The 121,822-nt window shown below is 34.9% G+C and overlaps 5 protein-coding genes and 3 pseudogenes across 7 annotated transcripts; 5 read left to right on the top strand and 3 right to left on the bottom strand.

Annotated features, from left to right (window-relative positions):
• The first annotated feature begins 11,423 nt into the window (after positions 1-11,423).
• On the top strand, positions 11,424-14,420 carry LOC120180778 (annotated as a pseudogene).
• Positions 14,421-16,035: 1,615 nt separating this feature from the next.
• LOC120180817 lies at positions 16,036-20,685 on the top strand (annotated as a pseudogene).
• Positions 20,686-32,455: 11,770 nt separating this feature from the next.
• LOC120180737 lies at positions 32,456-42,188 on the bottom strand (annotated as a pseudogene).
• An 8,393-nt stretch (positions 42,189-50,581) lies between these two features.
• On the bottom strand, positions 50,582-64,495 carry LOC120180760 (protein BTR1-like). Of its 2 annotated transcripts, none has more exons than XM_039186046.1 (9): positions 64,408-64,495; positions 64,127-64,226; positions 54,247-54,485; positions 54,052-54,164; positions 52,625-52,818; positions 51,775-51,836; positions 51,151-51,246; positions 51,004-51,065; positions 50,582-50,918 (listed from the first exon to the last, which is right to left on the bottom strand). In XM_039186046.1, exons 2-9 carry the CDS (start codon positions 64,209-64,211, stop codon positions 50,822-50,824), a joined length of 948 nt encoding a protein of 315 aa, XP_039041977.1. In that variant the 5' UTR covers positions 64,212-64,226; positions 64,408-64,495; the 3' UTR covers positions 50,582-50,821. The 2 variants fall into 2 exon arrangements, with proteins under 2 accessions (XP_039041977.1, XP_039041976.1); XM_039186045.1 differs by having other exon boundaries at positions 50,586-50,918; positions 51,775-51,845; positions 64,405-64,460.
• Positions 64,496-85,626: 21,131 nt separating this feature from the next.
• LOC120180752 (myosin-11-like) lies at positions 85,627-89,441 on the top strand. Its single transcript, XM_039186038.1, has 6 exons — positions 85,627-85,959; positions 86,930-88,264; positions 88,436-88,507; positions 88,684-88,717; positions 89,042-89,132; positions 89,258-89,441. Exons 1-6 carry the CDS (start codon positions 85,807-85,809, stop codon positions 89,439-89,441), a joined length of 1,869 nt encoding a protein of 622 aa, XP_039041969.1. The 5' UTR covers positions 85,627-85,806.
• Positions 89,442-106,039: 16,598 nt separating this feature from the next.
• On the top strand, positions 106,040-108,147 carry LOC120180751 (probable leucine-rich repeat receptor-like protein kinase At1g35710). Its single transcript, XM_039186037.1, has 2 exons — positions 106,040-106,880; positions 107,966-108,147. Exons 1-2 carry the CDS (start codon positions 106,040-106,042, stop codon positions 108,145-108,147), a joined length of 1,023 nt encoding a protein of 340 aa, XP_039041968.1.
• Positions 108,148-108,264: 117 nt separating this feature from the next.
• On the top strand, positions 108,265-110,621 carry LOC120180780 (receptor kinase-like protein Xa21). Of its 2 annotated transcripts, none has more exons than XM_039186076.1 (2): positions 108,265-110,113; positions 110,324-110,621. In XM_039186076.1, exons 1-2 carry the CDS (start codon positions 108,274-108,276, stop codon positions 110,596-110,598), a joined length of 2,115 nt encoding a protein of 704 aa, XP_039042007.1. In that variant the 5' UTR covers positions 108,265-108,273; the 3' UTR covers positions 110,599-110,621. The 2 variants fall into 2 exon arrangements, with proteins under 2 accessions (XP_039042007.1, XP_039042006.1); XM_039186075.1 differs by having other exon boundaries at positions 110,246-110,621.
• Positions 110,622-111,539: 918 nt separating this feature from the next.
• LOC120180798 lies at positions 111,540-120,188 on the bottom strand. The gene is made up of 14 exons (XM_039186093.1): positions 119,560-120,188; positions 118,462-118,548; positions 118,136-118,239; positions 117,920-117,970; positions 117,632-117,803; positions 117,211-117,531; positions 116,462-116,665; positions 115,853-116,329; positions 115,511-115,720; positions 114,802-114,990; positions 114,051-114,220; positions 112,718-112,870; positions 112,556-112,637; positions 111,540-112,298 (listed from the first exon to the last, which is right to left on the bottom strand). Exons 1-14 carry the CDS (start codon positions 120,082-120,084, stop codon positions 111,909-111,911), a joined length of 3,135 nt encoding a protein of 1,044 aa, XP_039042024.1. The 5' UTR covers positions 120,085-120,188; the 3' UTR covers positions 111,540-111,908.
• Between the last annotated feature and the right edge of the window lie 1,634 nt (positions 120,189-121,822).

The raw sequence follows: 121,822 nt of genomic DNA, 5'->3' as shown, positions 1-121,822 counted from the left end.
TCACCCCCAAAAAAAAATAAAGTTCGATATTACAAATCCAACCATTAATTGCCATAAGAAGCTGGAAATCGCAGAGGTTGGTCATTCCTTTGAACTTGCAGAGGAAGTGTACTAGAATTACAGAGAAGAAGAAGAGAGTTGCTTAATACCAGAAACTTCTTGCTTAGATGTTAAAGAAAAGAATGGGATTAGGGGAGATTTTTTTTTATATAAAAATATATATTTTTAAATATAATAATTTTATTTTAAAGTATTTTTTAAATAAAATCTTCAAAAATAATCATAATACAAAATTTTACTTAACTATATTTTTTAACGGTTGTTACGGTCAAACACTTAAAATGATAATATTTGTAACATTAGACACTTCTATTGAACAAAAAAATAATTTAAGCACCTAAATAGAAAAACAATATAATTTGAACACTTATTTTTATATTATGGTAAGTTATATCATTGACTACTTAATTATTTACCCATTTTATTTTTACCATCGATCTTTTAATTTTGTCAATCATACCACCTAACTATTTAATTATTGTCAATTATGTCAGTAGCCGTTAACATTTAACAGAAGTGTTGACATGGTAGTTAATAAAATTAGTATAATTATATATTTGGTCCCTAATACTTATATATTCTATCAATTTAATCCTAATTCTAATTTAATTCAATAAATTAATCACTCAATCAAGATGTGACATGTGTCAATAAATTATTGAAATGTTTTATTTATTTATTTTAATTTATTTAATTAAATAAATTTTCTATTCAATCAGGTGTTGTCACATGTCACCACCTGTTTGGTGTGAAAGTAAACAACTTGATTTGATAAAAAAAATATTTAATTAAATAAATTAAAACTAATTAATAAATAAAACTTTCTAATCATGTATTGTCACATGTCACCTCTCGATTGAATGATTAATTTATTGAATTATATAAAAATTGATTAAATATATATGTAACCCCCTAGACCCGGCCATGCGTTTCAACTAAGTCTAGTGGATCACATTCATGATTCTTAAAGATATTTTTCCGAAACCATTATTCAATCAAGGTAAAATCACATTATAAATGACGTTTATGAAATTATAATAATTTATACTATAAAAACTCAACTCATAAATATAATGAAAAAAAAACAAATTAATTTAAACATGTCTTAAAAATCCAAATTTACGATAAACTAAATATAAAAAGCAAATGAGTAATCATTATAAAATCCAATACTTTAAAATAAAGCCCATGTTACGAAAATAGAGTCAATTTAAAAGATAAAACAGTACAATACGATATACTTCAAGAGATATGTTGATCCTCCAAGTGCTCGATCAGGTGTATCTAACCAACATTATCTGAAAGGGGAAAACATTTTTGAAAAGTGAGTTAGGCTCAGTGTGTCCCAACATTACTATAAAATCATGATAGGTACACTAAACAAATCATAATCCAATAAATCTCATAAAATTATACTACAGTAAATCTCATAAAAGAGTTACCCTAAGGGAACATCTTAAGGCCTGAGAGCCTACCCAAAATAGATTTTGGGGTCGTGGGGCCTACCTAAGAACACATCTTAGGGCTGCAGGGCCTACCCGAAAATGATCTCAGAGTCGCAGAGCCTACCTAAGAGTCACATTAGCTCTGTAAAAATTTTCAGCTTGATCAGAGATGTACTTTATAAATTCATATTCCAAAAATTCAATTGCACCGTGATGTAAATTCCATAAATCCATAAACATGGTAATCATATACCATTTCAAAACAAAAATCAGATAGCAGTCATAATCCATAAACCATCACATTAAATTGGTGCATCAATAAAACAGTAACCATAGAATTCAGTGTACCACATATTAAAACAAATAAAACAGTTCAGTAATAAATAGAGATCACACCTCGATAATAGGTTCAAATAGTAGATCTATTGATTGATGGTCTCACCACGATCTGCTACAGTTTTCGAACCTAATTCATAATAACACTGTATTACTAATGGGTAACATAATTACTCTCAAAAATAATAAAATTTACGGGTCTTACGGGTGAATACTGGCACACGTGGTTTAAGTGATCTAGAGGAGCTGGGTCAAGCTGTCGAACGGTCAGGAGAGTCTCTTGTACCTTCAAACATTAGTAATTTATCAGTCTCAAGTCTTACTCAATCATTCAAAGCTGAAACTCTTAAGCACATAAGCATTTTTCGGGTTTGACTATCAATTTGGAGGCTTTTGAGTCTGAATTTGACCAAACGAATTACGGAATCGGAATCAGGACGTCGGAAAACATAAAGTATGACTTTTCGAAAATTCAAATTCTTGGTCAAAATCAAAGTCAACGGGTTTGACTGATGATTTGGAGACCTTTATGTTCAAATTTAGAAAAAACGGACCTAGGAAACGGATTCAGCACGTCGAAAAATGTCAGAATAGGTATACTCGAACAAAATCAAAGGTCGTTTAATGGCTAGTTAAAACCGGTCAAAGTTTTGGTCAAAGGTGCTAAATAGTCCACAACAATTATTACGAAAATAGCACTATTTTTAAAAATATTTACAAAAATATCACTTTTAAAAAAAATTACAAAAATATCATGTTTAAAAATAATTACCAAACTATCACTTTTTCAAAATAATTACCAAAATATCACCAAGACGGGTCAAGTCAACGTGTCGGGTCGGGTCGGGTCGGGTCAAACCAGTCAATATATAACACCCCAGTTCGAATCTTCCCCACGCGCAGGAGCTAAGCGTGGGGGCACGTGAGGCCTCCTCCGGTCTCCAAAAATTCTTTTAAGCGATTTTGAGTCACTTACCAAGATCGGTTCAAATTTTTGAATGGTGGAGAGCTCGATTTCAACTCTGTCGAATCTTTGACCACTTCACCTCCCACACGCGTCGCCGCCTACGGAGACAAGGAGGACACTGTCGGACTCGGAACAACACAAGGAACACGATGGTGTGGGAGGTATCGAAAACCGATCAACGATCGGAGATGAATTTAAGATTTTCTTTGCGGTGGTGCTAAAAAAACGTCGAGACTTTAACTCAAAATTCACGTCGTTTGGCAGTATTTCGCTATAATTGGTTTACTGGGTTTTTTTCATAGGTCGAAGATGAACAAGACGATGGTTTCAATTTTACGATTGGAGCTCGGACGGCGTCGGAATCGAGCTTGAAAGTAGAGGTATGAGAGGAAGAAAGTTTAAGCAAATTAAGCACGTGTTTTCTGATTTCAATAAGAAAACACGCTTATAATACAAGCCTGTCGATACTCCTTCGAGGAATTCAGGGCTTGGTCCCTGAATTTCCTTTAACTTCTAAAATGTCCTATAAGTTTTGAAAACTTTTAATTTAGTCACCAATTTTCACCAATATAAATATTTTTTCTCGTTTTTCCCGGTTGTTACAATTCTCCCCCTCTACAAGAAATTTCGTCTTCGAAATTTACCTTATAAGAATAATTGAGGAAACTGAGCCTCCATAGACTCCAATGTCTCCTAAGTAGCTTCAGAGGGGCCTCGGTTATTCCATTGAACTTTTAACATTGGAATACGCATATTCCAAAGAACTCTCTCATCTCTTTCTAAGATTTGAACGGGCTCCTCCTCATATGACAAATCAAGTCTCAGCTCTACATCTTCAACCTGAATGATGTGACCGGGATCTGGACAGTATCGCCTCAACATTGATACATGAAAGACATCATGAATACGATTGAGCTCAGGAGGTAACTCGAGCTGATATGCAACAGGTCATACCCTCTTCAAAATACGAAATGGTCCAATAAATCTTGGACTCAATTTACCCTTACGCCCGAATCTCAATACTTTCTTCCAGGGTGATCATTTTAAAAAGACCTGATCTCCAACTTCAAACTGAATATCTTTTCTCCTTTGATCTGCATAAGACTTCTGTCTATCAAATGCCTCTTTCAGACAGTCACGAATCAATCTGACTGTGTCTTCCGTCTCGCGTATTAACTCAGGTCCTAAAGTCTTCCGGTCACGCAACTCAGTCCAACATATCGGAGTGCGACATTTACGCCCACAGAGTGCTTCTTAGGGTGCCATACGAATACTGGTCTGATAACTGTTATTGTAAGCAAATACAGCCAACGGCAAAAAGTTTTCCCAGCTACCACGGAAATCAATTACGTAGCCCCGCAACATATCCGCAAAACAATCTTCAAATGCTCGTCATACTCTATTGCCGTCCGAGAATAAACCAGAATATCATCAATAAAGACAACCATAAATTGATCCAAATATGGTCGAAACACACAATTCATCAAATCCATGAAAGTCGCGGGAGTGTTCGTCAATCCAAAAGGTATTACTAAGAATTCATAATGACCATATCTAGTGCGAATGACCTTTTTGCAACATATGACCCCTTAACTTTCACTTGATAATACCCCGAACGAAGATCAATCTTAGAAAATACAGTAGCTCCTCGTAACTGATCAAATAAGTCATCAATCCTCGGTAATGGGTACTTATTCTTGACCGTCATCTTGTTCAACTTCCGATAGTCAATACATAACCTTAGCGACCCATCCTTCTTTTTCACAAACAAAACTAGAGCTCCCCAAGGTGAGGTACTATGCCGAATAAATCCTCGATCAAATAATTCTTGCAATTGGACCTTCAACTCCTTAAGTTCCTTTGGAGCCATGCGATAAGGTGCCATAGAAATAGGTGAAGATCTCGGATAAGTCTCAATCTCGAACTCTACCTCTCAATCAGGAGGTAACCTAGGCAACTCCTCCGGAAAAACATCAGGAAACTCGCTAATTGTACGAATCTCCTCGATCGTGGACAAGGAATCTTTAGTGTTCAAAATACAGGAAATAAAAGTCTCATATCCCTTCCTGATCATACGATCAATTTCCATAGCTGAAACAATATTGGAGAGATAGCCACGCCGTTCACCAATTAACACAACAATCAGATCATCTGAAGTCTTCAGAGTAGCTTGCTTGTATTCGCAATTCAGATTTACCTTGTGTTTATTCAACCAATCCATCCCAAGAATTAGATCAAACTCCTCTAAAGGAAGCTCCATAAGATCAGCGAGAAAAATTTATCCCTGAACCTTCAGAGGACAACCCCAAAATACCTTATTCACTAATACTGCCTGTCCTATTGGACTCGTAACCGTAACAGTATTATATGTGTTCTCGATCAGAATCTGAAGGTTTCGAGATACCGAGCTCGATACATAAGAGTGGGTGGAGTCATTGTCCAATAATGTAAAGTATGGAATAAAATAAATAGTAAATGTACATGCAATAACCTCATGCTCATCTCTATCATCTCGACGTCTATTGTCATAAACCAAAGCTAGTTGTCTAGCCTCAGAAACTGTTGGCCCTCTATTCTGCTGAGGTCGTGCTCTACTGTCTGTCCTGGACGCTGATCCACGAGTCTTTCCTTGGATACGATCTCTAATTGGAGTATGTACAGTAGTCTGAGAACGCGCAAGAGTTTGAGTAGCAGTCCGCTCAGACGAAGCTAGCTGAGGATAATCCCTTCGAAAATGACCACTAGATCCACAACGAAAACATGCTTCGGTCTTCCTATAACACTATACCGTGTGTCGTTTACCACAAAAGTCACAATGAGGCACTTGAAACAGAACCGAAGAACCACCTCTACTAACAGCTGAAGGTGAAGATACTGCAGGCCTGAAGCGTGTATTGCTTCTCTGAGGGGCTGAAGTACGAGTCCTCTTACCGGACTGTGCGGATGATTCAGTAGGGCCAAAAGATTTCCTAGATCGCTCCTGATCAACAATCTCTCTATCATAAGCTAAAACCTCTATCTCCTCAGCATCCTTGGCTCTGCTCACCAACACATCAAAAATCTCATCTTGAAGGGCAACAACCTGCCTACGTAGCTCGTATCTGAGTCCGAGGGCAAATTTACGGCATCGATCTCTCTCCGTAGGCACCAGACTAATTCCATAATTTTAATAATTTCAAGAACTCTATCTCATACTCTAAAACAATCATGTCACCCTGAACCAAGTCCTGAAATTGTTATCGTCTCTAAACTAAGTAACGCTCACCCAAGAATCGGCTCCTAAAGCACTCCTTAAAGAAATCCCACGTCAAACGATCGTTCGGAACACTGCTAACCACTGACTCCCACCAGGTGTGTGCATTGCCATCTAACATTGCTACTGCTCCCAAATATCTCTTAGTTGGGTCCGAACCCAACTGATCTATACGTCTCTCAGTATCCTGGAGCAAATCTTCTGCTTCAGTAGGAACTCCACCAAACTGTTCTCCAAAAGTTCTGACTCCATTGACGATCAGAGTACGATAAATAGGCACATCGGATTCAACACCAGTAGCTCTGACTGCTCCTTGAATCAACTGTAGAAACTGTCTACCAAAATTCTCATCAAATGTAACTCTGGAAGAATCTGGCTCACTATCGGTGTAGTCATGCCAATACCAGCGGTAGGAGGTGGGGTCGTAGGAGCAGGTTCACCTGTCGGAGGTGGGGGATCTACTCGAATCTCGTCGACCGTGTCTGCAAATCTAGCCACTCGACCTCGTCCACGGCTAGTTCGACGTCCACGTCTAGCACTCATTTTGGTAGATCTCTAGTTTACTATAGAAGATAAAACTTAGGGTTAGATAAGCACTTTGAGTCTCGAACACAATTAAAACTGTAAAAACTTTGTGACATGGCCTTAATAACTTGTTTTGTAAAATATTTTAAAACCATATTTTCAATTTGGACTCATACACAGTCCGAGGTTTAAAAACCAAAAGCTCTGATACCAATTAAATGTAACCCCCTAGACCCGGCCTATGCGTTTCGACTAAGTCTAGTGGATCACATTCATGATTCTTAAAGATATTTTTCCGAATCCATTATTTAATCAAGGTAAAAATCACATTATAAATGACGTTTATGAAATTATAATAATTTATACTATAAAAACCAAACTCATAAATATAATGAAAAAACAAATTAATTTAAACATGACTTAAAAATCCAAATTTACGATAAACCAAAATATAAATAGCAAAGGAGTAATCATTATAAAATCTAATACTTTAAAATAAGGCTCATATTACCAAAATAGAGTCAACTTAAAAGATAAAACATTACAATATGATATACTTCAAGAGATATGTTGATCCTCCAAGTGCTCGATCACGTGTATCTAACCAACAATATTTGAAAGGGGAAAACATTTTCGAAAAGTGAGCTAGGCTCAGTGTGTCCCAACATTACTATAAAATCATGATAGGTAAACTAAACAAATCATAGTCCAGCAAATCTCATAAAATTATACTATAGTAAATCTCATAAAAGAGTTACCATAAGGGAATATCTTAGGGCCTGAGAGCCTACCCAATATAGATTTCGAGGCCATGGGGCCTACCTAAGAACACATCTTAGGGTTGCAGGGCCTACCCGAGAATGATCTCAGGGCCGCAGAGCCTACGTAAGAGTCACATTAGGTCCGTAAAATTTTCCAGCTTGATCAAAGATTCCAAAAATTCAATTGCACCGTGACGTAAATTCTATAAATCTATAAACATGGTAATCATATACCATTTCAAAACAAAAATCAGATAGCAGTCATAATCCATAAACCATCACATTAAATAGATGCATCAATAAAACAATAACCATAAAATTCAGTGTACCACATATTAAAACAAAAAAATATTTCAGTAATAAATAGGGAACACACCTCGATAATAGGTTCAAATAGTAGATCTATTGATTGCTGGTCTCACCACGCTCTGCTACATTTTTCGAACCTAATTCATAATAACACTATATTATTAATGGGTAACATAATTAATCTCTAAAATCATAAAATTTACGGGTCTTACGGGTGAATACTGACACACGTGGTTTAAGTGATCTAGAGGAGCTGGGTCGAGCTGTCGAACGGTCTAAAGAGTCTCTTGTACCTTCAAACATTAATATTTATCAGTCTCAAGTCTCACTCAATCATTCAAAGCTGAAACTCTTAAGCACATAAGCATTTTTTGGGTTTGACTATCAATTTAGAGGCTTTTGAGTCTGAATTTGACCAAACAGATTACGGAATCATAATCAGGACGTCAAAAAACATAAAGTATGACTTTTCAAAAATTCAAATTATTGGTCAAAATCAAAGTCAACGGGTTTGACTGATGATTTGGAGACCTTCGGGTTCGAATTTAGAAAAATGGACCTCGGAAACGGATTCAGCACGTCGACAAATGTCAGAATAAGTATACTCGAACAAAATCAAAGGTCGTTTAATGGCCGGTTAAAGCTGATCAAAGTTTTGGTCAAAGGTGCTCAATAGTCCACAACAATTATAATGAAAATAGCACTATTTTTAAAAAAATTACAAAAATATCATTTTTTAAAATAATTACCAAAATATCACCTTTTTCAAAATAATTACCAAAATATCACTTTTTCAAAATAATTACCAAAATATCACTTTTCAAAATAATTACCAAAATATCATATTTTTCAAAATAATTACCAAATTATCACTTTTTTCAAAATAATTACCAAAAAATCACTGGGTCGGGTCGGGTCAAACCGGTTTGAACCGATTAAGCCGGTCAACATATAACACTCCCAGTTCAAATCTTCCCCACGCGAAGGGCGGAGTGTGAGGCCTCCTCCGGTCTCCAAAAATTCCTGAAAAATATTCCAAAAATTCTTTTAAGCGATTTTGAGTCACTTACCAACCTCGGTTCAAATTTTTGAACGGTGGAGAGCTAGATTTCAACTCGGCCGAATCTTTGACCGCTTCACCTCCCACACGCGCCGCTGCTTACAGAGACAAGGAGGACACCGTCGGACTCGAAACGACACAAGGAACACGATGGTATAGGAGGTGTCGAAAATCGATCAACGATCGGAGATGAATTTAAGATTTTATAGGCGGTGGTGCTAAAAAACGTCGAGACTTTGACTCGAAATTCACGTCGTTTGGAAGCGTTTCACTATAATTGGTTTACTGGGTTTTGTTCATGGGTCGAAGATGAACACAACGGTGGTTTCAATTTTACGATTGGAGCTCAAACGACGTCGGATCGAGCTTGAAAGTAGAGGTACGGGAGGAAGAAAATTTAAGCAAATTAAGCATGTGTTTTCTGATTTCAATCAGAAAACACGCTTATAATACAAGCCTGCCGACACTCTTTGGAGGAATTCAAGGCTTGGTCCCTGAATTTCCTTCAACTTTTAAAATGGCATATAAGTTTTAAAAACTTTTAATTTAGTCACCAAATTTCACCAATATAAATATTTTTTTTCTCGTTTTTCCCGGTTATTACAATATAAGTATTAAGAATCAAATGTGTAATTATACTAATTTTATTAACTGTCACGTCAACACTTCCGTTAAATATTAACGACTAATAACATAATTGATAAGAATTAAATAGTTGGGTGATTTGATTGACAAAATTAAAAGACCAATAATAAAAGTAAAAGGGGTAAATAGTTAAGTGGTCAATGATATAATTTAACTTTTATATTAAGCCTTTCATCTATTTATACAATAATTTATAATTCTTTTATTTAATTAGGCTAAAATACACAATTATTCATTCAACTTTATTATTTCTCCTATTTCATTAAATGTACTTTCAATTTTTTTGATTTTCTCACTGAACTTTCAAATTGCTCATGTTTTGATTACTATAAATTATTTTTTATTGTTTTGATGTGACGTAACATTTTTTATTATTTGATACAAAAATAATTTAAAATATAAAATATAACAGAAGGTAGTCGTCCACTATTCGTTGGCGTTGGACGTCACCGTCGACGACTGTAAAAGGTGACCATTTGATTCTAAATTTCATCGATCACTTCGTCTCAACCTCTTGAGTTTGAATATGACCTCCATTTTATCGAAACTTGCTTTGAATCCAATTAGAACTAAGAAAACCAAAACGTCAACCACCACAGGTGGTGGTCATTCAGTCCAAGATCTTATGGGTAGCTTCGCCTTGAACCCCTAAGTTTGAATCTGACCTTCATTTTATCGGAATATGCTCCAAAGCCCATGAAATGAAGATCGAAAGTGAGGAAACTTAAATGTTTCCTTTGAGATTCACTTATTTTGAGATATTTTTTGTGAGACAACCATCATATTCAGACTCATAATGTTAAAACAAATATCTTTATACAATTTAAGATCAAACAACTGCCGGCTTTGAAAGCCAACAGTGACGAGAAAAGGTGGCAATCATTAGTAGGGGTTGGGATGAAGAAGATAAAGGGGTTTGAGTTAGAAATATTATTTTATTATTTATTTTATATTTATTTTATATTAAATAATAATAAAAATATTATGTCAAAGAATAATAATAGTAAAATAATTTAGAGTGATAAAAAAATAATTTAAAAATTTAGTGAATAAATTAAAAATGTCATAAGCACAATAAATAAATATAAGAGAGTAAAATTCAGTGAAAAATGATGTAATTTACCTATTTGATTAATCCAAACAAATACAAACATTACTATTAAAACAGCATTTTAACCCTAAAATTGTTCAAAGCAGACTGTTGCAAACCACGACGTCGTTTGGTAAAGCGCGCTTGATTATCCTTCCAAGCCATATAAAGTCTCGTTTTTTTCTCTTTTCTCCTAAACGCCGGCCAAGAAAGCACCAAACATTTACCTTGTAAGCATTTTATTTATTTGAATTTTTAACAAAGTTTAAACTGGTTCCTTTGCTTCATTATATTTATGGGTATTTAACAATTTACTTCATCATTCTAAATGTATATTTCCTTTGCTAAGAATGAAGCTTCTTCTTGCTTTTGTTATCTGGGTTTCTATGTTTCAGTAATAAATGTATGGTTTTTAGACTTGATTTTTTTGGGGGGTTTTGCAGATATTTCCCTTAAGATAGTTCTTTTTTGTCTCTAATTGCATTTGATAATTTGATATCCTATTTTTTTTACCATTGTTGCGGGGCTCTTCTCTGGTTTCTATTGACATTTGTTTGTAGTTGAATTTGAGCAGAAATTTAGGAGTTTGATTACTACATATGTCCTTATATTGGCTTTCTAATGTGATTTATGTTGGTTAATCAAGTTATATAAATGCTTGGGAAATGTTCAAATATGATTTGGGATGGACAACTAATAGTACAAGACTAGTTTTCTTTGAGCCTCCCATCTGATTGGTTTTAAAGGTTTTCTTATAGTTCCTTCTTTTGGAACATTTTTTTGGGAAGTTGTTGCTTGAACTATTACATTTACATTGTTGTAGAACTTGACTTTAGGTCTTTTGAATCATTCCTTCTTGGAATATGTTATTATGCACGAGGATAGGGATTGTATCGTTCTTTGTTTGTCTGGTTGATTTTTCTCTTCATAGGTTAAACTCGGTTCCATCTATCTTTTCATTGCAGAGCTTCTTCTCTGTTTTCATCTCCGACCCATTGTTATTGTGTTATAATGGCAACTAGTAAGTTTCATTCATCCTTGAGTATGTATAAATATTTTAATCTTCTGTTGATGCCGCTAAGTTATTCATAACAATGCTATAGCTTAGCTTGTATCCCTTTACATTAGTATCAATTAATCTTTTTAAACTTATATGGTTTTTTGGTTGCCTTCATTATGGATTAAATATATCTAAAATCACAAATCTCATAGTCATACCTATGGTTTGTTTATACAGGGCTTCAATTTGAAAATTCATGTGAAGTTGGAGTGTTTTCCAAGCTGACCAATGCTTATTGCTTGGTTGCAATTGGAGGGTCCGAAAACTTCTACAGGTGAGCTTGTTTTCTACAGCTTCTTTTCCCCTGTTTTAACCAATGTATTAAGGTTATATTGGCACCTTGTAGTGCTTTCGAGTCTGAGTTGGCAGATGTCATTCCTGTCATTAAGACCTCTATTGGCGGCACTAGAATAATAGGAAGGCTCTGTGCTGGTAAGAATCTTGTAAGACTTTCTTGATCTTATTTGAGGTTTGCCGATCCAACCATCGGTTCCCAATTCTATTGTGTGAACCACTTGGCTTTATTTATTTATTTGTTTATTTATTTATGTCTGTAGATACTAATTTAGCATATAATAAATACATTTTGACTTTTAGTTATGATCTTTAATATGAAGTTAAGAGGATAGACTTTTACTTCTCATTAATTAAAAATAAAATTTTGAAATGTATATTTATAAAACCAGTTTTTATTGGTTCAAATTTTTAACGGTTGAGTTGATTTTCTGATTGGGTTGACTATTACCCTATTTTATATAATCACTGAACCAAACATGCCACTGATTCATGGTTCAACCGGCCTGGTTTTTATTCATTATTGTTGGATGCATTTGACTTTGGTTAACGTTAGTTTTGCTTTTTTTGACAGGAAATAATAATGGGCTTCTTGTCCCTCACACCACTACCGATCAAGGTAATTTTTTGAGTTATCTCAAAGCATTAACGATGTTAAAGTTGCTTCTATTGTTAGTAGTACCCAGTGGGATTGGTTTCTTACTCTTTGCTTGTTCTATGATTAGAAATTTTCATCCTTAGCTGTTCTATGATTATTCAAATGACACGGTTTGTCATTTGAGCAGATCTTAACAAGAATATGAACAATTAGTAAACCTTGGTTCAATTTGAATAAAATATCTGATCAGGGTCATTAGATTAAGAGACTATGGTACTGACATGGAAATTGTTTATGATCTTTACGGGACAGAAGGTCCTGACTACTAAATGACAGCCTTCTCTCAGAGGTATTTTTCCTGCTTTATTCTTTGGTTTGTGTTTGTTCCGTCAGCTTGATTCCGCCTTTATAGCCTCGAGCAAGCTTATAGATGTTTCCCTATGAAGTCACTTTTCTACCCTAGAAACCTTTTAGGAAGTAACAGAGATGATTCAGTGTTTGGTTTTACTTCAAGAGTAAAATATTACATGATGTGTAACTCATTTTGTATGCTTTTATCAGAGAACCTGGCAAGCCTGCGAAATGACAATTGTGTCACATAATACAAAACAAGAAAATAATCAAGATAAAATTTAAAGAAACATTGTGATCATGCAAGATTTAGTCAGCAAAATTAGGTTCAGCTTGAGTAATTTACGGGTATCAGAAAATTGTATTTGGCTTATTGTTCATCCTGTGGTTTGCACTAACTAAGAGATATTCCTGCTGAAGTCTGATTGATGTGTGAAGCTTTGAATCTCTAGGTTAATTAAATACGAGAACCTATGTTGCCTTGACTTGAAGCACCATACTGACACCTGTGAACAACACATATTTGGACTTCCTAAAAGACCCTTCAAAACAAGGAAAACTTTAAGAAAATGAACATAACAAATACCCTCATTGAGACACACCCAAGTCCGAGTAACATAGGTTAGAACTTTGCCGCAGTTTGGCATGTCAAGATATAGGGCACTTGGGTGCTTGATGTTTATGATTGTCATTATAGTTGCCTTCTATGATCAACGCAAGTGCAAAACAACTCTACTCTAAATGGCGAAATGTGTTTCAATATTCATGAATCCCTCGCTTGTTTTAGATATATCCAGCCCTTGAATTTGATTTTACGAGTGCAAGTTGGTTTGGTTTTTATTCTTATTCCTTTCTCAGTGGGCTAATATTGTATATTTGTTCTAGTTCACCAGCTTAAAGTTAATACAATTCTTTTTGTTCTTATCGAAGAACTTCAACACTTGCGAAATAGTCTACCAGATCAAGTTGTTCAGCGCATAGAGGAGAAACTATCCGCTCTTGGGAACTGTATAGCTTGCAATGACCATGTTGCTCTGACGCATACCGACCTGGACCGGGTAAATTTCGATATTTCACTGGAATAGTTAATTAAGATATATTCTTAATTCAATCTTCTTTTCCTCGAGATATTACAGTGAGCTTATTATGCTTATTCGTCTGCAACTTTGACCGGGAAACCGAGGAGATAATTGCTGATGTTCTCGGTGTAGAAGTTTTCAGGCAAACAATCGCCGGTAATATTCTTGTTGGGAGCTACTGTGCCTTTTCAAACCGAGGTGGCTTGGTGAGATAGAATGTCTTCATCTTGCACAGATGATTGATTACTTCTTACATTCTCCATTTTTATTTTCCGATTTACCTTTTTGACTGTTGCAGGTTCATCCTCATACATCCATTGAAGACTTGGATGAGCTCTCGACGCTGCTTCAGGTTCCTTTGGTGGCCGGCACCATCAACCGTGGGAGTGAAGTAATAGCTGCTGGAATGACTAAATGATTGGATTGCCTTCTGCGGGTCAGATACCACAGCATCCGAGCATTCTGTCATCGAGAGCGTCTTCAAGCTGCGAGAAGCGCAACCAAGTGCCATTGTTGATGAAATGAGGAAATCGTTGATCGACAGTTACGTTTAATTTGTTGCTGTTTTGTTTGTCTGCTTTTTTTAGCTCGTCGTCGAGACAATGATTCATTTGACACATTCAAAAGGTGCATTAATTTCTTAGTTCTGGTAAAATAAGAAGTAAAATCTATAATTAAACCATAAATCATGCATGTTCTTAAAAGTACAAATCTAGAACCATCTGACGTTGAGCCATTCCACGTGCTTTCATGTTACTCGAGTATCTTTATCATTCGAACGTCTCACAGAAAAAGCAAATAGAGGAATGTCTAGTCAACGTTAAAGATATATTCGGAGAGGATATTATTTATTTTAATGTAAAATTTTAATTTAATTTTATAATATTTAATCATTCATACACTTTAGTAAAAAATAAATATTATATATTTTTAATTTACTTTTTACTCATATTTTATTATTTTAAATTTAAACATATATAAAATTATGATAAATTGTTATAAAAGTTTTTATAATAAATATTTTTTCTCTCAAAATAAAACTAAAGTAATCTAACGTAAAATAAAATAAATATACGGAAGAGGAAAAAAGAAAAAAAAAAGAGCCAAATGTTTTTCATATATTTCTTAACCATCTTTAAAAAAGTTAACGGATGTGATTACGTCAATATCCTTCAATCCAACCATTAAATCATACTTGTTATTCAACAGTCAACACCCAGTTGATACGAAAATTTAAACCGTCGCTTTTTAACATGCACTTCTCTTAAATTGAAACTTGCTAGTACTATATTATTCATGGAGTTAAAAGATTAACATCTAAATATTGATAGTATAGGAAAATAATGACTAACCCATGATTGGCTTCTGTAAGAATTTTTAAATTTATATATTATTTTAGCGGAGATATAAAATTATTATTCAATAATTTATTTGATGTTTTAATAGTAGTTTAAGGGTAACATTAAATATTAACTTTTTTGTTAATATTTTTATATCATCAATTTAATGGGATGACGGTAAAATAATCATTTTGTTATAAATCGATAATGTTAATGATCAATTTGTTACTTTTAAAATTTTAGTGAAAAAATGAAAACTTACGAAAATATTAATCATCATTTAGTGTAGTTTACTCTATATTAAAATATTTATCTCAGTGATCATGTTAATATTCAGTTCAGATAATCATCAAATTTTTAACAAAAAAATAAAGAGTTTAAAAAATATAAATAGTCATATGATAATTTTATAATTTTTAATAGTTAGACGACCATATAAAGTAGTGCCTATAGTCAAAAATACTCAACAAAATAATATCTAATAGTCTGAGGATATTTTCACCTAAAGTTTTATTATTATATTCTTTGACAAATTCTAAATCTAATCCTAATCATATCTAGAGAAGAGTAAAATTAAAAACCCAAAGGAAAAAATATTTCTAACAAATCTAAAACTCATAACATAAAAAATAAAAATGAAGAATTTGATAAACTGAATGAATGCTGTTGTTCTAACTTTTATTGCTACATTAAAATAGTAAAACATTTTTCCTAATATATTTTTGGTACACAGCCACAGAAGCCATGCCGCGGTTGGTAAACTTTATCATATTTCCAAAAAAAATTTCTTTGTTATTAAGCTTCCTTCCGAAACCCTAAAAAATATCACTTCTTTAAAAACCTTGAACTTTCCTTGTATTATAGTCATTCTGTTTAGATGGATCGTGACTCAGCTACCTCGCTAGCACCTGGGTTCCGGTTCCACCCAACAGATGAGGAACTCGTTCGTTACTATCTAAAAAGAAAAATCTTGAATAAGCCTTCTTTTGATTTGATATCTATTATTGATATTTACAGATCCGAGCCTTGGGATCTCCCTGGTAATTTATTTAATTTTCTTCTTTCAGTTCGATTCTCTTTTTGTTTGGCTTGGTCAATTGTTTATCTTGGTCCAAAATTTAAGTTTTGAAACTAGGGTTTCGTTATTGGTTAATTGTATTTTGGGTCGTGGGTTATTGGGGAAATTCAATTTTGTGTTTGAGGTTTGATTGTTGAAAATACTCGGTTAGAGCAATAATCTTCTTTTAGGGGGTTTTGTTTTAGGTTATTTTAATTTGGGATGCTGTTAATTGCTTAATTATACGTTTAACTTCCTAATTTTGGGTTAATTTTCCATTTCTGTTTTAAAGCTTTTGACGATACACACTTTACGTCTTTTTAGGATTCCCCCCCCCCTGTAATTCTTGAAATTGGTTTTTTAAATCCGCCTTTATCTAGTTTAAATTTTAGTTTGTACTTTATATAAAACTAAAATTTTGGGTGAGTTTGTTAAATTGAAAATCAAGATTTTCTTCTTAATAGATAAGTCACAGCTGAAGAGCAGGGACCTGGAGTGGTACTTCTTCAGTGCACTGGACAAGAAATATGGAAATGGATCGAGGACCAATAGAGCAACTGAGAGAGGCTACTGGAAGACAACTGGAAAGGACCGTGCAATTCGCTTTAGGGAAAGAGTGGTTGGTATAAAGAAAACCCTTGTTTACCATAAAGGCCGTGCTCCACGTGGTGAACGGACTAACTGGGTAATGCACGAGTACCGCCTTACTGATGAGCTATTGGATAAAGATATTCAACAGGTAAAGACTAATCTTTGTTGTCGTGTTTTGGTGATTGGATGCTGGTTTGGGAATTAACGTTGGGTTGTTGGGGCTGGAAGGATGCTTTTGTTTTGTGTAGGGTGTTTCAGAAGAGTGGGTCTGGGCCAAAAAATGGGGAGCAGTATGGGGCACCCTTTGTGGAAGAAGAATGGGAAGATGATGAGGCAGTTATTGTGCCTGGTCAACATGATGTAGCAGTTTACGAAGAGGCTGCCAACGATGACGCTTTTGTTGAAGTGAATGATATTGATGAGGTGTGTAGTGTTTTTGGCTTGTTTTGTTCTCAAAAACTTGACTTTTGCTATATTTTATGTTGTTATGTTTGGAAGTTGAATGAACTTTTTTGCATGATGCCTTGCAATTTAATTGAAAATGATAGTAACCAATGAAAGTTTATAGGATACCAAACGATATAAAATAAGCTAATAAATGTCTCTAGGCAAGCTATTTAATTGTCCCTGCTTGTTGTTTTCTGTTGAAAAGAAAAACATGTTGAACCCACTTGTTCTCTTGCCATGACTCAATAATTGCTTTTTTTATATTCCATTTTCCTATAAATCTTTGGTGAACGAGATAAATCTGATTTTCAAGAAAAGTAATATTGCAGGAGTGAGGTGCATGTGTTTGCGAGTTTAGACTTGGATTGAGTGTATTGAAGCTTTTACTTTTTCTAGGTTTTATTTTTGATCAGCTTGGCATTACATGATGTTTTCTATTGAAGTCCTATTACGGCTGTGGGTAAATCCCTCAAACCAGAGTTGCCCTTAAGGCTTGGCATGCTTATGAAATCTTTGAGACACTATAGCTTCAATTAATATATAAATTGTAGTAATCCTTGGTCAGACACTCGTGCTATGAATCAGTGTTTTAAAATGCGCGAGGCGCTCCAAGGCGATCGGTTACCCGAGAGCCTCAATTTTTGAGGCGCTTTGAGGCGAGGGATTCACGTACACAAGGCGCTTAATTTTACAAAACATTTGTAAATATTTTATAACTATACCTCAAACACAAAACAACTTAATAATTAACTTAATAAGCAAAAACACCAAGTAGCATATGTCATATTGTATCTCAAAAAGACAAATAAAAAACATCATCAATAATCAAAATGCCTAAAACTCATCTTCATCATCATCGTCATCAACATCAATCCCAAGCACCTCCCTCTCCCCATCATCTTCGGAAAGTCCAATATCCTGTTCTATCTCATCATCGTCTTCATCAATCAAATTTAGTCCAGTAGAGGGCCTTCTACGAGTGTAGGTTTGGGCAACACCTTTTCCTCTCTCTTGATGAATTTGATGTAGATGTTATTCTAGTGGAATAAGTAGCTTGAGATGCCCCGGAAGTTTTATCAACAGCAGACCATGTTAAATTATCTCCATCAAAGACAAAGTCGTCATCCTCACCATCTTCATCGTCCATATGACCCATCAACCACTCGTTGTTTTCATCTATTTCCTTCAAAAGAATAGGATCTGTGGTGTCCTTTCTTGGATATCTCTGTCGCAAAGCACGATTTGTGCTTTCTTTTGATTTTATATTTACTTTTTATCATTTTATTTTATTTTATTTTCATTAATATTATTATTATTTATCTTTTTTTAATTTTTGTAAACACTTAATTTCGTCTGAAACTTAATTTTTTTTATATTATTATTAGTATTAATATAATCTATTATCACTATTTATTAGTTGTCGGCCCCATTTTTTATTTGGTACAAAGGACAAAACGACTACGTTTTGTTTATCATCTTAGAAATTCAATCTCATGGGTGTCAGTTTGCAGCAACGCTTGAAGTTCATTTGGTGGTTCCTCAAACCAGTGCGTCCCTTCACTTCTCTTGAAAGCTAGGTTAGCCATTCAATCAGCACCTCCTCAAAGCCCAATCTGAAAGGGGTCATTGTATGTGAATCGCTAAAAGCATCGCCTCTTCGCCTCTCGCCGCCTCCGACGACTGAATCGCCGCCTCATGTACTCGCCGTCGCCTTGGTGGTCGGAGGCTTTCTTCTAAATGCGTCGCCTCGCCTAGCGCCTCAGGCGCACTTTTTAAAACACAGCTATGAATGAGTTGGTTTCACTTCTAGACGAGTGATCATAATTATGAATTGTTGCTTCTTGACAGAATCTTGACATTGGTAATCCGTCTGAAAACAACATTATCCTTCCACTGAACGTCCACCATGGGGAATCAAGCAACCATGTGGAACATTCAAGGGAGTTCAGTGAAGACAATCAAAAGCCATCAGACAATATGTCTGAGAAAGCATTCCACACGTCCACATTCTATTACGGGGAATCAAGCAACTGTGCTGAACATTCAATGGAGTTCAATGAAGATTATCAGAAGCCTACCTGCATGCATACCACTGAAGGTGATTCAAAGCCACATCATGAGGTTGTGGTCTCTGATTTACCTGAGCCAAATGCAACAGCTACAAATGTAAAACCAGTTAAGGAAGAATATGTGCTTGAACCGATTGAAAACTTCAGTTCCACAGACTGTGTTTGAAGACCCATACCAGGATGTTACTGATTATCATCCAACCGATGAACTTTTCCTGGAAGCTAGTGATTTTTCAAACCCCATTGAACCAGATTCTGAACTTTTTGACATTCAGGAGTATCTTTCATTCGATGATGCTGATGATCAGTTGTTGGCCTTTGATTATGATCAAATTGTGGGAAGTGATATTCCTGTTTCTGGCCAAGAACCTCTTACCCAAATGGTGAATAGTTATTCTGTCTTTTTTATTTGCCATAGTACATACAGATAATTTGTGCAGTTCCTAATTAAATTACTTCTTGATAACAGCATACAAATGAAGGAACTGAACAAGAGCTTAATGCGAGCGAACATATTGAAGAACATGGCAATAGTGAAGCATCCTCTTCAAAGCAAGAGCCAGAGGCCACAAAAGTTGAATTTGGTAGGATGTTTGGAACTGCCTAAACCTCCTTAGTGCCATTGTTTAAAGTGGCTTTCTAACATTTGTATTCGATTGAGCTCACTTTGGGTGCATTATTTGTGGTACAGGTACCAAGTATCCATTTATTAAACAGGCTAGTCAAATGTTGGGTAGCTTTCCTGCTGCTCCTGCATTTGCCTCTGAACTCCCTTCAAAAGATGCTACGCTCAAGCTAAATTCTGCCTCACATGCTTCGAGTTCTGTTCATGTTATGGCCGGCATGATAAGAATAACAAACATGGCTTCTTCTGGCAACCGATTGGACTGGTCGTATAACAAAAACGGGAGTGTCAACATTGTTCTTTTTTTTAACTTGCCGCAAGGTGATATCAACTCTTCCAGTTTTCTGCCAATGGCTGGCCTACTTTCCAGCAAGACGGGGCCTGTTGTTTCAAGAGGTTGGTTCTTCTTGATGCTATTTTGCTTAATAATTTCTGCGAGTCTAAAGATGGGGAGCTGCATTTGCTCAAGGTATGGGCTATAATTCAGTAAACACGTCAATTGATTACGAATGTCGGGTAATATATTAGTTACCACTGTAAGTTGACTAGGATGGTAGACTGGGTGATGTCTCATCATTTATTTTCTCTTTTTTTGTGTGTGATGATCGTCGAATCCGAAACCATAACTCAATACATTTATTATCTCGTTACAGTCCTTAAAGAATTGATCACCATATAAAGGTTGTAAGGTACATGATATAAGACAATAATACTCTTGGGTTTGTAAGCTATTATGAAACAATGGCTTGGTTGCTTCATTCTCTAAGCACTTTGAAGTTCAGTTTTAACAATCTGCCTGCAACTGCAATTAGTGGATGCCAACAACCAACAATTTAGGAAAAGGGAATAATGATGTTGATCCACCAATATGCTAGTATCTAACCTAAAACATTAAACGACAACTTTCAAATAGAGATGGCAAATGGGTCATTGGGTTTGGGTTTGGTCATTTTCGATTTAGGTTATATTCGGTTTAATTTTGTTTTGGTCCTAATGCTTAAGATTTAATTCGGTATACGGTATTGGGTTGGGTAAATTTTCGGATCGGGTGATTATCGAATCAATTATTTTTTTTGTTCAAATTAATATTGGATCAGTTGATTTTTGGGACAAATTAATAACAAATCGATTAGATTTTGGATCTGGGTTAATATTAGATTATTAGATAAGTTGATTTTCGAATCGAGTTAATATTATATTCATTGTTTTTTTATTTGGGCTAATATTTAAAGAGAAAATAACCTCAGTGACCGAAAATGTCTTATAATATACGATTTTAACCAATTTTTTTTAGATTTGCGAAAATAACCAATAAATTTACAATGCGATCTCAAATTCGCAACACAGAAGTCAAATTCGTAACGCGATTTCCAAATTCACAACACAAAAGTCAAATTCGCAACACATAAGTTAAATTTGCAAAGCACGTTTGCAACGCGAATTTTATTTTCGAATTAGAAACACAATATTAATTTCGCAACACAAATGTAAACAATATTATCGCAAATCATAACTTAAAACCCTAAATCAAACCTCAGTCCCATCTCCATCTCACTCTCTACGGCGACATCCGTTCCCATCTCTGACAAAATCTGTCCCCATCTCCGACGAAATCCGTCTATCTCCATATCTCAAAATAACCCTCACAACCATTCACGGTCAGAAATGGAAAATCAACCACCGAGGGTTAGTTTTTTTAATCTCTTATTTTTATTTTGAAATTTTTGTATTATTATTAGATTTTTCTTATATTGATGATAAATTTACTGGTAATTTCAATATATATAGATTAACTATTTCACTGAGATTGCTTAGTAAATTCATTCGGTTGCTGCCAATACTGCTAAACTGTTTAGTCTTTAACACTGTGAAGTTAGTATTTGTCTTTGTTTTGTTGAAGAAATGCAATTCATTCAAGTTTCAATTTGCAGAAGAATAGTTTTTGAAACTTAAATTCGCAACACGAAAATGAAAATCAAAACGCGAATTTAAGTTTCAGAAACTACTCTTATTCTGCAAATTGAAACTTGAATGAATTGCATTACTTCAACCAAAAAACAAAGACAAATACTAACTTCACAGTGTTGTAAATTTAAGTTTCAAGAATAAACTACTACTCTTTATGTTGTCATTGAACCTGCACTAAACATATATGTTGTCCTTTTAAATGTTTATATAAGTGCTTACTTCTGGAATGTTATCTGATGCATTTTGTGAACTATGGTGGAATAATGACTTGGTTGAATACCGTGCTAGATTGAAACATATTTGACTTTGTTTTCACTGGTTAATATCATGTCTGTTTATCGTGTATAATTTGTAGTTTTTGGTATATCTAACTTGGTATGTTTATTGTTTTTGTAGAATTTTTTTTCGGCTCAATTGACCTTAAAGAATAAATTAAGTCTAGCCACTAAAATTGCGTCGACGCTTACACCTCTACAAAGAAAATTGTTTGAGGATACTTGCTTCGGGCCATGGCTGAAAGTACAACATCCTGGTGGAGATGCTATGTTGATACATTTGTTTCTTCAGACCATGACTAACGATCTACCCGAGAGGATACAACGTGGTGATGAAGAGATATGGTTTCATTTTCCTCCGACGTATACTTGTTTTGGGCGGGATGAGTTTTACTTAATCACTGGTCTACGCTTCGGGCACGATGAAGTAACCCGGTACACTAGTCATACCTCCCGCCCATTATGGTTATCTCGGGTTTTTCCTGAGCTGGAAAAGTCGAAGCCGAGTTTACATGTCGACGACTTGAAGAGATTATTTGTTAAAGATGGTTTTACTCGGATGTATGACCTTGATGTTGTCCGAGTATGCTATTTATTACTTTTGCATGCCGACTTTTTAGGCAAAGAGGGCAGACAACCTATTTCTGAGGACATAATATTATTGGTAGAGAACCTAAATGCATGAAACTTGTTTCCGTGGGGTTCATATCTATAGATAGCTACCTGGAAGAAGTTGTCGTCTGCCTTTGAGGACCGAAAAAGTTTGCGGGGCGATGGTTCTAAATACACTTTGGCAGGCTTTATTTGGGCTTTTAAGGTAAGAATTTCTATATAATGTTTCCAAATTTATAATTAATTATTTAACAATTAATGATATTTCTGTATTATATTGTTTGTAGATTTGGATATTTGAGGCTTATCCCAGCATGCAGACATATGCGATAAAAAATTCAAATGATATTCCTAGGGCTATTACTTGGATGAGGATCCGCCTGTTGGATTGGAAAGAGTTACTACCATATACGATGATGAATGATGTAAGTTAACACACAAATACTACCATATATAAACAAATTATTATTAGTACACGTTTAACTTTGTTTGAGCTTTTATATTGTTAGGAGGCCAACTATCCATTACAGAGGCTGAGTTTGCCACTGATTGGTGGCAAGCTAGTAAGCGGTTTTTTGATGGGACGGATGATGAGCACCCCCACTTCGAGAGCCATCACCTGATCGAGATCACCTGATCGAGCCTCTTCTCAACCTCCACAATCACCTATTCCATCACATCATCGATCCTCTTCTCCACCATCACATCATGATAGGCGACCGACAAAGAGGCCACGACATTTATATCCCTGTTCTCCACCTCCACGGGATGAGTTAAGGGAGTTACGTGACGAGGTCGGTGTTTTGCGTCATGAGGTCGGTAATTTATGTGAAGACAATGGTGCATGGCGTGATGAGGTACGGTCTTTACGTGGTGAGATGGATGTTTTACACGATGACAATGGTGCGCTATGTGGTGAGGTATCTACTTTAAATGATGAGGTAACCGCTCTACGTGAGATTATTTCATCGTTGCAGAATGAGGTTCATACACTACGCAATGAGGTAAATTTGTTTAATACTATACTAAAAATGCAAATAAACTTTTTCGACATTATTTATTTATTTATTTACTGATTTATGTATTAATTTATTTTCAGCGGCCCGATAAGGTAGATGCTTTACGTCGGGTTTTTTTGCACGACGGGGTTCACGCATCAGACGTCGTGCACGTGCCATTACGTCTCCTTTCACCCCACTAGTGCCAAGACTCCGTAAGAAGAAGCCCAATTCACATTTCATCGTTCAAGAGGCGCCTCCTATCGTTCAAGAGGCTCATCTCATTTCATCGTTCAAGAGGCTCATCTCATCTCATCGTTCAAGAGGCTCCTCCTACCGTTCAAGAGGCCCCTGTCATCGTTCAAGAGGTCCCTCCCACCGTTCAAGAGCCCAATTCACATGGCGTCATATGTCGACATATTGATAAACCACCTCCCGTGCCCGATATGATGGATGCGAGTTGGCTTTCGTATGAGTTACCGGGCTGTACCATTCCTCAGCAGAAGAGGGGAACACTACCAGACACAATTACGGATAATACCCTTTGGGCTAAGACCGCAGTTGATTTTTATCTACATGAGCGGAGTCAGAGGTATTATTCTGACATATGCAAACTCAACGATGTTATGCATTTGTTTCTTGATCGGTCTTGGTGGGGTATTTTGTTAGGGGTTGAAGATAATGGCTATTTCGAAGGGGGGTAAGTCTTATATTGTATTTTGATTAATTTTTTTTAAATTTATTAATAAATTCACTAATATATGTATTTTTTTATAAAACAGAATATTGATGCATGGGTGTCACGTCTTCTAATAATAAGGAAATTAAAGAAAATAAAAAATACTCGATGTAATATTATGCCAACGTCTTTTCACGTAGCTCACTTAAAGGATCCGATAGATTCTTCATATATATTGGGTAATGGAAAAGCTAAACTTTATCCTGCGTGGTGGGAGGTCGATAAGGGTAATAATTATTTTTTTGAATATTTTAAAGGTGTTCATAAATTTTTTTTTGATGTGCACAATTATTTATGATTGCAGGTGTTTATCCCTGTTTTGGAACGTCGTCATTGGCTTCTCATCGAGATTCAACTCCCATACCTGAAGACAATAGTATATGATAGCATGTTGAATTACATATCATTGTCTGATTTGAGAGATATTATTTGTAAGGGATGGAGCGCTCATTTGGCGAAATACTTGGACGCGATTGATTATTGGACTAATTCTGGAAACAAAAAGCCAAAAAAGTTCAAAGTTACAATGATCAGAGACGATACCGCTCCACAACAAACGGATGGAGTCAGAGGGGATTGTGGTCCTCTTGTATGCATGTGCTTGGAACGTTTGACGACAGGAAGTAAACAGTTTCAACCTCCCACAGATAGAGATAGAGGTGCAGTAGGGCTGTGGTTTCGATATTTTATGGCTCGAGCAATATATGTGAGGCGTTGCCTACCTGCATCCGCGTGCTGAAAGTATGCATAAACAATTGGTAAGTTTGAGCAAGTGTTGTTAACATATATACTCTTTGTTGGTTTGAAAATGTTTGGTTAAGTACCTAGAATTCAATAATTTACTGTTTGTTGGTTTTAGATGTGTAGAAAGTGTTGTTTGAGCAAATGTTTGGTTTCTGCAGGTTAATCCTGAAGTGATCTGCGTGAAATTGATGTATTTGTGCATAAATAATTGTCTGGGATACACTTTTTTTGCTTGTTTAATTGAATTTTACATTTATTTGTAAATGTTGATTTGTTTAATTGATGATGAAATAAGAATTATTTTTTGCTTGTTTAATTGATTTGTAAAAGTTGATTTGTTGTTAAATTTCAATATGCATTATGTTGAAGGCAAAAAAGACCTGTTGAAGGTACACTTTTGCAACGCGAAAGTCAAATTCGCATTGCGATAATCAAATTCGCAACACAAAACAACGTGAAAGTTAAATTGGCGTTACGATTTTCACGTTGCAATTTCGCGTTTCTTATTTGACTTTTGCAACAATTGCAACGCGAATTTGACTTTCGCAACAATCACAACAAAAAATCTGATAAGTGGTAACAACTGAACATATCATAGCAATGTTCAAACTCAAGTTACTAATGAATGTCTAATGCATTCACATATAAAATACACATAATACAACGTTTGCATTTAAAAATCACCTAAGATAATAAGTCCCAAAAGGTGAAGCCGGTTGTGATTGAGATTTATTGCGATTTTGATTTCCTTTTGCTTGGCACCATATGACATTCTCCCATGACCCTCCAAAACACAAATCTATCCAAACATGATCAACATTAGATGATTTCATTCTATAAATTGTAAATTAATTTACTAAACAAACGAGCTATAAACTATATATCATTACTAACTTAGAGAAGAACATGCCTTTATTAAGTTGATAATTGATAATATGGGAGAGAAATCATTGAAAAATTATATAGAAAAAAAATTATGTAAAAAAATGTCTTCCGAATATTATCCATTTCATCCAGCTCATGAAGATAGGATAACCATTAACCGATACAGTCTGAGAGAAACATAGCTGATGTAGAAGCAGCTGCATATTTAAAATCTCGAAGGCGATCCATTTGGTTCTCAAACATTTAAAGCATCAGAAGCATTTCAGACTTATGATTTGGGTGCTACTCGGAAGCATTTCAGACTTATTATTTTTGTTATTATTACAAGTTGTAGCCCACAATTATCGGGATTTTTAGTTGTTATTTATTGCATTTCCCGTATACCACACAGATCATACCTCCGAAACATTTCTGACGCTTTAACTGTTTGAGAACCAAATGCATCACCATTGAGATTTTAAATCTGTAGCTGCTTATACATCAAGTATGTTTAGCTAAGACAGTTTCGATTTAGGGTTAACCTACCTCAATGAGCTGACTAAAATGGATAATATCCGAAAGGCATTCTTCGGATATTCAATCTTTCTGCTTGTTAACCAAAAATTACGATGGTCGGGATTTCCCTCGCGTTTAAAGTTGAAAAATAAACAATGGAAATTAGGAATAATCAATGATAACATGCATATTGGCTAAGTTATTCCATTGAGTAAGTTGTTGTTTGGATGAAACAAAGGCTTGGGCTAATATTTATAGTGGAGCCGAAATTTACATATATTGAAATTTAAATTCAAACTCCAATTACATATGAAATGAATTTGAAATGCAATGTTAAATTAAACATAGAAAATGCATAATTGATTCATACTGTTCAAGTAACATGCTTTATGAACCATCAAGCTAAAAGACAATATTGATTAAGTTCAAAACTGAGTTGTGAGTTGATGAGGTTGTCACACTTGTCACATGGTGGGAATAAAGTATTCACATGGAAGAGATAGATTGTTTTGTTATGCACAACCCATCCCATCTAAATGAAAATATACATACAATATAATCAAACCAAAACATACATACACAACAAATTTATACATAATAATATTCAAATAATGTACCCACAATAACGAAATTAATCTGATGAAAAAGGGTTATTTCTAACGAAGTCCGGAATATTATTTTCCAAATAATGTACCCACAACAATGTTTAATTGATTTGTTGTTTAATTTTCAATCTGCATTATGTTTAAGGTAAAAGCTACCTGTTGAAGGTACACTTTCGTAACGCGAAAGTCAAATTCGCGTTGCAGTTTTCTCGTTTCGATTGTTGCGATAGTCAAATTCGTAACGCGAAAGTAAAATTTGCATTGCGATTGTTGCGAAAGTTAAATTCACATTGCGATTTTTGCGTTGCAAATTTGATTTTCACGTTGCATATTTGACTACATAAAATACAACTGAAAAAGGTAAAAGACAACAATCTGATAAGTGATAACAACTGAACAGATCATAGCAATGTTCAAACTCAAGTTACTAATGCATGCCTAACTGAAAATGTATGCATTCACACATAAAATATACATAATACAACATTTGCATTTAAAAATCACTTAAGTTAATAAGTCCCAAAAGGTGAAGCCGGTTGTGATTGAGATTTTGATTTTGATTGCGATTTTGATTTCCTTTTGCTTGGCACCATATGAGCTTTGGATTTTGATGAGTATCCATATTTTGGTAGAGGAAAAGATGATTGTGATGGCACTGGTGATCCACAGGTCAACATTGTATGACCACTTTCCTTGCACCGACTACATGTTGATATCATCTTCTCTTCACCCTTACACGATATACGATCGTGATTTTTTGGTCGGCCAGGTAGCCTGCTGTCCATGACTGGTGGCAAAACTGTTTGTAAGTCATCTGAAATGTCTCACTCAGAAGGATGTAGAATAGGGTAGACAATCTCAGCATAAGTCTGTCGATATACTTTTGTAGTGTAGCAATACATAGCGTATGCGCTTGAATCATCTTGGTTTAGATGAAGAGCAACTTTTATAACATGGCCACACGGATAACTAGATGTTTGCCATTTTATACAACTACACGTCTTTGCATTTAGATCGACAAGCCCATTTAAGTTATTATCAAATACTTCAAACAAAGTGTTTGAACATGGTTCAACTCTCCATGACGTTGACTTCACAACACGTTTCGTTAATTTTTTTTTAGTCCATGGTATAACACGACGCTCCAATGTTCTTGTAAATTAAAATAAATAATACTTAGTACAATATATATTAAATATGATAAGTTACGAATTTAAAGAAATAATACATGCATGGCTTCTTTTCTTGTAGTACCACTGTTGAATAGAGGCTCGAAAAAACTCCATTAACATAGTAATGGGTAATTTCCGAGAATGATGACTTAGAGCTTTGATTGATTCTGCACTATTAGACGTCACGAAACCATATCTTGCTCCAAGTTGATGTACTCTTGACCATCTTTCAAACCCGACATCTTCTAGTGTTTGAGCACATTGAGGCAAAACACGTCTTAAACAATTTATATGCTTATTAAAATCCACTTCCCGATAAGCTTTTACAGCCTTCCAGTATGTCACGAAACCATATCTTACTCCAAGTTGATGTAATCTTGACCATCTTTCAAACCCGACATCTTCTAGTGTTTGAGCACATTGAGGCAAAACACGTCTTAAACAATTTATATGCTTATTAAAATCCACTTTCCGATAAGCTTTTACAGCCTTCCAGTATGTCCATTTGTATTTTTTATACCAGCAGACATTGATTTTAGATTTATGTACAAATGAACACCACAAAGTCCATGAAAAGTATATGGGAAACACCTTCTAATAGCGTTGTCAATTGAGTTTGCCCTATCGGATATGATTGTCATATTGCTAATAGGACATATGCAATCCCTAAGATGCCCCATAAATCATTTCCATGAATCAGAGGTTTCAGATTTGCCAACCCCGTAAGCTATTGGCAGTATCCCATTGTTAGCATCCATGTCTACTGCTATTAAGTTTACTCCAAGGTATCGACCTTTCAAATGTGCTCCGTCAACTATAATAACTGGGCGCATGCAAGTAATAAACGAATGAATCTACAAAATAATATACACAATAAATATAATCATTTAAATGTGAAATGCATGTAACTAATAAAAATGAGTCAACAAAATTATATTGATTTACTAACCGCAACACCAATGGCGATAAACAGCAACTCAAAGCGTCCATCTCTATCTGTTTTGATATGAGTTACCGACCCAGGATTTTTCATCTTTAAATTGTGACAATAAGCCGACAGTTGGGCAAACGATGCTTCTGGTGACCCCCTCAACAATTCCAAGGCATAATATTTGGCTCTCCAAGCTTCAGAATATGAGATACTAATCTTGAACCGAGCATTCATGTCAGACATAATTTCATCCCCGATATACCCTGCCATTCAAAAACATTAACTCAGCCAGAAAACCACCCAACACCTTTTTGTTTGCCTGTATATGGTGAGGAAAAACTTGAGTTCTTGAACATGTATGTTTATCAATAAAAGTCCTAACTTGAAACATTTCACAATCTTTTATCCTCTTTACAATCATACGCCACGTACAGTTTTTGTCAATCATACACCTTGTTTCAAAACGATCTTTGCTTGATTTGTTAACTTTTAGTTGATAGCCATTTTCCACATATTTCGTATACAAAGCTATCTTCAAGTCTTCCTTTGTATCAAAACAATCATCTTTCTTGATACGAATAACTTTTGTGTAACAATCAACTGCTATCTTTACCAACTCTTCTTTCGGTATCTGAAGTAATTATGGCATATTCCAATTATACTCCCGTGGCATTTTCTTCTTTTTCTTTTCTTCTTTTTCTTTTTTTCGGGGACTTCTTCTTTTTCTTTTTCTTTTTCTTCTTCAGGGTTATATGAATTATATAATGGATGTTCAACATGTTCATTCAAAGTTGTAACTTCCTCCTCGGCAGCGACTGTTTCATCATCAAAATTCAGGTATTGACCAATATCAAAATCATTACACGCAGGGTCTGTTTCTTCTTCTGAAACATCATCAAAATCCGAGTATTGACCAAGATCAAAGTCTGTGTATTGACCAAGATCAAATTTCGAATACTGACTAGTACTCACAATTTTTTCTGTTGGCTCATCATCGTCTAACTGGTCAATACGAAAACCAGAATTTGGTACTGAAAGTTGATTAGGATTTGGATTAGGGAAAGGTTGTGGGTTTTGATATTGTGTTTGGTATTGGAAATGTGGTGAAACAAAATTTTCTTGGTGATGAAATTATGGTGGAACCATTAAATTTTGAGGTTGATAACAACGTTGTACATTGTGAGCACCATAAACTTAGGTTGAAGAACTTAGTTGATTACTACCCGCTACTGACCCAACTTCACTACTTCTAGGTTCAACAACATACAATGTAACATCATCTTCTTGTGAAACACTAATGTAAGCAATGAATCGTTCAACATCTTCATTGTCGGTTAACAAATAAACTTTACATTTTCTTTGATAAGATAGCCTAAATCCACTTAGAGGCTCTAAATTCAATTTCTTTGCAACACGTAACATTAGAGTTTCATAAGTTAACTTTTTTAATGACAGTTTTAGTTGAAGATTCATGGGTAAAGGAACATATTGTAAAACACCATGAACATTCTCCCATGACCCTCCAAAACATAAATCTATCCAAACATGATCAACATTAGATGATTTCATTCTACAAATTGTAAATTAATTTACTAAACAAACGAGCTATAAACTACATATCATCACTAACTTAGAGAAAAACATATCTTTATTAAGTTGATAGTTGATAATTTGGGAGAGAAATCATTGAAAAATTATATAGAAATAAAATTATGTAAAAAAAATTAGAGATGGGGAAGGATGTCGTTGGATATAGGAACAAATGTCGCCGGAGAGACTGATAGATGGAGATGAAATGAGTTGCAATTTAGGGATTTAGGTTATGAGTTGCTGCTGTTGCGTAGTTATATACCCAAAACATTTGTGTTGGATGATGATATTCGTGTGATTTTAAATTTTGAATTTGATTTTCTATCTGTCTCCATTTTTATAAAATAAATATTATTTGATACCTACTTTTTTTATCCAACTAATTAATTGAATTATACTTTTTAGTTTGAATTTATAATTAAATTAAATTTATTAGTTCGAAATGATTGAAGATTGCAAATAGAAATTCAAAGCAGATAAACTAAATTTAGATACCAGTAGTAATCAAGTCCAGTTCAGATGCCTAAATAAACCTAAAAATGATTTCAAGTATTTAAATGAAAAAAATTAATATCAATAAAATAGAGATATGAGATTCAAATTTTAAAATAGATATTTATCTTTTGAAAAATATTTGTTTTGTCAGCAGACATGACACGAATTATATGGAAAATAATTAAATATTAATTGCTAAAAAATAATTAAAACATGGCATAAAACGAGACAAGACACATATACTAGAGATTTATATATTATATGTCATTACTGTATCAAACTTAATATAAATATAAAATTCATTAATTACGATTATAACAGGACAAAATAAACAAACACGAAAGGGATTAACAAATTGCAGAAAAAAACAGGACGATGCAAATTATCCGGGTTTATAACGGCCCATGACAATACAAGGCAAAATAAGCCAGTTTACGGGCAATCATCAATGTAAGATTTCTCTTGTTTTTATTTTATTTAATGAAATATTATTATTATTTTTTAAAAAAAAGGAGAAAATTCTCAGAAAAATGCATGCAAAGATGCTATTGAAATCAGAAGAACATATACTTCATTTTCTGGAAAAGACGTCGATTTTGTAAATGTATGGTCTCAAGGGGAAAACCAATTTGTAGTATGAAAGAGATTCATTAGATGTGCAGGATACTGTATAATCGGATATGCAAAACAAAAATAGAACTTGACCGGTACACAACAACTAGCATTCAATAAAATGACCTCAAGTCACCACGGAAACTACAATTTAATCAATTACCTCCAAAAAAATTTAATGGTCAAAATCGAAACACGGAAGATTTTAATGGCCAAAATCGAAACTCGGAAGCTCACAAACACTTACTAAGAAAACTACCGTAACACAGGTAAACGGTGTGCATCATCCACTCTGATACCACTTGGGTTGGAACTTACATCGTCATTGCTTCAGAGATACCGGAGCAACTCTAGCACGATCCTTTTGTTTAGATATGCAACTTCTATGTGCCACCGGCTATCCACTGCCAAACACCACCCGAACCTTCCTGCTGGGCAGATGAGAGCTCTGTCTCCTCCATTGCAGACTTTTGTCTCCCAAGTATCTGCACTTCCTTTTCTACGGTCTGTAATGATTCCAGCATATTTTGTAGTTCTGCAATTTGAGCCTGGATATATAACTCCATGTCAGATCTCGAGTCCGAGAAGTTAAAAAAGGAATATTCAACAAGCTAGAATGAAATCAAAAAGACACGGGAACTTGAAAAAGTTGGCAAACCTCAAGTTTAAAGCATCTTGATCTCTCTGATATAAGCTGACCTTGGACAGATTAGAGTTCCTGCTCAACCACCAGATATTAAATACATCAAAAACTTTAAACCGATTGTTAATTGTCTTTGTGTTACTTGGAATTGGGTGTAGTGTCAGTACTTCAAGAAATATGAAGGGTCAGAGCAACATAATTGACGACTTTTTTTAGTCACTTCAAGAGCATACCTTCGATAATTCAGTATGATTGCTTCTTAATTCATCAATCTTCTCCCTCAGCCTAGAGTTTTCGACCCTGACTTCCTCAACCGATGACTCCAATGCCTTCTTCTCTCATTTAATTGCATCAATTTCAATATTGATATCCTTTTCAGGAACACTCTTTTCAACTCCATTAAAGTTCAGATCTATTATTTGTGGGAATTCCAATTTTTCGGACTTCACCAATGCATATGCAGCAGTAACAGAAGCCGCTGCTGCAGCTGCTGCCGGGGACTGTAAAATCTTCGGATGAGATAAGTCTCTTGGTTTAAGTTTCATAACAAAAACCTATCAACAGAAAACCAATAAAATATCAAGGAAAGGTAGTATGATGCATAATAGCATATAGATCAGCATGGGCACTTCAAGAAAGTGATTTTGTATAAACTACTGTTTAACAAATACCTCATTGTTATATTTTCCATTGTACCCGCCAAAGGCAACCAAATACTTCTCCCCATCAATTACAACCGAGCAAATACTTAAGCCCTGCATTTTAAATGACGATTAAATCAGATTACTCGTAGAAAGTCTAAAATGTTCCCTACCAAAATTCAGTCATAAAGTCGGATCATTTATATTCGAAATTGAAGCATAATACATAAAATGTTGGTTGAATTGCAAACATATGCTTCTTTGACAATGATAAATTAATGTTTCCTACGAAAATTCATTCATAAATAAAATCGTCATTTAGATTAGAAATTGAAGCATAAGACAAAATACTGGATAAACTGCAAACATATGCCTCTCTGACAATGTTCATGAAAACAATAATTAGATGATATTTCAGTCTGATAGAACATCAACAAGCCAGTTGAAGGTTATCATGAAGCTCAATTCACATAATTAGTAACACAATGAACTGAGCAATATAAAAACCATAAAATTCACTTTTCAGGAGCATCGAGTGACACTGGTGGAAACACCCCATGTTCGATATGGATTCAGCTTTCAGACAGTTGGTATGGACCATCACCGAAAGTTATTTTGAAAGGGGAAAAAACTAAATCCGCAGCCAAATTCCAAAAAAAATATCCAAGTAGAAGTTTAGAAGTCACATCACATGTATAAAGTTGAATTAAGGCATAGAATAGTAACCTCACTAGCAAGTGGATGCCTCTCCTTCAAAGTTGTCAAAGTGGACCAAACTAACTTGGACATATTTAAGGCAAGAGTCTCTGGGCAACCTGTATAAAAAACACGAATTAGCACATGAAATCCCAGCATAAATAAGATTTTGCATGAAAGATCATACCAACCGTTGTTGTTATCTCCACCACCAACGATATACAACATTTCATCAATGGAAATACCGGCATGACCAGACCTAGGACTCACCAAATCGCCCTGAACTTGTGGTTGGGACCACTCCATCTGCATGGTAATTCAAGTCAAACTCCAACCAATTATACCATTTAGACTACGTAAGCATAAAAGTGCTATCTGCTATGGTATCAGAGTTACTGTATATATCTAGCTTATTATAACTATGAAGTCTGCTTCAAGTTCTGCAGTTAATATTTCTCTATGAAGGAAAGAATGATCAAATTAGAATCGGTAGTAATTGCCAAGAAAGACATTATGCTCTATACAGAATTGATTGATTTGAATGAAATGTAAATTCGGTATAGAATCTCCAGTTATTTTATTTTATGATGACGAAAAGACTTTGTTACTCAGACTTAGTGTATCAGACAAAGGTATGTGTCTAAAACGGTTGTGTTTAATTTTTGCCAAGATTTCCATGTATTTAGAGAGTCCTCAAGAAATCATATACCCATACTGATGTCCAGATATGCATCAAACACAGGTATTGGACACAGATATTTCAAGAAAGATGATGAGTCTGAGCAACATAAGGTTAAGTGATGGGAACAATACTTGTATGAAAAAGTTTCAGCGTGCATTGTGCAATTTACATAGACTGTCTAGCAAGTTTACGCTGGACCCAGCTTTATGGAGAATGTTGGGGAGGTCTTGGAAGAGTTCTTTGTGCCTTACAAAGTACACTTCATCAAGTACAAATGAGAATAAGCATTCATCTATACTATTTTAACTATGCCAAAACAACACTGATAAGCCTTTTGCACACACTATGGATCACGGGAAAATATGAGCACTTACTAAAGAAAGAAAAAATTGACAAATAATGGCATTCTACTCATATAAAAAAGTAATTAGAAAAAATGCAAAGCCACAGAAAGGATTCCTAAACTTACAGTCTGCAAGTCCAATACATGAAGATCATTGAAGAATAATGAATGAGAACAACCACCAAAAATCAGAAGGTAGCGCTCTGAGTGCACTGCAGCTGAGTGATCATATCTTGGAGCTGGGGGTGTCTGCCTATCAAAATACAAGGAAGTGATGCAGGCTACTTCTAAACTTTTGAAGAATAATCAGCATTTAAAATCAGAAAAGATGTTTACGTTGCCTCGACTGCACTCCAAGTCATTGTCTGTAGATCAAGAACGTGTACATCATTAAGCAATTTCCTGCTCCTGTCTTCTCCACCAAAAACTATCAACTTAGAACCCACCAGTGTGACAGAATGACTCCCTCGTGCTACCTGGAACATATAACACAACAAACCAGCAAGTGAAATGAACTCTACACCTTTCAAGGAACATAACTTAAAACCTGTGTTTTAAAAGGCGCAAGGCGCTCCAAGGCGATTAGCTACCCGAAAGCCTCAATTTTTGAGGCGCTTTGAGGCGAGGGATTCACGTACGCGAGGCGTTTAATTTTACAAAATATTTGTAAATATTTTATAACCATACCTCAAACACAAAACAACTTAATAATTAACTTAATAAGCAAAAACACCAAGAAGCATATATCATATTGTATCTCAAAAAGACAAATAAAAAACATCATCAATAATCAAAATGCCTAAAACTCATCTTCATCATCATCGTCATCAACATCAATCCCAAGCACCTCCTCCTCCCCATCATCTTCGAAAAGTCCAATATCTTGTTCTATCTCTTCATCGTCTTCATCAATCAAATTTAGTCCAGTAGGGCCTTCTACGAGTGGAGGTTTGGGCAACACCCTTTCCTCTATCTCTTGATGAACTTGATGTAGATGTTCTTCTAGTGGAATAAGTAGCTTAAGATGCCCCGGAAGCTTTATCAACATCATACCATGTTAAATCATCTCCATCAAAGACAAAGTCGTCCTGCTCACCATCTTCATCGTCCATATGGCCCATCAACCACTCGTTGCTTACATCTATTTCCTTCAAAAGAATAGGATCTATGGTGTCCTTTCTTTGATATCTCCGTTGCAAAGCACAATTAAACTTGGCAAACACCATGTCATTTAAACGACTTTGTGCCAATCTATTTCTCCTTTTTGAATGAAGTTGTTGAAAAACGCTCCAGTTCCTCTCGCAACCCGTAGCACTACAAGTTAGGCTAAGAACTCGGATTGCAAATTTCTGTAACTCCGATGCTGAGGCTCCTTATACAAACCACCAATCCGCTATTAACATATAAAATAAATCAAGATTTAATTTTGTGAGGTATGATATATATATAATATACTGTTGTGTAAAATAAATCAAGATTTAATTTTACACAACATCAATGATTGTTTAATCCGTAATATAAATAAATTAATCTCAATTTCCAAAATAAAAATAAGACTCATGAATATTATTTTAGTGTAAATTATATTATATAGTTTTTATACTATAAGAAATAACCTCGTAAGCCATCATTTAATTTTTTTAACAAGATAAAAACTGTTAATTTATTAAAAATAAAAAAAATTAAATTATAATAAATTTTTTTAATCACAACCGTTTAAAATATAAAAAAATTATAATTACAATCGCAAATTAAAACACATGACAATTAATATTTTTTTATAATTATTAACCTTTAACATCACACAGATTATATAAGAAAAACATTAAAAAATTAATTAAATAGACTCGAATAAAATATACGAACATGTTTGGTGTGAATCACCATCTTTGAAACAGAGTTACCCAGATAAATCATTACCACTTTTTTTTTACTTTTGCTTTTAGTATTCTCGCTGTAACAACCCGATTTTCAAAATAATATTTAATTAAAATTGGAGGGTTTAATTGTGAAAATTTGGCGAAAATTTGGGGACTGAATTGAAAGATTTTAAAACTTGGAGCTTGTTTTAAAGTTAAAGAAAATTCAGGGACCAAGCCCTGAATTTAACCATGGAGTGTCGGCAGACAATTGTTATATGCGTGATTTCTGTTTTGAAAAACAGAAATCAATTTCACAAATCCTTCCTCACGCACACAACTTCCAAACTCGATTCCGACGCCGTCCGAATTCCGATCGTTGTTTTGAAACCACCGTTGTGTTCATCATCGAGCGAGGAGCAAACCCTTCAAATTAATTGAAGCGAAACGCGGCCAAACGTCAGGAATTTCCAGTCAAAGTAGCGACGGTTTTGTTAGCTCTATCGCCGAGAAAATCTTAAATTCACCGCTGATCGTTGCTCTGTTTACGACACCTCCCGCACCATCGTGTTCCTTGTGCCGTTCCGAGTTCACCGGTGTCAACCTTGTCCGCCGTAGACGGCGGCGCGTGAGGAGGTGGTGCAGTCAAAGATTCGGCCGATTTGAAATCGAGCTCTCCGCCGTTCAAAAATTTGAACCGATCGTTGTAAGTATCTCGAAATCGCTCAAAATAATTTTTAGAATTTTTTTCGAGATTTTTAGGGCCCCGGAGGACGCCTCACGCGCCACACGCGCCGCCGCAGGGCGAGTGGCTGCTGGAAACCGGTTTGACCGGTTTCAACCGGTTCGAACCGGTTTGATCGGTCTGAACCGGTTTGACCGGTCTGAGCCAGTTTGACCGGTCTGACCCGACCCGACCGTTGACCCGACCCGACCCGACCGTTGACCCGACCCGACCGTTGACCGTTGACCGTTGATCGTTGACTTTCTTTGACCAAAACTAAAAATGGCTTTGACCGAGCATTAAACGACCGTTAATCTTTTCCGAGTATACCTATCCTGATAGTTTTCGACGTGCCGAATCCGTTTCCGTGGTCCGTTTTGTCAAAATCGAATCCGAAGGTCTCCAAATCTATGGTCAAAGTGGTTGACTTTGACTTTGACCAAGAATCTGAATTTCTGAAAAGTCATACTTTATATTTTTCGACGTCCTGATTCCGTTTCCGCAATCTGTTTGGCCAAATTCAGACTCGAAATACCCCAAATTGATAGTCAAACTCGAAAAATGCTTATATACTTAAGAAGACTAGCTTTGAACAATTAAATAGGATTTGGGACTGATAGATTATTATTGTTTGAAGGTACAAGAGACTCTCCGGATCGTTCGACAGCTAGACCCAGCTCTTCTAGATCAGTTAAACCACGTTTGCCAGTATTCACCCGTTCGAAAATTGTAGCAGAGCGTGGTGAAACCAGCAATCAGTAAATTTGCTATTTGAACTTATTGTCGAGGTGTGTTCCCTACTTATTATTGAACTGTTTTATTGGTTTTAATATGTGGTACACCGAATTCATTGGCTATTGTTTTATGGATGCACCAATTTAATGTGACAATTTATGGAATATGACTGCTATCTAATTTTTGTTTTGAAATGGTATATGATTACCATGTTTTTGGATTTATGGAATTTATGTCACGGTGCAATTGAATTTTGGAATTGAAATACGATGGAATAGCTCTGATCAAGCTAACTGGGCCTAATGTGACTCTTGAGGGCCCCAAGATGTTTCATTAGGTCGGCTTTCCTTTGCTGTGTGCTTAGGGTAAGCTATATGGACTTATTGACTTGGGCTTAAGGATACAAGCTTCATAGCCTATCCTTAAGTCAGCTTACTTTCGGCTTTCTTTTTGCTATGTGCATAAAGTAAGCTATATGGAAAATACTTTTGGGAACTACTGATGGTGTACCAGAAAAGGGTTTAAACTATGATTTTCAAAAAGTTAAACTCTTTTACGAATTTGTGAGATTACTGGAATATGATTTGTACCTATTGTGATTTTATGGAAATGTTGGGACACACTGAGCCTAGCTCACCTTTTGAAAATGTTTTCCCCTTTCAGATATTGTTGGTTAGATACCTTGGTTCGAGCACTTGGAGGATCAACATATCTCTTGAAGTAAATCAAATTGTAATGTTTTTATCTGGCAAGTTGACTTTATTTTGGTGACATGGACCTTATTTTAAAATATCGGATTTTATAATGATAACTCTTTTGCTAATACTGCTCGGTTTATTGTGATATTGAAATTGAAGACAAGTTTTAAATTAAATTATTATTTATTGGTACTATATTTACGAGTTGGATTTTGATAGTATAATTTGTTTATAATTTCATGTTATTTATAATGTGATTTTATATTGATGGAATAACGGTTTCGAAAAATGTCTTTAATAATCATAATGTGATCCACTAGACTTAGTCGAAACGCATAGGCCGGGTCTAGGGGGTTACACTCGCTCTCTCCCATCACAATCCCGGTAGGAGGCACTAGGGGTTCGGTCTCTGGTCTCTAGAAAGTGAAACCAACAGTTCTTTGTGCGTGGGTTCCTCTTCTTTGCTTTTAAAGTATCAACAACACTACGAATCTAAAAAATGGAGTCTCCCCAATCTCAACAACAGCAACAACCAAAGAAGAGAGGTTGAAAACCCAAGCCAAAGGAGAAAGAACAGCAACAGCAAAGCGCTGCTAAAATGAAAGAAGGAAAGAAATGGGTCATTGTACGTGAATCGCCAAAAGCATCGCCTCGTCGCCTCGTCGCCTCTGACAACTAAATCGCCGCCTCATGTACTCGCCGCCGCCTTGGTGGTCGGAGGCTTTCTTCTAAACGCCTCGCCTAGCGCCTCAGGCGCGCTTTTTAAAACACAGCTTAAAACTATAGATAAATAAAGAATAAAATAAACGAGCAAGCATAGAGAAAAGGAAAATTGTAAAAATATATTAATACAAGCTGTAAAAAGTGAGTTACCGGAATTTTTCCAAAGGTCTCCGTGACACCACAGACATGAGTCTCCAGATTGATGAAATGCACTACAAGTGCATCAACTATTTTTATTAAACTCAAAACAATGTAAAAATGTTTGTTTGTCGCAAACCATTAAACAAATTACTGGATTCATAAACTTCTGCTGTAATTGTACCAAATGACCCTCAGAAATACAAACCTATCATTGCATTAGAAGATATCTTAGAATTCCCACCAATAAGAAGTAGTTTATTTTCCCACTTAATCTGAAACAAAATATATAAATAAATAATTGTTTCAAGTGCTTATTCAAAATTGCATTGAACCGCAGCACAAGTACGAGGAGTTTAGTTAGGGAAAAAGGAATCATATCTATTGGGGTGCTGTAACTAAAGTCATACCATACTGTGATCTGAAATGCCTGGAAGAACTTCCTGTAAGCCATTGTCCTCTGATTTATCATCACTCGGCTCAATCTTCAGTTTCAGACTAGACCATGTCAAACTTCTAAGATCAAATACCTGCAAAAGCAGCCAAAGAGCACATTACAGACAATTAAGCCCTTAATATGTAAGAACTGAGGTCCTGTAACAAAACCTGAATATCAGACAGGTATCGACCATTACGACTGCCTCCAGTGATATATAGTTTCTCATCAGCCACTGATGCAGCATGCTACATTGATAAGCCAACAATAACATGATAAGCAATCTAGCCCCATTGTAATAGAAAAATGCATAAATGGATAGCAGCCCTATTAACGATTAACAACATGATCAAACATCCCAAATGAGACAGATACATAAGGTGACACAACCAATATGATGTTGTGCAAGCTTCACAAGAAAAAAGAAAAATACCTTGTATCGAGCTGATGGTTGTGCACCAGAAACCGGGAGTTTAACCCACTGCCCGTGGGCCCAATCTGAAGGCCAACTGCTGTTATCCATGTCTGTTTTAATCTCTTTTGCTCTCATAAGAGTTGTTTGTCTGTCAGTGAAGTTCTTCAATTGCAAAATATAAATAATCAAGAGATGCACAATTTGTAACTCATTCGTTTTCAGAAAAAGCTTGTTGAGTTGAACTTAAGAAGCATGATGGAATTTTATAATCCTCTATGTATAAATTGGTGTGACAGCATAAAAATGCAAACGAAAAAAAATTCTAGAGCAATTTTAAAACCACTTTTTCCCCTTGTTTCAAGATCTAAACAAAACATCAATCTTAGATTCTTAAGACAAGAGAGATACACAGAGTTTTTAAATATTGTACACACTGTTGTTTAGTCCAGAAAAAATTGGATTTGCAGAAATTTATCAATGAAGCTCGCACATTTTCAATTCAAAAGAAATAAAAGAGCATTAAACCAATAAATATGGACTTAAAGGGCATTAAAATAATTCACTACCACAAAGTAACCTCTTTAATATATAGCTTATACATATAGCGAACGATAGCTACTGATTAACTCACAACAAGCATTTTAGTGGGATACTAAATTTGTCAAAATTTACTAAAGTATCTACTAGGAAACACAAATATAGTACTGAAAACATTAACATATGATAATTATGCTTGTCCTTGATTGAAACAATTCTTGAAATTCTTCAACTGAATTCTATTCATTAATTTCTAAGGTAAAAAACAAGCACAAAATTGTTGTACCTGAACTCTATCAAAACGCAAAAACAATGGCCAATGCTAAATTACATACTCGTTTGAAATTCAGCTGTAATTCGATAATTCAGTGTGGTAGCAAAGAAACTGCAGGAAAATCGACAAATAGTAGTAATTCACATCTCTTAGTTCAGATTAATCTGATAAAACTTGTTTCACTAAAACAAGTCAACACTCTCCCATTTCCTTGGAAACAAAAAAAAAATCAAATTCCTTCCATTTTTCTTAGCAACCAAACAGAGTTCACCAAATTCCGCATTCCTACCAGAGATCTAAAGCATTAATATACAAATTCGAATCAAAATCTAAAGCATGAAATGCTTAAAACGAAAGAAACAAACTAAAATTACCTGAATTATGCAAAATTAAAGGGAACTGAGTTTAGAACCGTTGATTTCGGAGAAATGGATCGGAGAAGATATTTAGATATATGAGATCGGTGGACGAAGGGGGAGGGGCAATGTGGGGCGAGATCAGACGATGTTGATTATGCGATAAGACAGAAAAACCGAACTGCAACCCTTGAGTTCAAAATCTCAGAGTCCCGGGTTAAGAGTTACTTTTATTTTCTGCTTTTGGTGCTGACGTGTAATTTTGTGCAGACAAAAAAAACCATAAACCTCAAGGTCATCTCTTTAAAACCGGCTAAATTACATAACTGACACCGTTTGTTTTTAATTTTACTTTTCTAACACCGTTCGACTAATATTTCCAAAACTAGCACCCTTTCTGCTGAGTGGCAAAGGCGCGTCCCCGGGGACGCGCCTTTGCCATATCAGCAGACACGTGTGGAAGGCGCATCCCCGCGGGGACGCGCCTTCCATTAAATGTCATAAATGCCCCCATCCGTTTTTCCTAACTACCCCTCCTCCTCCCCTATATAAACCCCCTCAACCCTCACTCATTCTTCACACCAAAATCATCTTCTCCTCTCTTATATAACTCAAATTCTCCAACTATTTGAGTTTTAAATTTGTTATTAGTGGTAAGAAATTTATTTTTATGTTAGTATTTTTTTAAATAGTTATTATTTTTTATATTAATATATTTATGTAAATATTATTTTTATTAAAATATTTATATAATTATTATTTATTTAGAATTATTAATTTTTTGCTATTTATATTGTTTTGTCTACAGTTATAATGGAAAACGAAATGCTGTTGCGATTGGATATTGATCATATCTCCAGACATTTTAGCGATATGGTAATATTTTTATAATTAATGTTAATATTTAAATTTATTTTTATTTAAAGTTATTATGAATTTATATTAATTTTTACTTTTTATAATATATTATTTAGGATGCTGATCGTATTTTAGAAACTTTTATTAAAAATCCACGTATACCGACACTGGAACGTATTTTGCCATATTTGGCTTCTGCTGGGTTCGGGTATATTGCAACAATTATAGGCGGTTGCAAACTCGAACCTGTCCTAATTTCTGCACTGATTGAGAGGTGGAGGCCCGAGACACACACTTTTCACCTTCCATGTGGAGAGGCAACAATTACATTGGAGGATGTCTCTATGCATCTGGGGCTTCCCGTCGACGGAAATATGATGTGTGGTATGGCGGATGGTGATTGGCAATCAATGTGCATTGATTATCTTGGAGCTGCTCCGCCAGAGTTTAATGGAGGTAGAATAGCTTTATCTTGGTTGAAAGCTAATTTTGAGGTTTTAAATGAAAATGCTTCAGAGGATCAAGCAAAGGCATGTGCTCGGGCATATATTCTACGAATAATTGGAGGAATATTGATGCCCGACAAATCTCGCAACCAGGTGCATTGTATGTGGTTACGGCATTTGATCGATTTTGATGAAGCTGGAAGATATAGTTGGGGTGCTGCAGTTTTGGCATTTCTCTTTAGAGAAATGTGTCGGGCGACGAATTATAAGAAAACTGCTATCGGTGGATGTCTTCTGCTTCTACAATCATGGGCGTGGTTCCGCATGCCTTTCTTATGCCCGATCGTGAATGAACCATACGTATTCCCCTTATTGTTGAGGTAATTTTCGAACTAAATTTTGATTTAAATATTTTCAATTAAATAGGGTGATATTTAGTTTATATTATATTTCATAGGTGGTCGATGAAAAGAAAGGACCATAAAAGTATACCTACTGGGTTAGAGGAAATTCGTTTACTTATTGATACGAAAGCTGGGTCTGAGGTATGTTTTTAAATTTGTTTAATTATTAATATTTTAATTTAAAATATTAGATATAATTAGAATATTTTATTTATTTGAATTGTATATTTATATTTCAGTTTCAGTGGATACCTTATGCGAGCGATGAAGTGAAAGCTTGCATCCCACCCCACCTTAGTGGGTCATTAGAGGTATGGATATCGGTTATACCTCTTATATGTTATGCTATTATTGAGTGGCATCCAGTTGATCGCGTGCTCCGTCAGTATGGTTGTACGCAATATATTCCTGGAGCTCCTAGAAATTTAGACGACGTGCATAACATAGATAGACGGGGAAAGAAAGATGTTAACTGGGTGGTGAGACACAGAGATTGGATTGCGCTTTGGGAGAACCGATATACACTGTTGGCCTCTCGACAATATTACGCTGAAACTGGTCATATGGTTACGGATAACTATATGGACTGGTTTAATGAAAATGGGAAGCCGTTTCTACTTTCGGCGGAAGCACGAGGGGTTAACATTCCTAGGCGCCGAGAAAGACGTCAACCGTCTCAATATCATCATCCCCCGACGCGTGGACGGAGAGAAGGCGCTACCGGTTCTGCATCAGTCCCACCACAACATCCTTATTCGTCGATGCCGCAGGGGTACATGCCCAGCCCTCCACTTCATATGCCAAGCCCACCAGTTTATATGCCATCTCCGCAGGGTTACATTCCGAGCCCGCAGGGTTACATTCCTAGCCCGCCAGGTTACATGCCTAGCCCGCCAGGTTACATGCCTAGCCCGCAGGGTTTTATACCATATGGAGGTGCATATACGACTATGTTTAATGATCCAGCATATGCTTCATATGCATCTTATTTGGCTGGTGGTGCTTCTCTGCAGACACCTCAATCTTCATCTGGATCACATACATCGATGCCAATGTTTCCACAGTTTCCACAGTTCCCGGGGAGCGGTGGGATTGTTACTAGCACTCCTCCAGGGTCGTTATTTTATACAGGCCCTTCAGCCCCTTCAGCGTCATCTACACCAAATGAAGAAAATGTTGCTGATGATGATAGTGAAGATGAGGAGACTGAAGAACAAGTTCCACGAAGAAATCCTCCACGAAATAGGCAACCATCGCCATGTGGAACTCATTCGAGAAGACGACATCGGTGATCCAGTTATATTTAATGTTATTTAAATAATTAAATTTCAGAATTTTATGTAATTTGGTTATGTTATTTAAATGTTTCATGGTTGTTACATACATATTTTTAATGTTATTTTTTATTCACATTTAACATTAAATGTTTGATAAATGTTTTTAAAATACAAATTATATTATTCGAAATTTAAAATAAAAAAAAATAATATTATTCAAATTTAAATTTAAAATATAAATTATAGTATTCGAAATTTAACATTAAATTTCAACTTAATATTCCAATTGTATTCGAAATTAAAAGTTATATTCCAATTATAGTTCACAATACTTAAATTGAAATTAAATTTATCCATACATATGATTTTATCATTAACATATATATTAAAACGTATACATTAAAATCAACTTATGTTGAGTTCATCGATCGACGGAATCAACCAAGAGGGGGTGAATTGGCAATTTATTCAATGTCACATTTCAATGCTCATTCCATACAATTTCAATGTCACAATCAACTTATCACTTCACATTTATTCAATTTATCCATAACATTTTATCTAATTTATTCAAACTTCACATAACGTTTTAATTTAAGTTATTCTTAACTTGTTGAACTTTCAAAAGAAGTTAAATTTAAGTTATTCCCCGAGGGACATGAGTGACATAATAGGGCAATGATAATATTCTCTGACGAAATAATGGAAGGCGCGCCCCCGGGAATGCGCCTTCATGTGAATAGTGAAATAATAGGTACTGATATATCTAGTGTCCCCGAGGGACATGAGTGACATAATAGGGCAATGATAATATTCTCTGACGAAATAATGGAAGGCGCGCCCCCGGGAACGCGCCTTCATGTGAATAGTGAAATAATAGGTACTGATATATCTAGTGTCCCCGAGGGACATGAATGACATAATAGGGCAATGATAATATTCTCTGACGAAATAATGGAAGGCGCGCCCCCGGGAACGCGCCTTCATGTGAATAGTGAAATAATAGGTACTGATATATCTAGTGTCCCCGAGGGACATGAATGACATAATAAGGCACTGATAATATTCTCTGACGAAATAATGGAAGGCGCGCCCCCGGGAACGCGCCTTCATATGAATAGTGAAATAATAGGTACTGATATATCTAGTGTCCCCGAGGGACATGAATGACATAATAGGGCAATGATAATATTCTCTGACGAAATAATGGAAGGCGCGCCCCCGGGAACGCGCCTTCATGTGAATAGTGAACCGATTATAGACACTATTATATGCAACGTATTATAAACTTTCAAAACAAACTTCAGTTCACAATCTTTCAAATTCTCAAATTCCCAAACTCTAAATTCTCAAATTCTCTGAAAATGAGTCGTCTTTCTGCTGTTGTTTTGTATGATGGAGAAATTAAGGAAGCTGAAGAGGGGGTTGTTTTTGAGTCAGATCATTATATCCCCTTAACCTTGAAGAGAAACATCACAATTGAGGAGTTAATCACAAAAATTTCGTTAAAGATTCGTGTAGCATGCCAGAGAAGACTATCTTCACTTCAATACAGATTTCCTACTGAACTTTTTCCGCTCACGTATACATCATTTCAGCTTTCAAACGATGATGATGTTTCTATGATGGTTGATGCTCATATGGGGAGTTCACAATCTCTTATTGAAATGTATGCCACTTTTATTGAGGTTCGTGTAACTCGTGGTCTCTCATATTCCTCTCACTTTGGCATTGCATATCAAACTGATCAAGTTGATAGCCCGACACAACTTATCTGTAATGATTTCACATCATTAATGGCGGATCCAACGCCATATACCATGCCATCAAGTTCAATAGGAAGGCATTCATCTGCAACTGCTTATGATCTCAACCCACGTGGCTTCACCAATAATCCATATGGCAACATCTCTTCTACTTCAAGGGGCAGACATTCATCTGCCAATGTTTTCGACTTACATATGGAAATGCCAACGAGACGACAGTCTATTCACATCCCACATGATACAATGGCCTCAAGTTCAAGGGGAGGACACGCAAGCGGGAACTTATTTGACCTCAACATTGGATTATCGGAGGAACCCTCATCTCCACCAGAAGAACCTCTTCGGGAGCCAGGTGCAGATGGTGCTGAAACGGGATTATTCGTTGAACCTGACTCACCACAGTTTAACGTACATTCTGATGATGACGAGGATGACGTTCCGATAAATACAACACCAGCCGAACTTCCTGCACATATGTATGAGGCTGATTATGATGCAATGTATGAGCCTGAATTTCCAGATCTTCCTGATGTTGGCAACTATGGACTTCAATCATCAGTCAATGACGGTAATTTACATATTGGAATGGAGTTCGCATCGAAGGAGGAAGCAATGATGGAAATAAAGAGTTACAATATTCGTAACTCAGTTCAGTCCCGAGTTGATCGATCTAACACGGAGAAATATGTCTGCTACTGCGTCCAACGTCACAACGGATGTCAATGGATGGTCCGTGTATCAAAGAGGAAGAGGAAGAACAACTTATGGGAACTAACCAGATACAACGGTCCTCATACATGTTGTGCAACAGGTATAAACCAGGATCATCCCAACTTGGACTCCAACATTATTTGTCAAGCAATCATGCCCATTGTGAAGCAAAGCTCTCATATAGCTGTTGCAGTGTTGATTTCTGCTATACAATCACAATATGGGTACACTGTCTCATATAAAAAAGCGTGGTTGGCAAAACAGAATGCCATTTGCAAACTTCATGGCGAATGGGATTCCTCTTACAACGAGCTGCCCAGTTGGTTTCATGTTGTGCAAAGACTTAATCCCGGGACAATTGTTGAGTTCGAAACTCAACATCATTACGTGAATGATCGAATGGTTCGCGATCGCTGCCAATTTTACCGAGTCTTTTGGACTTACCCTCAGTGTATTAATGCAGTCAAGTACTGTAAACCAATTGTCCAAATTGATGGTACTTTCTTGTATGGGAAATACAAGCAAGTTTTATTATTGGCTGTGGTCCAAGATGGAAACCGCAATATTCTTCCTGTTGCGTTTGCCCTCGTTCAAGGAGAAGACACTGAGTCTTGGGCTTTTTTCCTTAAAAATTTACGTTTACATGTTGTCACCAGGGAACGACTATGCATTATTTCAGACCGAGGAGCCGGGATAAAAGCAGCAATGGACTCTTTGGGTACAATGTATAGACCTCCACATGTTCAACATCGTTATTGTGTCTGTCATATTGATGCAAACTATTACGAAAAATACAAGAAGAACGATGAACGTCAGTTAGTCGTGCGGATGGGTATGTTACTTTTTCCCAATTTTTCTATCAATTTCTTATTACTTATTTATACTTCATATTAACTATTACATATTCCTAATGGCTTAGGTTACGAACTCTTACCTCAAAGGTTTGAGTCGATGCTACAAGAGCTGTTTGGCAAAAATAAGAAGGGGTGCGAGTACATTATGGACATCAGCAAAGAAATGTGGACAAATGCATATGACGGGGGGTATCGCTATGGTCATATGACAACAAACTTGGCTGAAGCAATAAATTCAACCTTAAAGGGGGCGCGTCATTTACCAGTCACGGCGTTGGTCAAAACGACTTATTTTCGTTTGGGTCAACTCTTTGCAAAACTCGGTGGACAAGCTCTTACTTGGATGCAAAACGGACATATTTACCACCCAAGACTAGTAGCCGATTTACAGAAAAAAGTGGCTACATCAAATGGGATGTTAGTTACAAATTTTTCTCGCACCCGTGAATTGTTTCGTGTAACCGAAATGCCACGTCCGCTGCAAGGGATTGAAGCTAACTCTTTCAGAGTTAATCTGCAAGAGAGGTGGTGCGATTGTGGTTTCTTTCAAGCACTCAAATATCCATGCTCTCATGTCATTGCTGCTTGCTCACATTCGCATTTGGACTACAAAAATTATGTTGATCCCGTATACCAACTTTCACAAGTTTTCAAGGTATATGAATTTGAGTTTCCGCCCATAGGAAACGAAAGAGACCCAAATGAGATTCAAACTTGGCTTACAATTGTACCAGATCCATTGCTATTGAGGGACTCAGGTCGTCTAAAATCTACTAGAATACATTGTGATATGGATATTCGGGAGAAGTCAACAGAACAAAACGATGTGGGCATTGTAGAAACATCGGGCACAATAGAAAAAAATGTCCAGCTCTGTTATCATCATATAACCGTTAACTCTTATGTAATTAAAGTTTTTAAATGAATGTTTTTATTTCTAATAATTTAATGTTATTGCATTTATATAATTTGTCAATGTATGTACACCTAAATAATTTTTTTTAACTTTTAAATACATAAATATATTTAATATATTTATTTAATATAATATTTAATATTATTAGTTATAATTTTTTTTAAAATATAATAATAATTCCACCTTCTAAGTAGAGAAAAATATTAAATTAAACAAATTAAAAGTTATTAAAAAATTTATGTATACGATGACACATTTCATGTTCTGATTAGAGGATTAAATTTATTAAATTAAATTTTCAATAAGACTAATTTTATAAAATATGTAAGTCTTGAAGATTAAATATGTAATTATACTAATTTATTAACTTATGCATCAATATTTTCGTTAAATATTGATATGAGATGACTAGATTGATTAATAACATTTAAATAATTAACTGATAAAATTAATAGATCGATAATCAAAATCAAAAATACTCGAAACTTGATAATTCTTACATTATAATCGAAACATTTTACATAATATATTATTAATTTATAATAATAATAAAAATAAACTATTTATTATATAATAAAATACGTGTCTGCTGAGTTGGCAAAGGCGCGTCCCCGGGGACGCGCCTTTCACACGTGGCATCCAACTCAGCGAAAAACACGGGTAAAGTGCGCCCCCGGGGACGCGCCTTTGCCAACTCAGCAGAAAGGGTGCTAGTTTTGGAAATATTGGTCAAACGGTGTCAGAAAAGTAAAATTATAATCAAACGGTGTCAGTTATGTAAAAACCCCTTTAAAACCTCTATATGGGGCTTTTATTTTTATCCGAATATCACTTATTTAGAAATTATTTTTCATTCTAACATCTATGTGAAAAACATTTTTAAAAACACGTCCTGTATTTGCACGAGTATGAACACAAGTTGAGCAATGACATGCATATATTAACATTATATTAGATCATTCAATAAATGAATTTTTAAACCTTTAAATACTTTAAAACATATATATCTAAACAATATGAGATTTCAAAATATTTAAACTTCTCAAATCTCATATTATTTAGATACGTGAATATTTAAGTGTTTAAATATAAACTTTCAAACATTCATTCATTGATTGAATATATGACTAAATATGCTCGTTGCTATTGTCACCCAACTCGCACTCAAGTTTTATATATTTTTGTTTGAAAATTTAAAGATTATTTTGGTTATTTTTAAGGAGACCAATTTGCTATTGACATGAACCCAATAATATATTAATCAAATTTGGATGTTCAAAATAATAAAATATCACGTGTAAAGTATCGTTCAAATCAAGCTGCATGGTATCAAATATCCAAAAAGTATCTTCTCAAATTTATAGTTCAGCTATTCAATAGAAGTAAACAACTGCGAGCTGTTACAATTTTTTTCCCAATCAATAAAATTAGTTTGTATGTTTCGAAAAACACGTATAAAGAGCTCTGCTATATAAAATTTTCCCGTTCTTGCTTCCATGCTCGTATAGCTTTGTCAACAACTTGAGCCAAACCATGTGACGAACTCGTGCCCGGTTCCACGAAAAGACTAGCAAGAATGGTTTTGAATCTTTTGATAACCGGAAGACTAATCCATTGCCCTCTCAGCGGCGTTTGCTACCTTCTGCGTTATCATGGACTCAGCTTGACGAATTGCTCTTTGTGATCCCGTGATTGTGACTTTCCTGTCGCACAAGGTAAGAAAGGGGGGGGGGATTAACTAGGAACTTGATGCTTGATGGAAGATTGATAAAATTGGGGTTGTTGTACCTGTCGGTTGTCCCAGATATGAAATCGCCTCTGTCCGATATTTTTATCCCGGCACCACTTGCCTGAAATGAGAAAGTGCCCAGTTTTTTCAGAACATAAGCAAAAATACCATGGAACCAAATGTACATCTATTTCTAATTTATAAACCTGACTAATTTCCATAATACTCCTTCCACCACGACCTAGAACCAATCCAATATGCTCATCAGAAACACCAATCGTAACGGAGTTGCTATTATCCTCCTGGATAGACATGTAAAAGAATTATGTCGTGTAAGGATCAATTTATTGACAATATACACATATAGCATGAGCTGTTGATTTCAGAATATCAGTCACATCACTTGCAACATAAATAATAAGGGTTTAGGGAGGCGTTAAAAATTGAAATGACACTAGAAATACAACTATTATATTGCTCCTATTCTTTATTTAGCTTAAATCACCCATGTCCGATATATTCAGACAAAAGTAAGGCATGGGGATATGACACCAGTACCCATATCCAACACTCGTACCCAGACCCGAGTAACATAGTACTGCAATACAACAATTCTAGAAGAATGGTAAATTTTGGCGGTAATGAGTTAACAAATAACTATTCTATGAGTCTGCAAAAAACAAATGGACAGACCATGTGATCATCCTCTGTGAAAACATTAAAGCAAAAAGGGGAAAAAAACAAATTAAGATAGTTTGTCTGGCCCTGAACAAAGTAAATTAGCATCAGCCATCACGCAGGACAGAAAAAGCATATAGAAAGAGATGAACCTTTTGATTTGGAAACTTCACCCCAGCTCCATTTGGTGCATAGCTCATTGAATTGTAACTCGCTGTAGCAACAGAAGGAAGCACATATGCATATGGTATACCATGAAAACCAGAGAAGAAAATACCTAAAATTTCAAGTTTAAGAAAGAAAAGCTTACCGGGACAAAATTAAAGAAATCTTATTAGCAATATGTAGAAAGAACTCAACAAAGTACAAAATACCATGGTAAATATACACTCCCGCATCATGGACAACTCACATCATAAATTAAACCATAAAATTGATCATTAATAATCAGACTACTTGACAACTGAAATTTGTTAAAACATCCTTAAAAAAACCAAACTTCCAAAGTGAACATATGGAATTTAAACACATAAAGGAACTTCCATGATATCTCAGTCTCATGTACAAAGTTGAAAGAGGCATCATTATTTTGGGACCACATTTTTTGCAGACTATGCTTACTTCCAATAATTTGGCCACCATCAGTGTAAATCTGCAATTACTTTGCAATTAGGAAAAAATACATAGGTGCAACACGTTCCAATTTTATTGTTTGTTATGCGCCTTTGGCTTTAAGGTTTCTGTGATCATACTAAATGGCTCAGGTCCGATGGAAAATAATATAACAGTTCTCTAAGCATTCAGCCTCGTGTTTTATTTTCTATTTTTCAAAAAGAACATCCTTTCCCAGAGAATACATGTGAAGGCTAAAAGAGCATTAAAATATCAAAAACTGAGATGGAAGGCTTGCGTTGGATGTGGTCTTGGTGAAAGATAAAATACTGAAGGCAGTGTGGCTTTGAAAGATAAAACATGGACTCAATAGTCAAAAAGATAACACACCTGCGTATGAAAATGGGGCATGCATAGCTTGTGAATAATGGGGGTCTTCACAAAGCTTTGAAAGAATCAAATCAATTGCTCTCAACTGCTCATCTAGAGTGCCAGTTACTGTTACTAGCCTATCATTCAAGCCATAAAAATTATTATCCTGTGGAGATATCTTAATGCCAGCTTGGGAGTCATCAATAAATGACCTGCAAAAAGTTATAAATAACAGGGTATGTTTAAGGTAGACATACTCAATGAAAAGGGGCAAATAATACTTCAATAGCAAGTTAGAAACTAAAACATACCATGGACCACAGACATATAACAAGAGCCTACTTTAGACAATCATTTTTAGTATATGTTTTGTTTCTCGTTTCATCTAAAGCATGCAGAAAAGATTATGTTCACAACAATAGTTTTCTCTCAAGGGAGCATGTTAAGGATTTATGAACATCCAATTATAACTTCTTGCGAGACTTAATCCACAAATAGCAGCTATAATTCACTTGGGGAGAAGTCATACTTTATGAATCAGAATAACTTGTGAGTCATAGCATGCACACTTGGGTGGAAGTATTGGATAAATGTAGAAAAGCACAGGTTAACATTAATTTTCCTAGCATTTGAGAGTTACATTTAAGATACTGATCCATCTCGAAGAACATGTCCTCAGCCCACATGACACCCAAGCACCAAGGTATAATGACAACAGTAGATTGGTTCTTTTCCATGATTCTCAGTTGACATACAATCGTAAATAAAGCCTAAGGTACTTCAATTGATAAAAGAAAGCAAAATATGATGCAGCTCAGATATTGATGCCAGCTGGACCTTCCTGTAAGAAAGCACTGTTCTCGTAAACCTTAAACTCCACATCTTTAGATGTTATAATGAAACGAAAGCCATCCCCATCTAATTAGAGAATAAGCATGTCATGATTATGCAATTCTAGAAGTAACTTATTAAGCAGCATAAAAATTATCACTATGGTAATCTTTACTAAAGTTATTCCTATAACCAAGATTTCTCCTTTTCAATGCCTGTCTCACCAAGTTAGCTCTCTTTGCATGTGAAGTACTCAAATCATCCCTAACTCAGTTGGTCACGTATAACTTCCATTGTGGACATTCTCACAAATGACTCAATTCCAAAATAAGCAGTTCAAACACCGGTCATGCCTAATTAGCGCACTATAAATCAACCGCAGTTTAACTTTTGCATTTAGTTTATCCCTATGAATAAACAGCATAATGGAAGAATAAGCCCATATGCTTTATAAAACAAGCTTGCTTAGTATACTACAATTCTATGAGCACTATTAAAAACTATTAAAAAATCCATTGATTTCAAGCCTGCAAAACATCCTATCCAGGTTAATTGCCAAAATCAAAGCAACAAAAACATGAACAATAATCGGAGTATCCAAGTAGAATTCTTACTTTATGGTAGCCCCTCCTTTCCCAATTATGATGCCACAAGAGCTTTTGGAAACAATTAGCCTCACTGTTGTTCTAGGTTCAGCATCATCATTATCATTATCATTGATATTAAGCTAACCAGAACAACAAGCTTTGTTATTTATAAAAATGTCGGAGATCTTATAGAGTTCAAAGCCAAAAAGAAAAAAGGATCACCTCATTCAATAATTTCGCAAGGATAAGTTCCATGGCTTTGAGTATATCATCAATTGCTCCAGAAACCATAATGATCCTGTCGGATGTTCCTGGAAAAAACTCATGACTGCGTGACAACTGAATTCGAGCTCCTGATTTTGACTGAAATTTGGTAATCGTTGAACCACCCTTTCCAATTACAGAACCAGCCGCAGCATTGGATACAAGAAACCTGATATAAGTAGGCTTCTCTGTATTCTCTACGATAAGAAATATGCCAACAAAAAAAAAATCATCACCAACGCATTAGTAGTCAATGAAGAGCTTTCAAAGAAAACATGAAATTTTCATCAAATTGAGTGATCTCATCCCTTTCAGCGCAGAAGACAAATAAGAGGATAAAAAAAAATCAATTATGTATGATGCAACACTATATGTAATTTCTAACTAAAAAATATTAAAGTAAATGCCTTAAATACAGAACCCGTGGTAGCCTGAGCGCCACAAGTATTGTTTATTAAAACATACCACCTTGATTTCAGTTAGTAATAAACTAATAATGTAATCTTACATGTGGAAGTAGAAAATCTGATTTTAATGTAATATAAAACTTAAAGCAGAGTATTTCCTAACCACTGAACATAGTACTTCCTAACAAATGCTATTGGAGAGTATAAAAAACATGAGAGAGAGTGGGTGAGAGAGAGAGGGTCATTGCCGGTCAGTCCTCCGGTGAGGACTGGACGGTTTTTGTGGACAATCTGAGTAAAAGGGTAACATGGAGAACAGTAAAGGAAATATTTCAACAGCAGGGAAGTGTTTTTCGTGTCTCTATTCCGAGCAGTTCTAACAAGTCAAATTATAGAAACCATACTTTTGCTTTCGTTCAGTTTGCAAAGGAGGAAGGGTTGAAGAAGGCAATTGCAAATGTCAATGGTATATGGTTAGATGGTAAGAAAATTTCGGTAGGAGTAGCTAAGTATCAGAAGCAGAAACTTGGGCAAGCTGTTAGGAGTAATGTCAGAAGGGATGAAGACAGTTTGATTAAGGGAGGGTATCGGAGTAGAAGAGTTGGACCTGAGTATTTCAGTCGTTTGAGAGACGAGAGATCGTATAAGGATGCGGTAGTATCTTTTGATGGGCAGAATGAAGGTCAGGAGTGTAATGAGATTCGGGAGGGTCCTACAGGCAAGAACGCAGTTTTGAGGAATATGTGGGAGATGCATATTCCAACTGATGAATATGACTGGGTGAAAAGATCATTAACTAGGATTATCAAATCCCATTTAGATTTGGAAATAGTAGTGAAGGGGCTGGCTAGCGATGGGATCAAGGTCAAGGGAGCTAAATGGGGTTATGCATGGAATTCGTGTATATTAACTTTCGGTTCGATGAAAGAGTTCGAGGAGGTGTGGTCGAGCAGACGAGAGGAAGTGGCCTTCTGGTTTGATTGGTTGGATCCACTTATGAGTGGAGAAGGTGTCCCAATGGCATTTTGTTCGGTGGAACTGATTGGAATGCCCTTGCTATGCTGGAACGCTTCTTTTATGGAAAAGATGGTATCAAGATGGGGGAAGCTGGTGTGTATTCACGAGTTGACGGCCAGAAGAGAAGATTTGGCGGTGGCTCGGGTTTTGTTGAGGGTAGCCAGTCCTTTTGACATCCAGGAAACTGTTACATTGGGTTCATATGGGAGATCCTTTAAGGTAAAAATTAATGTGGGTTCGATCTATACAAATCTGGAAAGCTTGTCAGGAGTAAACTTTACGGTGGCCGGAGATGGTGAATTCAGAGATGAAGCTTCATCGGAGGAGAAAGAAGAAAGCTTTTCTGATGGGGTAGGTAGTCAAAAATTGTGTGCTGAGGACTCTAGGGACACAGTAGACAGGTGGTTGGTAGGGGAAAACTGCACAACAATGTCAGGCGGCAGTGGAAGTCAGCATTTAATGTTGTAGGTGGAGAAGGTCAAACTAGGGGTTTAAAGATGTCAGATTTTACAGAAGAAGATTTGAATTTTAAAGGGGATTATCGGGGCCTTGGTTTAAGGAATGCTCCTTTAAAGGATGGTGATAAAGCCCAGTTAGAGGACTTGAGTGAGCCCAACTCAAACAACTTTAGATTTCATCCTTCTGGGCCAGTTATAAATTTAATTAATTTGGGTTATGGTAAACATAAGGAGTCTCGGGTGGAAGGTTTAGGAGAACAACATCAATCTGGTTCGATGGAAAAATTTATGCAGAACGAGGTTTCTGTTACGCCAGAATTAATTTCACTTCCCATTCATGGTGAGGCTAAGGACAGTAGGACTTCAAAAAGCTCAAAAGAGGAAGGGTTAGAGGAAGTAATAGCTCGGGACAAGGAGGTTAGTAGTGCAGAAGGTTCAGAGGTGGCAAAGGACACAAGGACAATTCATATGGGCAGTAATCAGGGGATTGGAATCACCAAAAAGTATTATGCACATGGCTTAAGGAGTTGGGGTCCTCTAGGTCATTTGTCTAATAGTCTGCATAAAAGAAATACATCGATTAGAAGGTGGAATTCTGGCTCGTTTTCTAGAGTGTATCGAAGATCTAGAGAAAGAAAGGTTTGGTTTAATCCGAGTAGAGAAGGAGGAGCAATACAATCATTGAAACCTACTGATCATAACAGGACTATTTCCGATTCTATGAAGTGTAATCATTCCCTTCCTGCGATTTTGGAGGGAAGATCCATGGGGGTCGAGGAGGAAGGAGGCTCTAGTCACATTTCTGCAGGTGATCATTTACAGTCTTCTAGGAGTGCAAAAAGTGCTGCAACTGTTTGTCAATCTGGTTCAGTGGCTAGGAATGAGGATAGAAGAGAGAGAAGGCTTTTGACAAGGGAAGCTCTGGATGTGGTCAGTCGACCTACTGCATTTTCTACAAATTTCTTGGTATTTTTAGAGGAGGCTTTGGTTACATGGGAAGTCAGTAAAATTTTGGGGATTTCTTTCAAAGAGGGTAAGAAGGCATTCCTGGAGAAAATTATAAATTATGAGGAGGGTTTGGATGTTAGTAAGGGAGGGTTGAACCCGGGAGAGTAGATTTTTGGTTGATTTTCTATATTGAGGCATTGGTTTTATATCTATATTTATGATAAAGACTAAGATTATTTCATGGAATGTCAAGGGTATTGGTAAAAAGGAAAAATCGAGAGCTATTGCTAATATGGTTAAGAGACTCAAACCGTGCTTACTTCTTATTCAAGAAACAAAGTTAGAATTTTGTTCTCAGTCTCTAAGGAGAATGATAGGTGGAAATACTCTAAATGGAGGATCTTTCGCCCCAGCAGTGGGATCCGCAGGTGGTCTTATGGTTTTGTGGAATGATAAGGAATTTGAAGTTTCCAATAGCCATTTAAGTGGTAGATTCATTGCAGTTTACGGGAAATTTAAGAATTCTAGAGAAGAGTGTGATTATTAATGTGTATGGTCCTTCCATTGATTCTGAGAAGGCTGAATTCTTCAGGGAGTTGCTGGATTTTGTTGCTGCTCAAACAGTATCAGTCTGTATTGGGGGTGATCTTAATGTGTACCTCGACCCGACAGAGAAATTGGGAAAGTCCCAAAACTGGCTCTCCATTGATATTCTTAGGAATTTCTTGAACCAATCCAACTTAATTGATCTTCCTTTGGCTGGGGGAAGGTTTACACGGTGTAACAATAGAGAAGCTTCTACTTGGGTCAGACTAGATAGGTTCCTAATTTCTGGGAGCTTTCTGGTTTGTTTTCCGAATATCGTCCAAAGTCTATTACCTAGATCGCTTTCTGACCATAATCCTATTTCTTTGGAGAAAAAATCTGTAGATTGGGGTCCTAAACCGTTCAGATTTTTTAATTACCTGTTAGAAGAGGAAGGTTTTGAGGGCTTGGTCAAATCGTCCTTGGACAATTGGAGGGTGAGCAGGAAGAGAAGGGGTATTTTCAACTTTTTACAAGGAGCTAAAAATACAATTAGAATCTGGTCTGGAAGAAAATTCCATAGGATTGTTGGGTCTATTAATGATTTGGAGTTGAAGATAAATGATCTTGAAGTTAAAGCACAAGGTGGTGTTATCTCCCAACAGGAGTGGGATCACTTGATGCAGTCCAGAAAGGTTCTGTGGAGGCTGTATCGGACTGAAGAAAGTATTTGGTTTCAGAAATCAAGGGCAAAATGGATTAAAGATGGGGACAGAAATACAAAATTTTTCCATCTGTCTGCACTCAATAGAAGTAAAAGGAATGAAATCACAAGCTTGAAGATTAATGGCTCAATTGTTTCAGACCCGCAATCGATCAAGTCCCATATTGTGGATTTTTTTAAGAAAGTTTAATAATTCTAAGTTCACTATGGAAGTTGATGATTTATCACTGGATTTTGCAAAGCTGATAGGGGTTCAATCCTCAAAGTTAGAGGAGCAGTTCTTAGAACAAGAAATATGGCAAGCGGTAGCTACCTCGGACAGTTCTAAAGCACCAGGACCGGATGGCTTCACCATGGGATTTTTCAAGAAGTTTTGGCCTAACCTGAAGGAACATGTAGTGAAATTTTTTCTGGATTTTTTCTTAGGCAAGAAATGGGACCATGGGATCAATCATGCGTTTATTACGCTTATTCCGAAGAAGATACAGCCGGATACAGTCGGTTAATGTGGAGGACTTTTTTTTTTGATAGAAGTTGGAGGTCTCATTAAAAACTCCCTTCGTATTCGTTCACATACTAAGAAGTATGTTAGCGAACATTGGAAGGAAGAAAAGAGTACCTCAAAGTTTATTAATAATAATACCCAATACGAAAGGTTACACGTAATATCCTCCTATGGTGATATACACCATTACAACAACCACCTTAACCTCATATAACCTTAACCAAAATCACAGTCGAATCACCTTGTTACTAATTACACCTCCAACAATAGGATTTAAACAACGCAACATAACATAATACAAAAGAAAAGCAACACCTGCAACCATATAAACTAAATCAAACCACAAATAGAAAGACGATATCTAATGAGATTCGTCTTCCTCAGGAGCCCAAGAGTTCGGCTTGAATGAAGGCTCTATCTCATGCACCATGATCTTGAAATAGTTGTCACCAACTTTCAATTCCAAAGTCGCATCAATTCTCGCACCAGCCTTTGCGAGGACTTGAATTTTTGCCCGATCAAAGGATGATGGTGACTGACAGCTTTCATCGATTGCTAGTAATTGACCCCAACTATCAGCAATGTTCTTGAAGGTATCCCAATTCCATGCATGAAACGGAACACCCTCGTATACTAACCATACTCGATGACACTCCAATACCAGACTCTCTGACCAAGCTTCCACTATGGAGAACCACTCTGCGAGAGTCTCTGATTTAACGTTCTTCACACTTCTCAATGAAACAGAGTCTTCGAAAATCAATAATACCGCATTTCCAGCGGCTCTCATTAAGGAGAAGCCAGTGAGGCCCTTCGCATGCATTTGTCTAGCGAGATGACTGATTTTGATGAAGTTTTTATACCACCCCACTAGACAATTACTCAACACCTGAAGTTTTTCTTCATCAATAACACCTTCAACTTTATAATGCTTTTGGAGGACTTTAGACCTATTAGTCTAGTAGGCAGCCTCTATAAGATTCTCTCTAAAGTTCTATCTAAGAGGTTGAGCTGCTGTGTTGGAGATATTATTAGTCAGTCACAGTTTGCTTTTATCCCGGGGAGACAGTTGTTGGACTGCGCCTTCATAGCGAATGAAGGTATTGACTATTGGAGAAAGAAAGGGCTGCAAGGGGTTGTTTTTAAAGTTGATTTTCGTAGAGCATATGACTCTGTGGAATGGCCAATATTATTTAGAGCAATGTCAGAGATGGGTTTTGGAAGTAGATGGTGCTCGTGGATTTCTCAGTGCCTTTCGACAGCCTCGATATCGATTCTTGTTAATGGGTCTCCTTCGGAAGAGTTCCCTATGGACAAGGGGCTAAGACAAGGTTGCAGTCTTTCCCCACTACTGTTTAACATTGTTGGAGAGTTGCTACATTTAATGCTCTCAAAAGCAGTTGATAAGGGTTTATTTCAAGGCTTTGTTATTGGGAAACCTGAAAATTCTACTAGACTGTCTCATCTTCAGTTTGCGGATGATTTAATCACATTTTGCCAATCCTCTCTCACTCAGATTAAGAATGTTAAAAGAGTGTTGAGAATTTTTAGTATGATAGCGGGTCTGCACCTTAATTTGGCGAAGAGCAAGCTACTGGGGATTAATATGGAAGAGGAAGTTTTAACAGACTGGGCATCACAAATTGGTTGTTCAGTAGGTTCTTTTCCAACAGAATATTTGGGACTTCCATTGGGAACCAAGAAAAATTCAGAGACTTTATGGGATCCAGTTTTTCGAAATTTCAGTGCCAAGCTTGCTGGGTGGAAAGCTACATGTCTGTCATTGGCTGGTAGGACAGTCTTATTGAAATCGGTGCCAACTTCTTTACCAATTTTTTTCTTATCATTGTTCAAAATGCCTAACAAAATCGGTAAGAAGTTAAATTCGTTAATGGCCAATTTCTTATGGGGTGATAAAGAGGGAAAGAGGAGAATTCATTGGGTAAATTGGAGCACGGTTTGCAAGCCTCTTAATTGTGGTGGTCTTGGTGTTCTAGATTTGAATCTCACTAATCGGGCACTTCTGGGAAAGTGGGTGTGGAAATTTGCCAATGATAAAAGTTCCCTATGGAAATGTGTGTTGAGCAGCAAACACAAGGTTAGTTGTAAGTCAATGTCTATTAGGGAGGTTTCTCGTCCACAATCTTCTTGGATTTTGCGAGGTATTGCCAACAATTACTTGAAGAATGATTCGGAAGGAATTAGTCTGAGATCAAATTCGAAACTGATAGTGGGAAATGGAGAATCTATCTACTTTTGGAATGATATTTGGGTCGATGAGAGTCCTCTCAAATTTCTTTTTCCTAGAATTTTTGTGCTCTCTCCTAATAAAGAGGGGAAGATTACAGAGTTTGGTAGTTTTGAACCGAGCGGTTGGGTGTGGAATGTTCAAACTAGAAGGAGCTTAAGTGATTGGGAGCTGGCTCAATGGATGGATCTGATGTCTAAACTAAAGGACATTCAACTTTCAGAGTTGGTGGATGATTTTCTGTCGTGGACTGCAAGTGGAGATGGTCTGTTTTCGACAAAATCATGCAGAAGTTCTCTTGGCCCTGTGTTGGGGAGTAATAATTTGTGGTCAAAAGGGGTTTGGCTGGGATTTGCTTCACATAGGGTTGAAACTTTCCTCTGGCAGCTTGCTTATCAGAAAGTAGCAGTCAAAGCTGAGCTGGTTAAGAGAGGTATACCACTCGGAGATGACTTTCTTTGTCCTTTATGTAAGGAGGAGGAGGAATCAGTGCAGCATTTATTTATTTCTTGTGTTGTTGCTTGGGAATTATGGAATAAATTAGCTAGTTTTTGGGATGTATCGCTGGTTTTACCACAAGACCCTCCTTCTATTCTTATTTCCTGGGGTGAGTTGAGGGTGACTATTTGGAAATTTATTCCGGGAGTCATCTTTTGGTCTATTTGGAAAGTCAGGAATGCTGTGGTTTTTAAAGGTTCTCTTGACAGATTGGCTTTGTTTTTCATTGTTAGATTCAGGCTTTCTAAATGGTTCCTAGCCAAATTCCCTAAGATTTACATTCATGAGGATGTGTTGATTGGTAATCCATCTCTGGCAGATGGAGTTACACCTTCTAAAGACAAAGTTTGTGATGTTTTTAGATGGATTCCCCCTCCGGTTGATTTCCTTAAATTGAATGTCGATGGAGCTGTCAGATTAGATAGATCGGGTGGTGGAATTGGAGGTATTTCAAGAGATTGGAATGGGTGTACTCTTTTGACTTTTTCAGAGAATGTTGGCATAGGAACTCTTCCACTTGCTGAATTAAAGGCTATTAAAAGAGGTATTGAAATATTTTTGTCATCTAGATGGGAATCTATTGGTAGGTTGATCGTTGAAAGTGATTGCTCAGCTGCAGTGGAGTGGATTCAGTCCCCGGTTTTGGCCCCTGTCTTCTTCTCTCCTCTAGTTTATAAGATTTCGACTCTTATCACTGGCAGGGTTCATTCGGTGAGGTTGATTCCAAGGTCATGTAATGGGGAGGCGGATAGTCTAGCTAAGAAAGGGATAGGTTGATTGTAAGGTTTATAATGTGGTTTTTATGTTTTCAGTGAGTAGTTTGTTTCTACCAGGAGGAGTGGCTTTGTTTTATGGATAGTTTTGTAGTGTAATTGTTAAATCTTATGTAAATGTTCTCCTTTAATAAAAGTTCTAAGGCACTCTTTTCCTCCTTCCGCTGATTAAGGAGTTTTATTTCAAGCTTCTTTAATCAAGAGGGGGGTTTTTAACGAGGCCTGCCATTCTTATCAAAAAAAAATGTAATATAAAACTTACAGTTTCAATGTTCACACAAGCCTTATCAACATTTTGATATACATTTGAATAGTTAATAGCAAGCAACACAAATCACTAAAAAATCTCCTATTTGCATCACCAAAGTAACTTAAATCCCTTTCACTCGTCACTTTACATTTAAAAAACCAAGGGAGAATCACTGAAGTAGATGTAACGGTAAAAGGGCAAGTCACAAAACTGAAGAATATGAGTCAGAGAAAACTACAGGTATTTGAAAGATGTTATGATAAACAATGAGGAGGTAGCAGCAACCTTGGGCCCGACTGTTGCAGCGAGGGGTGGGACTTTGATCAGGAAATTACCAGCCAAATATGCTGACTATGTGCTCAATCCACGTCATCCCAAGCAGTAACATAATATGCTAAGGAATACTATAAATAACGTGGGTTTAGTTGTGAGGGAGGGGTATTTAAGAAATTGGTTGTTATTTGATTCACTTTTCTAATCTCCTGCTGTATTTCATTGGTTTCTTATTTTAGCAATTACACAAACATCTCTATTTCACTCTTCATATTTGCATTCATAACAAAAGATAAGAATTTGAACTGTAGATAACAGGATATACACTTGGTGTTCTACATTTAATATTTAAATAAATTTGAAGGACTAGTTTGCTAAATATAGCATCTAGGAAGTCAAATCAATTACTTCAATGATATCTTCAAAGATATAAGAAACAACCAAACATTTGATATTTCGGTGTTTCCATCAATAACTTCAATCACGAACTTCTGGTTTTCTTAAAAAAAAATTAAACAATTTTTGACATTTTTATAGTTAAAATGCACTAGAATTTTATTTTGGCCCAAAAATTGAAATGGAGAGAAACTAGAGACCGATATTGTTAATAAAGAAAAACTAGAGGTTCCAAGTTTTCAAGAGTTCCAACTTCTTTCTTTATTGTTTGTTCAGCCTAATTCTATTTATTAATTGATGTTTTCCTCTAAACCTCGTCACAAGCTGACTAGTGTACCCAAACAATTCAAAAGACACATCTTCTTTGGTTTCACATCCAACTTTTAATTTTAATTTAAAAATGAACAACCACCACCATGACTAAAACAACACTTACTTCCAGCTGCTCAGACCTCCTAACACTGTTGAACTCGTAGTCCGTTCAGCTTTCACAGTTACTATACAAATAAAAGCAATGCGAGCAGAACTCCTAGATTTCTCATCCTTCTACTCTCTTACTTCGGGCAGCATTCAACATAAGCTAAAGACTGAGAAGTGAGAACGCATTCTTTCCTCACTATCTAATTCATATTTCTCCCCAGCCCATAATGCTAGGGTTAGAGACTTAGAGTTTCAAAATCTAATAAATACTGATCTTTACATTAGGAAAAGAAAAAAAAACACAACAAAATTTAACACCATTAACTTGAAAAACAGAAAACAAACAAACTGAAAAGCTTAAACGAAGAAAAAAGGAAGATCAGATCAGAAATTTACCAGAAGTCGGCGATTTAGGCGGCGGCGGAGATCTATTCCTCGCCACCTCTGGGGATGACAGGTAAGAAGACTCCGTCGACTCCATTTCTCTCTTCTCTTCTAAACCAGAAATACAAATAAAAATAAAACAATAAAACAAGAACACCGAACTACATTAAGTACAACAAGAAAACACAGCTTAAGCAAATTAGTTAACATATTCCCTACATTAAGGTAATTTTAAACAAAAACAAAAGGAATTATACTTCTTTTCAAAATTTGCTTACTAATTTAGTTTTCTTCTTCTTTGAGTTGGCAGCTTTCTTCTTTTTTTGTCTAAACTCAAGGTTTCTGATATTTTCGTTATCTATACATCTCTGGCTGGCTTAAACTCGTGGTTCATCCGGGAGTTTTATTTAATTTTATTTAAAGAGTGAAAACCACCTATTATATTTAGAAATAAATAATACTAAATATTAGAGTATTTAATTAGAGATCGGCGAATGTGAGGAGAAGGGGCGGCCCACAAGGTCGTGACAACGTTACCCGTTTCGGCTAACCTATCATCAATCATAATCGGGAAGTTATACCATACGATATTTTTAATATATAGTTAAAGAAAGATGTTATTATTTATATTTAAAATATTTATTTTTTTAATATTTTTGATAAAGTATCAAATAATAATAAAATCGGTAGAAAAAATAATAAAATCGATAACACTTTACCGGATATGTTAACAAAATAAAACACCTAATAATAAAAAAATCGGTAAAAATAAAAATGTTTCAAATAATTTTTTATCGGTTTTAATAAAAAAATAATAACAAAACCGATAACACATTTTCTTAACAGTATATTTAGACTGTCACGCGTGAGACTTTCTCATCATAATTATTAGGACATTTCCCTCCCTCCCTTCCTCTCTCCTAGGGGTATGCAAAAAAACCTGATCCGACTGATTCAATCCGTTGATCCAATCCAAAAATTCAAATATCCGATTCATTTTTTAATTTTTGGATAGTTCGGATCAGGTATCCTAAATTTTTTTCAGAATTTTGAATCGAATACAGATCGATAAAAATTCAATTTCGGATTATCCGAAAACCCGAAAAAAATTTGAACTATATTAGTAGATTTCAAGCCCAGAGTTATTTGGGTTATATGGATTCTTTTAAATCCAGAGAAGTACGGGTATTACTTATTACTTTAATGCCAAAGTTAATTTCCTCTAGTGTGAAAGTTAATTTGTGTCAGATAACTGTTAATTTGTGTCAGATAACTATTTGATCGGCAATCACCCAATTTGACTCTTTGTCTGTCCACCTTTTTTTAGGATGTGAAGTGCAAAGTAACCCTCGTTTTATTTCTCTATTTTTCGTCATCCCCTTCCCTGGTTATTTATCTTACATGAATTATTAACCTTTATTTATTGAAATACTAAAGAATTTTAACTAAAACTACAAAAGAAAGGAAACTTTAATCTTTGATCAAAGTAAGTGTGCAATATATTATTAACCTTTACTCAAAAGCAATGAACTTGGGAAGAACAATCTATGCATCTTCTTAATTTCTGTAAACACAAATAGCATAATTACATATATTTTTACAGATTTTTCATCTCAACGTTTGAAGATGACGAGCCAAAACCATATTTTTTTATTTTTAATTCTTAGGTACATGTTAAAATATTCATAATGAAATTCAACCGGATAAAAATCCATTATTTTTTATCTCCCCTACATACAAAACTTATTATGCCCCCTTTATCATTTGTTCTTTTCTTTTTGTTGTTGTTGTTATTGTTCTAACAAAAATCGGATTCGGATATCCGATTTTTTCATATCGGATACGAATCATTATTTTAGGTATTCGAAATTTTCGGATATCCGAAAATTCGGATCAGATAATATCCGATATCCGATAATGCACAACCCTATTCCATCCCTCTCTCTGTTACAAAATAGTAAAAAAAACTTAAATATACAAAAGGTGTCAACCATGTCAACTTTTCTAGTTTAGCGACTAACGTTTATTTCGGCTGTTGATGAAGTTCCACTCGATCTCACTTGCCCTCGACGACCAAAATCCTTATGAAATTGTGACTAATCAACGACCGATTGACCACGAATCGATGTTTTATACCCTGCGAACCTTATGATGAAAATTGCAATCCCAAACAATTTTAACGACCAATCGACGACAACTATGACGACTTATAACTAGAATGATGACAAAGACTACGTTGACGGCAGTGATCATGGTCGGAAAGGGCGGCGGCGGGTTAGTATTAAGATTTTGGGATTTTAGGAATTTTGAGTAACGGAATGAAACGTTATGAATAAAATTGTAACGAAATAAATATTAGACACTAAATTAAAAAGACGGACATAAATTAGACACTTTATGTATATTTAATTAATTAATAATCGACATGTATTATTACCATAATATTTTTTTTATATATATATTTAATTAATGACATGATATAAATTGATAATTTAATATATTATCTAAAACATGATGTGATTGTGTAATGTTATTTGAAGTGATGATGCAATTATATTACATTATTTGAAATGCTGTTGTGGTTGTATTACGTTAACTTAAGTGATGATGTTATATATATATCATATCTCCAATTAAATATATATAAAAAGTAAAATATATAAATAATTCCTAAATTTTTTGGCCATTTGTAATTTGGTCACCTAACTTTTAAAACTTGCAATATAGTCATTGAACTTTTAATTTATTTTCAGTAAGGTCTCTAACGTTACCTCCTATTAGTTTTATCTTTATCTGACGTGACTCGTTAACTCCATTAATTATTCTTCTTCTCCTCCTCCTCTCTAAACTAAAACCCCTTCACCACCCTTTTTTTTTCCTTCTTATTAAATCCCATAATATATTTCCTGCCATTTTTTCGGCTTCACTCTCTCTATTCAATAACCCCTTCACCATTTTTAGCCGTAAAACACACTATAAAACACAACCTTTTCTTTGTTTTTTTGACAGAATCACACATACAAGAAGCCATAGACGCAATTGAATCTAAAAGCAAGACTCGAACAATCATTCGAGTGGCACCTGGTATTTACTGTTGGTAATGCTCAATCCCACATAGTGTTGGAAACACTATTGGGAATGATATTTAAGGCTTGACATTCCACTTCCTTGTTGAGTGATAGAGAACAAGGGGGCTCTCGCGCACCGCCGCCGCCGTCCGTCCGTCTCGTCTCGTCTCGGCTCGGCTCGGCTCGGCACGGCTCGGCTCGGCTCGTGGTCGTGGTCGAGGTCGTGGTCGTGGTCGTGGTCGTGGTAATACGTGTCTTCGACACGTCCACGCGGATACTATCTTTTTAGAGAAAATTCTTGAGGAATTTCTCTTTGAAAGAAACAAATGGAAAATGTGAAAGATATCAACTGATATTTATAGGCTGTTGAGGACTGTTTGAATTTCAAATAATAACAGCTGAATTATTTGTTATCAGAAATTAAACAGTTTATTCCTAAATTAAATCATAAACGTTAAGATGTACCTGGACTGATTTACAGCTTTGTACAGAGGAGACAAGCTGTTAATATCAGGAGTTACAAGAGTTATTTGATTTAATTCCAGGGGTTACTTGATATAATTTCGGGAGTTATAACAGCTGAATAATGATACAATGAACCTGGACTATTTCTGAGTCAGGTTCATCTAGACGTTTCAGCTGTTACAAATAAGAGATTTAATCCTGAAATTTTATAAACGATTTTAACCCTATTTCTAGCCTATAAATAGAGAGCTATATTCAGCTTCTCAACTCATTCAAAAATATTCACAATTCACTTACAAAGTGTTTTCTAAAGTTCTCTCTGTGAGTTCTCTCTGAGTGCTTTCCGATCAGAAGTACAATACCACCAGCAGTCCACTCCGGTTTCGGGTGTACGAAATTCGGAGCGACCGTGTTAACCTCGGGGGACGGTCCACCTACTGCAGCGATTATACACATCGGGGTGAATTCGTTTTTAAGGCAGTGGTTCTTACCACGACACGGTTTACGAATTTGTTCTTCTTAATTACTGTTTATATTTCCAGTCAGTGCTAACGGTGTAGTTTTGCAGTTCATATATCCAATAATTTAGAAACGAATTCCATAAACTGCAATCATGTCGACACCTTTGAGCAAACTCATTCCCGATCTTTCCAAGCTCGATGCACTTGATGGAAAGAACTATAGAAGGTGGTCCCAAAGAATTCTGATATTCTTCGAGCAACTTGATCTTGACTACGTGTTGTTCAAGCCACCACCTACCATGCCGTCAACCCCAGTTGCCAGTAATGATGCGGATGCGGTCCACAATGATGATGCCTTAGCAACTGCCGTCGCCGCTCTCGCTACCTACGAGAAATACGAGAAGGACAACAAGACGGTGCGAGGATATCTGCTCAGCCACATGTCAAATAAACTATTTGATATGTTCCTTAGAGAAAGGAATGCCAAGTCAATATGGGACACTCTCGACAAGAAGTATAGTGCGGATGATGCGGGGATCAAGAAGTACGTTGTCGGCGAATGGCTCAAATTCCAGATGACAGACGACAAGCCAATAATGGATCAAGTCCATGACTATGAGAACTTAGTCGCTGACATCATCGCTGAAGGGATGCAAATGTGTGAGGTGTTGCAAGCCAATGTACTCATTGAGAAGCTGCCCAAGTCCTGGTCCGACTACCGCAACTCTCTTAAGCATAAGAAGAGAGACATTTCGCTTGAAGAACTTGTGGGCCATATGAAGATTGAAGAAGCCAACCGTTTAAAAGATAAGCTTACTAATTCTATGAGTAATTTATCTTTTAGAGCTAACTTGGTTGAGTCTAAATTTAAGAAGATCATGAAACGTGGGAATCAAGACAAGAAGACGAAACCACAGAAGGCTACCAACTTCAAGAAGTCAGGAAAGGCCAAACCGGATGGAAAGACGTTCAAGAGTTATGTCTGCAGTTTACCCGGCCACAAAGCTTACCAATGCCAACACCGCTCAGACCGCCAGAATGACAACAAGCCACAGATGCACGTTGTAGAAGAAGATGATGAGATCATTGATGCGGTGGTCTCAGAAGTTAATCTGGTGGAGAACAGTTCAGAATGGGTAGTTGACACTGGCGCTTCGAAGCATTTCTGCGCAAGGAAGGAGTTTTTCACCGAGTTTGAGGATGGGAACACTGGTGAACGTGTGTACATGGGGAACTCTAGCAGCTCTGAAGTGCTAGACAAAGGCAAGGTTTTACTCAAGCTGACTTCTGGTAAAACTCTGGCTTTAAATAATGTTATGTATGTACCTGCCTTGCGTAGAAATCTGATAAGTGGTGGGCTTCTGAATAAGGCAGGCATTAAGTTAGTTTTTGAGGCAGATAAACTTGTACTTTCCCGAAATGGTGATTATGTGGGGAAAGGGTTTTTAAGCAATGGTTTATTTGTCATAGAAACTCAATTTAATGAAAATAAAGCTACCACTTCTGCTTATATTGTTGAATCCATTGATATGTGGCATGCTAGATTAGGACACGTGAATATTCATGCTTTAAAGAAATTAATGAATATGAATAGTCTGCCTAAACTAGACACAACTAGCTTTAACAAATGTGAGATTTGTGTAGAAGCTAAGCATACTAGACCTCACTTTAAGACTGTTTCTAATAGAAAGACTGAACTGTTAGAACTCATTCATACTGATCTAGCAGATTTTAGAAACACTAAAAGTAAAGGAGGAAAACACTACTACATAACTTTTGTAGATGATTATTCAAGATATACAAAAGTTTATCTCCTAAGAACTAAAGATGAAGCTGAAAACTTCTTTCTTATTTATAAGGCAGAAGTTGAAAATCAGTTAGATAGGAGAATCAAACGGGTTAGATCTGATAGAGGTGGTGAATATGGATCTAATTTCTTAAAAGATATTTGTGAAAAGAATGGCATAATTCATGAAACATCAGCCCCCTATTTTTCTCAACAGAATGGTATAGCCGAAAGGAAAAATAGAACTTTAAAAGAGATGATGAATTCTTTACTAATAAGTTCTGGGTTATCTGATAACATGTGGGGGGAGGCCATTCTATCGGCAACTCATATCTTGAACCGAGTTCCTCATAAGAAATTAGATTCTACTCCATATGAATTGTGGAAAGGATACGCTCCTAATTTACAATACCTGAAAGTGTGGGGGTGTCTGGCTAAAGTGGGCTTGCCAGACTTTAAGAAGTCCACCATCGGACCTAAAACCGTTGATGCAGTGTTTATAGGGTATGCTACGAATAGTGCTGCATACTGATTCATGCTTTTACAAGATTATTCTATTTGTGAGTCAAGAGATGTTGTTTTTTTTTTAAAATACTTTTCCTTTAAAGGAACCAAGAATAAATATTGAAACACAAATAGAATATATTCCATCAACTTCTTCTAGTAATCCTGCTAGGTCTTCTGAACAAATTGATTTTGAGCCTAGAAGAAGTAAAAGGCAAAGAGTTGAAACCTCTTTTGGACCAGACTTTATTACTTCCTTTATTTCTGAGATAAATGATTTAGACTTCATTTCAGATCCTATAGCTCAAATTTTTCTATTAGATGAGGATCCTAAAACTTTTGAAGAATCTATAAGATCTATCTATGCTAGTTTTTGGAAAAGCGCTGTTAATGATGAACTAGAATCGATAATGTCTAATCATACTTGGGAATTAGTTGACTTGCCTAAGGGATTCAAACCAATCTCCAACAAATGGGTCTTCCGGAAGAAACTAAGGCCAGATGGTTCGATTCAGCGGTACAAGGCAAGGTTAGTCGCAAAGGGTTCACTCAAAGGTTTGGTTTAGACTACTTTGATACATACTCTCCCGTTACAAAAATATCAACGATTCGTGCATTATTTGCACTAGCCTCTATTCATAAGTTGCAGGTACATCAAATGGATGTTAAGACTGCTTTCTTGAATGGGGATCTAGATGAGGAGATTTACATGGAGCAGCCACTAGGTTTTGAGGCACCTGGTATGGAAGGCAAATTCTGTAGACTCAAAAAGTCACTCTATGGACTTAAGCAGGCTCCTAAACAGTGGTATGAGAAATTTCATAAAACTATTCTTAGTTTTGGTTTTGTTGTGAATGGTTCGGATGCTTGTGTGTATTCGAAGATGTTTGAAACTGAATGTGTTATCATAAGCCTTTATGTTGATGACATGTTGATTTTCAGTTCTAACATTGAGTTCATTAACAAAGTTAAAAATTTCTTGTCTACTAAGTTTGAGATGACAAATTTGGGAGAAGTAGATGTAATATTAGGAGTCAAAGTTACCAAAACTGAGAAGGGATTTTCTTTATTTCAAGCACATTATATAGAGAAAGTGCTAAAGAAATTTGACAGTTTTGATGTCATCCCTGTTCGAACTCCTTATGACCCTAGCATACATCTAATTAAGAATAAAGGAAGTAGTGTTTCCCAAACTGAATATGCTAAATTAATCGGAAGCTTAATATTCTTAATGAACTATACTCGGCCTGATATTGCTTATGTTGTGAGTAAACTAAGTAGATATACTCATAATCCGAGTGGTGAGCACTGGATTGCACTTAAACGCTTACTGAAGTATCTTAAGGGTACTGTGGATTGGAAACTTGAGTTTGTTAGCTTTCCTGCGGTACTGGAAGGATATTGTGATGCCAACTGGGTTTCTGATAATGATGAGGTAAGCTCTACAAGCGAGTATGTTTTTACTTTGGGTGGAGCAGCAATCTCGTGGAAATCATCAAAGCAGACTTGTATTGCTCGTTCTACCATGGAGTCAGAGTTTATAGCTCTTGACCTAGCTGGGCAAGAAGCTGAGTGGCTCAGAAACTTGTTAGCAGATATTCCGTTGTGGGGAAGACCGACTCCTCCAGTTTCATTGTTGTGTGATTCACAAGCTGCGATATGTGTGGCTAAGAACCAAGCTTACAATGGTAAGAAAAGACATAGTCGCATAAGACATGAATCAGTTAGACACTTGATAAAGAATGGAGTGCTCTCTTTAGAGTATGTGAAGTCGGAAAGGAACCTAGCAGATCCACTTACCAAAGGGTTAAGTCGGAAGCTGGTCCTAGATTCGTCGAGAGGGATGGGTCTAAAGCCTATTGGTTGAGGAATTCATGGTGGATACCCAACTTAGTTATCTAAGTTCCATGTGGTCAAACGAAACCATGGAAAGACTCATAGTGCACATTCCTACTGCCTATCCCTATGATGAATAATGTGCATACCCAGGATGAGCTTAATTGCTCTTAATAAATTCATAGCCCAGGCTTTGGGTGGTCTTAGTGAGAAAGACTTGATGAATTTACCGATTTTGGCTGAATATCTTTTCTTAATAAGTTCATAACCCAGAGTGAGTGGGTAGGAAATGATGAACTTACCGACAGAAAGGTTGAGTTTGTTAAACTCTTAATAAATTCAAATCCAAGTATTTGGATGGTTCTAGTGAGAAAGACTTATTGAATTTACCGATAAATGAGGTTGAATATTTATTCTTAATGACTTCTTAGCCCAGAGTTTGGGTGGTTCATTTATAATGAACTTGAAAAAAGTCACCATACCCTTTATGAGGTTGAGCTATTATAAAAGCTCTTAATTATTTCATATCCCTTTTTAAAGGGTGGTTTATGTGGAGATAAACTTGATGAAATAACCTATGTAAGTGAGAAGGGTTAGCCGCCTTCTATGAAAAATGTTGGGCCATTTTTCTAGCACACTTACTAGAATCCTGAGGTAAGATGGCCAAATATATACTTTTGTATATATATATCTTACACATCGAGGACTCAGGTGGATGAAGGGGTTAGTTGTGTGTTATGAGTTTACCCTGATCTTAGAAAGTTCCAGACTAGTTTCACTTATCTAAGAGAAGGATTGCTCATCATCACTATGTACTAGTTCCAGATATGTTCACTAGTGCTTAAGCAACTAATCTCGCTATTGCTCTTCTGGAAAGCTTGTTTTTGAGTTTCAGAAGACTTCTTTCGCATTAGTGGGGGAATGTTGGTAATGCTCAATCCTACATAGTGTTGGAAACACTATTGGGAATGGTATTTAAGGCTTGACATTCCACTTCCTTGTTGAGTGATAGAGAACAAGGGGGGCTCTCGCGCACCGTCGCCGCCGTCCGTCCGTCTCGTCTCGGCTCGGCTCGGCACGGCTCGGCTCGGCTCGGCTCGTGGTCGTGGTCGAGGTCGAGGTCGAGGTCGTGGTCGTGGTAATACGTGTCTTCGACACGTCCGCGCGGATACTATCTTTTTAGAGAAAATTCTTGAGGAATTTCTCTTTGAAAGAAACAAATGGAAAATGTGAAAGATATCAACTGATATTTATAGGCTGTTGAGGACTGTTTGAATTTCAAAAAATAACAACTGAATTATTTGTTATCAGAAATTAAACAGTTTATTCCTAAATTAAATCAGAAACGTTAAGATGTACCTGGACTGATTTACAGCTTTGTACAGAGGAGACAAGCTGTTAATATCAGGAGTTACAGGAGTTATTTGATTTAATTCCAGGGGTTACTTGATATAATTTCGGGAGTTATAACAGCTGAATAATGATACAATGAACCTGGACTATTTCTGAGTCAGGTTCATCTAGACGTTTCAGCTGTTACAAATAAGAGATTTAATCCTGAAATTTTATAGACGATTTTAACCCTATTTCTAGCCTATAAATAGAGAGCTATATTCAGCTTCTCAACTCATTCAAAAACATTCACAATTCACTTACAAAGTGTTTTCTAAAGTTCTCTCTGAGTGCTTTCCGATTAGAAGTACAATACCACCAGCAGTCCACTCCGGTTTCGGGTGTACAGAATTCGGAGCGACCGTGTTAACCTCGGGGGACGGTCCGCCTACTGCAGCGATTACACACATCAGGGCGAATTCGTTTCTAAGGCAGTGGTTCTTACCACGACACGGTTTACGAATTTGTTCTTCTTAATTACTGTATATATTTCCAGTCAGTGCTAACGGTGTAGTTTTGCAGTTCATATATCCAATATTTACAAGCAACCTGTTTTCATTCCTAAGGACAAGCAACTGACCACCATAATTGGTGTCCAAGCTGAGCATAATATTCTTACATGGAACAACACCGTTACCAAAACCAATCATCACCTGGAAAATAATAGAACCCTTCATTTTATTCTTCCTTGTCTATGTGTCTTCTTCTTCTTTTCTTCTTGACAAAGGTTATATGTTCCCTCTCTTTTTTCTCACGCCCTACTCCATAAATAACACTCTCACACTCTCTTCATTCATCCTTTAGCTTTCTACTCTCTGTCTCTTTAGTCAAATATGACAATTTAGGGTATTACCTGCTTGCTTCCTTTGCTTTTCATTTTGCAAGCTTTTGAAGTTAGACTCCCTGGTGTTTACTCCGGTGGCGCTCAACAAAGTGTTCATGCCAATTTCTATAGTGGCAGTGATGCCTTTGGAACAATGGGTAATTCAAAAAAAATCTCCTTTTTATTATTTAAACCAAGAAAATGCTTTAAACCTTGTTTTAATGATTTTTAGGTGGAGCTTGTGGCCATGGAAACCTTTACCAACTTTGAGCTTTGCTTCCCCAACGACAATGGAGGTTGGTGCAATCTTCCTAGCCCTCACTTTGATCTCGCCATGCCTAGGTTCGTTAAGATTGTTGAGTACCGTGCCGGCATTGTCCCGGTTTCATATTAAAAAAATTTCTTATTTACCTGCGACAATGGTAGCGAGAAACAAACAGAAAAAGTAATTCTCTTTTTCTTTTTTTGTGGGGTGCCATGACAGAGAAAGGGAGGAATAAGTTTCATCATCAACGATTTTTGTTACTTCAACTTTGTCATAATAACCTACTGCTTAACGTCAGGGACCTTGAAAGCGAACTCAAAATTAAGTGACTGTATTAAGAGTTTTAAAAGTTGAGTAATTAAACTGTAAGTACCTAATATATGAAAATATAATATAGCATTGATTGATTGTCAACTAATAATTTTCATCCAACATGAATTAGTTTAACAAAAATTAAAACATTAAGACTAAAACATTAAAAAAATAAAATCAAAATGATTATTTATGTATAGTTCAGAGTTAATTTTAATAATATAGTTAAAATTTATTTAATGTATATTTATCTTAACTATTATTTTAAGTTTTAACAGTTTTGCAATAGATTTATTTAACCATATTATATACTAATTTACCGAATATACCATCTTATATGACTGTTTTAGATATTTTAATTTTTAAAAATTTGATCCCTTAATTAAAATTTTCAACTTCGTCCATGTATTTAAGTTAATAAGATGATTCATTAAAAACACTATTACTAACTAAAAATATGTTAATAAGATAAAAGAACATTATGATTAATTATTCATTGAGAATATTTAACGATACTAATCTAAATAAGAGAAAATAACCTCAGTAACTGAAAATTCCTTATAATATACGATTTTGATCAACTTTTTTCCGATTTGCCAAAATGACCAACAAAATTGCAACGCGATTTTGACTATCGCATTGCGATTTTAGTAAATCGTAACGCGATTCTGACTATCGCAACGAGATTCTGACTATCGCAACGCGATTCTGACTATCGCGTTGCGATAATACAAAATCGCAATGCGATTTTCAAAGCGCCATTAGTATCGCAACGCATATTTTATTTTCAAATTCCAAACACGAATATTAATATATCCCGTAATCGTAACTCTTAACCTAAAACCCTAAATCACAACTCAGTCCCATCTCCATCTCTCACTCTCTACGGCGACATCCATCCCTATCCCCGACGAAATCCGTCCCCATCTCCGGCGAAATCCGTCTATCTCCATCTCTCAGAGCCACCCTCACAAGCATTCACGATCAGAAATGGAAAATCAACCAAATCAACTACCGAGGGTTACTTTTTTTAATTATTTTTATTTTGAAAATTTTGCATTATTATTAGGTTTTTCATATTGAAAATGATGATAAGTTTACTGGTAATTTCAATAATAGATTAACCATTTCATTTAGATTGCTTATTAAATTCATTCGATTGCTGCCAATACTGCTAAACTGTTTAGTCTTTAACCCTGTAAAGTTAGTATTTAACCCTGTAAAGTTAGTATTTGTCTTTGTTTTGTCTTTTGGTTGAAGTAATGCAATTCATTCAAGTTTCAATTTTAGACAATGACTATTTGAAACCGAGGATCGCAACGCGAAATGAAAATCGCAACGACAAAATCGCAATGCGATTTTAGTTTCGCGTTGCGATAGTCATTTTCGTGTTGCGATTTTAAGTTTCAGAAACTATTATTCTTCTGCAAATTGAAACTTGAATGAATTGCATTACTTCAACCAAAAAACAAAGACAAATACGAAATTCACAGTGTTGCAAATTTAAGTTTGAAGAATAAACTACTACTACTCTTTATGTTTATTATTTTTTTGGTATATCTTCACAGTGTAGTTTTTGGTATATCTAACTTGGTATGTTTATTGTTTTTGTAGAACTTTTTTTCGGCTCAATTGACCTTAAGGAATAAAATAAGCCTAGTCACTACAATTGCATCGAAGCTTTCACATGTACAAAGAAAATTGTTTGAGGATACTTGCTTCGGGCCATGGCTGAAAGTACAACATCCGGGTGGAGATGCTATGTTGACCCATTTGTGGCTTCAGACCATGACTAGCGATCTACCCGAGAGTATAAAACGTGGTAGTGAAGAGATATGGTTTCATTTTCCACCGGCGTATACGTGTTTTGGGCGGGAGGAGTTTTGCTTAATCACTGGTCTACGCTTCGGACACGATGATGTAGGTCGATATACTAGTCATATTACCTGCCCATCATGGTTATCTCGGGTTTTTCCTGAGCTGTCAATGGAGAGGCTGAATTTACACGTCGACGACTTGACGAGATTATTGAATAAGAAAGATGGTTTTACTCGGATGGATGACGTCAATGTTGTCCGAGTATGCCTTTTAGTACTTTTGCATGCCGACTTTTTAGGCAAAGAGGCCAGATAACCTATTCCTAAGGACATAATATTATTGGTAGAGGAACTAAATGCATAAAACATGTTTTCGTGGGGTTCGTATCTATGGATAGCTACCTGGAATAAGTTGTCATCTGCCTTTGATGACCGCAAAAATTTGCGTGGCGATGGTTCCAAATACACTTTGTCAGGCTTTATTTGGGCCTTTAAGGTAAGAATTTCTATATAATGTTTCCAAAATTATAATTAATTATTTAATAATTACTAATATTTGTGTATTATATTGTTTGTAGATTTGGATATTTGAGGCTTTTCCCGACATGCAGACATATGCATTAAAAACTTCAAATGATATTCCTAGAGCTATTTCCTGGAAGAGGAAACGACGACTGTTGATTTGGGAAGAGTTACTACGGTATACGAAAATAAATGATGTAAGTTAACACAAATACTACCATATATAAACAAGTTATTACTAGTACACATTTAACTTTGTTTGAACTTTTATATTGTTAGGAGGCCAACACTCCATTACAGAGGCTGACACCCACGGAGACTGAGCTTGCCACTGATTGGTGGCAAGCTAGTAAGCGTTTTTTTGATGGCACGGATGATGAGCAGCCTCCACTTCGAGAGAAATCACCTCACCCAGAGCCATCACCTGATCGACCACACTATACACCTCTACAACGAGAGCCATCACCTATTCCGTCACATCATTGAGCCTATTCTCCACCATCAGCTCATGATAGGCGACCGAAAAAGATGTCATGGCATTTATCTCCCTGTTCTCCACCTCCACGGGATGAGTTAGGGGAGTTACGTGATGAGGTCAATGCCTTGCGTGAGGAGATCGGTACTTTACGCGATGACAATGGTGCATGACGTGATGAGGTATCTACTTTACGTGGTGAGGTAGCGACTCTACGTGAGATGGTAGCATCGTTGCAAAATGAGGTTCATACTCTACGCAACGAGGTAAGTTTAAGATTTTTCATATTTAACTTGATTTACTCGTAATTTCACTTAGATTAACCATTTCACTTAGATTGCTTAGTAAATTCATTCGGTTGCTGCCAATACTGCTAAACAGTTCTAAAATAACCCTGTGAAGTTAGTATTTGTCTTTGTTTTGTCTTTTGATTGAAGTAATGCAATCCATTCAAGTTTCAATTTGCAGAAGAAGAACAGTCGCAACATGAAACTTAAAATCGCAACGCAAAAATGACTATCGCAATGCGGAAATGACTATCACAACGCGAATTTGACTATCGCAACAAGATAATCGCAATGCGAAATAAAAATCGCAACGCGAAATTAGTTTCGCGTTGCGATTTTCTCGTTGTGATTTTTATTTTGCATTGCGATTATCTTGTTGCGATAGTCAAATTCGCGTTGCGATAGTCATTTCCGCGTTGCGATAGTCATTTTCGCGTTGCGATTTTAAGTTTCGTGTTGCGATTTTAAGTTTCAGAAACTATTCTTCTTCTGCAAATTAAAACTTGAATGGATTGCATTACTTCAACCAAAAGACAAAGACAAATACTAACTTCACAGTGTTGCAAATTTAAGTTTCAAGAATAAACTACTACACTTTATGTTGTCCTTGAACATGCACTAAACCTATATGTTGTCCTTGTAAATGTTTATATAAGTGCTTACTTCTGGAATGTTATCTGATGCATTTTGTGAACTATGATAGAATAATGACTTGGGTGAATACCTTGCAAGTATGAAACATATTTGTCTTTGTTTTCACTGTTTAATATCATATCTGTTTATTTACTGATTTATGTATTAATTTATTTTTAGCGGCCCGATAAGGTGGATGCTTTACGTTGGGTTTTTCTTGCACGACGGGGTTCACTCATCAGACGGCGTGCACGTGCCATTACGTCTCTGTTCACCCCAATAGTGTGAAGACTCCTTAAAGAGAAGCCCGACTCACCTGTCATCGTTCAAGAGGCCTCTCCTATCGTTAAAGAGGCCCCTATCATCCCTCAAGAGTCCCCTCCCATCGTTCAAGAGGCCTCTGTCATCGTTGAAGAGGTCCCTCCCACCATTCAAGAGCCCGATTCATACGGCATAATATGTTGAATTATTGAGAAACCCTCTCACGTTTTGGACATGATGGATGACAGTTGGCTTTCGTATGAGTTACCGGCCAGTACCATTCCGGCAGATGAAGTGGAGAGGAGAAAACTACCGGAAACAATTCTGGATAATACCCTTTGCGCTAAGACCGCAGTTGATTTTTATCTACATGAGTGGAGCCAGGGGTGTTACGCTGACATATACAAACTCAACGATGATATACATTTGTTGATTGATCAGTCTTGGTGGGGTGTGTTATTAGGGGTTGAAGACAAAGGCTATTTCGATGGAGGGTAAGTCTTATATTTTTCTTATATTTCATTTTGATTAATTTTTTTAAAATTTATGTAATTCACTAATATATGTCTTTTTTTGTAAAACAACATATTGATGTATGGGTGTCACGTCTTCTAATGATAAGGAAAATGAGGGGGGGAAAATGCGATATACAATTATGCCGACGTCTTTTCACGTAGTTCACTTGAAGAATCAACGACAGGAATCATATGTGTTGGCTAATGGACAAGCTAAACTTTATCCTGCATGGTGGGAGGTCGATAAGGTTAGTATTTATTTTTTAAATATTTTAAAGGTGTTCATAAATAAGTGTGCAATTGAATTATTACTTAAGATTGCAGGTGTTTATCCCTGTTTTGGAACGTACTCATTGGCTTCTCGTCGAGCTTCAGCTCCCATCCCTGAAGACAATAGTATATGACAACATGATAAATTATATATCATTGTCTGATTTGAGAGATATTATTAAGGGATGGAGCTCTCATTTGGCTAAATTCTTGGATGCGATTAATTATTGGACTTATTATGGAAACAAGAAGCCAAAGAAGTTCAATATTACAGTTATCAGAGACAAGACCACGCCGCAACAAACGCAGGAAGCCAAAGAGGATTGTGGTCCTCTCGTATACATGTGCTTGGAGCGTTTGACGACAGGAAGTACACAGTTTCTACCTCCCACCGATAGAGATAGAGGTGCAGTAGGCTTGTGGTTTCGGTATTTTATGGCTAGAGCGATATATGCGAGACGCTGGCTACCTGCATCCGCGTTATGAAAATGTCCATAAACAATTTGTAAGTCAAATGCAAGTGTTGTTAAGTACCTAGAATTCAATAATAATTTGCTGTTTGTTGGTTTTAGATGTGTAGAAAGTATTGTTTGAGCAAATGTTTGGTTTCTACAGGTTAATCTTGAAGTGAGCTGCGTGAAATTGATGTATGGGTGCATAAACAACTGTCTGGGGTACACTTTTTTTTATTGTTTAATTGATTCTTAAAAGTCTGACTTGTTTAATTGATAAGGAAAATAAGAATTATTAGCATTTTTTGCTTGTTTAATTGATTTGTAAAAGTTGATTTGTTTAATTGATGTGTAAATAATTCTTATTTGTGCTTGTTTAATTGATTGAAATGTAAAAGTTGATTTGTTGATTTCAATCTGCATCATGTTGAAGGCAAAAGACCTGCTGAATGTACACTTTCGCAACGCTAAACTCAAAATCGCAACGCGAAAGTCAATTCGCGTTGCGATAGTCTAATATGCTTTGCGATTTTCTCGTTGCGATAGTCAAATTCCCGTTGCGATAGTCAAATTCGCGTTGCGATATTCAAATGAATGTGTAATAAGTGATAACAACTGAACAGATCATAGCAATGTTCAAAATCAAGTTACTAATACATGTCTAACTGAAAATGTTAAAAGTTTACACATAAAATACACATAATAGTCAAATTCGCGTTGCGATATTCAAATGAATGTATAATAAGTGATAACAACTAAACAGATCATAACAATGTTCAAACTCAAGTTACTAATACATGCCTAACTGAAAATGTTAAAAGTTTATACATAAAATACACATAATACAACGTTTACATTTAAAAATCACCTAAGTTAATAGTCCCAAAAGGTGAAGCCGGTTGTGATTAGGATTTTGATTTTGATTGCGATTTTGATTGCCTTTTTCTTGACACCATATGAGCTTTGGATTTTGATGAGGATCCATATTTTGGTAGAGGAAAAGATGATTGTGATGGCACTGGTGATCCACATGTCAACCTTGTATGACCACTTTCCTTGCACCGACTACATGTCGATCTCTTCTTCTCTTCACCCTTAGACGGTATACGATCATGACTTTTTGGTCGGCCAGGTAGCCTTCTTTCCATGGCTGGTGGCAAAACTGTTTGTAAGTAATCTGGTATGTCCCACTCAGAAGGATGTGGAATAGGGTAGATAATCTCGGCATAAGTTTTTCGATATACTTCTGTAGTGTAGTAATCCATAGCGTATGCGCTTGAATCATCTTGGTTTAGATAAAGAGCAACTTTTATAACATGACCACACGGATAACCAGATGTTTTCCATTTCATACAACTACACGTCTTTGCATTTAGATCGACAGGCCCATTTAAGTTATTATCCAGTACTTCAAACAAAGTGTTTGAACATGGTTCAACTCTCCATGACGTTGACTTCACAACACGTTTCGTTATCTTTTTTTCAGTCCATGGTGTAACACGATGTTTCAATGTTCCTGTAAATTTAAATAAATAATACTTAGTAAAATATATGATAAGTTACGAATTTAAAGAAATAATACCTGCATGGTTCCTTTTCTTGTAGTACCACTGTTGAATAGAGGCTCGAAAAAACTCCATTAACATAGTAATGGGTAATTTCCGGGAATGACGACTTAGAGCGTTGATTGATTCTGCACTATTATACGTCATGAAACCATATCTTGCTCCAAGTTAATGTACTCTTGACCATCTTTCAAACTCGACATCTTCTAATGTTTGAGCACACTGAGGCAAAACACGTCTTAAACAATTTATATGCTTATTAAAATCCATTTCCCGATAAGCTTTTATAGCCTTCCAGTATGTCCATTTATGATTTTTTATACCAACAGACATTGATTTTAGATTTCTATACAAATGAACACCACAAAGTCCATGAAAAGCATCTGGGAAACACCTTCTAACAGCGTTGTCAATTGAGTTTGCCCTATCGGATATGATTTTCAGATTGCTAATAGGACCTATGCAATCCCTAAGATGCCTCATAAACCATATCCAAGAATCAGAGGTTTCAGATTTGCCAACCCCGTAAGCTATTGGCAGTATCCCATTGTTAGCATCCATGGCTACTGCTAATAAGTTTACTCCAAGGTATCGACCTTTTAAATGTGCTCCGTCAACTATAATAACTGGGCGCATGCAAGTAATAAACGAACGAATCTACAAAATCATATATACAAAAAATATAATCATTTAAATGTGAAATGCATGTAACTAACAAAAATGAGTCAACAAAATTATATTGATTTACTAACCACAGCACCAATAGCGATAAACAACAACTCAAAGCGTCCATCTCTATCTGTTTTGATATGAGTTACCGACCCAGGATTTTTCAGCTTTAAATTGTGATAATAAGCCGACAGTTGGGCAAACGATGCTTCTGGCGACCCCCTCAACAATTCCAAGGCATAACATTTGGCTCTCCAAGCTTGAGAATATGAGATACTAATCTTGAACCGAGCATTCATGTCAGTCATAATTTCATGTCCCCGATATACCATGCCATTCAAAAACATTAACTCAGCCAGAAAATCACCCAACACCTTTTTGTTTGTCTGTCTATGGTGAAGAAAAACTTGGGTTATTGAACATGTATGTTTATCAATAAAAGTCCTAACTTTAAACATTTCACAATCTTTTATCCTCTTTGCAATCATACGCCACGTACAGTTTTTGTCAATCATACACCTTGTTTCGAAACGATCTTTGCTTGATTTGTTAACTTTCAGTTGATAACCATCTTCCACACATTTCGTATACAAAGCTATCTTCAAGTCTTCCTTTGTATCAAAACAATCATCTTTCTTGATACGAATAATTTTTGTGTAACAATCAACTGCTATCTTTACCAACTCTTCTTATGGTATCTGAAGTAATTCTGGCATATTCCAGTTATACTCCCGTGACATTTTCTTCGGGGACTTTTCTTCGGGGATTTATTCTTTTTCTTTTTCTTCTTCAGGGTTATATGAATTACAGAATGGATGTTCAACATGTTCATTCACAGTCGTAACTTCCTCCTCATTATCATCAACAACATCTTCCTCGGCAGCGGCTGTTTCATCATCAAAATTCGGGTATTGGCCAATATCAAAATCATTACACGCAGGGTCTGTTTCTTCTTCTGAAACATCATCAAAATCCAAGTATTGAACAAGATCAAAGTCCGGCTATTGACCAAGATCAAATTTCGAATACTGACTAGTACTCACAATTTTTTCTGTTGGCTCATCATCGTCTAACTGGTCAATACGAAAACTGGAATTTGGTGCTGAAAGTTGATTGGGATTTGGATTAGGGAAATGTTGTGGGTTTTGAGATTGTGTTTGGTATTGGAAATGTGGTGAAACAAAATTTGCTTGGTGATGAAATTGTGGTGGAACCATTAAATTTTGAGCACCATAAACTGGGGTTAAAAACTTAGTTGATTACTACCCGCTACTGACCTAACTTCACTACTTCTAGGTTCAACAACATACAATGTAACATCATCTTGTGAAACACTAATGTAAGCAATGAATCATTCAACATCTTCATTGTCGGTTAACAAATAAACTTTACATTTTCTCTGATAAGATAGCCTAAATCCACTTAAGGGCTCTAAATTCAATTTATTTGCAACACGTAACATTAGAGTTTCATAAGTTAACTTTTTTAATGACAGTTTTAGTTGAAGATTCATGGGTAAATGCATATATTGTAAAACACCATGAACATTCTCCCATGACCCTCCAAAACACAAATCTATCCAAACATGATCAACATTAAATGATTTCATTATTGTAAATTAATTTACTAAACAAACGAGCTGTGAAACTAAAACCTGTTGACGGATGGGGAAGGATGTCGTTGGATATAGGAACGGATGTCACCGGAGAGAGTGATAGATGGAAATGGAATGAGTTGCGATTTAGGGATTTAGGTTATGAGTTGTTGCTGCTGCGTAGTTATATACTCAAAACATTTTTGTTGCGAAACTAAAACCTGTTGCGAATTTGAAATTCAGCGTTGCGACAGTCAGAATCGCGTTGCGATAGTCAGAATCGAGTTGCGATTATGTATTATCGCGTTGCGATAGTCAGAATTGCGTTGCGATTTACATATTCGCATTGCGATTTTCTAAAATCGCAACGCGAATTTGGAAAATCGCAATGGGATAGTCAAAATCGCGTTGCGAATCTGGAAACTAATTTGCGATACTGGAGATCGCTTTGCGATTTAGAGATCGCATTGCGATTTTGTTAGTCATTTTGGCAAATCGAAAAAAAGTTGGTCAAAATCGTATATTATAAGGAATTTTCGGTCACTGAGATTATTTTCTCTATAAATAATTTGATTTATTATTAATAAAGTTAAATAATATAATTAAATTAATTTAATTTTTATAAAATTTGTAGAAAAAATATATTTTTAAAAAATCAGTAATATATAATGTATCCTATTTCTGCCAATAAATATCAAAATTCAATTTAATGTTTTTTTGTTTGAACAAGTATAATAAATTATTATTTTTTAAATTATCGATATTTAATTTATAGGTAAAGTACACAAATGATCACCTGATTAAAGGGTATTATTTTGTTAAGTTATCTGAATATTGGAAGTTATAAAATAGTCCATTTACTATATAATGTTTTGTTGAGTCCCCTTGTTATTAAAAGTTACGAAATGGTCACTTGACTATTCATATGTTTCAAATTAGTCATTTTTAATTAAAAAATTGACCACCTTTTGAACTGAACGTTAACATATTGATTGAGATGTGATAAAATCTGATCTCATAATCGTTTGAGGTGTATTTTGTAGATTAAGTCGCTAATTATATCATGTTGTCGAGCTAGTGCTTAAAACATTATACCGTCGAGTCAGTGCTTAAAAATAATAATGATTCCAATATACATCATTAAAATATAATTTTATCATATCTAAGTCAGTAGTTTCATGTTTAGCTCAAACGACTATCAAATTTTTAATAAAAAATAACGAGTTTGAAACTTATGAATAGTCGATTGATCATTTTGCAACTTTTAATAGTAAAAAAAACTCAACAAAACAACACCATATAGTCGATGATAATTTATATATTTTACCTTTAATTTTATTTATCAATTGATTCAAATTGAATATTTTAAAAAAATCATTATGGAATAAGCTTCTCTACTCATCTTGTTCAATTCTAACTAGCTGTTGGTTCATAAATTCTTAATTGAATTCAACTAAATTACATTTATTAATAGTGATGGAATGCACCGAAATAATACTTTAATTATTTTACAAAACTGTGTTAAAGGGCCCCAATATTTAGATTTAAAAAACATCGCGCGAAATCAAGAAAATTGTTTTATCAGAAGGAAAAAAGGAACTGTTTAAATCCCCAAACCGTTCGCTTCAAATCTCCAAAAGTGGAAAACTAGAAGAAAAAATTTTCGCAATTAATGTATTTTTTCCGTGATTTCTAAAGTTCATGTGTTTAGGTTTTAGCAATGTCGAAGATAGAGAGATCTGTTTCAGCTCAAAGCAATTTGTTCGAATGCGAAGAAGAAAATGCAGTCAACGAAAGGGAGAATAGCGGCCGGGTAGATGAAGAAATAACATTGTTTGCTCAGAAAAAGCTGCGTCAACGCGAGTACGATTATGTTAGTGTTTTTCTTTACCCTCCTAATTTTAAGCACATTATTATTATTTTTGGAGTAAATTCAATATGTTTTTTGTTTTGATCCTTTGTGTTGCTGGAGATCTGATCTGAAAGCGTTATATGATAAATGACTGAAGTTGTTAAGAAATTATCGTCCCCCATGTTGTGATACTCGGTTGGAAAGTGATAGACGAAGAAGAATAAGTTGATACAACTGAATGAGTAGAGTCTTGAAATTTAACTGAAAATGGTATTTGTGCGCTAAATTTGATTGCCAATTGCGCAATGATGAAAATTATTTCGTGATTTTCTAAAAGAATGACCTATTTAAATAAAATGTATAAATTTATCATGATTTTTAAAGTTCTGTACATGTGATCTATTTAACAAGGATCGTGGAATTGAATATTTGAATTTATGAGAAAAATATACATACATTTTGGATAAATTAGTTGGAATTTAATATAATTATATATTTAAGTACAAAAGCATGAATTTTCAATTTCAGAAATAGTTGTAGGAATTTCATATGAACTATCAATGGGCATGAATATTTTATTTATGTGTTTTATCACACAAACTATATTTTAAATTCAAGTTCTCAAGTGCCACCTTAAGAAAGTTTAGCTAAGTCTTGTGCATAGTTACATATTGACTCTTTGATTTTTTTAAACTAAAGAATTTCTGAAAGGGAAACAAATCTAAGAAAAATATTTGAAATAAAATGGAAAAACTAATAAAATATGAACTAAAGCGCTATAAACCCCAGAATCTTTGGTGAATGGGGCTTGAAATTGCTTTAGATTTAAGGAACCAAAAAAAATTAGTTGTACTATAGTTAATCTGCTTTTTGTCATATATACTGCAGCTTTTAGTTCTTGATAGTTTTAGATTGATAATGATTTGATTGTAAAAGGGGTTCTCTCTGACACAAGTAATAAACTGCTGACTCTTATCTTTTATCATTTTAGGTTGAAAACAAGCAAAACGGCAACATTGAAAATTTACAAGTTACGGGAGTTGGTCTTCTGTCAAAGATTCAGAATCTTGAGAATCGATTTGCTTTTGCCTTCACAAAATTCAGGGTTTCTGAATTGTCTATTGGCAACATCGAACTGTCCAAATTTGTTGCTGAGTTGGATGAACAAGTTCAACTTTGTTTTGCTGAGATGAAGCAATTCTGTACTCTTTATTCATTTGCAAATCTTAAAGGAACTTGCGGTTATTATGATTTGGAAATTTTAGGAAGTTCGGATTTGATTAGTCAAAAGCAGCAGTTATGTTCTCCTTATCAAGAGCGTTTTGATATGGTAAAGGAATTGTCAGAAAAATTACTTGAGATAGAGAAGCTTAAATCTGACAACTTGCTCAAGGAGCATGAGCTTGAGGGTTTAAGGTATAGTCAAAAAGAGTTAGAAACTTGGATTTATTCTGCTGAGAAGGAAAAAAGCCAGTTGGAGGAAGATATGGATATCATGAGAAGGGAAGTTGTTGTTACAGCTAAATTTTTTGATGATTTACGGAGCGAAATGGTGGAACTGAATAGCAATATGGACTCCAAGATTTCTCCCAACAAAATTCTCAAGAAGAAATCCTTTGAACTTGAAGATGAAAAGCAGGAAGTGAAAGTTTATTCATCTGAACTTGAAGAAGAAGACTTACTTTTGTCTGATCAGTTATGTGGCTTAGAGGAAAAAATCATGTATCTAATCGATGAGAAAGAGTCATACCATATTGAAAGGAAAAGTCCAGAATTTGATGCTATAGATTTCAAAGATGAGATAATAACAAGATTGGAAGATGAAATAGAAGTAGAAAGGCTTGTTATAAGACGGAAGATGGAAGAAGTGCAAAGGCAATGGTTTGAAGTCCGAGTAGAGTGTGATTATCTAAAAGTTGAAAATCTCAAACTCATTAAAGAATGTAGCATGCTTCAGAAAGAAAATGGAGAGCTATGGAAGCAAAAGACCAAGTTAAATGAGTATTGTACAGTATTAGAAACAGAATTGAACAAAGTTGATAACCTTCAAAGAAAGAATCAACTGTTAGAAGAAGAAATTTTGGCTCAATTGCAAAAAAAGTTACAACTTCAGAAAGTAATCTTGGCTCTCAAAGAAACAATTAGTGAAACCAAGTCTGAAAATGAGATGCTGGAAGCTTCTTTTAGGATGTTATCTCGAGAGCATGAAGAGCTTGAGGCTAAAACAACGTTATTTGTTCAGAAAATCTTGAATAGTTGCAAACGTAGGAGAGTTGCCCTTGAAGAAGGCTTGGAAACTTATGAAGCTCTGCCGGAAAATGAGCTGGTCTAGACTAGGAGAGAGAATCACATACGGCTTAATGTTGGTAGACTTTTTCATTTCATCCTAATTGATCATAATCCTTGACATTAGGCAATCATTTGTTTGAAAAAGTTCTCTTTGATGGAGAGGTCGTAAGTTGCTGAAACAACTGATCTTTCTCTTTCTTTTTTACAGATTGATGACAAGCAAAACTCCAATACTGAAAATCCTCGATTTATAGGAGTTGAGCTTGCCGAAGCTTTAGAGGTAAATGATATGTATAAGACCCAGCTGAAGAGATGAGTAAGAGTGGTAGATTCCTGAACCATAAAGATTAGAATCTTGTCTCGATAAACCTAACATCTGAAATTGGGTATATAAATTTTTACTGTCAAATAATACAATCGATTATCTGTTAAATTCTTTTATGGTTTCTGATGCAGTTGTTTTGTCTCATCTTTAGTAACATGAAACCAGGCAATATTTGGTTTCTAATTGAAATCTTTAACCCTGGGATGCTTTTGTAATACATTAGTTGACTTTGAAAGGATGGTTGTATAAAAGATACCCTTGTTGGTTTAGGATAATATTCTTATGCAATGAACAACTCCACATAAAAGAAAGAAGAGGTGCGCTTCATGGAGTTTCAACTGTGCATTTAGAACCTCGAACTTTAGATATATTTCTCTCCCTGTCTCTTCTTTTTGTATTTCGACATCCGCTGTCATCATATATTGTAGCAGGATAAAGTTGTAGTCACATTAATTCTGTACTGTTATGCCCTCTTGGCTGGAATTACAGGCTTGCCAAAAGTATCCCGGGCAAGGGATGCTAAAACTATTTCGACATCCGCTGTCATCATATATCGTACAAATTCAACTCTCAAAGTCAGGTACTGAACTGCAGACTTGATTGTGCTCGCAGACTGTAAGTAGTGTTATACAAATGTAATCTAACGCTAATGATCTTTGTAAATTCTAATTGTGTTACGTTTCTTTTTCCGGAGGATATAAGCAGTCATGTAGATGTTCCCGGTAAGTCGACAGATGAAGGAGGTGCAGGAAACGACAGACGTGAATGCAAGGTATCGTTGCCTAAGATTGAGATGAGTGCACTGCAATGTATCAAATATGCTGAGGTAGATGCAGTAACACCCCCAACCCGTACCCTACTTGGATTCGAGTCCAATGTGTCACATTGACTTTTCAAAACATTTACTTGTATAAAATAGTGAGTAATTTAAAACTTTTATACATGTAGCTTATTCAAAAGATTTCCAGAACTATTCAGAGTTTAAATGTTTTTGCAAAACCGTTCAGTGCATATACAATTCAGACATTTATTTACATGCCAACCATTTCCAATGTACAGTATACATCTAATTCAAAACATCTTTTCTGATCTGATCTTCGGTAAGAAGTAACTGACCTGTCTTGCTCCACATTGCTCTCTATATTCTTCTCGAACCTACGTGTGAAACAATCACACGCTAAGTCGATGACTTAGTGAGGCAAATAAAACATAATAGAAATCATAAAACATCCCATATAACAAAACACATGAACATTTAATACTAACTTATCATACAAAATCATATACCTTTTTATATAACAAAGACACTCATGTACATATATCATCATCTACTTTCTTAGCATTATCATATATATTATTATCATTATCTCTATCATTATCATCGAATTATTTATCACATAATCTTGTACTTATCATTTCTGTATATCATATCACTCATATACCATTTCACCAAAAGCATATACATTATATATATTGTATTTATGTTATCTCTTTGATTAGCCCATGGTACACTTGTGAGAACTATCGATATGTGAGTCTATAGAGGTTGTGTACTAATGCTGTCACCACAGCTCGTATCATTGCACCGAAGTGCACGTAGAATTACACCGTAGTGCCATATAATAATGTCCATAAGGACCACATATCATTCCTTAAGGACTACATATCATTCCTTAAGGACTACATATCATTCCTTAAGGACTACATATCATTCCTTAAGGACCACATATCATCCCTTAAGAATCATATACATATACCAGGGATCAAGTATGTGTCTCACAAGACTTCACACATGTTCCAAAGAATATATATATATCCCGAAGGACCACGTAGACCCTCGACTCTTGGCATGCCAACTATACCCCTAGCTCTCATGACACATAACATGGGCATTATCATTTATTTCATTTCAAATAATTCACTTTCACATATCACGTATCACATAGCTTCTTTTCATATTATCACATAGTTCACTTACACGTAGATCATTTCCATATAATTCACATGTCACATATCCCATGCTCTTGTATTCATATAACATATAATCACATAGATTACTTTCACATCACATAATTCATAGTTATGATTTCATATACTTACCTAATTACAAAGCTAATTCACATATACCTGTTTTCATATAATTTCTATCATTTCTCCCCAATCACATTTATTCATGTAAACATACTTATCATATCTTGTTCACATATGATCATATACTTCCTATAACATATAGAAACACCTATAACACTTTCACATAGCTTATATCGTAGTTCTAAATATATATCATTTAATAGTATTTTATTTAGGTAATAATTTAATCTATTTATTTAATTCAATTTCATAATTTCATTATAATCTTTTCATATAGCTCCATAGATATTTAGCATATAACTTATCTTGCATATTCGTATCGTCCCTTAACTCTCATTAAATCAAAATCTCTATTATACTAATTCCCATGATGGATCATATCACTATGTACTTGTCCAACTCATGTTTACCTAGTTCATATCACTTCTCATGAACTCACTCTCATCATATTTTCCTATTCTTACATCTTTTATCTCATAACCATGTATTCACATAGTCTTATATTTCATTATCATATTACTTATATTTGTTCTTCTATGACTCTTTATAAACATCTATTTCCATTTCCCTACATCTCTTGACTTATCTTCTATATTCATATAATTTCATAACTTATTTTATATTCTCTCATTAACACTTAACCGTATTTTTACATAAACCACATAGCACATACAAAACAAAACCTATCAATTCATATAATTAAACATACATACACTTCATATCGTTAACATACTTATAATCAAGACTTAATGAGCTATTACTATAGGAATAGACTTATCACAAGTCCAATTTCCATATAATCTTATATAATAAGATGCACTCACCTGGGCCTCGTTGTTTGAATCAATCCTAATCTTTAGTTTGTTCCGGAACAAGCTTTCATTCTATATCTACATAATAATACATTAATACTTATCAGTATACTGATTGATATATTCGAAACTATCACTCCTTAGACTCAGAGAAAAGCCAATTTCATCTTTTAATGAAGGAATGCATCGATGCACTACTGATGCATCGATGTATAAAATGCATTCGATGTTGTATTATTATTGGGATGCATCGATGCATGCCTTATGCATCGATGCACTAATTGCATTCGATGTTTCTATTTTAAAAGAGTGCATCGATGCATTACCAATGCATCGATACACCTTCAAATAATTTATGGGTTTTAACCTTGATGCATCGATGCACTATGAATGTGCATCGATGCACTCTGCCCAGAATCCTCTTTTATGCCCGAAAATCCACTCTTTTCAGCTTAATACTTCATATATCATCCCCTTTCTTTTTTTTTAACTTACATACTCATATTCAAACTCATTCCTATTCATTAATCACCTCTTTAACATCAAAATCCTATTCTCCATATGAAATTCAAGAATTACACTAAATTTTCAACATGTTCCAAATTCAATTCTATTGTTTCTAGCTTCTTAATTATACCATTGACAAGTCAAATCCATCTTCAAAATCTATTTACTCCTTTTATTTCAATAATTCTCTTAAAAACTCTTCATATTTAATCCTCCCTAACTCATCCATTTTGAAGTTTCAACATACTTTAATATCTAAATAATCTTTCTTAGCACCCTAAGAATCAAAACTAAGCTTAAAACTCAAGAATTAACCAACTGAAATTAAACTTACCTTTGCCATGGAGCTTACGGGAAGAGAAGAGGAAGAAGGTAACCCAAACTCCAGACTTTTCTTTTCTTATCACCCTTCCACGTGTTTTATAACCCTAAAAGAAAGATAAAAATCTTTCTGGTCAAATGACCAATTTACCCTTTATTTCCTTTAATAATTACTGAATAACCTTCATCATATTTCCAATAAATCATTGAACTATTCAATTATCCTACTTTAATCACCAATTTCTGAAACTTTATAATTTGGTCACTAACCCGGTATTGAGGATGTTACAACTCTCCCCTCCTTTAAAGAAAATTCGTCCTCGAATTTTCACTGAACAAATCAATAAGAACATATCTTCTATTGTTCTCATGTTACCTCATTTACTTACTTTTTCCGTCCTGTATTTCTTCAATTGTCTTTTTCCTTTATACATTTATTTTCTGTTACTTATCATAAACACAGCAACTCATAACCTCAATCCATTTCATTTCTTTATTCCATTTCTCCTTTATTTATTCCTTATACACAAATCATATCTTTCTTTTCATATTCTCATACTCTTGTCTTATCATCTATACTCATCTCTATATTAATCTTAATTGTATTCTCATAACTTTGATAACCCATTTCTTATACAGAATTTCATTCTATATCATTTCCTTGTACTTGTATTTTTCCTTCCTTAAGATTCCATGCAAATACTTATCTCCTTTTCTATATCATAGCTATCTAGTTAGAATACACCACTATATTCAGTTTCACATCATAATTGATTAACTCAACTTTATCTTTTCCTCCAATCTTATAACTCTATCACCTTTACTCTGACAGCTAGTCAATAACATATGTTCAATCTAGGGTACAAACCCTAATCAACCAAACACATACATCCTTTCAAATCGAAATTATCTTAAAATTCATTTATTTAACTTGTCAATTTCACCTCCATTCTCATACATCCTGTACTTTTCGTTATTCAAACTAAACGTTCTGACTTCCTTTGTCTTATAAATTGATCATCGATATACCCATTCTTAAACTCTTCTTATCAATCCTCAGCTTTACTCAAATATACAACTGTATCCAGATTCATTTCATATTTGGTTATCATATCCTGAAAATATATTATAATCTTATACTTCCAGTATATTCCCATCACATATTCTTGTTAGCCAACGCTAACTTTTTCCTTCTAGAATGCAAAACAGTATCTACATCCCTTGATCCATTTAAAATACTTCTTATTCTTCACTTTATATAATTTCTAGCAAAACTCTGAATTCATTCCTCCACTTTCATATATATCTTTAACTTTTCATTCAATTATCCAAAACCAGACTCTAGTACTTAAATGAGTCTGACTTTCCTCCAATTGATCTTTTATCTTGAAATACCACCAATTCCAATCAAGTTTGTAGTTGAAAATCATAATCTCTATCTCTCTTTGGTAGTGCTAATTTATGAAATACTAGTTCCCTTAATCATTCTGAGTTTTTATTTCTCCAAACTTTTCGTTCTGAGCTTTTTCTCTTTAAAGCTTTAACACAATTAACCATTTCTTGAAACGATAACAAATTCAAAACCAGTAACACTCTTTTAATTTAAGGCGCAAGTCCTAACAAAATATCACATGTATCATTTTCAGTCGGAATTAACTCAGCAGCAATTCTGCTTAGCTTAATACACTTATAATCATACTTATACAAGGTGTAATTCCCTTGTTTCAAGCTCGTGTATTCCAGTTTCATCTGTCTTATAAACTGGTCATCAATGCACTTATTCTTGAACTCTTATACAATTCTAATCACATCATTTAATCTTTTAACATTCTTATGGTGACAATTGTCCACCATACTCTAACTTACCAAAGTAGTAACAAAACTACTCAATTCAACATCTCCACTTTGAAGAAATGAAAACCTTCTATCATATCATTCAACCAAAGGTCTATAACAATAGAACCTTCCTCAAATCAACCCTTGAACTTGGGTGCTCGCAACTTTATCAACTAATTTGATACATTCATTCTATGAGTTAAAGAAGTATAAATTGAAAACACATCAGAACATTTTTCAACATGAAGAATAATTTCCTAATTTTATACAGGCATTTACTGAGGTGTTCGCTCTTCTTCCTGCCTGGCCAAGGCAGGTGAATGCTATTACCTTCAGGTTTATTACCTTTCACTTCTTTTGAAGCTCTTATTATCATACTTCTATTATCACATAATAATCTATTTTTTTATTAGCAAGACAGCATACTCCTTACACTATCAGATCATAATTTTTCACTTTGAGTTGGCATATACACTTTTTAAAACACTTCTGACTTCGATTTAAGCCTAGAATCGGCTAAACCGTAGCTCTGATACCATTAAATGTAACACCCCCAACCCGTACCCGACCTGGATTCGAGTCCGAGGTGTCACATTGACTTTTCAAAACATTTACTTGTATAAAATAGTGAGTAGTTTAAAACTTTTATACATGTAGCTTATTCAAAAGATTTCCAGAACTATTCAGAGCTTAAATGTTTTTGCAAAACCGTTCAGTGCATATACAATTCATACATTTATTTACATGCCAACCATTTCCAATGTACAGTATACATCTAATTCAAAACATCTTTTCTGATCTGATCTTCGGTAAGAAGTAACTGACCTGTCTTGCTCCACATTGCTCTCTATATTCTTCTCGAACCTACGTGTGAAACAATCACACGCTAAGTCGATGACTTAGTGAGGCAAATAAAACATATAATAGAAATCATAAAACATCCCATATAACAAAACACATGAACATTTAATACTAACTTATCATACAAAATCATATACCTTTTTATATAACAAAGACACTCATGTACATATATCATCATCTACTTTCTTAGCATTATCATATATATTATTATCATTATCATCGAATTATTTATCACATAATATTGTACTTATCATTTCTGTATATCATATCACTCATATATCATTTCACCAAAAGCATATATATATTATATATATTGTATTTATGTTATCTCTTTGATTAACCCATGGTACACTTGTGAGAACTATCGATATGTGAGTCTATAGAGGTTGTGCACTAATGCTGTCACCACAGCTCGTATCATTGCACCGAAGTGCACGTAGAATTGCACCGTAGTGCCATATAATAATGTCCATAAGGACCACATATCATTCCTTAAGGACTACATATCATTCCTTAAGGACCACATATCATTCCTTAAGAATCATATACATATACCAGGGATCAAGTATGTGTCTCACAAGACTTCACACATGTTCCAAAGAATATATATATATCCCGAAGGACCACGTAGACCCTCGACTCTTGGCATGCCAACTATACCCCTAGCTCTCATGACACATAACATGGGCATTATCATTTATTTCATTTCAAATAATTCACTTTCACATATCACGTATCACATAGCTTTTTTTCATATTATCACATAGTTCACTTACACGTAGATCATTTCCATATAATTCACAGGTCACATATCTCATGCTCTTGTATTCATATAACATATAATCACATAGATTACTTTCACATCACATAATTCATAGTTATGATTTCATATACTTACCTAATTACAAAGCTAATTCACATATACCTGTTTTCATATAATTTCTATCATTTCTCCCCAATCACATTTATTCATGTAAACATACTTATCATATCTTGTTCGCATATGATCATATACTTCCTATAACATATAGAAACACCTATAACACTTTCACATAGCTTATATCGTAGTTTTAAATATATATATATATCATTTAATAGTATTTTTATTTAGGTAATAATTTAATCTATTTATTTAATTCAATTTCATAATTTCATTATAATCTTTTCATATAGCTCCATAGATATTTAGCATATAACTTATCTTGCATATTCGTATCGTCCCTTAACTCTCATTAAATCAAAATCTCTATTATACTAATTCCCATGATGGATCATATCACTATGTACTTGTCCAACTCATGTTTACCTAGTTCATATCACTTCTCATGAACTCACTCTCATCATATTTTCCTATTCTTACATCTTTTATCTCATAACCATGTATTCACATAGTCTTATATTTCATTATCATATTACTTATATTTGTTCTCCTATGACTCTTTATAAACATCTATTTCCATTTCCCTACATCTCTTGACTTATCTTCTATATTCATATAATTTCATAACTTATTTTATATTCTCTCATTAACACTTAACCGTATTTTTACATAAACCACATAGCACATACAAAACAAAACCTATCAATTCATATAATCAAACATACATACACTTCATATCGTTAACATACTTATAATCAAGACTTAATGAGCTATTACTATAGGAATAGACTTATCACAAGTCCAATTTCCATATAATCTTATATAATAAGATGCACTCACCTGGGCCTCATTGTTTGAATCAATCCTAATCCTTAGTTTGTTCCGGAACAAGCTTTCATTCTATATCTACATAATAATACATTAATACTTATCAGTATAATGATTGATATATTCGAAACTATCACTCCTTAGGCTCAGAGAAAAGCCAATTTCATCTTTTAATAAAGGTATGCATCGATGCACTACTGATGCATCGATGTATAAAATGCATTCGATGTTGTATTATTATTGGGATGCATCGATGCATGCCTTATGCATCGATGCACTAATTGCATTCGATGTTTCTATTTTAAAAGAGTGCATCGATGTATTACCAATGCATCGATACACCTTCAAATAATTTATGGGTTTTAACCTTGATGCATCGATGCACTATGAATGTGCATCGATGCACTCTGCCCAGAATCCTCTTTTATGCCCGAAAATCCACTCTTTTCAGCTTAATACTTCATATATCATCCCCTTTCTTATTTTTAACTTACATACTCATATTCAAACTCATTCCTATTCATTAATCACCTCTTTAACATCAAAATCCTATTCTCCATATGAAATTCAAGAATTACACTAAATTTTCAACATGTTCCAAATTCAATTCTATTGCTTCTAGCTTCTTAAGTATACCCTTGACAAGTCAAATCCATCTTCAAAATCTATTTACTCCTTTTATTTCAATAATTCTCTTAAAAACTCTTCATATTTAATCCTCCCTAACTCATCCATTTTGAAGTTTCAACATACTTTAATATCTAAATAATCTTTCTTAGCACCCCAAGAATCAAAACTAAGCTTAAAACTCAAGAATTAACCAACTGAAATTAAACTTACCTTTGCCATGGAGCTTACGGGAAGGGAAGAGGAAGAAGATAACCCAAGCTCCAGACTTTTCTTTTCTTATCACCCTTCCACGTGTTTTATAACCCTAAAAGAAAGATAAAAATCTTTCTGGTCAAATGACCAATTTACCCTTTATTTCCTTTAATAATTACTGAATAACCTTCATCATATTTCCAATAAATCATTGAACTATTCAATTATCCTACTTTAATCACCAATTTCTGAAACTTTATAATTTGGTCACTAACCCGGTATTGAGGATGTTACAACTCTCCCCTCCTTTAAAGAAAATTCGTCCTCGAATTTTCACTGAACAAATCAATAAGAACATATCTTCTATTATTCTCATGTTACCTCATTTACTTACTTTTTCCGTCATGTATTTCTTCAATTGTCTTTTTCCTTTATACATTTATTTTCTGTTACTTATCATAAACACAATAACTCATAACCTCAATCCATTTCATTTCTTTATTCCATTTCTCCTTTATTTATTCCTTATACACAAATCATATCTTTCTTTTCATATTCTCATACTCTTGTCTTATCATCTATACTCATCTCTATATATTAATCTTAATTGTATTCTCATAACTTTGATAACCCATTTCTTATACAGAATTTCATTCTATATCATTTCCTTGTACTTGTATTTTTCCTTCCTTAAGATTCCATGCAAATACTTATCTCCTTTTCTATATCATAGCTATCTAATTAGAATACACCACTATATTCAGTTTCACATCATAATTGATTAACTCAACTTTATCTTTTCCTCCAATCTTATAACTCTATCACCTTTACTCTGACAGCTAGTCAATAACATATGTTCAATCTAGGGTACAAACCCTAATCAACCAAACACATACATCCTTTCAAATCGAAATTATCTTAAAATTCGTTTATTTAACTTGTCAATTTCACCTCCATTCTCATACATCCTGTACTTTTCGTTATTCAAACTAAACGTTCTGACTTCCTTTGTCTTATAAATTGATCATCGATATACCCATTCTTAAACTCTTCTTATCAATCCTCAGCTTTACTCAAATATACAACTGTATCCAGATTCATTTCATATTTGGTTATCATATCCTGAAAATATATTATAATCTTATACTTCCAGTATATTCCCATCACATATTCTTGTTAGCCAACGCTAACTTTTTCCTTCTAGAATGCAAAACAGTATCTACATCCCTTGATCCATTTAAAATACTTCGTATTCTTCACTTTATATAATTTCTAGCAAAACTCTAAATTCATTCCTCCACTTTCATATATATCTTTAACTTTTCATTCAATTATCCAAAACCAGACTCTACTACTTAAATGAGTCTGACTTTCCTCCAATTGATCTTTTATCTTGAAATACCACCAATTCCAATCAAGTTTGTAGTTGAAAATCATAATCCCTATCTCTCTTTGGTAGTGCTAATTTATGAAATACTAGTTCCCTTAATCATTCTGAGTTTTTATTTCTCCAAACTTTTCGTTCTGAGCTTTTTCTCTTTAAAGCTTTAACACAATTAACCATTTCTTGAAACGATAACAAATTCAAAACCACTAACACTCTTTTAATTTAAGGTGCAAGTCCTAACAAAATATCATATGTATCATTTTCAGTCGGAATTAACTCAGCAGCAATTCTGCTTAGCTTAATACACTTATAATCATACTTATACAAGGTGTAATTCCCTTGTTTCAAGCTCGTGTATTCCAGTTTCATCTGTCTTATAAACTGGTCATCAATGCACTTATTCTTGAACTCTTATACAATTCTAATCACATCATTTAATCTTTTAACATTCTTATGGTGACAATTGTCCACCATACTCTAACCTACCAAAGTAGTAACAAAACTACTCAATTCAACATCTCTACTTTGAAGAAATGAAAACCTTCTATCATATCATTCAACCAAAGGTCTATAACAATAGAACCTTCCTCAAATCCACCCTTGAACTTGGGTGCTCGCAACTTTATCAACTAATTTGATATATTCATTCTATGAGTTAAAGAAGTATAAATTGAAAACACATCAGAACATTCTTCAACATGAAGAATAATTTCCAAATTTTATACATGCATTTCCTGAGGTGTTCGCACTTCTCCCTGCCTGGCCAGGGCAGGTGAATGCTATTACCTTCAGGTTTATTACCTTTCACTTCTTTCATAGCTCTTATTATCATACTTCTATTATCACATAATAATCTATTTTTTTATTAGCAAGACAACATACTCCTTACAGTATCAGATCATAATTTTTCACTTTGTGTTGGCATGTACACTTTTTAAAACACTTCTGACTTCGATTTAAGCCTAGAATCGACTAAACCGTAGCTCTGATACCATTAAATGTAACACCCCCAACCCGTACCCGACCTGGATTCGAGTCCGAGGTGTCACATTGACTTTTCAAAACATTTACTTGTATAAAATAGTGAGTAATTTAAAACTTTTATACATGTAGCTTATTCAAAAGATTTCCAGAACTATTCAGAGCTTAAATGTTTTTGCAAAACCGTTCAGTGCATATACAATTCAGACATTTATTTACATGCCAACCATTTCCAATGTACAGTATACATCTAATTCAAAACATCTTTTCTGATCTGATCTTCGGTAAGAAGTAACTGACCTGTCTTGCTCCACATTGCTCTCTATATTCTTCTCGAACCTACGTGTGAAACAATCACACGCTAAGTCGATGACTTAGTGAGGCAAATAAAACATATAATAGAAATCATAAAACATCCCATATAACAAAACACATGAACATTTAATACTAACTTATCATACAAAATCATATACCTTTTTATATAACAAAGACACTCATGTACATATATCATCATCTACTTTCTTAGCATTATCATATATATTATTATCATTATCTCTATCATTATCATCGAATTATTTATCACATAATCTTGTACTTATCATTTCTGTATATCATATCACTCATATATCATTTCACCAAAAGCATATACATTATATATATTGTATTTATGTTATCTCTTTGATTAACCCATGGTACACTTGTGAGAACTATCGATATGTGAGTCTATAGAGGTTGTGCACTAATGCTGTCACCACAGCTCGTATCATTGCACCGAAGTGCACGTAGAATTGCACCGTAGTGCCATATAATAATGTCCATAAGGACCACATATCATTCCTTAAGGACTACATATCATTCCTTAAGGACCACATATCATCCCTTAAGAATCATATACATATACCAGGGATCAAGTATGTGTCTCACAAGACTTCACACATGTTCCAAAGAATATATATATATCCCGAAGGACCAGTAGACCCTCGACTCTTGACATGCCAACTATACCCCTAGCTCTCATGACACATAACATGGGCATTATCATTTATTTCATTTCAAATATTCACATAAACATGTAATTCACTTTCACATATCACGTATCACATAGTTTCTTTTCATATTATCACATAGTTCACTTACACGTAGATCATTTCCATATAATTCACAGGTCACATATCTCATGCTCTTGTATTCATATAACATATAATCACATAGATTACTTTCACATCACATAATTCATAGTTATGATTTCATATACTTACCTAATTACAAAGCTAATTCACATATACCTGTTTTCATATAATTTCTATCATTTCTCCCCAATCACATTTATTCATGTAAACATACTTATCATATCTTGTTCACATATGATCATATACTTCCTATAACATATAGAAACACATATAACACTTTCACATAGCTTATATCGTAGTTCTAAATATATATATCATTTAATAGTATTTTTATTTAGGTAATAATTTAATCTATTTATTTAATTCAATTTCATAATTTCATTATAATCTTTTTCATATAGCTCCATAGATATTTAACATATAACTTATCTTGCATATTCCTATCGTCCCTTAACTCTCATTAAATCAAAATCTCTATTATACTAATTCCCATGATGGATCATATCACTATGTACTTGTCCAACTCATGTTTACCTAGTTCATATCACTTCTCATGAACTCACTCTCATCATATTTTCCTATTCTTACATCTTTTATCTCATAATCATGTATTCACATAGTCTTATATTTCATTATCATATTACTTATATTTGTTCTCCTATGACTCTTTATAAACATCTATTTCCATTTCCCTACATCTCTTGACTTATCTTCTATATTCATATAATTTCATAACTTATTTTATATTCTCTCATTAACACTTAACCGTATTTTTACATAAACCACATAGCACATACAAAACAAAACCTATCAATTCATATAATCAAACATACATACACTTCATATCGTTAACATACTTATAATCAAGACTTAATGAGCTATTACTATAGGAATAGACTTATCACAAGTCCAATTTCCATATAATCTTATACAATAAGATGCACTCACCTGGGCCTCGTTGTTTGAATCAATCCTAATCCTTAGTTTGTTCCGGAACAAGCTTTCATTCTATATCTACATAATAATACATTAATACTTATCAATATACTGATTGATATATTCGAAACTATCACTCCTTAGGCTCAGAGAAAAGCCAATTTCATCTTTTAATGAAGGTATGCATCGATGCACTACTGATGCATCGATGTATAAAATGCATTCGATGTTGTATTATTATTGGGATGCATCGATGCATGCCTTATGCATCGATGCACTAATTGCATTCGATGTTTCTATTTTAAAAGAGTGCATCGATGCATTACCAATGCATCGATGCACCTTTAAATAATTTCTGGGTTTTAACCTTGATGCATCGATGCACTATGAATGTGTATCGATGCACTCTGCCCAGAATCCTCTTTTATGCCCGAAAATCCACTCTTTTCAGCTTAATACTTCATATATCATCCCCTTTCTTATTTTTAACTTAATACTCATATTCAAACTCATTCCTATTCATTAATCACCTCTTTAACATCAAAATCCTATTCTCCATATGAAATTCAAGAATTACACTAAATTTTCAACATGTTCCAAATTCAATTCTATTGCTTCTAGCTTCTTAATTATACCCTTGACAAGTCAAATCCATCTTCAAAATCTATTTACTCCTTTTATTTCAATAATTCTCTTAAAAACTCTTCATATTTAATCCTCCCTAACTCATCCATTTTGAAGTCTCAACATACTTTAATATCTAAATAATCTTTCTTAGCACCCCAAGAATCAAAACTAAGCTTAAAACTAAAGAATTAACCAACTGAAATTAAACTTACCTTTGCCATGGAGCTTACGGGAAGAGAAGAGGAAGAAGATAACCCAAGCTCCAGACTTTTCTTTTCTTATCACCCTTCCACGTGTTTTATAACCCTAAAAGAAAGATAAAAATCTTTCTAGTCAAATGACCAATTTACCCTTTATTTCCTTTAATAATTACTGAATAACCTTCATCATATTTCCAATAAATCATTGAACTATTCAATTATCCTACTTTAATCACCAATTTCTGAAATTTTATAATTTGGTCACTAACCCGGTATTGAGGATGTTACAGATGCTGATCCAGAGAGACTTGTAGTGTAGCTTAAGGATGTTAGCTGATCCACAATTGGGTTCCAGAATTCCATGTAACTTTGCTTTTACCTACAATTGGGTTCGAGCGAGTAGATCACAAGCATTATATAAGCTGGGACAACAAGTGCAACAAAAAGGAAAGTTTAATTTTTGGAATAAGGTGCGCATTTTACTAGCTAATTTTGCAATCAAATTAGTTGAGTTTTTTATTTCTAAGGTACTTTTTGTTATTTAATATTTTTTTAACCCAAAAAATAGTTAAAAAATCAAATAATTAGCAAAATATCAATTCAGAAGTAATTGTCTTTAAAATTGGATTTTATTATTGCATGCCATAATATTATTTCTTACTCTGAACACTATTAAATAAATTGTATCTTGTAAAATATTCCACATGCCTTCTTATGATTTGAAAAATGTCTACTTATTCTCTTGAGGCTTGGTAAAAATATACATTAATTCTTCTATAGTTTATTTATTGGCTTAATTTTAAATAAAAATGATCCTTTATTAACTACTTATTATTCCATTCTATTGATTTTTCAACATTTGAGAATTTTTGAGGAAAATTATTTAAATCCAAAGTTTGATAGAAAATTCACTTGACCCCCTATAATTTGAAAAATGGACATTTATCCCCTGAGGTTTGATGAAAAATCCACTAACCCCATAAAATGTTAATTAATTGAATTTTAAATAACAAGATAAATTCACCCCTTATTAGTATTATTCTATTTATTTTTGTTATCTTCCTTTTTTATTCAATAATTTTCAATTAAAAATATAAAATATATTTAATTATAAAATATTTAAATCATTATTAAACTAAAAATTAAATTATAATATAAACATAATTTCATATTTCTAAGTAAAATATGTAAGTTTAATTTTAGAAAACGTCCATGAATATATTTATCTTTTCATTTTGTCCTCTTTGCCATAGTTTTTATTTTTGCTTAACTATTGGGAGGAGATTCCATCAAGCAAACAATGGCACTCGCCACTGTTGGATACATGGCACCAGGTGATGATCTCATTTTTATTTTTTATATGTGCCAACTTTTATAGATATATGCCACTGTTGGTTATGGTTTTTAAAATTTATAAAACTAAAAATAAGGGAAAATTTTGGAATTTAATAATATATGATTCTTCTGTTTTGCTTCTGATATGGGGTAGAATTTTGGACTAGAAGATTTTGTCACCCCACATCTTATCAATCGTAGTCTTGACAAAAGAATACAAGACTTTGTTGAGATCAAAATTCGCGCCCGATCTATACGTATTTACGATAAGTAAGGAATTAAGGAATCGTTTTAGTAGGGTTAATCTAGTTGAGTAAAAATATTTAAGTTAATCAAGTTGATGAGTTATATATTGTAACTCGAATTTGATTTAAAAAAATTTCAAGTCTATTTGAATTTATAAAATTTTAGTCGAGTCGAATTTTTGTTTAAATTTAATTGTAAATATTTATAATATTATGATTACTTGATTCTAATTTAAATATTTTTTTTTATAATAATATACAATACATATATATTTCTTCATATATTTTTTTCATAAGTGATATATATATATATATATGATATATCATACAGAGTCAAGGGATTCGACTCAAACTTGAAAATAAATCTACTAATTACTCAAAATTTTGAGTTATTCAAGTTGTATTTTATAACTTGATTTAAACTTGAAAATTTTTCGAACCGAGTCGAGTTTATGAAAATACAACTCAAAGCCAATTTAAGTTGAGTTTTTTCAAATCGAGTTGAATAGAAAAAAAATCAAATTCCTAGTTGAGTCGAGTTTTGCTCACCCGCACACCCTAATCCTATTATATATATCTTATCAAGAATTTTTTTTTTCATCTATATATATTTTCGCACTCTAGTACTCTTAGTTATTTTACCTATCCACTCGAATCCGACCCGAGTTTAGGAGAGTTCATCTATCCTAATTTTTTATATTAAAATCTATACCCGATCTATATATATAATTCATTTTTATTAAATAAAATAAAGATTTAATTAAATAATAATAATATAAAAAGAAATATTATTATAATTATCTCTAAATATATAAATTAATTCTATTATTATGTCAAGTCAAAATGAATTTTTTCATCCTAAATCTAAATTTAACCCGATTTAATCTAAACTCGAATTTTCAAAATAAAAAGTTGAATCAATCAAGTCAGATTAAATGAAAATCCATCGAGTCTAAGTGAAATACTCATCCCGAATGCTAAGAGGACTTTGGTAAATAATTGAGGGATATTAGCACCATGATGAATTTTTACGAGTTGATCAACAATCATATTCATTTCCCTCAAAATATGATTGATAATGATCGATTAATTCCTTACGTCAACAATTGCTAATCATATTATACCGTTATCAAATTAATACTAAGTTAAAGCAAAAATCTAAATTTAGATATAATTGAAAAATAATCAATGATAAATAATATAATTTATCTTATTTTTTATTCATAAAATTAGTTAAAGACAATTGGGAAAAACCTTCACCGTAATCTTCTTCCTTATTTCCAGAAAAGCCTCCGTGTCTTCTTCCCCAACTCATTCCACCACTTCCTTCAATTTAAACCCATCACCACCATTTGGAACGTAAAGGCTTAAACCTTTAAAAGAAAAAATAATAGAAATAACTGGAAAAAGAAAAGGAAGAACAGTCTAACATTCTTCCCAAAACAATCCTTTAAATTTCAACTAATTGGACGTGTGGGAAGTATGTAGCAAATTAGAGACCCAGTAAGGACGCAGTTATTTATGGTGAAGACCAGTACGAGTTGACTTGTCTTAACAAAAAGATTGAGCCATTCATTTGTTTAATCAATGCTTGTCGACAACCCTTGTCCAATCTCATCAAAATGTCCAAATTCCATCTTCTTTCATCAGCTTTAATGTTCATTCGGTGTTTCATGGTTAGCTACGCCATGAATAAGAGGAACCTCACCACCGATCAGCATGCACTTCTAGCATTTAAACACCAAATCATCGATTCTCACAACATGTTGGCCAACAACTGGACGACCGATTACTCCGTCTGCAACTGGGTTGGCATCTCTTGCGCTGTTAAGCACGGTCGAGTCAGAGCATTGGATCTTTCCAACATGGATCTTATCGGAACCATCCCTCCACAGTTGGGAAACCTATCGTTCCTAGTCTCTCTTAATTTGAGTCACAACAATTTCCACGACCATTTACCCACTGAGTTGGGACAACTGAGTCGTCTGAAGCACATTGACCTGAGCTCCAATTTCATTAACGGTGAAATCCCGTTGTGGTTTGGAAGGTTGGATAAAGCTTTAGATTTGATCCTTCGAAGTAATAATTTGACAGGCGTAGTCCCTCCATCAATAGCCAACATGTCCAGCTTGGAGAACTTGGACTTGAACCACAATCTCATCCATGGGAACATTCCCCGTGAGATAAGCAAACTTGGGAATCTGAGGATACTTCGCCTGGCTCATAACCAACTTTCAGGTTCCATTCCTAAAGCCATTTATGGTATGTCCTCTCTGCAAATAATATCTCTTCCACACAATAATCTATCTGGTAGTTTGCCGGAAAATATATGTGGAGATCTTCCCAATCTTGAGGCACTTTACTTGGAAGAAAATGAGTTGTCAGGTCAAATTCCAGTAAGAATAGATGAATGCAGGAACCTTCGAGGGTTAAGTTTACACACCAATAGATTCAGTGGCAGCATTCCAAGGAGTATTGGAAATCTCACCACACTCAAAAACCTATATTTGGGTGATAATAATTTGGAAGGTAACATTTTTGTCTTTGATTTTTTATTTTTGTTCAGTCAAAACAAATTTTCATATGAATATATTTTTACAATAATTCTACAAACACAACGGTTCAAATCTAAAGTTTTAAAAAAGATTAATATTCTATTTAATAACCATGTCCACATGATAAATTCAATTTTTTTTATTTAAATATTATTTGATTCAGTTTAAAATATTTATAGATCAATATATTTGAGGTTATATAGTCCACAATTGATTTTAAGGTAAATTATAAATTTTATTATTTAAATTTCTTTTCTTTTTTATTTTAATCATTAAATTTTCTTTTTAAATTTACTTACTATATTTTTAATTTACTCTTATTTTAGTCACTCTACTATTAGATACTTATAATGTTATGATTATATATTTTTCTTTTATAAGTTATGAAATGACCCCAATTTTTTTTTTGTGAAACTCCTAATTTTGAGTTCTCTTTTAGTTTCTTGATTATGAAGTATCTTTTTTTCGAATACCAATGATGAAAAGATGGAGAAGCAGGAAACGAGCTATATATCTTGATTTCACACTGATCAGATGATGAATATTATAGATTAGAGTAATTGGATTTCACAAGTTTTGAATTTATGGTTGAATTTTATGAGTTTTAAAGTGATTTTGGTAAAATATAAACAAATAAAGTAATGGGAGACAATGAGATAAGTTCGTCAATACATTAAGTGATCGAAAAAGAAATCGGAGAATAATAATTATATCACCGGTATAATATAAGAATGAAATGGTAAAATTTTTATTTTTGAAAGAAGAAAAAAAAAAAAAAAAAGAGAAAATGATGTAAATAACATACTGATTTCGTGTCAACAGTCTGCAAGCGTATTTACGTTATAGGTTACTAAAAGTAAATTATAAACAATTATTATCTTATTATTTTTTTTTGTACATTATTATCACCTAGACTATTAGGAGAGAAAAAAATCCGCTTTTAAAATGGCAGCTTTTATATAGAAGCATCTCCTCCAATTTCTCTCAGTTTCGTCTTTGTCCTTTGACTTTGCACCTGAACAGGTATATGGTACTAAATTATTACTTTTTAATTTGCAGGTGAAATTCCATGTGAAATTGGAAAACTTGAGAGATTAGTACGTCTTTCTGCCAGACATATGAGTCTTGTTGGTTCAATTCCGACTTCCATCTTCAATATTTCTTCTTTGAAAAAAATTGCTCTCCAAAGCAATACTTTATCAGGTATCTCAATACAAACATTTCTTCATTTTTATGTTTGAAGTTAAGTCCTAAGATAATAGTAGTTTTAATTCAGAACTGTAAAAGTAATTAATAATAAAGCGTTTATTCTATTATTTTATTTCTTATATTGATATATTCAAACTCTTTTAGGTAAATTACCAGACATGAGTTCTCTTTCAAATCTTGAGAAGCTTTATCTATGGGGAAATACTCTTAGCGGAAATATTCCAGATTCCATCTGCAATGTTTCTAAGCTCAGATTCTTAGAATTAGATACAAACTCATTCTCTGGCCCAATTCCCAATGCACTTGGCAATTTGAGACTGCTCGAGGGATTATATCTTTATTCGAATCATTTGACCACCAAACCTTCAGTTCATGAGTCGAGCTTTTTCTATTCTTTGGCAAATTGCAGCTACTTGAGAATTCTAGACTTATCATTTAACCCGTTGAATGACATTCTTCCAACTTCACTCTCAAATCTCTCGATATCACTTAAACATTTTAAAGCCAGGGCTTGCAAAATTAGGGGCAACCTTCCCACGGAAATTGGTAGTCTAAACAATATTATGGAATTAGACCTTTCTACCAATGAGTTGGGTGGATCTATTCCAGCAGAAATAGGAAGGCTAAAAAACCTCCAATTTCTGGATTTTTCTGGAAATAAGCTGCAAGGTTCTATCCCACATGAACTTTGTGGCTTAAAGGGATTGCAGCAGTTATTGTTAGCTATGAATGATCTTGATGAACCTTTACCGGTATGTTTGGGCGATCTGATTTCTCTGAGTGTGCTAGATTTTTCCTCCAACAAATTGCATTCATCAATACCTTTAAGTTTTTGGAGCTTGAGTGATATCTTGCAAGTAGACTTGTCATCCAACTATTTTAATGGTTCACTTCCACTTGACATTGGGAATTTGAAGGTAATTATACGTCTGAATTTGTCAAGAAATTTTTTCTCAAGTGATATTCCTCCCACTCTTGGAAGTCTCCAAGATCTGCAAGTTCTACTTCTTTCTCATAATCGATTTCAAGGTCCTATTCCTGAATCATTAGGTGGCTTGTTGAGTTTGAAAAGTTTAGATTTATCTAATAACAACCTCTCCGGAGAAATTCCTAAATCTTTGGAAAGACTTTCGCATCTCAAATTTTTGGATGTGTCTTTCAACAGATTAGAAGGTGAAATCCCAAATAGAGGGTGTTTTGTAAACTTCACGGCCAAATCATTCATGAAAAACTATGCACTATGTGGCTCACCTAGATTACAAGTCCAACCTTGCAAGAATGACATTCATCGACAATCCAACAAGGCACTTCTCCATGCTTTGAAATATGTTTTGCCAATATGTGGTTCAACTATCATAGTTGTAGCTTTTGTAATTGTCTACAAAAAATGGCAAAGCAAGAGTACAAGCTTGACGACTGCAGAAGATGTAGTGCCTTTCAACAAATGGAGAAGAATTTCTTACCACCAATTATTGGAAGGGACGGGTGGATTTAATGAAAGCAACTTCCTTGGTTCGGGAAGTTTTGGCTCGGTATACAAAGGAATACTTTCAGATGGGATGGAAGTTGCAATAAAAGTTTTCAACTTGGAATTAGATGGAGCATTTAGGAGTTTTGATGTTGAATGTGAAGTGATGGGCAACATCCTTCATCGCAATCTTGTCAAGGTCATTACTTGTTGTTCTACTGCTGATTTTAAAGCCTTGGTGCTTGAGTTCATGCCTAATGGTAGCCTTGAGAAATGGCTATATTCCGAAAATCATTCTTTGGACATCCTGCAAAGAATCAACATAATGATTGATGTTGCGTCAGCCTTAGACTATCTCCATTTTGGATGTCTTTTTCCTGTAATCCATTGTGACCTGAAACCAAGTAATGTCTTGTTGGACGAAGACATGGTTGCGCATGTGGGAGATTTTGGAATTGCTAAACTATTGGGAGAAGGAGATTCCATCAAGCAAACAATAACACTCGCCACTATTGGATACATGGCACCAGGTGATGTTCTCATTTTTTCTTTCTTTCTTTCTATATTCCAACTTTGATAGATATTAGCATTTTATTGAAGAATTGTGATGCACCAACGGCATAATACCATTTTAATGATTCAATTCAATGTTTAAAATACAGAATATGGATCAGCAGGAATTATTTCCATGAAGAGTGATGTGTATAGTTATGGCATTCTATTGATGGAAACTTTCACAAGGAGGAAGCCTACCGATGAAATTTTTTCCGGAGAAATGAGTATAAAGCATTGGGTGAAAATGTCATTATCTAGTGGAATAAATGTAGGGGATTCCTGCATGATGCAAGAGGAGGATGAATATTTTGGTGTTAAATCAATTTGTATATCATCAATAATGGAATTGGCTTTGGATTGTTCGACCGACTTACCTGAAGATAGGATGGATATGAAGAACGTTGTTTCGAAGCTCAATAATATCAAAAGATATCTTCTGAACAACATTGGCAAAGATTAATACACTCAGAAATGTTACTGTTGTTACTGTTGACTCAGTAACACTGTTGATATTGGTAGACTTTATAAATAACCAGTTGTAAAGCATTTCATAAGTAATTGAAGAATATCAGTTTGCCAGAGTTTATTTTGTGCTGTTTGTTTCTCGAGAATTTTGGTTTCTCAACACAGGATCATACCTCATGTATTTTTGTTCTTCATATCATGGTCACATCAAAAAAGTAACCAATTGAAGTGGAAATTAAAAGGGGAACACCCACAAAAGCAAGTGGATAATCATGTCGTTCTTCCCTTTGCTAAGCTTTACTTAGCTTTATAAAGAACAGCCTCGTGGCTCAAATAAAAACCATGTATAACCTTGATACTGTCTAACAAGCTTTATAATCAGAAGGGTTTAAGGTTCAGGTATGTCCTTGGTTTGGGTTGCTAGTGGTGCTCTGTTCTCCATATGAAAAAGATTTGTCGTCGTTTTGGAATACGAGAGATGTAGTAAATAAAAATTAAATTTCTTAAAATTGTTTGATTAAACTCGTTTACTTCTATTAAATTAATTTACTTAAAAATAATAATAATTCCCATGCGCGAACTTCAAACTCAAAAACAAGCTCAGATTCTTCACTACTGATTACCAATCCTCAGGTTAGATCTACAAACTCAAGCTTACTCAATAACTCATATTCTTGGAGCTTAAACTTAGCTCAACACTGACAACTAAAATTCAAATCTTTTTCGAACTGAATCCCAGTAGCTGGTTAGAATTACTGATTTACACCCTAAATGAAACCAATTTCAGGATGGAAAATGCTTTCTTCAAGGATCCGATTATAAAATTTGCTTTTAAAAAGCTATCAAAGTAAACAAATAGCAAAGCCTCCGTCGAAACTAAACCATATCTGATAAAAATTGCCTATGAAAGATCCCAAAGTTGGTAAACAAAAGAGAGAAAAAAAGATGCATCACTGAATTGAATGTTCTTGTGTGGTGTGAAAAAGAATTACCATAATCGTCACCCTGTTAACCAAAAACCCACACTATGCCACCGGAGATAACCATGTAAATTGGCTTGAATAACTCGCGAACCATGAAAACACCGGGAAGCTATTTTTGTTCCCCTCTGCTTCTCAAAAAAGAATTGGAAGAATAAAATGTCTCCAACAAATCTGTTAGATTTGACTAGCCTTGTCTTGCCTGAAACACTTTTTCCGGCTTCCCGGTTTGAGAAAAGGCAAAGGGGTTTGGTATCCGTGTTAGGAGTTTGGTGATTCTAGGTTAGACTTAGAAAATTGACATCTGAATTGGCTTCTACGTATCCTATAATCCAAGTGGTCTCTGCCTATACCCATTCTTCATCCTTTCCAACAGTTTCTCTTTAGTTTTCCTCTTTTTATCCATCTTCAACCGATATCTTTCTTCCCTCTCCCTCTCATAAATTCCTTGCCAATGTACTTCTCCTGTCAATGGCCACAACCACATCTTCCTCGGATTGTCATCATCATCTGCAGCCTCAGCTAGATCTTCATCCATGGTCTTTAGTAATGTGAAATTAAAATATCTAGCCCACATAAATTCTTTCCGTTGTTCGACTGGATGCTGCTCTTCGAGCAAACCAGAGTGCGGCTCAATGAAGATCATCCTCCGCCCACTATGGTAAGCCCAAACATTGACCAAAAGTTCCAATACCCGACAGTAACATTGTTTTTTCTGGCCATTATTAAATAAAGCGAGAAGAACAACATTAGATTAGACTCTAAATGGAACCTATAAATATTATAGGAACAAGGATCTAAATAGCGGTCACGGATGCAATCTCGAAGCAGTCATGTTTATCGCAGTTGCAGGAATAATGCATTGTTGACAGTGAATATCAGTGGATGAGAGAGCCAAAACTGTAGAGTAATGGTCAAAGCATCATGTTGTGGCTTGCTATCTAAATCACTTACAGGAACAAAAGAGCTTACCTCGAGATATGTTGAACCCAACAAACACATGTTGGGCTCACTAGAATTGGAATACAAGGCATCAAGAGAATCAACAAACATCCTGCAGTTAAATTATACAAGTTTTCAGTCATCATCAACTGGATAAAATGCAATAAAATGAGTAGAGAACTTATAAATTACCGTGAAAACATAACAAACTCCAAAAAGGACTTGGTTGGCATCACCCAGCTATGTAAGGAAGACCAGTGACTTTCATCTTGGGGCATGGGAGGAAGAGCTTCCATATCCGATGGTAAGTTATACATCTTGCGGTAGGCATTTTCAAAAGCAGTTCTGCAGGCATTTTAAGCATCAAAGCGACTCATATAGTTTTCATATAATAAGAAATTTATTGCAAGTTAAATCACAAAGCAGTTGCATGTCAAGGTAACTCAACCACAAATATATGTGGACCCTGTCCCTTCACAGAAAGTATGAGTTTCCACCTAGGGATTATATGGACTCAAGCACTCCCACTTTAATAGCAAACTTTTGAAGTGTGGTTCGTGAAAGGTATCAGAGCTATCCACCATATACCTCAAATGCAATCATGCTGCCTACAAGGTGACCAGAAAAACAGTGCTCGCCTGGGGTTAGAATAAGCAGCACAAAGCCATAGCCCATGTAGGCGGCAGGACTGCAGAGCATGCCTAGATTTTTATTATCCTAACTGCAAGGTCTGGGACTTGAATCCCTTCCTTGCGAGGTTTATTTGGAACTAGTATCTCCCATCCTAAAAATTAGCTTTTGGGGTGTGGTTCTCCTAAGGCTTATATCAACTGTCACCTCCAAGCCCATGAAACCTGACCGCCAGGTTCATGAACAACTGTTGATATTTGAATATAACAGCCACGAAGTAAATCCCAGCCAATGATGATCGTGTATCTTGTCACCCATTGAACCTGATCTTGGTCCATTTTCAGGAAAAACATTGAATCCTAATCAGACCAGACTTAACAGCTGATAAATCACAGCTAATGATTGCCTCTTCACAATCCCACCTATCTTTTTTTTGTCTTATAAAATACATCGTAGAATAGGAAAATACAGCTTTTATCGTGAAAACTGAAGAATGATGTTTTCCTTGGTGCCATATTTAAAAGAGTAATCAAAATGGTTCCATGATGGCTTAAGCAGAGAAAAAATGACACATTTTATTTGAAGTAAATCCTAACAGAAAGAAGAAACCAGGGAGAAAGCAACTTAAAATAGCAGAGATAATCTCTATGCCCTGGCAGGTAAATAAAATAGAAACAAGACCAATGGAATGGAAAGCAAAGAAACTGAAAGCAGGGGAGAAGTTGTATCACTCTATACCCACAACATGAAAAGATGGCAAGCAAAACACCCTCACTCAACTTTTACAAAATTAAAGCGCAAATCCTGGCATAAGCAAGGTGTTACAGTACAGATGAATCTATCATCTATTATGCTTAATAATCATAATATCCAACTGATATTAGGTGAAACAAACCTGCAGTATCCAGCATTTAATATATCACACATCGACCAAAATGAAAGTGCATCATTGCTTCCTTCACCTCCACCATCAAAATCAAGGCGCGCCCAAAAGTACATTACATCTCCTTTACTTCTTTGTATTGTTTCTTCTAGAACTTTTTCAGCTTCTGTGGACAATGAAACCTATTTCATGAAAAAGACTGAGAAGTCAATAATTGAATACTCTAAAAACTGATACTCGTGCACTTGAAGCAATAGGTACCAAAACAGCAGCAAAAATGGATGGTTTAAAGGTAAAAGACGGTAAACAAATGGAAAAATGGTAGTATATGAGAGTAAACCACCATTTGTATATTTGAGAGTAGTGGAAAGTAAAGTGAACTTAAGCCATTATCATTGCAACTTAAAGATAGTTATTTAGATAAATAGAGGGGTAAAATGGAAATCATCAAGCAGAATACTGTTCTCTAAAATCCTCCAGACTGGAGGGCATCAGAAAAAGAGGTTCATGGGGATTGGTTCACCTTCAAACCATCACCCAATTCCCCGCATTACCTCTTTCCCAAAAAGGACACACAAATGCACATCTAAAAGGATAGAGTTACCATTAAGTCTCTTCGTTATAGTCTGTTGAATGACTCCCCCCCCAACCCACCCAAAAAGTGAAAAGAGAGAAAGATAATTGAAAACAAGGATTGGTTCATAAAACTCCAGCTAATATTCAACATGTTGAACGCCATATTAAATATCAATATAAGGAATACCTTCCTACCAGCAGCATGCCATGATTGAAAACCAATCCAAGGTCTCCTGTGAATGCTATCCACCCTATTTGCAATGGAGAATATTCCTCCAACTTCACATAATAAATCCCTATAGTAAGTATCATTCAAAAGTGGAAGTCGGCCAACTGCATCCACATCATCTGATGTCAACCTCCTTGCTCTTCTAGACTGGCATATAAAATGAATAGTTACAAAATGTAGAAAGTATTTCACACCATTTTTCAGTAGGCAGACAAACTAAAAAGGAAAGCTCCTCCAATAAAAGGGGAGAGGAGACTAAGGAGCAGTACAGAAAATGCAAAAAATCAGCTAGTTCTAAAAAAGTAGACTATATTAAGGAAGGATAGAGGTGAGGTAGCAATGATGGTGAGGAAGTTATTATCCGAACACAGTTTCCTCGCGTTGCAAAATTGCACATCACTCTTGAGCAATCATGCTTCTATCCACCCTTTCCAAGAAGACTAAAGTTACCCAATAATTACAAAAAATAAAAATCAAAGCATTTTCATCAAGAACCATAGAAATATATTATTTATACAATAATTTTTGCAAAGTGATTTCTCTTCATCAAATCACACCCAACAGTTAAGTATAAAGTTCCCCAATCACAGAAACACTTATGAGAAGGTGATGAAGATAAAGATTGATTAAAAGATAAAATGTCAAATATGGATCAGGAGAAACTCACAAGACTTAGCCCACGGTACAACGATCCATGGTGCAAGAATGGCCATGCCCCAGCTCCACTATAGATCTCATAAATGCAAACAGTTTGACCTGTTCTTTCTAGCTCTCCTTCATCTCTTTCGTTTGCTTCAAACCTCAGTTTCTCAGATTTCCGAGCATTTCGATATATCTCATCCCATACACCAAGATCTCTCTCTGTTCTTTCATTAATCTATAGATTTAAGGGGGAAATAATATATTTTTCATGTCACAGTTTATTCATGAGAATGTTAAATGTTAAAAGAAAAAGGCGGGGTGGGAAGAGATCAAAACAAGGGGGTTGTAATAGTTAAGTATATTATACCTCCTCCATTTCAAGTCTTTCGTAATCTTCAAAGTTCTCTATTTCCGTCACAAGATCCAGGTCTTGTCCAGTAAGGGCATCCTGATCCTGAATCTCAGTCCTATTCTTAGACTTGTCAACGATATGTTTGGTGAATTCCTCAAGGGCATGAACAACACTAGAATTTACAGAAATATCAACATTGCTGTTTTCTATTTCCTTCCAGAAAAGGTTCCACTCCCAGGATCCCTGCTTAAGTTCAGAAACAGAATCTGGCAACAAAACATCTGATGGGAAATAAAGTAAATTCACCAGAACGCTTGCATAACCAGTTATGCATTCAGACGCCAGAATGTTCTTAGCAAGCAGTCTTCCAGAAGAAGCAACTGTTTCAGAAAATCTAGATAATCTGCCATTCGATATCAAAAGTGAGAAAGCCCTCAATAGAGTATCAGGGTTATGTCTTTGAAATAAAACACAATGGGTTCCATCAGCCACCTGCAATAAAAGAGCAGCTTAAAATATAATATGAATAGAAAGTCCCTCTAATTCTCTCACTATCTCCCCCTCTTTCTCGCACACACAAATCAGGAACTATGAACTAAGAGGATATAATTTTAATGGACCTACATATTTTTTGACGATAGGAAAATCAGGTGTGATGATAGGGATTCCAAAGGTCATGGCTCGGATAATTAATGGAGGAAAACCCTGTTCTTCTTGGGAGGATCCATACATAACAATGTCAGCCATTAATAAAACTCCATTGGCATCACCATCCAAGCCATAATGCCTAACAGAGCCTTGAGTAAGTCCTAACCGTGATGCAACTTGCTGCACAGACACACAAGGTAAGACATCAATCTTGAACATAGGCAGAAAACTAACCACAATGCAGCATGCTGAAGACATCATATACATAGAATAGAGGACAAAAAGAAAATTACATGACAACTTTTTATGATATTCTCTCCAGGTTTAGCAGTCTTTTCATATTTCTAAGCTTTTATCATTCTAGCAATATGTGACTAATTGAAAGAGAGAAAAAAGTTAGGCCATAATAAAATTTGTAAGCGTATAACTCCAAAAAGAATAATCTGAAGTACGAAAGACAAACTACAACTGAATAACTTAAGCTAAGTACTCAAACTAAATAGCAAAATCAGGAATTCTCCTTTAATCCAATCAGTAAGACAACATTTCTTTGTTACCAATTTAATGTATTATTACCCTTATCACATTAATCACACAAGTTCAGCCAATAAAGACTTCTTTCAATTCAAAATGGAAGCATCAATATACACAACAGAAAGGTATAAGGAACTTATGAATATATAATATCATACATATATATGATGCACCTATCAATAATTGGCTACCTGTAAAGCACCATTATATCCATAAGTGGAGTTACCACTCAAGAAAATAAATTTAAATGACCCTTCCGCATCATTTCTCCTTGCGTATCTCACAAGGAGAGGTTCGATAGTTTGCATTGCAACAGCATAGTCCCACGATAACTCATCATAGAAGAAAGAACTTCCAACAACAAGAACAACCATATCATCCATGCTAAACCCATTGTCTTTCCTTAACTGATGCTTTGCATGGGTCTTACTGTAACTTTCTGCACCCCACACATCCACAGGTGATCCAGGAATTACATGGAAGTTTCCAGTGTCAAGCATGCTATATAACATCTGATATGGGAAGGAATGGAAATTGAAACAACATAAGATGTCTGCTAGAATGCCATCAAAAAAATTCTGTGTGTAAGTATAGGCAGAATGTCAGATTTACCGGTAGTGTAAAATCAGGGAACAAAATAACATTGGCCCTGGTAAAAGTAGTTTTCCAATTAGAAACAAGATGATCCAACCCCATCTCCTCATAGACAGGAAGTCGTTTTGCCAGAGTATCTTCTTGAATTATCCATATAAGTGGTACTGTATCAAAAGGCTCCTGCATAAGGCTGCATGCAGATGTAACTCACTAACTCATCTCAAACTAAAAAAAAAAATTAGAGGAGTTTGTGGTGTTCAGAAAGTCTGTATATGGTGGAAATAGTAAGCTAGATATAGAAGGTACCTTGAGACAGCTTCTTTTGCTTCAAGAGAATCAGCAATAACACCTTCAAACCTGTAGAAAATTAAAAAAAAAAGACATAAAAGATCGATGCCAAGTAAACAAATAAAACTAGTACACACCACAAACTTCAAATACAAATAAAAACCAATATAAACATAATTGAGAGGGAAAAAAGAGGAGAAAGAGAATTCATAATACAGGAATTAGATAACATACAGAGACCAATCGATATGACCAAATTGCTCTGGACCTAAAATTGAAAACTGAACATTCAGGTCCTCCCATATTGCATGTGCTTCGCCACTTCCTAGTCCATAAATCTGTCAATTTGCAATTGTAAGGATCCATAACATTTTCTGAGCTAATCAGTAGAAAAATAAAAACTTTCATGCCTATAATGTTTGGAAGCAGAAACATGTGTACACATTACTAACATGTCCACCATACAATGGAAGTTATAGAAGATGTATCATAAAATCAATCGTATGAGTATATTCAAAAACTAGAAACACCAATGGAAATAAATTTTTAAAAAAATGCACCTTAAATACATAGCCAAGCCTCTGAAGACTCTTTACCACAGTCACCAGCATCAATGATTGTGGGTTCTTCTTCATGTTCCCCAAAATCTGTCAATTATGAAAGATACACAATGTAAATGCAAAACTCAAACCACTCAAAATAGATAAATAGCATAAAGAAGTTGTGAATATTCAAGTTTAAACATTGAACAAATCATTTTCATAGTGTCGATTTAGTACTAAAAAGTAAAAACTTTTTCTTATCAAGTTATTTTATTATTTTTTCCTTAATTTGGAAGTTTTCAGTAGTTAAGACCAGAGAAAAAAAATATGATCTAAGTATCAAGTTATTTTATTTTATTTCAATTTTCATTTTAATTATCACTAATCTGTAATCATAAACTCCCTATTTTGCCAAAAAAAACCTAGAACCTACTCATATGCAACTTTCAGCATTGAGCAAATCATTTCCATAATGTCAATTTAGTACTAAAAAGTAAAAACTTAATTTGCTAAAATTCTGTACTTAATTGTTCAAAATTCAAAAATAGTGTCACAATAAAGGATGGAAATTATAAATTATGAAACTCAATGAAAACATTACACAATAATTTTTTTCTCAACAATGACCAACACTTTAAGAAAAAAAAAGAAAAGAAACCTATACTGAAGCTTCTGAGTTAGCCTTTCAAGATCTAAAAAATAGAACAACATTCATTTTAGCAAAATAAAAAGAAACTCGCAAGCAATTCATAACCAAAGTAACCGTGAGTTATTCATAAACCATAGGGCTAAAAGAATCACACACACAAAAAAAAACTACTTACAATTTCGATTCGGCCAAGCCACTACTTACAAATTAGAAATCTAAAGAAAAAGAATATAAAACTTCAATAAGCTAATCCAAAATCATAAACTAACAGGAGAAACAAAAAAATAAATAAATATAACATCTGATTACGAACTGAATTATGAATAAATAAACATCTGAATTATTAACTTTAAGTGCACTTAACATTCTAACCAAATATAAACATCTGAAATATTAAGTCCTAACCGAAGATAAATTTCAATTAAGTAATCCAGTTATTAAAAGAAAAATGAAAAAATGTGACTTACAACGGCAAGTCTTGGGCCGCGAATTCCAATCCTATCAGTCGATCTTATTGGATCAAGACCACCACCTTCAGCAAGCAACCTTGAGATCCCTGCCGGCATAAACTTCAACGAGCTCCCGAACCTCAACCCTTCTCTAATAGACCTCCTCCAACTCCTCTCCCCTCCTTGCCTAAACAACATCACCGTAATCGAACTCTGCATCACCATTGATGCCACAGCAAAAGCGAATACGGAGAAAAATATCAAGAAATAAAACAAATAAATGCCTCGAAAAGGGAAGTGCAATAATCCTTTCCGGTTGAACCGGGCGCGGTTTCTAACTAGAGGCCGTTCGAGGAGAGAATATTGTTTAGTTCGGTCCCGACTTTGGCCAGGATTTCTTTTGAGAGGAAACCGATCGCGGATCGAGTAGATTCCTTGATCGTTGTTATTGTGGTTGCTGTCACTGTTGTTGTTAATGGCGTTATTTTTTCCATTTTCGTTGGCATTGTCGTCTAGTCTCGGAGGAGACGAGTCTCGGCCCATAGGAAGTGATTCCTCCCTTCTTTACTTTCCTTTTCCTTTTGTTATGTTCTCGAGAAAGTTACGGAAATTTCAGAGAGTTTTGTGACAGTTGGCTTTGAAAGAGAAATCAATAGTGAAAAATCGAGTTGTTATTGGAATTTATATGATCTTTTTTCTTTTTTCTTTCTGGAAGAAACGGTGGTCAAAGTTCACGCGCCGGTAATAAAACGCGTCAAATTATTTGTTTTCATGGCTAGCTATTTTATTTTATTAGGCTGGCTACGCTTATACCTGGCCCAAATGTTTTTCCCTTAAACGTTCGAAATATATATTATATTATTTAGGGTGTGTAAAATATCCAATTTGATCTGTTGATCTATTGCTTTGATGTATAAATTCGAATATCTAATTTATTTTTTATTTTTAGATAATTTAGATCAGATATTTAAAAAAATTGAATAATCGAATCAAATATAGATTGGATAAATTTTAATTTCGGATTATCTAAAAATCTGAAAATTTTGGGCATTTATATTTTAGAGTAGCATTTAACTAAATAAATGAGTAACTCACTAACTCATTAAAGCTCAAGCTCCATAAAAATTAAGATATTTAATTATTTATTATGTGTGAGTAATTATATATATATATATATATATATATATATATATATATATATATATATATATATTGTCAAATTAAATTTTATATTCGGATCCATATATTCGGATATTCGATATGAAAATTCAGATATCTAATTTTTCGAATTAGATACGGATAATTATTTTCAGATATCCAAATTTTTGGATCAGATCAGATCTGATATCCGAATTTTTGAATCGGATATGATATTCGAGTTTTTGAATCAGATCAAATCCGATATCCGAATTTACACACTATATTATCCCTAATATATTCCAGCCTTTAAATATTTTTTTAAATTTGATAAATATTTTAATTTATTAGAAAATAAATTTAAAATAATAATTTCAAAAGTAAATTGATAATGAATCAAATAATTATATTATATGTAATAATATAATAAATTCAATTAATTAACAGTCGTGGAGAAGGAGAGGCCCAGGAGAATGAAGAAACGATCGGGGTAGGGTAGATCGGCACTGAAGAAGGGATGCTGAAAGTAGAAGCGTCATGGAAAAGAAGATTGAGAAGATAGAAGGGTTATGAGAAGGCTAGGTGCATCAGTTTTTGTGGATAACGTCAACAAAAGAGTATCACAGACGATGCTAAAGGATTTTTTCCAAACTTACGGAGTCGTACTAGATATCTACATATCATATTCGAATCCGAAGAGGAAAATGAAGAGCTCAACGTTTGCTTTTGTCAGATATAGAAACTTGGAAGAAGCTAAGCGCGCAGTCACGGAGGCTGATGGAAGATGGATCGTCGGCAGATCGATTAGGGTGTTTCTAAGCTTGGAAAAGTGAAACAACACTCCAAACAGGAAGATGACGGTCACAAAAGTTTGGAAAAGGTCGGATTCACTTAGGGATAAGAGGTCTTTCAAAGAAGTAGTGACAGGCAAAGAAAAATCTCACCCCGAGCCTGGAAACGGTGTTAGCTAGAGTGGACAAGTTATAAATGTAAGGTTGCTTGATGATGAGTCAAAGAGTGACGCCTCGCTTGGGGACATTCCATTGAACGAGATAGAGTTGACAAAGGAGGAAATAGGTTGGAGAAGCAAATGTCCGGTTAGCTATATTAAAGGCATGCCAACATCTACATAGTCCAAGAGGGA

Source organism: Hibiscus syriacus, unplaced genomic scaffold, assembly GCF_006381635.1.
Source record: "Hibiscus syriacus cultivar Baekdansim isolate YM2019G1 unplaced genomic scaffold, ASM638163v2 tig00112501_pilon, whole genome shotgun sequence".
Lineage (NCBI taxonomy): Eukaryota > Viridiplantae > Streptophyta > Magnoliopsida > Malvales > Malvaceae > Hibiscus > Hibiscus syriacus.
The sequence above is the reverse complement of the archived record's forward strand: the minus strand, read 5'-3'. Positions and strand labels throughout refer to the sequence as shown.

Excerpts from the sequence above, each read along its gene's own strand:
- LOC120180752 (XM_039186038.1), top strand. The coding sequence starts at position 85,807 with ATGTCGAAGATAGAGAGATCTGTTTCAGCTCAAAGCAATTTGTTCGAA. Across the intron at positions 85,960-86,929 it reads GTCAACGCGAGTACGATTAT|GTTGAAAACAAGCAAAACGG; the intron begins GTTAGTGTTTTT and ends TTATCATTTTAG. Across the intron at positions 89,133-89,257 it reads AATTCAACTCTCAAAGTCAG|TCATGTAGATGTTCCCGGTA; the intron begins GTACTGAACTGC and ends GGATATAAGCAG.
- LOC120180751 (XM_039186037.1), top strand. The coding sequence starts at position 106,040 with ATGAATAAGAGGAACCTCACCACCGATCAGCATGCACTTCTAGCATTT. Across the intron at positions 106,881-107,965 it reads GGGTGATAATAATTTGGAAG|GTGAAATTCCATGTGAAATT; the intron begins GTAACATTTTTG and ends TTTAATTTGCAG.
- LOC120180798 (XM_039186093.1), bottom strand. The coding sequence starts at position 120,084 with ATGGGCCGAGACTCGTCTCCTCCGAGACTAGACGACAATGCCAACGAA. Across the intron at positions 116,666-117,210 it reads GATATAATGGTGCTTTACAG|CAAGTTGCATCACGGTTAGG; the intron begins GTAGCCAATTAT and ends GTGTCTGTGCAG. Across the intron at positions 112,638-112,717 it reads GAGTTTGTTATGTTTTCACG|GATGTTTGTTGATTCTCTTG; the intron begins GTAATTTATAAG and ends ATTTAACTGCAG.
- LOC120180760 (XM_039186045.1), bottom strand. The coding sequence starts at position 64,211 with ATGGAGTCGACGGAGTCTTCTTACCTGTCATCCCCAGAGGTGGCGAGG. Across the intron at positions 54,486-64,126 it reads GCCTAAATCGCCGACTTCTG|AGAATACAGAGAAGCCTACT; the intron begins GTAAATTTCTGA and ends TTCTTATCGTAG. Across the intron at positions 51,247-51,774 it reads TGAAGTTTCCAAATCAAAAG|GAGGATAATAGCAACTCCGT; the intron begins GTTCATCTCTTT and ends ATGTCTATCCAG.
- LOC120180780 (XM_039186075.1), top strand. The coding sequence starts at position 108,274 with ATGAGTTCTCTTTCAAATCTTGAGAAGCTTTATCTATGGGGAAATACT. Across the intron at positions 110,114-110,245 it reads TATTGGATACATGGCACCAG|AATATGGATCAGCAGGAATT; the intron begins GTGATGTTCTCA and ends TTTAAAATACAG.